Below are 144,179 nucleotides of genomic sequence, written 5' to 3'. Positions count from 1 at the left end.
TGAAGCATGAACATGCCAGATACATAATCTTCTACTATAACCAATTAGTCTCATACTCGCCTTGACACTGAGTTTGTAAATGCAATAATTGTATGTAAAGCCAGCTGTAATAAATTATCTGATCTACCAGTACAAAGTTCCAAAGAACAACATAAATGCTGCCACATCAGGCTTTTTATTGTTTTGCTTTTAATTTTGTTTATAGTTTCCCTTATCTATTGTTACCATTTTCCTTGAACATTTTGTGCTTATTTTGCTCTCTGCTGCCTGGCTATGTTACAATTCTTTCATTATTTGCAGAGAGCTAGGTCACACTAGCCTCCACCAGACATTCCTGTTGGATTACCCTTAAGACAACAAACTAGCTCGAACCTCGGCCACATCTTCCAGATATTGCCCAAATTTGTAGTTCTCCAGGAGCTCACATTATTCCATGAGCTGATAGAGTTATAGAGTCATAAAATCCGACAGCACAGAGACAGACCCTTTGGCCCAAACTGGTCCATGCCAACCAAAATGTCCATCCACGCTAACCCCATTTTCCTGCACTTAGCCCACATCATTCTAATCCTTTCCCATCCATGTGTTATTCAAATACCTTTTAAATGTTATTAATGTACCCGCCTCAATCACTAATTCCATATGCGTACCACCCTCTGTATAAAAAAGGTGCCCCTCAAGTTCCCTTTTATTCTTTGTCCTGATGTAAACAAGTCCCTTTATAATGAGTGATCAGTGGGTGAAGGTGCCAAAAATGTTCTGCTTTCAATTTTACCACAACGAACAATGTCACCAGCACAGTCTCTGTTTTTGTGTCTATTTCTGTAACTCTGTCCCTGTGGTGCTAGAACAGATCTTGACAGACCGTTGGGTCAACAGGTGCTCTCTTGCAAATGAGCTTCTGAAGATGGCACATTCTTGAGATTCAAAACCAGAAATTGCTGCAAAGGCTCAACAGATCTAGCAGTCACCCAGCCCAAAACATAGATGCTGCCAGATCTGCTGAGATTTTTCCAGCAACTTCTGTTATTGTTTTGCATTTTACAGCATCTGCAGTTCATTCAAAATCCCTAAGATTCCCAGGCTAAGTGTCCCTGAACCTTGGAGAAGAACTTAGCTGTTGTAAACTTGTGATTCATTTCCTCTTGTGCTGAAATCTTGTGTGGTTACCTGTTTAGGGAAAGCTTTAGATACCATTTTTTGCACCATTATCCGATCACACTTCCCTTCACATGCAATTCAACTCCACCAGTCTATGTGATGAACCACATAGTAGATGCTGCCAATGTGTTCCATATCAAGTAGATCACATGTAAACTTTCCTTGAATGTGAATGCTGCCCTTTCTGGGTGGATCAATTGATGGAATTGTATCTTTGAACCTTCCTCTGGCATCAAATCTGTCCAGGTCTCATTATTTTTTAAGTCCTGAAATGATACTACGCAAGTATTTTTAGTCTCTTCTGTCACAAAAGGAACTTTGGTGATCTCACAGACAGACACAATTTTGGGAGCTGTTATGGCACAGGGTAAACCCCTCCCCACAGCTAATTTAAACCTGTAACACAGAAAAGATCTAGGTTGTACGGCAATCTGTGAAAATTCGAGAGGTCAAGAGCTATCCCAAAGGTCATTATTTAAAGTAAAAATCAACAACTTTATTTCTTAAAGTATAACAGAGAATCATTAACTAACAACTATTTACACCTCCTTCCTCTAACCTATCTTTTACTTTCCTTCTATGATACTAGTCCGGTAAAACCCCTGATTAAGATTGATCAAAAATTCAAATGTCAAAACCAGCCAGCGATCAAACCTTGTTTTTATATCTTCCTCTGTAGAGTTGCTCTCCAGGTAGGGGTTGATGTTTTTTTCTCGGTGCAAACCCCTTATCTAGACAGGTACCTCTCAGAGAGTTCTGACTCGCAGCCTATTACTTTTGGCCTTTTGGCAGTTCTCTCTCAACTGTTCAGGTTTCCCCAGTCTTATATCCCCAAAGCATCAGATTGTGTCATTGGCTTTTAATATTGTCAATATACTAAATTCAGACTGGATTGGAATTTGGTATTTTTGGGGTATAATTCAAACTGAATTTATTTGTTTTATCATCTCCAGGCAACCCAGCTAATCTAGCTTTTGACCAAGTGTTACATTGTTACCTTATTGCGAACACTTGGTGGTGTGTCAGATAGTTCTGATAGCTTTTAACTCTCTTAAAGGTACGGTATTACCATATCTTCATTACACCTCCCCCTTAAGAAAAAATGTACCATCGTAATTATAAGGTAGCTTCATTTTTTTCTATTCTTTAAACACATTACCTGAACATACAGATAGCTTTATGGTCTTGTCTTGAAAGCGTTCTAAGAGCATAAGTGGATTGTGATCTGTGTACACAACCATCTCCAACAAATTGGTCGTGACATACACACTACAATGTTGTAAGGCCAGGACCAAACTTAATAGTTCCTTTTCGATTGTAGAGTATTTCCTCTGGTGGATGTTGATCTCCTTTAAAAAGTAACCAACTGGCAGTTCAATCCTATCCTCATCTTTCCAACTCCAATGTCACTAACATTGAGGGTCACTTTAAAAAATTTTGAAAACTTTGGTGTAGCTAAAACTGGTTTGGTGGTTATTATTAATTTCAAATGGTTGAATGTCTCTTTGCATGGTCTGTCCACTGAAACTTTCTTCAGCAAATCAGTTAACAGTACGACTACACTGCTAAAGTTTGGAACAAACTTCAAATAGAATCCACTGAGTCCTAAGAATTGAAGCACCTCTTTCTTCAAGGTTGGTCATGGAAAATTCTTGATGACCTTCGGCTTTGTGTTCCGTGGGGTTAACCTTCCATGACCGATGTTATGTCCCAAGAACATCACCTCTGTTTTCGCAGTTTCAGTTTTATTTAGGTTTATTACCAGTTTTGCTTCTCATAGTCATCAAAGAGCTCTGCCAACTGTACCATGTGATCTTTCCAGGGCTTACTAAAGATTACTACATCGTCCAAATAGACTGCACAGTTTGTTAACCCAGCCACAACTCTGTTCATGAGTCTTTGGAATATGGTTGGTGCGTTCTTCATTCCAAAGGACATTACTTTAAACTGATATAGCCCATTTGGGGTTACAAACGCAGAAATATCTTTCGCCAACTCTGATAAAGGTACCTGTCAGTAACCACACATTAAGTCCAACTTGGTGATGTAACCTGCTTGTCCAACTTCCTTGATACAGTCCTCCAATCTAGGAATTGGCTATGAGTCCTATTCTGTAATGGTCTTGACCTTCCAATAATCCATGAGGAATTGTTGAGTCCCATCCGGTTTGGGAACTAAGACAATTGGTGAACTCCACTCGCTCTGGCTTGGTTCAATGATGTCCTCGTCGAGCATGGCCTCGACCTCCATCTGGATTTGTCTGGCTTTGAAAGGATTAAACTGACAGGGGTATTGTTTTGTTGAAGCAATATTTGCTAAGTCTACATCATGTACAATAGCATTCATCCTCCCCATCTGATTCTTACATATGTCCTTATACAGCAGCAACAAATCCTTCAACTGCACTCCATGCTCCTGAGCTTATTAACCTATCCAACTCCTCAAGGACTTCTTCATTTTTTAATCTATTTTGAGGCACCTCAAAATCCACATCATCTGGATTTGATTCCTCACTCTCTGGGGCAGTAACTGACATTTGTTTCTCTAGTTCATTCTCTCTAGTATAATAAGGTTTCAACATAGATCATAGAAAATAGAATATAGAAAAGTACAGCACAGTACAGGCCCTTTGGCCCACGATGTTGTGTCGAGGATTAATCCTAATATAAAATAAAATAAACTAACCTACACTCCCCTCAATTCACTGCTATCCATGTGCATGTCCAGCAGTCACTTAAGTGTCCCTAATGACTCTGCTTCCAATATAACCGCGTTCACAACTCTATGCATGAAGAATCTACCTCTGACGTCTCCTCTATATCTTCTTGCTAACACCTTAAAACTATGACCCCTTGTGCCAGTTAATCTTGCCTGGGGAAAAGCCTCTGGCTATTGACTCTATCCATGCCCCTCATTATCTTGTATACCTCAATCAGGTCACCTCTCTTCCTCCTTCTTTCCAGAGAGAAAAGTCTGAGTTCTGTCAACCTCTCTTCGTAAGACAAGGCCTCCAGTCAGGCAGCATCCTGGTAAACCTCCTTTGCACCCTCTCCAAAACCTCCACATCTTTCTTACAATAGGGTGATCAGAACTGGACACAATATTCCAAGTGTGGTCTCACCAGGGTTTTGTACAGCTGCATCAAAACCTCGTGGCTCTTAAACTCGATCCACCTGTTAATGAAAGCCAAAACACTATGCTTTTTTTTAAACAACCCTATCCACTTGGGTGGCAACTTGAGGTATCTATGCACTTGAACACCAAGATCCTGCTGTTCCATCTACATCTACAAAGCCTGCTTGGAAATGTAGCTGAGATTGATATGAAATATTTACCAATAACTTGACTGCACAATCAGTGATGCCAGGTCACATTGTAAGGACAGCACATATTTTAGTTGGAAATATAAACTGGAAATTAGAAGTTGGATTCTAAGCTTTATTTCTTGTAACGTGAAGGAAAGAAATGAACAAGATGGTCATTTAATGGTTACACAAGGAGTATCTAGTTTTACTAGTGACTGGATTTTGATCCTTTTGTGGGTCATGCTTGCCCCAGGTGTCTTTAGGAAAATAGAAGCTGCCTAGCAACAGGATTTGGATTGGTTGTAAGTGGTGGTTTGTCACTGAATGAAGAGAAGTGAGACCAATTGTGACAAAAAACCTTCAAACCTACCTGAAAAAGAAATAGATGTGTTTTCCTTTTTATTAGAAAAGAAATAACACTCAAAACTTTACAAAATGAAAGAAAACTTCCAATTCAAACCAAGACTTAAGCCGAACCAACTGCTGCCCAAATTGACAATAACATGACATCATTACCAAAAAAAAACTTCCAAGTAAAAGCACCAAGAGGAAGTCCTTTGTACAGAGACACCTGCAAAATTTGTGCTTCCTTGCGTCTCTCAGCATTCTCAGATGCATCCAATATCTGGGCCTGATGCTTCCTCTACCTGGAGTGCTGCCAGTCTCTCTATCACCTCTTTGTTATCTATCAGTATACAGTACTGCTCAGTTTCAACTGGGCTATTGTCAACATCTTTTAGTTTGGTAAAGACCAAAGTAAAATCCTTATTTAATCTCTCTGCTATAGCCTTTGTGAGCATGCAGCCTTTGTTTAATTGCTGAGGGTAATGTAGTAATGAGCCACGCAAGCAGGACAATTGTCCAAAATACCACAACTGCAACTGAATGGGACATTTCAGCAAATTGTGAAAAATTACTATACAAAGTATGGGAATGAATGGAGAAAGTCTGTGAAACCAAAGCAGATTCAAGAAGTGGAAATGCCACAAATGTTTAAGGGAAGTTAGTGGGTGCACCATTTAAACTTGGTAAATTCGGTGAGGATCTCAGTGTCATTGAACCAGCTTAAATGGTTTATGAAGATTAAATTGTAGCCATCCTGAATGAAAACACAGGGACCTGAGGAAGTTGAGAGTAAAACTTAAGTGCGCAGCAAAGTTCAAGTACACAGGCGGAGAAATCAAAAAATGTCTATGTTATTCAGAATCAATAATGTTCTCTGTTAAGCAGGAATGCTTGTTTAAAGCTGAAATTAATTTGCAAGGTCAATGAGATTGCAGATGGAGACAAAGGAAATGAAGTTCAAAGTAATTCTCCAAGATTTTTTATGGGTTTGGAGAAATTGAAGACAGAGTTCCACATTACCCCCTGGGATAAATCCAAGCCCATAGACTGGTAACCACCAAGGAAAGTGCCACACCCACAATTGGATAACATTAAAGAAGAAATAAATTATATGTTTAGACGAGGAGTAATTTCACCAATTAAAGTGCCAATGAGATGATGTTCTGGAATGTACCTAACAATTAAATAAAGCCATGGAACATGACATTCCCAACGTGTGAATGAAAGTTTAGCAGAGCTAGCTAACAGTACCTTATTCACAACTAGATGCTAACAGTACATTCTGGCATTCTCCAGAAAGCTTACCTTTATTACACCTTTTGAGCATTATTGCTTTAACTAGTTTCCAAATTCAGAAACAACCTGCCTCAGAGATTTTCAAACATTTTGGAAGACATTTTATCAAGGAGGTTGTGAAATGCGAGAGGGTTCAGAAAAGATTTACAAGGATGCCAGGATTGGAGAAGCTGAATAGGTTGGGGCTGTTTTCCCTGGAGTATTGGAGGCTGTGGGGCAACCTATAGAGGTTTAGAAAATCATGAGGGATATGGATAGGCTAAATTGGCCTGGTCTGGCACAAATACAACATTTAAAAGGCATTTGGTTGTGTATATGAATGGGAAGGGTTTAGAGGGATATGGGCCAAATGCTGGCAAGGAGGATTAGACTTATCTAGGATATCTGGTTGGCATAGATGAGATGGACTGAAGGGTCTATTTCCATGCTGTACATCCCTATGACTCTATGCTGTTGGTGGAGTAATTAACCTCATACTTACACATGGACACACAAAGGAAGAAGATGGCCAAAGAGTTAGCATCAAAAGTACTTGAAAACTCATGTCTAACATTGAATGAGAAATACAAGTTTGCACAACCAAGAATAAAATCGTCTTGGGCACATAATTCAATCTATTGGCCTCATAGTAGACTCCCATAAAACCCAGGCCATTAGGGATTTCTACCAGCAAGAAACATCATCCAGCTTCAAAAATTCCTTGGGATAGTAAAGCAGATGATAAAGTTGTTTCCTAACTTAACAAAGTTAATGAGCCTTTGAGACAGCTCTTAGAACAAGGTAAAAAGAACTCAGTTTGCTGGGCTGCTGGCTTACAAATACAATGTGTCACTAACAACATGGATTCAATTCCCACACTGGCTGAGGTTACCATGAGGGATACTCCCCTCCCCTCCCCTGAGGTGTGGTGACCCTCAGGTTAATCCTGAATCAGTGGGAGTGCAGCCCGATGGTGTAGTAAAACTATAATGGTTTTCTTACTGTTTACTTACAACAGGGTCAAAGAAATGGTGTTAAGAAATGAACCAGGAAAGAGCATTTGACAAAATCAAATTATTCTTGCTTAGATCAGCAATCCAAGTACCTTATTATCCACATTAACTGACCAAAATAGCAGCAGACACATTGTAGAAAAATGCAAAGTATAGAGCAGTTTACTCTGATTCTAGATTACCGAGACCAAACAGTGATATGAAATGATTGAAAAGGAGGGGACAGCATGGGCATGTGAAGACATTATGTAACAGGTCGACAGTTTAAATAGAAACAGCTGATAAACCTTTCCTAAGTACAAATGATTTGCCGAATTCCTGAAGTTGGAAGGTGCAGGTGGAGATCAGTCTGCCCATCTCACCTGTAACACTCCTTCAACTAAGAGTCATTCCAACAATGCCAATCTCCTGCTTCGTCCTCATATCTTTGCACATTATTTTCATCCAGATAATGGTCCAGTGCCTCAGTTGAAATAGCTACAAAACCCTCCATCATTCAAAGTTTCACATTTAGATCAATGAGGTATGGCTCACACACTCACTGTCTACTGGATAGATATCAGACATTAGTAGTCTCACTGTCAAGAAAACTAGTAAATGTGGCAGGGAAAACAGACTTAGACTTCATTTTGCTCCTGTAACATCTACCTGACTGACATCGTGCAATAAACTACATCTCGTTCAAGGCAAGAGCCTTTTCACTTTGAGACTCAGTTGCTGGCAGCAGTACATGCCAGTGACTAGCTGCCAGTGGTTGGTATTGCAAACCCAAATTTGACAGTGTCCACCTAGAAACCATCTGAAGATAAAACCTGCTTCCTCTGCAGTCTGCTTTGCACAGTACAGAACAGATGCTCACCTAACTGCCATGTACTTCAGTTCTTCTCTAGATTGTAACAGGCAACAGAGTCACATCTTTAGGCAGCCAATAGTAGCTCTGTTGTGGCTCAGGCCAACCTATGGGCAGGCATGAGATGTTCATTGGCTGCAGTATGAGGCATTTCTCACCAGTATCAGCAGGCTTTCAGTGGGTAGCTCTTGTTTCTGAGAATCCATCCTGATGGTGTATGGAGGCCTAGAGCAACTAGAGTACCAGAGGGTGGTGAAGCATTTAGCCACAGGGACTGCTGTCTGGGAAATGGCATACACTTGCTGGATACACTTTCAGTGCTCATAGGCTTATTGAACATTGAGTAGGTAGAATGCCTTCGTGTTTAGGAAGGACAGTCCTGGTCACAGAGACCATTGATGACCACATTCATGCAGTCAGGCACAACACACAATTTGAGGAATCCAGTGATGGCCCTAAACTGATGGGAATTCTCTGCTTAGCAACCAGAGAATGGTTGGTAGTACACAAACTCTCTGACCTCTTAAACAATGCACCGATACACATTTTAAGACAGCAAAGTGATACTACCTGGAGAGCCTGCACATGTCTCTCCTGGATCTCTGGAAGAATTAGACCATGTTTAAAATAAACCAACAGTTGTCTTTAGTGTCACAATGTCTACTGAATCACTAGCAGTTACTACAGCTGTTCCAACACTCCACGCCAAGCACCTTTTGCGATGGAGCCTCAGAGACAAGAGTTACCTAATAGAAATAGGGCAGCTGATGCTGGTGAGGAACCCTCATGCTGTAGCCAATGGAAGTCTTCATGCCTGCCATAGGTTGACTTGAGTCATAATCGAGCTGCCATTGAATCCTTTATGATGTGATGCAGTGTCCTTGACTAACCATTCCACCCTCATTCTAATGTTTCCATATGGCATTGTAGGCTCTCCTGATCATCTCATCCATAAGGCAACCTCAAACCACAAACAACATCAATTTCACATGACAATGCTCCTTCCCCTAGTAGATAGATGAAAAAAAACTAACTTTCTAGAAATCTGAAATCATAATTGAAAAAATACTGGAAATACACCTTTGAAATACATACAATCAATGAAAATATCAAATTTGAAACTGGAAGAAAAGCAATGGCTTAACCTGACGACTGTAAAAATGAGATTTTTGACCAGGTAGGCTAATACTGGGTCATAATCACTGAGCCAGCAAGGTACAGAAACTGAAGAAGCATAGCAAACATCCTGCCAGAGAATAAGACTCAAAGCTGGGCCAACATTATACCTTGAAAAGGAGTTACTAAGAAGAAGGGAAGAAGATTGGGAGGACAGTGGTTAATCATGTAATCAGGAAGGTTAGAGGGTGTGGGAGGTGGATAATACAGCAACCATCTTGGTTGATGAGTGTTGGTGGGGGTGCGGTTGGGGGGGCGTGGGGGGCAGGTGAGTGCTGGTCATGGGAAACACTGACAAATGTGAATAGAAGTGGCCCATGTGGTTTTAATGCAGATCCAAGAAAAGCAGATGGGGTAATTTTGACTTTGAGCTATCGAGTTAGACAAATGTTATTAAATCAGAAATCTGTGTTACATCTCTCATAATATTTTTATTTCCATTGACTTCAACAGAAGAGATGTAAACCAGGATACTGAATCAGCGATCACCCATTTTTACTAAATATTAAAATTATCCCATCTGCTCCTCTCAGCTTCTCATTAAGTAAATATATTTTAAACACAACTTGTTAACTGCAGTTTAAAGCAGTTCCATTAAGCATTAACTGTAAGATCCTACTTTTACTGAACACAGGTTGACCTCTCCATTTTGGTCCCTAAGCAGTACCTCCTTCATATCCATTTTCTTGCGACCAAATGTGAAAGTAATATATATACAGAAGAGAGGTCAGAGAGATGGGTTCTTGCCCAGGTGCAAAGGGCAACTGGCAGTTTATTTAAGTTTGTGAACATCCAGCAGTTAGTAATCTTGTGCTGGGATAATAGTTGCTGTTTGATTCCTGACCCATTTACTAACCGACATGAGTAGCATACTGCTATGTCAACATGGCCTGGTGAAATAGAAAACAAATGACCATGCCTGTACTTAAATGGATTAGCAATTGGCAAAGTCTGCTGATTTCTCCCTCTCTGATATGGTTCCAAGTTTACAATGAGGAGCAATAAACATTGTTGGTTGAACAACCAATTAAGGCATTCTCACATGTTTACTCATTTATGTTGACAACCTTGAATAAACCAAAGCATTTCTTCCTCACCTGGGTGAAGGCTAAGGACTCAATGACTTTGACAGGTGTCCCACCTCTAACTGTGCTCCTCAGGCTATACTCATTATTGTTGGGTGGTCTTCTTCACCAGATAGGTCTCCCTGATGCTGAGAACCTCCACTGACTGAACCACAAGATTCTGTACTCAAACATGTTCAACTGTTTAGGTGTTACTCCTAGAGTCATTTAAGAATGAATAAAAACCTTGCTCTCTTTATATCGACACCTACAGGCTGCACAAACTAGGAGCAATCAAACTAAGCAATTAAAAGTCAAAATGGCAATTTATTTTCTAATTCCATAATTACTTAGATTAAACTGAGAATGAATCAGTCATCATTACAGCAATTAAATAACATGCATTTTCCCATTTTGTTCTGAGAGTAAATTGCAGGCCAAATTATAATTTAGTTATCACACATTTCTTCCAATTATTGTACCGAATAATTAATCCTTCCAGGATCAAATTCAAGGTGATTGAAAGGGGGAAGAAAGGGAAGCAATTATCATTAAAGATTGATCTAATGAGAAGATTATCAAGTGCCACAAAATACAGAATATATAAAAACTGAGGCAAACCTCCAGCTTTTGCTGCAATCTTTCTGCCCAGCTGTGAGATTCTTCCTTTAAATATTCCATTCTAATGTCATCAATTAAGCCACAACTCAATTATACATTTGGTATTCTATTTTTCCTAATTAATAAATTAAATTCCATGACTGAGTTGTGGTCTGTACTATAGTGAAGTGCACACTTTTCCAGGTCTTTTTTTCCTTTTCCTACTGAATTCACATAATTTCCCACTCTAATTTGTTTGTCTTTTCTCCTTTCTTGCCTCCAATATGTAAACCTGATCTTGCTGCTCTAATGCCAATAAGCAAATATTATCCACTGCTAACTGGTACAATGGTTATGTTGTATTCACTGTTCAGGAAAATCCTTGTCAGTGTTAATTCTGCTCAAATCTGTTTGAAGTTATGATGTGGAGTTCCTGGTGTTGAACTCAGTTGGACAAGGTCAACACCTGATGAAACAGCAGCGCTCTGAAAGCTAGTGTTTTCAAATAAAGCTGTTGGACTATAACCTGGTATTGTGTGATTCTTGACCTTTTTAAAGTTGTGTCTACTTCTCAATCACCTGTTAAATTAAAAAGAATTATATAGTTACAGAGTCACCTTTCCTTCTGCTGGTGATCATTGTCAGCTTTTAGAGAATAACAGAATGTTTACCAAACCATTTAGCTTGCTATGTCCAAGTTGTTTCCTTGTGAGACCAATTCAGCTTGTCCCACTGCCCAAGTTTTTCTCTATCACCCTGCAATGCTTTTTATTGCAGGGTGATATTTATTCAATTATTTGACTCCCCTATGAAATCTAAGAGAGAACCTACATTCAGCACATTGTAATGTGGTGCACACTAACCACCTGCTACATATATAAAAAAAAGCCCCTTCAGGTATTTGTTGCTTTCTTTTCTCTGCCATTTCAAATCAGTCACCTTTGTCTTTTACTTTTCCACCAACGTAACCTGTTTTATATGGAACCCTTGTAACTCTCCAAGTCTCTCCAAATCTTTTACTCCTCTTTTCATAGAATCACAGAGAATCCTTCCACTCAACAAGAATCCGCTGCCAAGCAGTAGAGTCACAGCATCCATGGGGTTTGGAGAGGAAGCAGGAACATGGCATTGAAATAGAGGATCAGCTGTGACCATATTGCATGGTAGAGCAGGCTCGAAGGGCTGAATGGCCTACTTCTGCACCTAGTTGTCATGGTTTCTATCTCAAATTTATCCATCTGACTGAAATTCTTCATCCCTCAGTATATTCTCATTAATCATTTCTCAATCTTCTCTGTTATCTTCATCATCACGCCTACAGTGTGGTTCCTGGACTGAACACCAAACTCCAGTTGAGGCAAAGGGTGCTCGAACAGATTTACAGCTTTTTAAAAAAGAAGTATAGATTTGTACTCTCGTTCACTTCATAAAGCTAAACTCTTTCTCAATGTGGCAAAAGTGAGGACTGCAGATGCTGGAGATCAGAGTCTAGATTAGAGTGGTACTGGAAAAGCACAGCAGGTCAGGCAGCATCCAAGGAGCAGGAAAATCAAAGTTTCAGGAATGAGGGCTTTTTCCCGATACATCGATTTTCCTGCTCCTCGGATGCTCTTTCACAATATGTCCTGCCACTTTCACTGATTTGTATACATCTATATTTAGGTTCTCTTTCTACAGCCCTATTTGAAGTGAATATGTTTTGTATTACCCTTCCTCATTCCTGTATTAATATCAATCACTTCACGTTTATTACATTAAATTTGATCTGTCATTTGTCTGCCCATTCCACCATTTGTATGTCGTCTTGAAGTCTATAATTATCCTCTTCACGGTTCACAACACTTCCAAATTTTCTGTCATTTTCAAATTTTGAAATTGCAGCCGTTGGGCCCAATTCTAGATCATTCTTATAGATCGTGAAAAACAGTGATTCTAACTTTGGGGCCTGAAATGATCCTATTTTGAAAAACTGTAGTAGCAATTAGCTTATATTTCAAGCATCATCCATTAATAAAATATAAAAATGAAATTTGGGAGAAAAATAATAAATAAGGAAGTTCAAAGCATCCCACATTGAGCCTTTCCCCTTTGTTTCTTCTCAATATTTGTTTTTAATATTGTGAGTTGTAATTATCTGAATGGAGTGCCTGAAAGGGAATTGGAACAAGGTTGAATTGTAACTTTGAAAAGCACATTTAATACATTTTTAGAAGATGAATAAAAAGATGGGCTATGGGAAAAGAACAGAGAAGTGGAACTAATTGGAAATCTCTTCCAAACTTCTAGCGCAGACAGAAAAGGCTAAATAGCCCCCTTCTGTGCGGTATATTCCATGAGAAGGAACTTCAATACAGTTTGCATTGCTAAATACACAATATTACCTTGTATGTCCTCAATGAGTTACCTAATTCTTTTAAACAATCCTTCTCAAAATAATTGCTTCTACAGAGGCTCCTATTCATTTAGTTAATACTTGGCAGAGAGTGAAAATAAAAGTGACAACTCAGTAAAGCGATCAAAGTGATCACATTGACTTATATCAACATGTGAATCTCTGAACTATTAGTAGCATGAAATGGCAACATACTGTGTTCAGGAAATAGAGCTCCCAATGTGAGTACAAGCTTTAAAAGAACACATGGAAGTCATATATAAGGAAGAACTTGCTATTGTTTAGTATCCACTAGTAAATGCCTTCTTTTCAAAATGATGTGAGATAAATCTCGAAAGGTCAAGGGGCAAAATGTAAGTTTTAAATAAACAAAGTGAAGCTTAACTGCTAGGTTAACCCAGTGCTGTGTATAATTTTATATTTGATTTATTTTGACATTTTAAGAAAGTCCAGCTACAGAAATCCAAAACAAAACTTGGTTCTGAAATCTTGCCGTGGGACATAAATATGTAAATGTTTAACAAGTATTCAAAATCTCTCTCTCTCTACTATTTTTGCAGACAGCTTGGTTTTAAATGAATCAACATCACATGGCATAAGTTCAAGGCCAATTATCTACTTAATTTACTCCAGCTATCCAATGCAGTACAAGATAATGCACAAAGGTGAAAAGGGTTTATTTCTGGAAATAATTTATTTTAGTGCAACTCCTTTTAATAATGTTAATCATTTAATGAATGAATATAACTGCTTATCTAAAATTCCAGATCCTAGTATGTTGTATACCATTGCTGCAGCAGAATAACAAATTCACACGTGGCACACTCCTGGGCATTAAGAATGTGGATATTTAATTGACTACTTTAAAACAATCAGAAGTTAAACCACACTGTACCTTTCCCTCTCTCAGACATTATCTTTGTTGCTTTCCCCTTAGACACACATATACATGTATCATTTCAAGCACAAAGTGCTGTTCATTGTTTATTCATTAATTCATAATTTCTAATATGAAAACTACCAGCCTTCTCTTTGGTGAGATTTATTTGCTGTAGAATTAAACAAAACACTATACCATGACAAAATAGACATCTATTGTTTTCCAGATGATGACCATAAATTTGATCACATAATCTTGTTCAGTACATTCCAATTCTAAAAGATGCCATGCCGCTCAAATAAAAATATTTTATTACATAAAGTGCAATAACACAAATAATGACTGGGCCATATAATCATCTTGGAATGTATTTCATTTCAGGTGAGAGCTAGAAACAATGGTTAAAAAAGCTACTAATGCAAGAAAACAGCTGTTTTATTTTTTTTACACAAAGTGCACCAATCTTTATTCAATTTCCACCACCAGGAAGATCTGAAAAACACCCGAGTGGCCAGTGCCAAGCACTGCCCTTCAAACCACAGGGCAATGCTGTGTGATCAAAACAGTGAAGGGGAGGGCAGAGATTAAATCAAAATAGAGTTGGACGGGGAAATAATACACTCCACTCCCTGGGGCGCCCACCTCTCCTTGAACAACTCCAGGGTGTCGGTGGACACCGCGTGCTCCTTCTCCAAGGACACCCGGGCTCTAACGTAACCCCGGAAGAGGGGCAGGCAGTCGGCCCTAACGACCCCCTCCATAGCCCGCTGCCTGGACCTGTTGATGGCCAGTTTGGCCAGGCCCAGGATCAGACCCACGAGGAGGTCTTCGGACCTGCCCTCCCTCCTCCATACCGGGTGCCCGAAGATCAGGAGCGTGGGACTGAAGTGTAACCAAAAGCAGAGGAGAAGGTTTTTGAGAAAATCAAAAAGGGAAAAACAGCTGTTTTATTTTGTAGATGAATGAAACAAGCTACTAAAGACCTGACAAGATCCAGGTGGGTTCCAACTTAAACTCTGTGTAGTGAGCCATCCAATGATGAAAGTAGTCACTCATGGAGAGCAGCACATATCTAATGAGGCATTTAACTTACAGAAACAGCACAGTGCAGATCAGACCACCTTCTAGCACAACATTTGATGGATGATCCAACAGAGGAAGGTCAGGTTTACTGGCCACTGCTGTCTACATCAGGTTACAACACTTGGTTTTCTCTGGCAAATAAACAACGGTTCCAAAAAATATGTTTGTTTCACATTAGAAAGGTTTCAGTTCCAAAGCTACATAGTAAATAGTAGGTTCTGATATGTGGGAGAGAATGGCATGTGACGATAGAAAGAAATACATTTTCTATTTAGATTAGATTAGATTAGATTAGATTAGATTACTTAGATTAGATTACTGATATTAATGATCTTAAACTCTGTAGTTTATATGACAGGAATGTATAGGCTTTTCAGGTTGTTTCTCGGCTATCTTTCCCAGTGTATTATAACTATAGATATGGGTGCATTACGCTAACTAAAGGAAGTTAATACCAATAGATATTTGAAAGAGGCTTTCTGTAAAGTCAGCGATATTGCTGGTTTAAAATGTGTATTTGTTTCATTTGATTCTATTGTGGTTGAAATTGCTTTTACGTTATACTAAATATCAAACAATATAATTAGAAATATTACAAGCACAGACATTCATCAAATTATTGCTCAATGACTAAAGTTAAGATCTTTGCCTCAAAGTTTTACTCCAAGGCAGACATAACTATCATTATTGATAGCTTGACCGCTCATTGTGCCACACAGTTTTGTAACAAACTGTATGTTTTGCAAAGGCTATAAATTAATATGGTAACATTTTAAGTTTTCTGGATTGTCTGGGAGACACCATACCCAGATGCTCCTAATTTCCTAACATGGTAAGATCTGAAATACTTAAAACTTTAGTTCATTCAAACTGTATGCGGTAAGTGTGCATTGTACACAAAGGTTTGAATACAATAGAATATTTAATGTCTTAACCTTCAGAAGCTTACTTTAAACAAAGGGAACTGATTAAGCAAGGGAAAGGCATTTAATGGCATCTGCTGTTAGTTAAACTTGCTTGGGCATGTTAGGTTTTTGAATTTTTTTTTGCGTGATGCTTTAGAAAGAAATACAAGCTGATAAGATTGCAGTCAGGAAAACTAGGCACCTTGTCACCTGAATGAAGAGGGCACAAAACTGTGGGTGGAATCTTACAAAAGGGGGGGGTGCCTGAGCAACATGGGCTAATGGTGAGGTGTGTGGCAGAATCATTGACACCTACTTGACAGTGGGAATGTCTTGCTGCATCGTTTTCACACAGTGAGTTTCTCACTGTGGCAGAGTTGCTAATTGAGGGAGATTAATGCTTGTTAAGCACATTGGTAACACCCCAGCCTGCCTTAATATTCAGCTTCCTATCTTCCCAAACATGCAAAACAAGCCCAACATGGAAACCAGAGTGGGGACCTGGCGATCTCAGCTCATCCTTGCTTTGAAGGATCTCTATGTTGGACATCAGGCATCAAGATCTCAGAACACAGCCCTTGGGTACTGACCACATGCACCTCACATCCACAGGCATGGACATCTGAGATACGCCAGCCTCTAAAACCCATCACAACATTGTTCCAATCTATTTACAGGATAGTCCTGCATTTACATGCTGCATCTCAGGTTGCATTAGCTACTCTCACTTTAATGTTGCAGAGAGGACACTGTCCACTCAGCGGGACACACCCAGGCTGTACCTCCAGGCTCTTTGCCCTCTATCCACTGCTACTCCTGCAGAAGTGAAAGTCCAACTTCTTACCACCCTTCCCAGCAGAACCTCCAGGTCCCTTCCTGCAGAGTAGGGCATCAAATTCTCCATTTGCCATGTCCAGGGTAAAGGTGAGGCTCCATGCATATGGCTCCAGGCCAGACCAACAGTAGGCTTTTAAAGATGGCTCAGACAAAAGGTTTCCAATTAATTCTGAGATATCTGCTAAATGGATGGTTGTTCTGTGAAGATCACGTGGTAAGATGGTGCTGGAAGTAGACAAGGAGGATGGCATAGAGATGCCGTAGGAAGTTAATGAGGAGAGTTTGGTAAGAAACTTGCCGCAAAATCCCTCCAAAAGACCTGTTGCAACTTGGATTTCACCAAAACAAGTAAGATTCAGTGTATCTCCTTAAAGTCATGATTTGGAGATGCCAGTATTGGACTGGGGTGTACATAGTTAAAAATCACACAACACTAGGTTATAGTCCAACAGGTTTAATTGGAAGCACTAGCTGCTCCTTCATTAGGTGGTAGTGGAGCACACAATTGTAAAACACAGAATTTACAGCAAATGTTTACAGTATGATGTAAACATCTTCGACATATTATCTGGGCTGACACCAATTGTTAAAGTTAACCTGAGAATGTAACTTTTAGAGTCATAGAGATGTACAACAAGGAAACAGACCCTTCAGTCCATCTCGTCCATGCCGACCAGATATCCCAATCCAATCTAGTCCCACCTGCCAGCACCCGGCCCATATCCCTCCAAACCCTTCCTATTCATTTACCCATCCAGATGTCTCTTAAATGTTGCAACTGTACTAGCCTCTACCACTTCCTCTTGCAGCTCATTCCATACACATACCACCCTCTGTGTGAAAAAGTTGCCCCTTAGGTCTCTTTTATACCTTTCCCCTCTCACCCTAAACCTATGCCCCTCTAGTTCTGGACTCCCCGATTCCAGGGAAAAGACTTTGCCTATTTACCCTATCCATGCCCCTCATAATTTTGTAAACCTCTATAAGGTCACCCCTCAGCCTCCGACGCTCCAGGGAAAACAGCCCCAGCCTGTTCAGCCTCTCCCTATAGCTCAAATCCTCCAACCCTGGCAACATCCTTGTAAATCTTTCCTGAACCCTTTCAAGTTTCACAACATCTTTCCGTTAGGAAGGAGACTAGAATTGCATGCAATATTCCAACAGTGGCCTAACCAATGTCGTAAGAGTTGTGCTCTTAAGATAATGACCTTTTGCCATAAATAAGCATATAAATTTCTGTTTGCATCACGACAAAATGGGATTTCAAGTTTAACAAGAGCTCAGAAAGCAGCAGGATCATTGTAGTCTCCAATTAGTTCAACTAAACTATCAATAAAAAATTGTTTTCATTACATTTGACTTATACTGATCCTAGATGTACATTAAATTAGATTTAATCTTTCTTTAATGGCATTTCTCACTGAACCATTACATAAACTAGCTGATCTACTCTATTCTTATAATGTATTAGAACCATTACTCCAAACCATAATACAGATCATTGCTAACCTAATCCACATGAAGCCATTTAGATGCTATGACTCAAGTATGTAACCAAGCAGATATTGTCATCATGGAGCTAGCTGTATAGGCTGGGTGTTGGCAGGTGGGACTAGATTGGTTTGGGATATCTGGTCTATTTGCCAAAGCTATCTCATGTCCCCTTTTTGCCCTCCTGAGTTTCCTCTTAAGTATACTCCTACTGCCTTTATACTCTTCTAAGGATTCCCACGATCTATCCTGTCTATACCTTATGGATGCTTCCTTCTTTTTCTTAACCAAACCCTCAATTTCTTTAGCCATCCAGCATTCCCTATACCTCCCAGCCTTTCCTTTCACCCTGACCGGAATATACTTTCTCTGGATTCTAGTTACCTCATTTCTGAAGGCTTCCCATTTTCCAGCCGTCCCTTTACCTGCGAACATCTGTCCCTAATCAGTTTTTGAAAGTTCTTGTCTAATACTGTCAAAATTGGCCTTTCTCCAATTTAGAACTTCAACTTTTAGATCTGGTCTATCCTTTTCCACCACTATTTTAAATCTAATAGAATTATGGTCGTTGCTCCCCCAGTGACACCTCAGTCCTGCCTTATTTATCATGAGTAGGTCAAGTTTTGCAAGACTATATCCCACATTGACTGAGACCTATAACACACATTGACAGATCCCTATATCTCACATAGACTGATCCCTACATCCCGCATTGATTGATCCCTGTACCCCACATGGATTGATCCCTATATCCCACATAGACTGAGACCTATATCCCGCATAGACTGACCCTTATATCCCATATAGACTGAGACCTATATTCCATATAGACTGAGACCTATATCTTTAAACTTTCTTTTGATTCACTTTTCATTCTAAGTTGTGTGCATTATAATTTCTTCTTACATTTTAGTAATGAATAAACTCAGTCTTTTATAATAAAACAAACAACTGCGGATACTGGAAATCTGAAACAAAAACAAAAATTGCTGGAGGAACTCAGCAGGTCTGGCAGCATCAGTGGAGAGAGAAACACAGTTAACGTTGTGAATTCAGTGACCTTTTTCAGAACTGATGCAGGGTCACCAGACTTGAAACAATAACTGTGCTCTCTGCCCAGAGATGCTGCAGATGATGCTCAATCTTTAATTAACTCAAAAATCTTGAAAATAAGCCCCTTTTTAAAATATGATTTCATTTGGTCTGGGAGCGAGGTATTCACCAGGTGGGAGGAGCCTTTGTAAATTAATTTTGCTGAAACTAACAAGAGAGTAGGTGAATACAGAAGGGCAGTCAGTTCACCCCTCCCCACATGGTAACTTGATAATTTGGGGAATCTTGTCTGTAAATACTTGGGGAAACTCATCCACAGTGTGCTCATGAGAGTGAACGATTTTGAATTGATAACAATCTGTGAGGATTTTCACAGCACACTGCATGGAGACGCTTAGAATCACTGACATTTCTGGATACCCGGTTTAACCCTCTATATACAAACCTGACAAGTCGTACCCAGTTTCAGCAAACAATAACATCTGTGCTATCCTCACTCTCAGGAAATCTGGGTTATTTTATGTGACTGTGGTTCAACTGTTCTCATTTGTATTTCAAATGCATAATTACTTCAATATTCTCACCATAAACATGCGTAAGAGTGATCTTCTTAGGAACAACTTGAATAAACAACACAAACCAACTTGACCTGGCTTGAACAAACATATATATATAATTATTTCTACGACTATTGCATTGGCTGAAGCAAGAATTTAATCAGTTTATCTTTATCCAAGGTTAAAAAAAAGTCATTGTGTGTAGTGACAAGTTAAATATCAGTTCAGTTAGAATAACATTGCCATAAGCATGAGGTTAATAATAACCGGATTTTATTGCTTGTAATAAATATAAATGGCAATTGCAGCCCGAAATGTCTAGTTGGTTTAATTTTCTTCAGAAATACAGAGGAAGTATCAATATCAATTATGTTGGACAGCAAGACTGAAAACAAAATATAAAAAAGAAGGCTTAAAATAATAATTCAAATGTGAGTTTTAAATCAAAATATGAGCGGTTAGAACAGATAAAAAAAGCTTAGTTTGAGGTTTTCAGAAATAATAAAATAGTAAAATTACCAAAACTGGAGGAAATGGACAGTGAAGAAGGTTACCTTAGCGTAAACTGGGACCTTGATCAAATGGGCCAATGGGTCAAGGAGTGGCAGATGGAGTTTACTTTAGATAAAGGAGAGGTATTGCTTTTTGGAAGAGCAAATCAGGGTAGACTTATACACTGAATGGTAAGGTCCTGGGGTAGTGTCGCCAAACCTTGTTGGAGGTTCATAGTTCCTTGAAAGCGGAGTCACAAGTAGACAGGATAGTGAAGAAGGCATTTGCTATGCTTGCAATTATAGTTGAGTATAGGAGTTGTGAGGTCATGTTGCGGCTGTACATGACATTGTTTAGGCCACTTTTAGATTACTGCATTCAGTTCTTGTCTTCATGCTATAGGAAAGATGTTGTGAAACTTGGAAGAGTTCAGAAAAGGTTTACAAGGATCTTCCAGGGTTGGAGTATTTGAGCTATAGGGAGAGATGGAACAGGCTGGGGCTGTTTTTCCCTGGAGCATCAGAGGCTGAGGGGTGACCTTATAGAGGTTTATAAAATCATGAGGGACACAGATGACGTGAATAGCTAAGGTCTTTTCCCCAAACTCCAAAACTAGGTTTAAGGTGGGAGGGGAAAGATGTAAAAGGGAGGTAAGGAGAAACATTTTCACACAGAGGGTGGTCTGTGTATGGAATGAGCTGCCAGAAGAGGTGGTGGAGGCTGGTACAATTATTACATTTATTGCACCTGGATGGGCATATGAATAGAAAGGGTTTAGAGGGATATGGGCCAGGTGCTGGCAAATGGCACTAGATTAATTTAGGATATCTGGTCGGCATGGACGGGTTGGACTGAAGGGTCTGTTTCCCTGCTGTACGTCTCTATGACTCTACAGACAATGCAGTAGTTTAAGATTTCAGTTGTGAACACTCAGAGAAAAAATGTATATTAGAATGAAAGAAGAAAAAGAAGGAATTTTATTTTCAAAAATCTGTTTGTGGAACGTGGACATGACTGGCTCACCCAGCATTTACTGTCCGATCCTAATTGCTCGAGAGAAGATACTGGTGCTGAGCCACCATCTTGAACCATCACTGTCCATGAGTATAGGTATACCCACAATGCTGTTAGGAAAGGAATCCATGACTTGACCCAATGACACTGTAGGAAAAGCAATGTGATTGTAAGTTGGATGGAAGTGTAACCTGGAGGGGATTCATGGAGGCTACGGATCATTTATAAGTGCAATTGCTTTCACTGAGAAGTAACTTTGATCATTGGATTTTCTGAAATACAATTTGTGGGGATGTGAGGAAACCTACTTTTACTAGATAAATAGCCAGTTAAATTATTCGGTATCACTTTGGGATTGTGGGTGACTTAAACCTTCATGAAGATTGGGACAACCAAATTTGACAAAGATAGCTATAAGGAAGAATCCATAGAGTGTATTTGAAACAGTTTTCTCAAACAGTACATTGTGGATCCAACCAGGGATCGAGCTAATTTGTGTAATGAGGCAGGTTTAATAAATGATCAGTAAACAAGCTTAAAGTTAAGATAGACCATTTTTTGAACCGTAATGAAATTAAGGGTTACAATGAGGGCAGACTTCTAATTCTGGTTCTTATGTTCACAAAACTCCTTCCATTAAAATAAATGTCATTCAGCATTGCCAAGCTACCAAAGTGGGGCTAAGACCACAAACATTGTACAAGGATGCCTGCTCCTATCTCTATAACATTGACAGTCTCTGCTCCTCCATCAGCTTGTCCGTACCTTTATTATCTCTAGACCTGATTATTCAAATACTTTACTGTTGGTTTCCTACCCAGTACCCACCGTTATAAATGTGCACTCATCAAAAGCTCTGCAGCCTGTTTTCTAATATAAAACATACACAACATTTTGATTACAAATCAATATGAATATTCAGGTCCACCAATGTTATAAGTTAATAAACTCAGCTAACCCTAGCCTAATCGTAACCGTTTTAAACATAGAAGGTGATCAGTGTTTTAAATTCTATTTCTCCAACTGCTGGCTGTGACAAGCTATTAGAGATACAGCACTGCCCTCTAGAGGCAAAATTCAGTTTGTACAGTATTATAATTCTAGCCCAATCTTGATAAGGTGATGTACAAAAGATTAATAATACACAAGGTAAGATTTTGTGGGGTTGGAGGTAATTTATTAGTTTGGATAGAAGATTGACTAACCAACAGAAAGCAGAGAGTCAGGATAAATGGGTCTTTTTTCTGGTTGGCAAGTGGTAACTAGTGGAATGCTACTGGTTTCAGTCGTCAGACCCCAATTATTTTTACCCTACATTAATGGCTCAGATGGAGAGACAGAAGCTGCAAAATTTGCAGCTGACACTAAAATGGAAGTAAGTTGCAAAGAGGAATTAAGGAATTTATAAAAAGATGTCCATATTACAAAGGGGGAGGTGCTGCATGTCTTAAAGCACATAAAAATGAATAAATCCCCAGGACCTGATCAGGTGTACCCTAGAACTCTGAGGCAAGCTGGGGAAGTGATTGCTGGGCCCCTTGCTGAGATATTTGTATCATCAATAGTCAAAGGTGAGGTGCCAGAAGACTGGCTAATGTGGTGCCATTATTTAAGAAAGGCAGTAAGGAAAAGCCAGAGAATTATAGACCAGTGAGCCTGACGTCGGTGGTGGGTAAATTATTGGAGGGAATCCTGAGTGACAGGATGTATATGTATTTGGAAAGGCAAGGACTGATTAGGGATAGTCAACATGGCTTTGTGTGTGGGAAATCATGTCTCATTGACTTGATTGAGTTTTTTGAAGAAGTAACAAAGAGGATTGATGAGGGCACGGGGTGGACGTGATCTTTATGGACATCAGTAAGGCATTCAACAAGGTTCCTCATGGTAGATTGGTTAGCAAGATTAGGTCACATGGAATACAGGGAGAACTAGCCATCTGAACACAACTGGCCCAAAGGTAGAAGACAGAGGGTGGTGGTGGAGGGTTGTTTTTCAGACTGGAGGCTTGTGACCAGTGGAGTGCCGCAAGAATCGGTGCTAGGTCCACTGCTTTTCCTCATTTATTTAAAAGACTTGGATGTGCACATAGGAGGTATAGTTAGTAAGTTTGCAGATGACACCAAAATTGGAGATATAGTGGACAGCGAAGAAGGTTATCTCAGAGCACAACGGGATCTTGATCGGATAGGCCAATGGGCTGAGGATCGGCAGATGGAGTTTAGATTAGATTCCCTACAGTGTGAAAACAGGCCCTTCAGCCCAACCAGTCCTCCAAAGAGTAACCCACCCAGACCCATTTCCCTCTGACTAATGTACCTAAACACTAAGAAACCTACGCTGACACAGGGGGAATGTGCAAACTCCACACAGTCACCCGAGGCTGGAATCAAACCTGGGCCCCTGGTGCTCTGAGGCAGCAGTGCTAACCACTCAGCCACCGTGCCACCCCTGTTTAATTTAGATAAATGCAAGGTGCTGGACTTTGGAAAGGAAAAGTAAGGACTGCAGATGCTGGAGATCAGAGCTGAAAAATGTGTCACTGGAAAAGTGCAGCAGGTCAGGCAGCATCCAAGGAGCAGGAGAATCAACGTTTCGGGCATAAGCCCTTCTTCAGGAATGAGGAAGGTGTGCCAAGCAGGCTAAGATAAAAGGTAGAGAGGAGGGATTTGGGGGAGGGGCGTCGGGAATGCGATAGGTGGAAGGAGGTTAAGGTGAGGGTGATAGGCCGGAGAGGGGGTGGGGGCGGAGAGGTTGGGAAGAAGATTTCAGGTCAAGAAGGCGGTGCTGAGTCCGAGGTTTGGGACTGAGATAAGGTGGGGGGAGGGGAAATGAGGAAGCTGGAGAAATCTGCATTCATCCCTTGTGGTTGGAGGGTTCCTAGGCGGAAGATGAGGTGCTCTTCCTCCAGCCATTGTGTTGCCATGGTCTGGCAATGGAGGAGGCCAAGGACCTGCATGTCCTTGGCGGAGTGGGAGGGGGAGTTGAAGTGTTCAGCAACAGGGCGGTTGGGTTGGTTGGTGCGGGTGTCCCAGAGGTGTTCTCTGAAACGTTCCGCAAGTAGGCGCCCTGTCTCCCCAATATAGAGGAGGCCTCATCGGGTGCAGCGGATGCAGTAAATGATGGGTGTGGAGGTGCAGGTAAATTTGTGATGGATATGGAAGGATCCCTTGGGGCCTTGGAGGGAAGTAAGGGGGGAGGTGTCGGCGCATGTTTTGCATTTCTTGCGGTTGCAGGGGAAGGTGCCGGGAGTGGAGGTTGGATTGGTGGGGGGGTGTGGACCTGACGAGGGAGTCGCGGAGGGAGTGGTCTTTCCGGAATGCTGATAGGGGAGGGGCCCCTGCTCGTTTCTCCTGCTCCTTGGAAGCTGCCTGACCTGCTGCGCTTTTGCTGACCTACACCCTGCATTTTGGAAAGGCATATCAGGGCAGGACTTGTCCATAAGTTCTTGGGGAGTATTGCTGAACAAAGAAACCTTGGAGTGCAGTTTCATAGTTCCTTAAAAGTGGAGTCACAGGTAGATAGGATAGTGAAGGCGGCATTTGGTACGCTTTCCTTTACTGGTCAGAGCATCGAGTATAGAGTTGGGAGTTGGGCGGCACGGTGGCACAGTAGTTAGCACTGCTGCCTCACAGCGCCAGAGACCTGGGTTCAATTCCCGCCTCAGGCGACTGACTGTGTGGAGTTTGCACATTCTCCCTGTGTCTGTGTAGGTTTCCTCCGGGTGCTCCGGTTTCCTCCCACAGTCCAAAGATGTGCAGGTCAGGTGAATTGGCTATGCTAAATTGCCCGTAGTGTTAGGTAAGGGGTAAATGTAGGGGTATGGGTGGGTTGCGCTTCGGTGGGGCGGTGTGGTGTGGACTTGTTGGGCCGAAGGGCCTGTTTCCACACTGTAAGTAATCTAATCTAATCAAAGGTCATATTGCATCTGTACAGGACATTGGTTAGGCCACTGTTGGAATATTGCATACAATTCTGGTCTCCTTCCTATCGGAAGGATGTGAAACCTGAAAAGGGTTCAGAAAAGATTTACAAGGATGTTGCCAGGGTTGGAGGATTTGAGCTACAGGGAGAGGCTGAATAGGCTGGGGCTGTGTTTTCCCAGGATATCAGAGGCGGAGAGGTGACCTTATAGTGGTTTATAAAATCATGAGGGGCATGGATAGGATAAATAGACAAGGTATTTTCCCTGGGGTGGGGGGAGTCTAGAACAAGAGGGCACAGGTTTAGCGTGAGAGGGGAAAGATTTGAAAGTGACCTAAAGGGCAACTTTTTCGATAAAGAGGGTGGTGCGTGTATGGAATGAGCTGCCAGAGGAAATGGTGTAGACTGGTACAATTATAATATTTAAAAGGCATCTGGATGGGTAAATGAATAGGAAGGGTTTAGAGGGATGTAGGCCAAGTGCTAGCAAATGAGACTGGACGAGTTTGACCGTAGGGTCTGTTTCTGTGCTGTATATCGCTATGTTTCTATATGGATAGATTAGGTGAATGTTTTTATGTGGATAATTGTGAAGATATTGATTTTGGTGGGTGGATTAGAAGTCCTTATAATCTAATTGTACAGAAATGTCAAGAGTGCATTGGTGCAGAGATATCTGGATGCTCTCATACAGAATCACAGTATCCAGGTGTAACAGGTAACAAGACAGACAAATAGAATTTTGGTGTTTATTGTTAAAGGAATAGAGTATAAAGTAGGAAAAACTAGGTAAAACCCCAGGGCATCAATGTGGACTTCACCAGTTTCCTCATTTCCCTTCCCCCACCTCACCCCAGTTCCAAACTTCCAGCTCAGCACTGTCCCCATGACTTGTCCTACCTGCCTATCTTCTTTTCCACCTATCCACTCCACCCACCCTCTCCTCCCTGACCTATCACCTTCATCCCCTCTCCCACTCACCTATTGTACTCTTTGCTACTTTCTCCTCACCCCCACCCTCCTCTCATTTATCTCTCCACCCTTCAGGCTCTCTGCCTGTATTCCTGATGAAGGGCTTTTGCCCGAAACGTCGATTTTACTGCTCCTCGGATGCTGCCTGAACTGCTGTGCTTTTCCAGCACCACTCTGATCTATAAAGTCAGAAAGTGTTGCTGCAACTGTACAAAACGTGTAAAAGTTGATCTTACAGAGACTGAGCAGTTGAAGCCGTAACTCTGGAGTTTTAGGAGAATGAGATTCCATTGAGGTTTACAATATGCTGAAGGGGATTGACTAAAGTAAACAGGAGAGGAGGTTTCCTCATGTGGGAGGATCCAGATCAGTTTTAGAACAGGCAACAGATCAAAAACAGACGGGAGGAGAAATTATTTCTCCCAAAGGGATGTAAATCTGTGGAATTCAGTATCCCAGTGTGGTTGATGCAGGGGCACAACGTTTAGGAAGGGACAACAAATTTTAAATTAGTAATTGTTTTCAAGGCTATGGAAAACAGGCAGGAAAGTGAAGTTGAGGCTGAGGTGAGATCAGCCATGATCATATTAGATTTCAGAGCAGGCTCAATGACTTCCTCCTGCTCAGAGTTCTTAGGTTCAAGACTTACCTGTTCCAGGGGTGTCTTGTAACACATCTCAACAAAATGATAAAAATCTACCAGAAGCTTGTGACAGGATGGGAGAGCCCCTACCTCTGAACTCGGAGTCCCAGTTTCAGGTCCTGCATGCTCCAGCAGTATGTGTTATAACACTTCTGAACAGGTGCATTCGAAAATATTTCTTAACTAGGAGAGCAAAACTCCTGCAGAGTGAGGCTTGTGTGTTGGTTATCTAATGACCTTTTGAGCACAGGCAAACCGCTGTACGAGTGAGTAACCAAAGGCTTTCCAATATCCTGCTCATTGCAGAATGAGCCGAGTGGAGGTATGGTCAAGCAGAAGCTGCAGACATGAGATAGTTGTGTCTTAAAAATTTAGCAAGACTAGTCATAAGGGACCACAAAAAATCTGCAACAAGAGGTTGAGTCATTGGGTTAGTTATACCATAACTGTTAAATAACACAAAGGGTGCTACAAAACACCACTTGCTCTTTTGCAATAGCATACTTCAGCCAGTTGAAGGATTGCCATGGCATGAAGAATGGAGATGCCCTTATTATAGAGCATTGCAGGAAACCCATTAAGATTACATGGCATAATGTTTGGTTGGATTATCTTGAATATGCAACTGTAATAAAAGGTGGGGCTTTTTGGCTGAAAATGGGCAGCTGCAGAGTTAAATGAAGCCTAAAGTTTCCTACACCTGAGGGACTCCAGAAGATAAGGGATTTCTGACAGAGTTTTGCTCAATTGGAAATTTGCACAAAAGGATGGCAGCAAAAAGCACACCAAGTGACTCCAAGCGGTTCAGTTCAGGGATACCCAGATCGTATAAGGTGAGCACAGATGGAGATGGTGCAGTAATCAGAGGATTTGAGTGAAGCATTGATAATGCCAGTGAGAGAGGGAAAAGGGTGGGATGTTGAGTGAGAACATAGTTGGAGGAAGTTAAAAAACATTCTGGGTTAAAAAGCAGCCCATACCAGAAACCAACAGCAGATGAACATTAGTGATTGAACACTATTCTGAACGATTTGTATTGTTTCTCATCACTACACTTTGATTTAACTGTAATGGCAGAGCAAAGTCAAGGAGTGAGTGACCTACTGCTGTTCCTAATTCACATTTTATGACAAGGTTGGGTTGAAACATAGAAATACTCAGGTCTGTTTGAAGGACTGCAATTACGAACAGTCCCAGTTTGGGCATTACTTATATCGCTATGCTCCACAATGTGAGGAGAGACAGGATGGAACATAAGATCAAGGCAAAAAGAGAAATTGTTGGCGTTGGGGAATACAAGTTTGGAATTGGATTGGCTTTCAATAATAATCTTAATTTATTTTTTTCCAATTTGCTTAACTAATTGATTTCAATAGTAATTTATACTAGAGTCCTAGACTTTAGACCAATATTCACTGCAAATTTATCTTCCCTCAAATCATATCAAAAAATGTAAAATGTAGACAGATTATACATTTCAAAGCAGTTTAATTCAATGCAATGATTTATAAAAATGATTTCATAGAACATGTATTTGCATTTACAAAGTGCACAAGTGGTCAAAACCAAGAGAATTTATTCCCAGGACTCAATTATTTTTTTACTCAAATAAATAGGCAGCTGATAACACTTCCAGAAATGCTGCTCCATTACATAGTATCTGTAGCAATTAAAACCTGCAACCATGACGAACAGCAAAATGCAACTACAGGAAGATCACACTGGTACCCAAACAATTTTAAGCACTTAAGCCGGATGTGCTTATGGGATGCCAAATCTGAATGTGCTTCTGATTCTTTGGAATGACTCCTTTGCCAGACAATATAACTGCACAACTGTGTTGCTTCTGTTTGCTTAGACTTTGGACAGGAGCCCAGATTCTGGCGCACTTGCTTTGATGAGGTTTTGAATTTCCTTGAAATGAGGATGATCCTTGTCAGCAACCAGTTGCAGGAGAATGGCTTCACTGGTGGTAATTATAATCCCCGTCCGGGCTAGACGCTATGAAAATAACAAAAAAAAAATTCTAATACACTTCAGGGCTGACAAATAAGAAAGAAACAAATTTCACTATTCCTCTTCCCCATCCTAACTGTTTTTCACTCCTTTTCTGAAGATGTTAGCTTTTGTTGGGGTAGTTTTACAGATCTCAGCTACACTCCACCAAATCATGTGTGACGTTTTGATTTATTTCTGAACATAGACTATGCACCGAGAGCCTTAAAACCACATTTCAATTATGCCAACGCACCAGTGGCACCGAACAAAAACTATTGTTTTCACCTTAGATTACTTTACTTACAGCGTGGAAACAGGCCCTTCAGCCCAACAAGTCCACGCTGCCCCGCCGAAGCGCAACCCACCCATACCCCTACATTTACCCCTTACCTAACACTACGGGCAATTTAGCATGGCCAATTCACCTGACCTGCACATCTTTGGACTGTGGGAGGAAACCGGAGCACCCAGAGGAAACCCACGCAGACACTGGGAGAATGTGCAAACTCCACACAGTCAGTCGCCTGAGGCGGGAATTGAACCCAGGTCTCTGGTGCTGTGAGGCAGCAGTGCTAACCACTGTGCCACCGTGCTGCCCAGTTTTTGATTCTTCCTCAAGTTGTAATATTTCCTTGACTTCAAGAGCTTCAATAATAATCTTAATTTATTATTGCTGTTCAAGAGCTTCAAGACCAACTTGAACAGTCAAGACACTGCTCACGCTGCAAACAGATGGCCCAGCACAGATTGTGGGCTGGATTTGGAATTTTCCAGGCCTGGTTGACCACATTACATTCTTTCAATAAAGCACCAGTTTTCAATCTTCCAGGAATTAAATTTCCACCTGTTTGTCAATAGCAACTTAATGTTATCGAATGTCTATAACACCAATGATGTTAAGAGTACTTGAGGTTACTTTGGTTTCCAATGAGTCTAAATTTATAATCAATATTACTTTTCATTTTTGAAGTTTAAAAAGAATGTGGTACAAAAGATTGTGTTATTAAATCATTAATTAATCTAGCCCTGTTGTTAACTCCCATGTTATGACAAAATGGCTTTCATCTCTTTAAAAGAATTTGCATATCAGGGCAACATTAGAGTACTTTTTATTTGGGCAATTATATAGCAAATAAATTTTAACATGGATAAAACGTGCAGTACATTTACTGAGGGCAACAGAAATATTACCTACAAAAAAACCACTGAAAACAGTACAGCATCAAGAGACGGAGGAGTAAAATCATTAGAGGTACCATTACAGGTCAGAAAAATCAGTCTAAATGCCAACTAGATATTCAGATTTATTTCTAGTGCTACAGAATTCAAAATAGCCCAATATGTCAAATGCTTTGTGGAAGATCCTGGACAGTTCTCATTTGTAAATACTACAGTGTGTTCTGGTCTCAACATTTTCATTTTCATACTACAATGAAGAAAACCCCAAAACAGTTAAAGACAGCTTCAGAAAAGAGGTTAGGGATAAATGCTGAACAAGTTCGACATTTACTTTAGAAAGGGTTAACCTTAATCTTAAATCCATGAGTCCAACAGGATTGAAGTCAAGGAAATATATCAACTTGAGGAAGAATCGAAAACTGGAGACCATGGGTATAAGATTGTTACAATAAAGTTAAATGGGGAAGCAAAGAGAAACTTCTTTATTCAGACGTCAAAATGTGGAACTTACTATGTCAGGTAGATGAGGTAAACAGATACATTCAAAAACAAACTGCACAAGTATATAGTTGGTTGGAATTACTGAACAGTTGTGATGAAGAGATGCAATGTGAAGAGACTTGTGTAGCATATAAATGTCAAATTCTCTTGAGCCAAAATGTTCCATTTTTGAATTCTTTTTATTTTCTCATGAGATGTAGATGTCACTGGTTGGGCCAACATTTATTACCTATCCCTAGTTGCCCTTGTGGTAGTGGTGGTGAGCTGCCTTCTGGAACCACTGCAGAGCAGTACAGGACAAGAACTGGCCCTTCAGCCCACCATGTCTGTGCTGACCATCATGCTATTCTAATCTCATCAGCCCACACATGGTCCATATCGCTCTATTCCCTGCCTGTTCATGTGTTTATCCAAATGCCTCTTAAACTTTGCTATTGTATCTACTTCTACTATCACCCTTGGCAGCACATTTCAGACACTTACCATCCCACGTGTAAAAAAAAACTTACCTTGTACATCTCCTTTAAATGTTCCCCCACCCCATCCACCCACTTAAACCTATGCACCCCTTAGTATTTGACATTTTCACCCCAGGAAAAAGACTTTGACTATCCATCCTATCCATGCCTCTCAATTTTGTGTTTTTCTATCAGGTTGCCCTCCAGCCTCCAACACTCCAGCAAAAACAATAGCAGTTTGTCCACCATCTCCTTATAGCTAACACACTCCAATCCAGGCAACATCTGGTAAATATTTGTTACACACTCTTCAAAGCTTCTACATCCTTCCTATAGTGTTGTGAGCAGAACTGCACAATACACCAAATGTGGCCTAACTAAAATTTTACACAGCTGCTCCATGGCTTGCCAACTTTCCTGCTCAATGCCCTGACCGATGAAGGCAGGCCTGCCATTGGCCTTTATCACCACCTTATCCACTTGTGTTGCTACTTTTAGGACTTAGACTTAGACGCCAAGATCCCTGTGTATATCAAAGATCCATAGGATCCCATTATTTACTGTATACTTTCCTCTTGCATTTCACCTCTCAAAATGCATCACTTTACATAATTCCTTATCTTCACCCAAACAGATTGTTCACCATGATCTCCTGAACCAAAGTCATTCCTAACTATTACAGCAAATCGAACCATGATTAGGAGAACCACATTCAGCTTTATCTAGCTCCCTATTAGTCTTGATGGTCATATATCCCTCACTACTTGGTGCTCAATCATTGTCAATCTGCAGCCACTTCTCAACAATGATTATCAGATAACTTTCATTCACTTCAATGTGTGCTACTGAATAATTTACTTTAAATGCTGTGCACAGTTAGACAGTCTTTAGATTGCTCTGTACAATCTTATCTTTGTATCAAGATCTTGCTGGATGTTGGTATTTTTAGGTGTTTTTGTTACATTTTTCTAAGCCTGACAATTGTCCCCCGCACCCTCGCGCATAATTATTTACTTCAAAGCTGGCTTTACTTCCCTAATTATACAACCCATGAGGACAGCAGGCCCTGCACAGTTCTGATGTAGACCATCCCAACAGTACAGAATTCAATGGTCTAGCTTTCTAGAGTAGAATAATATTTGTGCACAAGGGGTCATTAGAGACAGAGATAATCTATTTTGGGACTTTCAACAAGAACAGAAAGTATTACAGGGATACAGCAAAATGAAAAAAAAGTGTCATTCAAACCTACAGTTTTGCATTTTCAGGATAATTTGCTAGAAATGCCTAAGTTGGTTCCCCTCATTCTGAGAGATGTGTGCGCGCTGACTGGTCGGGAAATAGATGCTGATTGCTATATATGTTTTCACAGGGAATGTGCCAGTTCATCAAGAATGCCAGTTAACAAGTTAATTAAAAGCAAACAAACTTTCTTCCAAATTTGTGATTTGGTGTTGGACTGTGATGTACAAAGTTAAAAATCACAACATCAGGTTATAGCCCAACAGGTTTATTTGGAAGCACTAGCTTTTGGAGCACTGCCTTCGAGTGCAACCACCTGATGAAGGAACATCGCTCCAAAAGCTAGTGCTTCCAACTAAACCTGTTGGACTATAACCTGGTGTTGTGTGATTTTTAGCTCCATACTTTTGGAATTTCTTGTGAATTGTCGAGTGTAAGTATGAAAAACTTCAACAAAATGTATCTTTTAACGTTCAAAATCTGTTCAGAACATCTTAAAACTACATGTTTTAAATATTCTTATAAAAACCCTACCTCTAAAGCAAACATCCTGTCCATCATACTCCTTGAAGAAGTTGCATCAGCGACAATATGGACTTCGAGGCCTCTTCCAATCAGATCCAGTGCAGTCTGCTGTATGCAAACATGAGTCTATTTGGGGTTTAGGGAGTTTAAAGAAAGGAAATTAGCAATAATTTTAAACCTCGGTTAATGTAAGTTATAGAAAACAACTACGGAGTAGATGGCCATTGGTAGGAACAGTTAACCATCACATATATATTTCTTTTTGCATTTAAAGTCAAACAAATCTGGCATGATTTTCAGCATTTAATGTTTTCAATTTATTTTTGATTGCGAAAACTAACTTCTGAAAGAGTCTTCATCTTTGGGTGCTGTAGTCATTATCTGAAGTAAATACAGGGCAGAACAGAGTGGAAGCACTATTCAAATCTAACTGAGTCAGCAGTTTCCTAGATATTCTCCTGCAGGCTCTAACAGTAGCAGGAACACACCAAGAGGCTCAGCAGGTTTATCTGCACAATGATGGAAGGTTTGTGAAGGCTGCAAAATCCTCTACCATTGAATTCACCAATGCTGGCCTGTTTGACGGACTCTTATCATTGTAGCTTGGAGATGGAGGGGTTAGGTTCACGTGCAGACTGTGGGAGGCAGTATTTGATGAGATGAAGTCAACAAAGGTGTAGACAAGAGACTAGCAAGGAAAGAACTGAAATAATGACTAAATCGTTGAATATATTTCTTCCCTTCAAATACAAGGACAACTGAGCTGGCTGAAGGGCAGTTGTTGGAAGAGGACAGGTTGGCTAAATGTATCCGATTTCATGGATGAGAAGGAAAATTGATAGAATCACAGAATAATGTAATTTGCAACTTTGACTAGGTCTGTTAGAAATCTTGCAACATGGCAAAACAGTTAGATAATAGGTGAGCAAGGTATTGGTCTAGTGGCATTATTGCTTGGCTATTAATCCAGAAACTCAGCTGATGCATTGGGTACCCAAGTTCTAAAACGAGTTAATCATTTGTCTTGGTACAAAGAAAATACATTGAAAATAAAGGAGTAAATTGAACATGCACACAAAATAGACATCTACATACCTCAACTCCAAACAACACAACACTTTGAACTCCTGGCATTTCATTCAGAGCATCTTCCACGACTGGTACAACCATTGAAAATTTTGTTTTCGGTACAACCATCTTGGCTGTTGTCACATCAATTTCTGTGACGGTACTCCCGAGTCCTTTTGGATATTGCTCAGTGACAATAACAGGAATTCCCAAAATGTGAGCACCCTGGACCTAGAGGTATGTTCAAAATAATATTTTAAAATGAAGTAGGGAACAGAATATTTCTCTGTACAGTTTAGTCATAAAGTTATATATCACATATTGACAAATTTGACACAGCTTTTCATGAGATGATGGGGGTGGGACACAGGCAGATGAGGGTAGTGCTGAGCAAGTTGGAGATTAGAACTTTCAGAAAACATTTGATACGGTGCCATAGGGCAGGCTGGGTGGCAAGTTAGAAACGTTTGAGATCAAAGCTTCCTTGCCACATGGATTGGAAGTTGGCTAAAAGACAGGAAGCAAAGAGTATGAATAGACCGACATTTCTCAGAGTGGAGACAAGTTGAAAGTGGTGTTCCCTAGGGATCAGTGGTGAGACCCTTGCTTTTTCTGATTTATATAAATGAGTTGGAAATAGGGGTTAAGGGCAAAATCTAAATTGGCAGATGGTACTCAGCTAGAGAGAAGCAGGAACTGTGAAGATGATGCTAAGCGACTTCAGGAGGACATTGGCCCAATGCACAGATACCTGGCAAATGAAATGTACTGCAGAAAAATGTGAAGTAATGCATTTTGATAGAAGATTCACAAAGAGACAATACAAGCTCAATGGTACAACTTCGACGGGAGTACAGGAGCACAGGGACCTTGAGGTTCTCTGAAGGTGGCCGGGCAAGTTGAAACAGTTGTTAAGGCACCTTACAGGATCCTTGGGCTCATAAGTAGAAGCAAAGAGTATAAAAGTTACACCTCGACAAATCATTGGTTAGACCACATTTGGAGTATTTTATTCAGTTCTGGGCATCTTTTTAAGGACAAGTCCTGGAGAGAGAGCTCAAAGATGATTGACTAGAATGATCCCAGGAATGAGGGATTTTCGATACAAGGAAAGATTAGAGAAATTAGGCTTATTCTCCTTGGAGCAGAGAAGATTCGGAGGTAACCTTGAGGTGTTCAAAATTATAAACAATTTTGACAGGGTAAAGCAGGAAATTCTGCTTGCACTAGTTAGTGTGTCAGTAATTAGGGGTCACAATTTCAAGATTGCCAGCGAGAGAGTTAAGAGTGAGATGAGGAGAAACTTCTTTAGTCAGAGAGGTGTTGGGATTTGGAATGTGCTGCCTGGGAGTGTTGTGGAGGCAGATTCCAGGTAGGTTTCAAAATAGAGCCAGATACATATTTGAAAGTGATAAACCTAGAGGGTTACAGAGGTAGGGTTAGAGAATAGGATTAGCTGGGTAGCTCTTTTGGGAGCTAGTACAGATATGATAGGTCTAATGGCTTCCTTGTGTACTGTAAATTTATTACCGAAGACACCCAAATCCTCAAAATATATAACAGTCTCAGCTTCATGGCAAATACAGACTCCGTATAGACGTCTATAGATGAAGCAGAAAGCAAAGAAACAATTAAGCACTGATTTTAAACTTGTATTAATATATGCCAAGACCACAGCATTGAAGATTGCACTATTTGTAAGTTATAAATGACAATATATGCCACAATTTATGATATTAGCCAGGTTTCAGGATAGCAATGTCACAAACTGTCAGTATCTAAATATTGCCCCTCTAAAGCAAACAGAACAATTGAGAATAACTGAAAGGAATTTCTATGTTCCTCCATAACATGCACTACATTCCAGATTGCAAACAGCTAAAATTCACTTAAGTGATGAGGGTTTAATTTGTCTAGCAAAACAACTAGAGTGAAAAGACTTTGTTATATGATGTTTAACTGTTTCAGATTGCACACTAATTTTGGTGGTGGTCATGTGTCAAAGTAGCATTCCACCTTTGACCCAGCAGCTTTGATTTGAGGTCAGGACTTCTTGCCAAGGAAGGTGTATGTGTAATATGGCCTAGCGAGTTAAGCTAGATTAGAGTGGTGTCGGTCAGGCAGCATCCGAGGAGCAGGAAAATCAACACTCTGGGCAAAAGCCCTTCATCAGGACTGAAGGCAGGGTGTCTGCAGGGTGGAGAGATAAATGAGAGGGGGGGTGGGGCTAGGGAGAAAGTAGCATAGAGTACAATAGGTGGATGGGGGTGGGGATGGAGGTGATTGGTCAGAGACGAGGGTAGCAAAGAGTACAATGGGTGGATGGGCGTGGAGATGAAGGCGATAGGTCAGAGAGGAGAGTGGAGTGGATAGATGGAAAGGGAGGTTGTCAGGTAGGACTGGTAATGAGTATGGTGCTGAGCTGGAATGTTGGAACTGGGGCAAGGTGGGGGAGGGGAAAATGAGGAAACTGGTGAAGTCCATATTGATGCCCTGGGATTGAAGCCTTCCGAGACAGAAGATGAGGCGTTCTTCCTCCAGGCGTCGGGTGGTGAGGGACCTGCATGTCCTTGGCAGAGTGGGAGGGGGAGTTGCAATGTTGGACCACAGGGCGGTGTGGTTGATTTGTGCGGGTGTCCCAGAGATGTTCCCTAAAGCGCTCTGCTAGGAGGCGTCCAGTCTCCCCAATGTAGAGGAGACCACATCGGGAGAAACGGAAACAATAAATGATATTGGGGAATGTGGAAGGATCCTTTAGGGCCTTGAATAGAGGCGAGGGAGGAGGTGTGGGTGCAGGTTTTGCAATTCCTGCGGTGGCAGGGAAAGGTGCCAGGATGGGAGGGTGGGTTGTTGGGGGGCATGGACCTGACCAGGTAGACACAGAGGGAACGGTCTTTGTGGAAACCGGAAAGGGATGGGGAGGGAAATATATCCCTGGTGGTGGGGTCCATTTGGAGGTGGCGGATATGTCAGCAGATGATGCGGTTTATGCGAAAGTTGGTGGGGTGGAAGGTGATGACCAGAGGGGTTCTGTCCTTGTTACGGTTGGAGAGGTGGGATGTAGACGAGATGTGTTGGAATGCATCTTCAACCACGTGGGAAGGGAAATTATGGTTTCTAAAGAAGGAGGCCATCTGGTGTGTTCTGTGGTGGAACTGGGCCTCCTGGGAGCAGATACAGCAGAGGCGGAAGAATGGGGAATACATGATAGCATTTTTGCAGAAGATAGAGTGAGAAGAGGTGTAATCCAGGTAGCTAGTTAAGTGTCAGCCTGAAGACCATTTTCAATAGGTGGCAGAAACAGCACTCTTCTGATCAGCTACCAACAGAAGACAATGTCAAACCACTCCAGTAATTTACCCATAATCGCAGAATAATCTAATGGAAGTCCATGACCCATTCCTCAAAATGGAGGATATAAAGAGAGACTCATTTTATAATTACTGTCAAGAAATATTTTTTGGAATACTCATGATATCTAAGTTTTGTAATACTTTCTTGCTTTAGAGCTCTACGATGTTAGTTATGAAGCCAATAACCCTGTATGCTTATTAAATATCCTTCATATCAAAGCTAATAGAGAACTGTGGCAGTGTAACAATAGTTAACAGAGCAGCCCTTTGAAGACACATGTGGAGTTAAGGAAAATGGGGAGAAATGGGTGGTTTTATAGTACAATGGATAGAAACCTTGTTTCTGAACAAGAAGCTCCAGGTTCCTGAGCCACTTCAGGACCTGACATCATGGAAGGTGCACTAATGATGCCGCAAAACCGGTTGATTGCCAACCTACAAATCTCTCCAACATTAACATGGCAGTAACAGCAGGATGGAAATTCCTGATCCGACATAACTGACACCGTGTAGTATCCCTTAAGCAATAACTGGCTTCAGGCTAGTGGCCCGTTTCAGGAAAACCAAAGCTACAGAAGACAGACACAAGGGCTTACTTTGTCTGTCTAATTTCTAGTCACAGGAAGTCTACATCTACAGAAGCAGCCTAAAAAAAAAACTATAAATGTTCATACTGGGCTAGAAAAAGCCCTTCTCCAACATCTCTGGATTTGCATGTTGTATGAGCAAGATCACAAATCAGTAAAATGTTGGTATAACAGTCAAGATCATGTGTGATACAATAACACAAGTGGGACATTTTATTCTGATGTACGTGCTAATCTGCAAATTCTTGAGACACTTCAGTTTCTTTGAAAGATCATACCAGAACCTCAACAGAGTAAGAGGGCAGAGGAGAGAGTAGTGGCCATCACTAAGGAGAAGGTGCTGGGAAAGTCAAAAGGTCTGAAGGTGCATAAATCCCATTAACCTGATGGACGACACCACAGGATTCAGAAGAAGATCGCTTAAGAGATTGTGGAGGCACTGGAGATCATCTTTCAGGACACTGGAGTAAGGAGGGTCCCAGAGGACTGAAAAATGGCTAATGTAACACCCAATTTAAGAAGGAAGGGAGGCAGAAGACATAAATCTTGCTCGGTTAGCCTAACCTCTTTCATTGGTAAGGTTTTAGGGTCCATTCTTCAGGATGAAGTTGGTGGAGTACTTGGAAGTTCATGCTAAAATAGAACTGAGTTAGCACGCTTTGTTAAGTGGTTGTCATAATTGAGACATCTGTTTGAATTCTTTGAGGTGGTAACAAGCAAGTTAGACAAAGAAAAGCTCTTTTTGGATTCTAGAAGGCCTTTGACAAGGTGCTTCATAGGAGGCTGCTAAATTAGAGTTCATGGTGTTATGGACAAGATATTACCATGGATCAAGAATTGGCTGACTGGCAGAAGGTGGAGTGGGGGAATAAAGGAGTCAGTGTCGAGAGCATAACTACCACATTACGCATTAATGATCTGGACAAAGGAACTGAGGGCATTGCTGCTAAGCGTGCAATGGCACAAAGATAGTTGAATGCACAGGTAGCATTGAGGAAACCTGGAGACAGCAGAACGACTTGGACAGGCTAGGAGAGTAGGCAAAGAAGTGGCAGATTGAACACAATGTGGGAAAGTGTGAAGTTATGCACTTTAGTCAGATAAAGAGAGACTATTTTCTAAATAAAGAAAGGCTTTGGAAATCTGAAGTACAAAAGGTCTTAGAAGTCCTAGTTCAGGATTCTCTTAAGATTAACACGCCGGTTCAGCTGGCAGTTAGGAAGTTAAATGCAATGTTCGCATTCATTTCAAAAGGGCCAGAACGCAAGAGCAGAGATGTACTGTTGAGGCTATATAAAGTTCTGGTCAGACTGCACTTAGAATACTGTGAGCAGTTTTGGGCTCCATATCTAAGGAAGGATGTGCTGGTGTTAAAAGGGGTCCAGAAGAGATTTAACAAAAATTATTTTGGGGATGAAGGGCTTGTCACACGAGGAGCAGATGCAGATTCTTGGTCTGAACATGATGGAGTTTTGAAGGTTGAGGAGGGAACATCATTGAAACTCACTGAATACCGAGAGGTCTGGATGTAGTGGGCAGAAGATTTTTCAGCAGTTGGAGACAAAAAAACAGAGATCACAGCATCAACATGAAGGACAACCCCTTAGAACTAAGAAGAATAGGACTCACATGGTGGTGAATCTGTGAAACTCATTACTACCGAAAGCTGTAGGGGCCAAGCCAGAGTGTCTTTAGGTAAGATAGGTTCTTGATCATTAACAGCATCAAGGGCTACAGGACAAAGGCACGAGAATGGGATTGAGAAAAATATCAATCAGGATTGAATGATAGAGCAGACTCAATGGGCTGAATGACCTAATTCTGCACCTTTATCTCATTATGCTAAACCAGCAGCGATTCAGCCTTCACAGATCTCTATCCGATAATCCTGCTGGGAAAATCTAACTATTCAGAAAATCTAGCTTAGTACAGCAGAACTCCACCAGCCGTAAGCTTAAACATTTTAGGCCAACTCAATTAAAAAAAGCCTTTTCCATTCCTGCTCTTAGTAAAAGTACAGACATAGAAACACCTCCTACGTTTAAATTAATATGTTTACCAAATAAACTCCATCATAAGATTTCTTTAATATATTAATCAAAGGTAAGAAATAAATGGTGAAAGATTGTCCGAAACTGCGAGTTTGTCATAAATGACTTAAAAATCCTTGGCACATTTGCAAATTTATAAAATAAACTTCAAAAGATATAATTCTGATAAAATTTAAGTAGTTTTTTTTCCATACAGTGCTAAAAAGATCCATTAAGACAATATTAAAGACATCAGAGTAACAGGAAATAACGAACCTGCGCTGATATAGCACCATTTATGGCCTCAGGACTTGCAATCTAGGTGCCTTGAGCATTAAAAGATCTATAACCCGTACAGGAAATAGATCATCAAAAGTTTAAAAAAAATTAAGGAGTTAGAATTTATACTTGAGTTATACAAAGATATTGATAGATCACACATGGCATATTGACGAGTAGTTCTAGGTAATAACAAGGACATATCATTCCTGGAGGACTACGGTGTACATTTAAACAGTCTGATGGCTGGACTCCAAGAATTAAAAGTTTCAAGAAAAGATTACACAAGCTTGAGTTGTGAATTTAGGGAATTTAGAAGCTGAAGGGATGACTTGACTGAAGTATAAAATATTAAAGGGAAATATGTTGGGTAAAAAATATTAAAAATGGGAACAGCTTGTCATAACAAGGATAAATTGCAAGAGACTATTTCCACTCATTGTAGAGTTTACATCAGGGACAGACTCCAAAAGATTAGTGAAAGCATTTCAACACATTAAATATTAGAAGCCTAGAACACACTTTCGGTGCTCGACTAACAGCACAAATTAACAAAGGGTAATAGTTGAAACGGTTATACATAAAACTTCCAAAAATATCATTTGATAAAGTGCAGCATAACAGTGAAATTGAAAAACACAGAATAAAAGGGACAGTGGTATCATGTTTACACAGTTCTTTGAATGACAGGAAACACAGCAGTGAGTAGTTGTTCTCGGAATGAAGGAGGTACGTTGTGGGCTTCATGGGGTTTGACCACTGATTCCTTGGACCATATTAATGACCGAGACTTGGAATTGGTGTCATTCACACAAATATTTTAGATGATATAATCCTTAGAAGTATTGTGAAATAGAAGTTGGATTGCAATATGCTTCAAACACACAGACAGGCAATAGAATGGGCAACAAGTTTCGAAAGAAATTTAATGAATGTGATATGATATACTTTGGAGGAAGCATGAGGATAGTCATTATGTGCACAAATTGGAAGAGGTAATCAGACAAGTTGAGAAAGCAATTGAGGTACATGGGATTCTGGGCTTTACAAATAATGATTTAAGTGTACAAAAGAAAATAATTTGAAGTAATCTATATAGAACAGGGTTGACCTGAATTGGAATATTGAGTCCAACTACACTTCAGGAAGGGTGAGAAGCTATTGCAAAAGCTACAGGAAAGATTTACAAGGGTAGATACAGGGATGAGAGACTTCACAGACCACGAAAGAATAGAAGGCTGGGGCTGCTCTCCATGGAGGAAGGTTGACAGGAGATTTGATAGAGATGTTCAAAATCACAAAAGATTAATACAGAGTAAGACAGGAAGAAATTGTATGTGATAGCATAAATTGTGATTGTTATAGAACTAAATATGGGGAGAAGGGAACAGCTTTTTATACAAAAGTTGTTACATATTGGAATGCAATAGCTGAGAATGGTGCACACAAATTCACTTGTGGCTTTCAAATAGAGGACTGTATAATTATTGGAAGACAAAAGCAACTACAAAGCCTCAGGGAAAAGGCAGGGGAGTGGATCTAACTGAGCTGTACTTGCAGAGAGCCAGCTTGGGCATGGTCAGGTGGCTCTCTTCCCTTGTTGGAGCATTCTATGAACTTTAAACATCCAAGTCTGATAGGGTCTTTGGTTATCAAACTCTCATTAATATTTCAAATCAAGCAATCTCTGTGAATAATGCAATAGGTTTGAAGAACTAAACAATCCACCCCTACTCCAATGTTCCCACCCCTTCCACAGTTGATAAAACTTCTTTAGAATTGTGATTGCTGTTGTAGGATGGACGCTAGCCAATTAGCACACATAAGTAATCAGGAAAACCTTGAACAAAAATCTGCTCTCAATCACCAAAAATTATGAAAATAAAAATCATTTAAACCTATTTAAACAATGTTTAACTTTTAAAGAGGACAGGATATTACATTGATGGAAAGATCATGAATAAAATTCTGAAAAGATACATAAATTTTATGTAACAATGTAGCAGTGCTGGGTCACATTTCAGAATGAGTAAAAACTTGAGAAAACTCACCAGCCTTTGGCCTACACTTATGATATCTCCAAAATACTTGATTGCAGGCCTGAACCTTTCCTGCATATCACAACAGAAAAAGACAGTACTGGAAGCCACAAGGTTTCCAAGCGAAGTCATCTGGTTAAAATAAAGACAAAAACGTATCATGTCACAATTGGTCATTTCACTACTTCTTGCCTTCAAAGTAACAGATATTAGACATACAATTGGTTGGGTGATGGAAATACCATTTATAATAGTCATTATCGGCCAACACTATACAGAATCATTCAACTATTAGCTCGGGATAGTGAACACATGCGCCATGTCACAGATATCTCAAGCCCCATGTATTTCAAGGGTTACTGCTCATCATCAGAAGCATTTTGCTTGCAACTTACAGAACCAGCATATGGCTTTTCCAGATCAGCATTTACAGCTTTACCCCTCAGATATACAAACAAACAGTAACAGGATCAGTTAACTGCAAAAAGCACTCCTGCTCCATGATATCATTAATTAGTTTCTTAAACTTTCTTTGATATAGCCACAAGATCTGAAAACAATAAAAAGCAAAATACTGCAGATGATGGAAATTTGAAACAAACAGAATGCTGTAGAAACCCAGCAGGTCTGGCACTACCTGAGGAGAAAGGGAGTAAGGGAGAGAGGGATGGGGACAGGAAGGGGGAGAATGAGCTCGAGAGTGAGAGAGTTGACATTTTAAATCAGGTTTGACTCTTCTACAGAACTGGCTCCCAGTTAATTTGGTTTTCCTTTCCATAGATGAGGCATGAAATCAACCTTTCCTACATTTTTAAGAAAAAATATGTAGCTTGCTTTAGTGATGAAGTTCAATACAAAAAGACTTTCAGTATTTTCTCTGGTCTATTTCTCAGGATATTATCAAAAAACAATGAGTGACAATCACATTGTGAAAAGTAGTATTCCTATTGATCACTAATATGAAAATTTTCTATTTTGATTTTGTAAAATTGAAATGATGAATTTTTAGAATACTGTTTGGTGAAGTACACAAAACAAACAACAGACCTTACGTCTGGATGACTAGGCTGGAAAGCACTGTGGTAAAGAATTATATTGATCTAAATACCAACAGGTCAAATATTTTGATCCATTGCTTCTTCACTTAACACTGGGTACAAATTAAACAGTAAGTTTAAACGTTAGGGAACTAGTTCTGACTCCTCATGATTATTATCCTATAAAGAAATAAAGCTAATGATGCTCCAACAAGAAAGTGACTAAAGAATAGGCATGCTCGATAACAGATTTCATCTGCATTGGTGCAACATTGTGTTCCAGCACATGATGTTTTACTTTCAACTAATGTGTGACAGCAAATACTGGCTACAGGAAGGCATGGACAACTACTGAACTGCAGTGGTTCAAAAAAGCACTCACCACCACATTCTCAACAACTCAGGACGGCAATAAATACTGGTCCAGCCAGCAACACACACACACCACAAGTAAAAAAAAAGGACAAAAAAAAAGAAACGTGGGGAAGCTACAATAGTTAGTCAAAGCATGTGATGCAATGCAACATAGATGTTTTAAATCATTAGCAAAACAGAAAGATTACACATTTTACCCACAAGAAGCAAACAATTCTTGTAAACATGAAAAATTACAAGATTATTAATTTGCTGAGGGAGAAAACTAATACAGTCTCAGTATTACATATCTTTTTGCAAGATTCTAGCTTTAAAGATTAAGAGAACCATAATAATTAACAAAATGTTTAATTATAAATAACGTCCTTATGACATACTGCTTATGTCTGTAATCAGGATTTCCTTAAGCCAAATTATGGAAGGTTTACATGCACCTGCATGCGGTGTAATGTAAATCCTGCAGTTGCTGAAAGAGTCCAAAGTTAATTATCAGTCATTAATTCAAGTCCCCACAGATGACCATCCAATGTCTTATTCTCTGGAGCTAGAAGAGATCATCAAAGACATAAAGCATGCTTGCAGGTCTTGTGCTGCATTCTCTAAACACTGACAGTCTTTCCATCTGTGACAGGACTTTCCATTGAAGCCAGACTGAAACATGCCATGCAACTACACCAAATTTGACAAAGCAAGAACACTAACTAGAATAGACCTGCCAGTCATTCACTGCACCATCACCAGAGAACAAGACAAGGACAGCAGGGAGATGCAACATATTATTTTAATGACACTATGCTACATGAGATCACCCAGAACAGTGGAACAACATGCTTAAACACAATTGAATGAGAACTATTTTTATACTCCTTACTGGGATACACATCCCTACCAAGGGCACTATCTTGTTACCTATTTCCGTTTTTCTCAGAAAGATTTGCTGAGCCACCTTCTCGAAACACTGGAAGCAGGCACTCCACAAAGTGATGTCGAGGAGTTCCTGGTTTATAATACAGTGATGGTGAAGGGATAATGATAATAGTTTCAGGTCATTATGGTGTATGACTAGAAAGGCAATTTACAGCAGTTAGTGATCCCATGCATCTGCTGGCCTTGTACTTCAAGGTGGCAGAGATCATAGAACTGGAAGGTGTTGCTGAAGGAGGCTTGGCCAGTTGTTGAAATGCATCTTGTAAACGGTACACTGCTGAAACTGTGTGCCAATGGTTGAGGGACAGAATGTGATACTAATCAAGTGGTGTGCTTTGTCCTGGTTGCTGCCAACATTCTCGAGCGTTTTCGAAGCTGTATTCATTTAGGTAAGTGGAGAGTATCCTATTACTTGCCAACTTCTGGTCTGTCGATAGTGGGCAGGCTTTGGGCAGTCAGAAAGTGAGTTATTGCTGTGGAATTCCTAGCCCTTGACATGCTCCTGTAGTTACAGTATTTATTTTGCTGGTCCAATTACATTTCTGGTCAATGGTAGCCCAAAAGACATTTAATGATAGGGCTTTCAGTAGTGGTAATTTCTTTGAATGTCAACAGGAGCTGGTTAGATAAGCAATTGTCTAGCACTTGTGTAGTGTGAATGTTACTTGCCACTTATCAGTCCAAGCCTGAATGCTGTCCAGGTCTTGTTGCATTAATGTTGGCTCAGTTGCTAGCTTTCTGATCACACTGGTCACAACTCAGCAACTCTCTTCCTTGCAGCTTCAAATGTGCTGCAGCGTTCCCTTGACTATCCCAAAGTCAGCTTACAAGGATTCTGCAGTGTGCAATTGGGTCATTGTTGGTTAATGTTCAACATCAGTCGATGATCCTCTGAAATGATGAGATTTCCTAAAGCCCTTGAGCTAATGAATTGCAAATTCTGTAAATGAAAAACAGTAGAACAAAGATATTTAAGAAGGTTAAATAGACATGAATAAGCCATATCTTTATTGTAGAACATAGAACAATACAACGCAGAACAGGCCCTTCAGCCCTCAATGTTGCACTGATCCGTGAACTATTCTCAGCTCGTCCTCCTACACTATCCCAAAATCATCCATCTAAGGATTATTTAAATCTCCCTAATGTGGCTAAATTGACTACATTAGCAGGTAGGGTATTCCATGCCCTTACCACTCTCTGTGGAAAGAACCTGTCTCTGACATCTGTCTTAAATCTATCACCCCTCAATTTGTAGTTATGCCCCCTCGTACATGCTGACGTCATCATAGAAAAAAAGACTTTCACTGTCCACCCTATCTAATCCTATGTATGTGAGCATACGTATTTGATATTTTTACTTCACAAAATAAGGTACTAATATATAGTTTTGAAATACAACAGATGGTTATTTACCCATGAAATTTTATACTGCGGTTTGACTGAACAATTATATTTTAGAAATCACTTCTTTGAAAGTGTCTTCCTTGTTTCTTCATCAACTTCTTCGATTAGATTAGATTAGATTACTTACAGTGTGGAAACAGGCCCTTCGGCCCAACAAGTCCACACCACCCCGCCGAAGCGTAACCCACCCATACCCCTACATCTACCCCTTACCTAACACTACGGGCAATTTAGCATGGCCAATTCACCTTACCTGCGCATCTTAGGACTGTGGGAGGAAACCGGAGCACCCGGAGGAAACCCACGCAGATACGGGGAGAACGTGCAAACTCCACACAGTCAGTCGCCTGAGGTGGGAATTGAACCCGGGTCTCTGGCACTGTGAGGCAGCAGTGCTAACCACTGTGCCACCGTGCCGCCCACCATCCCGCTCTATTCATCCTTCACATATTGGTTGAAAATCTGCAGCACATCCTTTCTTCACCTTCTGTGATGCAATGACTGCACATTATAGAATCTTCTGCCATATGTGACTGCAACTTTATCCTTATTGCAGTCATCTCTTAATACATCGACATGGGAGGAAACTGTTCTAATTACTGAACAAGATATATGATGATGTTGTCACTTTGATACATATCTTGACATCAAAGCCCAGTTCACATTTGCAAGATTTAGTGTAGATATAAAGCTAGACCAATAAAAAAAGGTACAAAATTATTTCTAAACATGAGTAAATCTAGATGCTGAAATCAGACAATGGCCTCTAATTTCTATATCCAAGTTATATTTAAAAAATAAGTTTAAAGAAGCAGGATGCCAAATGTAAAATTTTAAACAGAAGCAAATTTGTTAGGCTCTTTTTCCGAGGTTTCATACATGAGATGCAATTTGCACAAACCAACTTCTGCAAACAGTTAAAGTTTATTAAAGCTTGTACAAGCTAGGTGACCCCTTTGGACCCTCTTTGCAGCATGCAAAGTCAAGTCAAAGAGGCCCTGAACAAAAAAAACACATCCCCTTCATATAGGTCAGTTGTTACTGCTCACAGATACTCCAGCCACTCCTCCATAACCACGTTATCCTAGATACAATGCTAGGATGAGGTCATCCTCGGAGATAAAGTAAGTGTAAATGCCCTAGACCTGGGGAATTGTTATACAGACAATTTCCTGACTCTGTGATTCCCCAAGTCAGTGTAGATGTGACATGCCCTAACTTCAGGGCAGCACCACAAACGAGTTCTGGCTCCGATACTTCCTCAGACAATGTAGGTGTGACAGGCTTCAGCATCAGGGGATGATCATCCAAACAAACCTGACTGGCTGGGGGATGGCTATGAAAGTACTTCTGAATGGAAGGGACTGAATGAGAATTAAATTTGACAATAGTAGGAGATTAATAGTAAATGACTGTCTAAACGGCGTGCGAGTCGTCTGCAGTCCTGCATGAATGTTGTCTCCACCCACTTGCAGAATGTTCAGCTTCTGCAGTAAGACACTACAGTTTAACGCTTTAATATTACATTAATGTCTAAAGAGATGGTACAATTTAATCTTTTAATATTACATCTTTAGCAGTGGAAACCTGTGCGTTAATTTTGCAACTGGAGTGGGAAATTCTTAAAGCACTATGGACAACCGATGAAATAGAACTTGGTTGGAAGGCACGAGCTACAGTCTGCCCAGACTATAGACAAAAGCCCCAGGAGAATGAACACTGTCTGGAATAAAATCTATTGTAGATTTTATCTGGTGTATTGTTCACAATAGGACTACACTATTAATAAAACTATTAAGTAAAACCAAAATCAACAGATGAAAACAACTTATTTAACAATGCAATCATAAAATAGATATTTTTAACAAATTTTGAACAATGGTTTAGCAATCAAATGAATTAATGCCAGTAATCTTAAAATAAATATTTCATTCGTTTGAACACAGCAAATCTCGTATTTGCACCACTATATGGCAGTTCTCCTATAACGTTGTAGTTGTGTTCCAGCAAAACCTCACTAACAGAAATAATGGGGCCGTTGGGACAAGTGGGATTTGAGGCAGACCAGCAAAAAATATCACTCACGATCGCTCAAAAATCATCAAAAGCCTAAATGAAGGTTTAAATCATAGTTATAAAACAAAAAGTAAATTTACTCATTACACCGAAAAAAATATTGTTAATGGAGGGACAGAAGGTCACCATCACCACCACTTTAAGGTGCAGTTGTGGTTTCAGAAGTGGATGGCTGTGGCTGATTGTCTTCTGACTGTTTCTTGGGGGTTGGTTTAGATTGTGATATGCAGGTACAAGAACAAATTAGGAAGGCATGTGTAAGAATAATGCAGTCCTGCAGGAATGATACAACTCTTGTCTCAGAGGGAGAGCAATGAACATTCATTAGCTTGATTAGATTAGATTAGATTCCCTACAGTGTGGAAACAAGCCCTTCACCCCAACAAGTCCACACCGACCCTCCGAAGAGTAACCCACCAGACCCATTTCTCTCTGACTAATGCACCTAACACTATGGGGAATTTAGCATGGCCAATTCACCTGACCTGCACATCTTTGGACTGTGGGAGGAAACCAGGGCACCCGGAGGAAACCCACGCAGACACGGGGAGAATGTGCAAACTCCACACAGACACTGTGAGGCAGCAGTGCTAACCACTGAGCCACCGTGCTGCCCCATTTTTGAGATGAAGCTGCTCGGTGTATGGTACTGGACCTCTCACTCTCACATCAGCTGACATCAGCACAAACATGTAAAACAGTCACCGCTGGAATTGCACTTTTGAGAACAAGAGGTAAGTGTTCTCAAAAATACCATTTGCTAAGTCTACACCAATGTTACAGCCAAATCACACTTTATACAAGTACCACTTTAACAGAAGTCGCATTAAGTTTGAAACCAATTAAATTTAAATTGATCAGTTAGAACTAGCTGTGCAAAAGATTGGAGACCTTGTTCTTTTTCGACCTCAAAAACAATTGAGTGATAATTAGCAGATCTATTAGATACTGAAGAAGCAATGGAATAAAATAGGTCTTTGAATCTAACACAAAAAAGTCAAAATATGGGGGGGGGGGGGGAGGGGGGGAGGGGGAGGGGGTCGGGGGGGGAGGGGGAGGGGGAAGGGGTCGGGGGGGGGGAGGGGGAGGGGGTCGGGGGGGGAGGGGGAGGGGGAAGGGGTCGGGGGGGGAGGGGGAGGGGGTCGGGGGGGGAGGGGTCGGGGTCGGGGGGGGAGGGGTCGGGGTCGGGGGGGGTCGGAAGGGGTTCGGGGGGGGGGAAAGGGGGTCGGGGGGGGGAAAGGGGGGAAGGGGGAGGGTGTCGGGGGAGGGGGTCGGGGGGGTCCGGGGGTCGGGGGGGGGTCCGGGGGTCCGCCTCCGGCTCCCACACTCACCGGGACTTGCAGAGACACGAGCCTCAGTTTGCACCGCTCGGTGACCACGAAGCCCTTGGGCAGGTCGATGTACTCCCCCCATTCGGGTGACTCCAGTTGGATGACGAATTTACGGTGCACTCCGATCAGGCCGCCGTAAAGACTCAGGAATTTCTGGATGAGTAGCTCATGGCCCGAGCCGGCCGGCACCGCGCTCACTCGGGAGAAACTCGAGAAACAGAACAACACGGGAACCGCGCACTCCGCCATCTTACCGCCCGCGTCACTGACCCCGCCCACTGACCCGCGGACCCGCCCACTGACCCCCGGACCCCGCCCACTGACCCCGCCCACTGACCCCACACTGACCCGCGGTCCCCGCCCACTGACCCGCGGACCCGCGGACCCCGCCCACTGACCCCACACTGACCCGCGGACCCCGCCCACTGACCCCCACACTGACCCGCGGTCCCCGCCCACTGACCCCCGGACCCCGCCCACTGACCCCCGGACCCCGCCCACTGACCCCACACTGACCCGCGGTCCCCGCCCACTGACCCGCGGTCCCCGCCCACTGACCCCACACTGTCCCGCGGTCCCCGCCCCCTCCACATTAGCCGCGCCCCTCGCTGACCTCACCCTTGACCCGCCCTCCAGGCAGACCCCGCCCCTTCACTGATCCAGCCCCCCCCCGAAGCTCCCTGCTTCAGCAGTCACCCCACCCCCATCCCCCAGCCCTATCCCCCATTCCCCTATCCCTATCCCCCATTCCCCTGTCCCTGTCCCTATCCCTATCCCCATTCCCCTGTCCCTATCCCTATCCCCCATTCCCCTGTCCCTATCCCCCATCCCCCAGCCCTATCCCCCATTCCCGTGTCCCTGTCCCTATCCCTATCTCCCATTCCCCTGTCCCTGTCCCTATCCCTATCCCCCATTCCCCTGTCCCTATCCCTATCCCCATTCCCCTGTCCCTATCCCCCATTCCCCAGCCCTATCCCCCATTCCCCTGTCCCTATCCCCCATTCCCCAGCCCTATCCCCCATTCCCCTGTCCCTATCCCCCATTCCCCAGCCATATCCCCCATTCCCCAGCCCTATCCCCCATTCCCCAGCCCTATCCCCATTCCCCTGTCCCTGTCCCTATCCCTATCCCTATCCCCATTCCCCTGTCCCTATCCCTATCCCCATTCCCCTATCCCTATCCCCCATTCCCCAGCCCTATCCCCCATTCCCCAGCCCTATCCCCCATGCCCCAGCCCTATCCCGCATTCCCCAGCCCTATCCCCCATTCCCCAGCCCTATCCCCATTCCCCTGTCCCTGTCCCTATCCCTATCCCTATCCCCATTCCCCTGTCCCTATCCCTATCCCCATTCCCCTATCCCTATCCCCCATTCCCCAGCCCTATCCCCCATTCCCCAGCCCTATCCCCCATGCCCCAGCCCTATCCCGCATTCCCCAGCCCTATCCCCCATTCCCCAGCCCTATCCCTATCCCCATTCCCCTGTCACTATCCCCCATTCCCCAGCCCTATCCCCCATTCCCCTGTCCCTATCCCTATCCCCCATTCCCCTGTCCCTATCCCTATCCCCATTCCCCTGTCACTATCCCCCATTCCCCAGCCCTATCCCCCATTCCCCTGTCCCTATCCCCCATTCCCCAGCCCTATCCCCCATTCCCCAGCCCTATCCCCCATTCCCCAGCCCTATCCCCATTCCCCTGTCCCTGTCCCTATCCCTATCCCTATCCCCATTCCCCTGTCCCTATCCCTATCCCCATTCCCCTATCCCTATCCCCCATTCCCCAGCCCTATCCCCCATTCCCCAGCCCTATCCCCCATGCCCCAGCCCTATCCCGCATTCCCCAGCCCTATCCCCCATTCCCCTGTCCCTATCCCCCATTCCCCTGTCCCTATCCCCCATTCCCCTGTCCCTATCCCCCATTCCCCAGCCCTATCCCCCATTCCCCAGCCCTATCCCCATTCCCCTGTCCCTATCCCTATCCCCATTCCCCTGTCCCTATCCCCCATTCCCCAGCCCTATCCCCATTCCCCTGTCCCTATCCCTATCCCCATTCCCCTGTCCCTATCCCCCATTCCCCAGCCCCTATCCCCCATTCCCCAGCCCTATCCCCCATTCCCCTGTCCCTATTCCCATTCCCCTGTCTCTATTCCCATTCCCATTCCCCTATCCCCCATTCCCCTATCCCCCATTCCCCTATCCCCCATTCCCCTATCCCCCATTCCCCTATCCCCCATTCCCCAGCCCTATCCCCCAGCCCTATCCCCCATTCCCCTATCCCCCATTCCCCTATCCCCCATTCCCCTATCCCCCATTCCCCAGCCCTATCCCCCATTCCCCAGCCCTATCCCCCATTCCCCAGCCCTATCCCCCATTCCCCAGCCCTATCCCCCATTCCCCTGTCCCTATCCCCAATCCCCTGTCCCTATCCCCAATCCCCTGTCCCTATCCCCAATCCCCTGTCCCTATCCCCAATCCCCTGTCCCTATCCCCCATTCCCCTGTCCCTATCCCCCATTCCCCAGCCCTATCCACCATTCCCCAGCCCTATCCCCCATTCCCCTGTCCCTATCCCCCATCCCCCAGCCCTATCTCCCATTCCCTATCCCTATCCCCATTCCCCTGTCCCTATCCCCCATTCCCCAGCCCTATCCCCCATTCCCCAGCCCTATCCCCCATTCCCCAGCCCTATCCCCCATTCCCCTGTCCCTATCCCCCATCCCCCAGCCCTATCTCCCATTCCCTATCCCTATCCCCCATTCCCCTATCCCCCATTCCCCAGCCCTATCCCCCATTCCCCAGCCCTATCCCCCATTCCCCAGCCCTATCCCCCATTCCCCTGTCCCTATCCCCCATTCCCCAGCCCTATCCCCCATTCCCCTGTCCCTATCCCCCATTCCCCAGCCCTATCCCCCATTCCCCTGTCCCTATCCCTATCCCCATTCCCCTGTCCCTATCCCCATTCCCCTGTCCCTATCCCCATTCCCCAGCCCTATCCCCCATTCCCCTGTCCCTATCCCCCATTCCCCAGCCCTATCTCCCATTCCCTATCCCTATCCCCATTCCCCTGTCCCTATCCCCCATTCCCCTGTCCCTATCCCCCATTCCCCTGTCCCTATCCCCCATTCCCCAGCCCTATCTCCCATTCCCTATCCCTATCCCCATTCTCCTGTCCCTATCCCCCATTCCCCTGTCCCTATCCCCCATTCCCCTATCCCCCATTCCCCTGTCCCTATCCCCCATTCCCCAGCCCTATCCCCCATTCCCCAGCCCTATCCCCCATTCCCCTGTCCCTATCCCCCATTCCCCTGTCCCTATCCCCCATTCCCCTGTCCCTATCCCCCATTCCCCTGTCCCTATCCCCCATTCCCCAGCCCTATCCCCCATTCCCCTGTCCCTATCCCCCATTCCCCTGTCCCTATCCCCCATTCCCCTATCCCCCATTCCCCTATCCCCCATTCCCCTATCCCCCATTCCCCTATCCCCCATTCCCCTATCCCCCATTCCCCTATCCCCCATTCCCCTATCCCCCATTCCCCAGCCCTATCCCCCATTCCTCTGTCCCTATCCCCCATTCCCCAGCCCTATCCCCCATTCCCCTGTCCCTATCCCCATTCCCCTGTCCCTATCCCCATTCCCCTGTCCCTATCCCTATCCCCATTCCCCTGTCCCTATCCCCCATTCCCCAGCCCTATCCCCCATTCCCCTGTCCCTATTCCCATTCCCCTGTCCCTATCCCCCATTCCCCTGTCCCTATCCCCCATTCCCCTGTCCCTATCCCCCATTCCCCTGTCCCTATCCCCCATTCCCCAGCCCTATCCCCCATTCCCCAGCCCTATCCCCCATTCCCCAGTCCCTATTCCCATTCCCCTGTCCCTATTCCTATCCCCCATTCCCCAGCCCTATCCCCCATTCCCAGCCCTATCCCCCATTCCCAGCCCTATCCCCCATTCCCCAGCCCTATCCCCCATTCCCCAGCCCTATCCCCCATTCCCCAGCCCTATCCCCCATCCCCCATTCCCCAGCCCTATCCCCCATTCCCCTGTCCCTATCCCCCATTCCCCTATCCCCCATTCCCCAGCCCTATCTCCCATTCCCTATCCCTATCCCCATTCCCCTGTCCCTATCCCCCATTCCCCTGTCCCTATCCCCCATTCCCCTGTCCCTATCCCCCATTCCCCTATCCCCCATTCCCCTGTCCCTATCCCCCATTCCCCTATCTCCCATTCCCTATCCCTATCCCCCATTCCCCTGTCCCTATCCCCCATTCCCCAGCCCTATCCCCCATTCCCCTGTCCCTATCCCCCATTCCCCAGCCCTATCCCCCATTCCCCTGTCCCTATCCCCCATTCCCCTGTCCCTATCCCCCATTCCCCAGCCCTATCCCCCATTCCCCTGTCCCTATCCCTATCCCCATTCCCCTGTCCCTATCCCCATTCTCCTGTCCCTATCCCCATTCCCCAGCCCTATCCCCCATTCCCCTGTCCCTATCCCCCATTCCCCAGCCCTATCCCCCATTCCCCGTCCCTATCCCCCATTCCCCTGTCCCTATCCCCCATTCCCCTGTCCCTATCCCCATTCCCCTGTCCCTATCCCCTGTCCCTATCCCCCATTCCCGTCCCTATCCCCCATTCCCCTATCCCCCATTCCCGTCCCTATCCCCCATTCCCCTATCCCCCATTCCCCTGTCCCTATCCCCCATTCCCCTATCCCCCATTCCCCTATCCCCCATTCCCCTATCCCCCATTCCCCTGTCCTGATCCCCCATTCCCCTATCCCCCATTCCCCTGTCCCTATCCCCCATTCCCCTGTCCCTATCCCCCATTCCCCTGTCCCTATCCCCCATTCCCCTGTCCCTATCCCCCATTCCCCTGTCCCTATCCCCCATTCCCCAGCCCTATCCCCCATTCCCCTGTCCCTATCCCCCATTCGCCAGCCCTATCCCCCATTCCCCAGCCAGCTGAAACCCATCCTCTGAGTTTTTACCTTTGGTGTGTCTCCTGCAGTCTGGAGCATTCAACACTGATTGAGTTTATTAATGAAGTAACAAAGAGGATTGATGAGGGTAGAGTGGTAGATGTGATCTATATGGACTTCAGTAAGACGTTCGACAAGGTTCCCCATGGGAGACTGATTAACAAGGTTAGGTCTCATAGAATACAGGGTGAACTAGCCATTTGGATACAGAACTGGCTCAAAGGTAGAAGACAGAGGGTGGTGGTGGAGGTTTTTTTTCAGACTGGAGGCCTGTGACCAGTGGAGTGCCACAAGGATCGGTGTTGGGTCCTCTACTTTTTGTCATTTATATAAATGATTTGGATGTGCGCATAAGAGGGACAATTAGTAAGTTTTCAGATGACACCAAAATTGGAGGTGTAATGGACAGCGAAGAGGGTTTCCTCAGATTACAACAGGATCTGGACCAGATGGGCCAATGGGCTGAGAAGTGGCAGATGGAGTTTAATTCAGATAAATGTGAGGTGCTGCATTTTGGGAAAGCAAATCTTAGCAGGACTTATACACTTAGTGGTAAGGTCCTAGGGAGTGTTTCTGAACAAAGAGACCTTGGAGTGCAGGTTCATAGCTCCTTGAAAGTGGAGTCGCAGGTTGATAGGATAGTGAAGATAGTTTGGTATGCTTTCCTTTATTGGTCAGAGTATTGAGTACAGGATTCTGGATTAGTGGTGCTGGAAGAGCACAGCAGTTCAGGCAGCATCCAAGTAGCTTCCTGAACTGCTGTGCTGTTCCAGCACCACTAATCCAGAATCTGGTTTCCAGCATCTGCAGTCATTGTTATTACTTTATTGAGTACAGGTGTTGGGAGGTCATGTTGCAGCTGTACAAGACATTGGTTAGGCCACTGTTGGAATATTGCGTGCAATTCTGGTCTCCTTTCTATTGGAAATATGTTATGAAACTTGGAAGGTTTCAGAAAAGATTTACAAGGATGTTGCCAGGGGTGGAGGATTTGAGCTATAAGATGAGGCTGAACAGGCTGGGCCTGTTTTCCCTGGAGCATCAGAGGTTTACAAAATTATGGGGGGCATGGATAGGATAAATAGGCAAAGTCTTTTCCCTGGGGTCAGGGAGTCCAGAACTAGAGGGCATGGTTTTAGGATGAGAAGGGAAAGATATAAAAGAGACCTAAGGGGCAACCTTTTCACACAGAGGGTGGTATGTGTATGGAATGAGCTGCCAGAGGAAGTGGTGGAGGCTGGTTCAATTGCAACATTTAAGAGGCATTTGGATGGGTATATGAATAGGAAGGGTTTGGAGGGATATGGGCCGGGTGCTGACAGGTGGGACTAGATTGGGTTGGGATATCTGGTTGGCATGGACGGGTTGGACCAAAGGGTCTGTTTCCATTCTTTACATCTCTATGACTCTATAATTCCAATGAAGTCTGTCCCAGTCTTACCATCTGTCTTTGGCATTTGAAAGAAGGATTTACAATTGTATATGCAATCTATTTGGCCACGTTCTGATCGCACCTTCCTTTACTATCAGTCTGGGTGTAGGACCTGGCTCAGAGGCAGGGCCACTACCCCCATTGCACCAGAACTTCTTCCTAACAGCCATAACAATAGAAAAGCAGTGACAGTGCAGTGGGTAATAACATTTAGACAGTTATAATAAACTATTTTCTTAAAGAGACAGTATCATTGGTTAATTGTCATATTTTCAAATGACAACTATGTTATTGGCTATGCTACTTGATTGAATCAGAATAATGCTTTTTTACAGAAAATTAAATAATGTACTGCTACCTTGTCTATGTCGGACAATTAATTATTATTATGTCATTGAAGATTGTGACAAATGTGACCTTTAGAATTATAATTACAATTGCTGGGTTAGTATTACAATGATATACTGTATTGATTATGTTGAGGTTTTAAAAATGTTTTACAAAATGGGAGTAGATGTAGTAACATAGTTATCTATGATTACAATTTTATTTTATCTTTGTGGTATTCAGACTTCAACTTATCAGCATATCTTTCCATTTCTTGAGACAACTGAAGTGTCTTATATTTAATTCATTACCAGCAAAGTATATTCAGTAGGAGATACACAAGAGTGATTATGATGCAGAAGTCTAACCGATAAGAATCCCTACAGCTTGGAAGCAGGCCATTTGGCACATTGAGTCTGCACTGACCCTCCAAAGACCATCCCACACAGCCCCACCCCCTCACCCTACCCCTATAACTCTGTTAAAAATCACACAACACCAGGTTATAGTCCAACAGGTTTAATTGGAAGCACACTAACTTTCGGGGTGACCCTCCTTCATCAGGTGATTGTGGAGGGCTCGATCGTAACACAGAATTTATAGCAAAAACTTGCAATGTGATGTAACTGAAATTATACATTGCATATCCCATGGCTAATCCACCTAGCCTGCACATCCCTGCACACTATGGGCAATTTAGCAGATTAAATGACAGGCTTTGGTATCACTCTACAGTTTTTCAGTTTATACTTTTACCTGTTTCTGCCAACCATAAAGATAGGTACAAATACCAAATATCATTATAGTCAATTTTCCTAATACATGATGCTATTGACATGGAATATTACTTGCCATGCCAATTGATAGTAAATATTATCAGTACCTATTATAACATTTCACTGAGGAGGACAAACCATAGATCAGGGCATTTTTCAGAATCTGAGCCCTTCAGTTTTTGAATCTATTTGACACTTTCAAAATACACTTTGTGTTGGAAGTAGAGGGAGCATTGTTAAAAATGCATAATAATCAGTCAGAATGTAAAGGAACCTTGTTGAACCATCAGACATCAATGACTATGTAATGGTAGTCAGCTTGACATTGATGAATTGCCTGCTGTCCTAATAGACAGGACATTGCCCTGGGACGCCACACTCCTAATGGGTGTGAGTGTGTGTGTGTGAGAGAGAGAGAGAGAGAGAGAGAGAGAAAGGGGGCAGGGATAGGGGTCAAGGAAGTTTAACTGCTGAAGCCACCACCCTACCACTGCCTCCCAATCCCTGACCCACTTTCTTCACAATCTCAAACCTGAAAGGCTCTTTACTCATCATTGGATCCCCTGATGTGTTGGCCTGCAGTGGTGATCTCTGGATTCGGGAAGCTGCTAGCCTCCTGTCAACCAGCAGGTTCTGGTACTCCAAGACTTCAAAATGGCAGACTATGATTCAGCAAGAAGCTGATTAGAGCTTGATGCAGTGAGCTTTCTTGTTGGGAAAGGAGAGACGGTGAGAGAGAGAGTCCATTCCACACTCTCAAAATTTGGTGACAAAATAGAAACCATGGCCAGTTATAAAATAAGTGTAAAAGATTAGAACTGAGGAAGAGAAAAACATATTTATATAGTATTTTAAAACCAGTGACGTACATTTTAGAACTGTGATTGGCACGGTAATGTAGAGAATGCCATAACCAATACGTACTCAGTAAACACCCACAAACAGCAAGGTGATAATCACCACATAATCTGTTTAGTGGCATTGATAGAGTGATTAATATTGACCAGATTACTAACATTAAAAGCCTGCACGTCTTCAAACTAATGGCATTGGATTTTTGTTTACACCTACCCAATGGGCAGATGGGAATCTCTGTTGGACACCTCCGTGAGTGCAGCATTCTGTCAATAGGAGAGTGAAGTGTCAGCTCAGATATTCATTCTTAAGTCCCGGAGAGAACCTCATGGTTCAGAGGTGAGAGCGCTACCAAGTGAGCAAGGCTGAAACTTTGAGCAGATGAAACTTTTGTAAATAGTGTTGTGATGTTGTGGAGATGGTGGCCAAAATTAGTGTTTGGACCAAGTAATATATTAATAGCTAACAGTAATAATTAATCATTAATATATTATTAGCTAACAGTAGGTTGACAGGTTTGAGGGACTGAATAGTCTATATGTTTTTTGAGACAGATAGAGGGTGTATAGAAAGAGGATAGGCACATAAAATTAGGATAACTGCTTATGTAGAGATGAATACCATGTTTCCATGTTGCAATTCCATTTAATTCTCTTGAGAGCAATTGCTCAAACTCATATTCTGCACTCGAAGACAAAAGAGATCAGTGCAACAATAGAATTCCACTATAAGTATGCAATAGTTGGCCAAACTAAAATTTAAAATGGAAACATATCGTTCAGAAATAATACAACATGAAATTAGAGGGAGCTCTGTTTCTGAAATTGACTTCCAAATAGACACTGCTATCTATAAACAGAATACATTCCATATAGTTTGTAAAACATGATGTAGTTGATAAAATACTGATGACAAATACTTTAGATTCATATTTGTTCAGTTCTAAAACCTCCATAAACTTGCTATTCAGACATTAAACTACTTTTTAAGAAAGTGTCTTATTACTATAATAACTATTCAGAGGTGTATTAGTAAAAGAGCAGATATTAATTCCATCCTAATGTGCCATCAATTATACAATTTCTCACAATAACTAATTGGTTTCTGCAGCACTCGGGAGTTTTAAATTATTCACATTGACAAATGATCTCTGCTCCACCCCCAGTGTCTATTTCCAGCACGACTGGTCGGGTCCGAAATGACATACCTCTGAGACTGGGTCTGCAGCAGCTGGTGAGGAAACCAACAAGAGGGAGTAACAAACCTGACCTCATCCTTACTAATCTGCCAGCTGCAGATGCATCTATCCATGACAGTATCGGTAAGAGTGACCACTACACAGTCCTTGTGGAGATGAAGTTGCACCTTCATTATTGAGAATGCCATTCCTCATGTTGTGTGGCACTATCACCGTGCTAAATGGGACAGACTTTGAACAGATCTAACAACTCAAGACTGGCATCGGTGAGGCGCTGTGGGCCATCAATAGCAGCAGAACTGTACTCCAGCACAATCTGCAATCTCATGGCCTGGCATATCCCCCACTCAACTGTTACCATCAAGCCACGGGATCAACCCTGGTTCAATGGAGAGTGTGGGAGAGCATGCCAGGAGCAGCACCAGGTATGCATGAAAACAAGATGTCACTTGGTGCCACTGGGCATCAGTTGGCTCAATTGGCTGGACACTTTGTGATGCAGACTGATGCCAACAGTGTGGGTTTGATTCCTGAACTGGCTGAGGTCACCATGAATGTCCCTACCTCTCAAACTCTCCCCTTCACCTGAGGATTGGGACCCTCTGGTTAAACCATCACCTGCTATGTCACTCTGTGAGAATACAATTGTTCTCTGGGACTCTAGCAGGAATATTTATGTGCTAAACAGCACAAGCAGCAAGTAATAAACAGAGCTAAGAGAGCCCACAACCAATGGATCAGATTGAAGCTCTGCTATCCTGCCACATCCAATCGGGAATGGTGGTGAACAATTAAACAACTCACTGGAGGAAAAGGCATGTTAACAGTTTAGAAAATAAAGTTACATATAAAATGTGTTTTTATATATAATGTTTTGTTACAGCGATATAAATTAAAATTATTTACAATGCAAGTTAAAGAATATTCTCTGTAGATAATATATCTTCAGATAAAATGTTAAAAATCACACAACACCAGGTTATAGTCCAACAGGTTTAATTGGAAGCACTAGCTTTCGGAGCGCTCCACTACCACCTGATGAAGGAGCGTCGCTCCGAAAGCTAGTGCTTCCAATTAAAGCTGTTGGACTATAACCTGGTGTTGTGTGATTTTTAACTTTGTACACCCCAGTCCAACACCGGCATCTCCAAATTCAGATAGAATGTGTTAAAAAAACATAACTGCTGTTAATACCATAAAACTACTTGCTGAGGAAGTGGTCGTGAAGAATTCCCATGGATATACAATAAGATTCTGAAATAAAAGCAAAATAACACAGATGGCTGGAAAACTGAAATAAAAACAGAAAATGCTGGAAATACTCAGGAACATCGATGAAGAGAGGGTCTCATTTCAATTTTTCTTTCACTCCAGAGGGCAGTGAGCAAATTTCAGAAAGACAAAGTTTGGCACAACAGTAAACATGAAAGGAACTAGAAACAGAGATGTTTAAGGTCACAGTGACTTTGGTGGCTCAGGCGAAGGCAAGTTTGGCATAAAATCTGTGGCGACAAGGTCACCATCTGATTTGAGAGTTGCAGTGTCCTGGGGCCCTGGGTCTGGGATCTCTCTGGGTAGCGCTCTGTCTTTGGCAGTAGATTCTGTGCGAACAGCCTGCCCTCTGCAACTTTCTCATCTCTCAAACCTTTTTCATACCTTTCTCCTGTCAGGAGTTTTATCTATCTTGTGGAGAGTGTTGCACCTCAGCACCCAGTATCTGACAGTCTTGACCCTGTTGTTAGCTGTAGCCTTTCTTCTGGGCCAATGGATGCCCAATTGTTTTTGATGGCCTCATACCCTGCTCTTTGCCCCGATGATGCCGAGGGTTACCATGTTGTTATGAAGATTAAGTTCTAGCTTAGAGTTTTCTACAAAATGAATATGACCATATAAAGGGCACAAATGATTAGTTACAGGCTTGCATTAAAATTACAACTGTTCTTCTAAAAAAGATCATTGTGCATCCTGCTGTAGGAAATTAAAAATCAAATGTGCCTAATGAAAAGGTTAGAGACAAAACAAACTGCAGATGTTGAAATCCAAAATAGACAGGCAGGAGGCTAGAAGAACATAGCAAGCCAGGTAACATCAGGAGGTGGAGAAGTCAACCTTTCCAGTGTAACCCTTCTTCAGGTCCTGAAGGATTACACCCAAAATACTGACTTCTCCACCTGCTAGTGCTGCCTGGCTGGCTGTGTTCTTCCAGCCTCCTGCCTGTTTATAATGTAAAGGGTAGGCATTCCAAGTTTTGAAATTTATATTTGCAATAAAAGACAAGAAATTAGAGTGCAACCATTTTTATAATGCTATGTTGTTCAGTAAAAAATACAATTACAGGCTTTTTAACAGTTTAGAAAATCAAGTTACTTATAAAATGTGTTTATATATATCAATAATGTTTTGTTACAGAGATACAAATTAAAATTTTTACAAGGCAAGTTAAAATATATTCTCTGCAGATAATACACCTTCAGATAAAATGTATTAATAAAACACAGCTGCTGTTAACAGTTATACTATAAAACTATTTGCTGAGAATGTGGTCATACAGAATTCCCATGGATATATAATAAATGCCCAAATTACAAAACATGGCTCATAATTTTATCTTGAATGACAAAATCTGGTCATAGATTTGCTCTGTCATTAAAATGTAAGATTTCTCAAAAGTATCCAGGAAATACAATGGCTCAGTTATGATCATGGGATTAAATGCTTCTTCTACAAATTTCATTTTTTTTCTCTTGAAGGTTCCAGTCATCTCCATGAATTCCTAAGTTATAATAAGACAAATAGAAAATTGATTTTAGTTTTAAGTATTTTTGGAGGAAAGTTTCAACATTTACTTTCCATTAGAAAATGTTTTGAACTGTTAATACATAAATCTTGCAGTCTTCTTTACCATAGCCATCAAAATTGTGGCCTCTAATTCAATATGTACCTGGGACATGCTGTAATAATGGGAATGAGATCATGTGACGTCTCAGTTTAAAAATATAATTGCAAACATTCAACATTGTTTATGCCAGAACATCTTTAATTTGCGCGTCTAAGTTTCCTCATTCCTAACAAATATCTACAAAAACTTACCATACAAATCATTATTGATGCAATTCATTAACTGCTTCTTTACACACTTTACAATTTCATGTTTATTTCCTTTTGCATATTTTCACAATCCTCCTTTCTAAAGCAAAGTGGAAGGAGTTTATGGATCCTTTGGTCTCAGAGCTTGAAATATTTTAATTAACTGTGTCTATCCTCTATCCCTGGGTTCTGCACTTCTTTCCTTTACCCTCGCCTCAGGTCACACCTCATTATCTGTGTCTGCCCACCTTGATCCTACTGCATCAGACACCATGGTCAACCAGTCCATAACCTCCATGAGTTAGATTTATTTCCTGCCACTCCTATTGAATGTAGTCTGCATTAGTCCCTGTAGATGTTGATCTGAGCAATTTATATTATGGCTAGTTATGAAACTAGATTAAATTTAACTGCTACTTTGTATGCCAGTATGATGAATTGGCCCTGAAATTTTGTTCCAAATGATTCTAATAGTTTTCAAGGAAGGACCTTCTGCACTCACCAGCTTAGTCCTACCCATATGAAATCTCCGTTTATGTGGTGGTCTTTTAATGCCTTCTGAAGAGAGATGGCATTAGAATCAGTTAACAAAGAGAAATGTTTCAAGTCAGGGGAAACATCTCAAGAAAAATAATTTAATAAGATTAGGTTTCCCAGCAGTGGGTCAAGCTTCCATCCTTGGCCCTAACCATTCCTAACCATTCCTTGGCTCTAACTATTCCCTGTATGGACTGTGCTCCTCATTATATTGTGCATAACCATGGCATTTGCTTTCACAAACATGCAATTAATACTTAGTTCTCCGTCCTTACCAGCACCTTCCAATCCATGGTAGGGTTAAATTGCTAGTCCAACTTCAACTCAAAGGTGAGCCTAAGCTTTCTCCAACTGAACAACAGCAAGGCAAAAGCTACTCTGCCTGTCTGTCTTACTGTTTAATGTCTATTATACATTGGAGTTGGCCATTCTCTGATTTGGTCCATTATTATCAGATGTTAGTGGAATTGAATCTAACAGCAATGTTGAAGTAGATGCACACTCAGTAACATCTATGTAAGTAATAGAGTGATTTGGGGTGTAATCTTAGAATGCCTTGAATCTAAAGACAATTGGCATGTGTTTCTCAAACCCCTACTCGATCCTTCTGAAGATGAACATAGTGAGAACGAAGCTAGCCTTGATTTGTGAAATTGCTTTATTTCAAAGTTATTGAGTTAACAATCATGGTTGGGCATACTTAATTAAATAATTATAACTTTACATTGTATAATAATGACAAGCATGTAATTGATCATGTACCACTGTGTGTGGTGGTCTTGCTTATTTCCTAAATATCTTCCTGCATTCTCTTTTCTGCATCTGCACAGTGCACTGTAAATTTTGTGGTCTAAAAACACAACTAATTACGTTGATTCTTGCTTTTGTTGCTATTCTTCACAAATACTTAATACTTTGATTCTCCCTAAACTGTCTTTGCTATGCATCTTTATTGGAAAAACATATTTTTGAACTGAAGATAATAGATAACCTGTGCTATTTAACTTTGGCAAAGTATTTAATATTCATGTTTACTAAATCTAGCTATCTATTTAATGAGAATCCCATATGAAGTGTTAAACTGATTCAGGAATTTGTACGTACTGACCTGGATTCTCAGGAAGCGTGGGTAAGCATAACTTGGCAGATGTTTCACAATGTGATTATATACTTTTTTCCCTTTGAACTCTTGACCTGGTTTCAGGATAATAGCTGCCATCCCTATCCTGCCTTCATACCCTGCAGTGGATATATGAAAATGAATAATTAAAATTTCTCCAAATTTAGACATTTTTGAAAAATATACTTAAGCATTTTTCACATGTATACTGTAGGTATAGGACACAAAGTGTGCTGATTTGCTCAAATGTAATTCACAATAAATTTAAATTTATTATCTACAAAATAATTCTCATTCATAAAAAAAAGCAATCATATTCTTCAAAACCCTTGGGTATCATCCACCAACATTCCATAAACATGTTAACTAACAAGAACCAGAAGCAGGATAAATGGTCAATTTCAGGTTGACAAGGATTAATGCTGGGGCTTTACCTATCTGCAAACTATACTCATGACCCGGATAAGGGACTGTAGCCAGATTTACCTGTTGGTAATGTTAGGGGAGATAGTGGAGTCAAAGCCGCAATCAGGTCATGAATGTTCTCATCTATTAGCAGAAATTGCTGGAGAAACTCAGCAGATCTGAAGGATGGTCACTGGACTCGATACTTCAACTCTGTTTCTCTCTTCACGGATGATGCCAGGCCTGCTGAGTTAATCTAACAATTTCTGTTTCAATTTCAACTTTTTGTTTCAGATTTCCAGCATCCACAGTTTGTTGTTTTATATTATCAAATGCAGAGCAGACTAAAGGGTGTCTACTCCTGTTTCTATTTCTTATGCTATGTACTTGCCTGAAGTATTGATTTCTTGAATTGACCTACCTACCCATACATGTTCAGAAGTTCCACTGGGTCATCTAAACAGTATTAGAAGCCTCTTAATAGTTTCAGCTCAGTTTTGAAAAAGATTGTGCAGTCTATGCTCTACAAGCCTGGAGGATTTCACAAATCTATTAAGATTACTTTTGTCCCTTGATGATGTCTGTGGCAGTATGGTCAAACATTTGAAGATATTGATGAGCTAATTTCAGCATCATAACTATAATTGATTCGTGAGCAAGAATAAGCAGACAAAGAACAAAGAATAATACAGCACAGAAAGAGAGGCCCTTCGGCCCACCAAGACTACGCAAACACATGACCCCTTTCTAAACTAAAAACCTTTTTGTCTCTACACTGACTGTATCTCTTTATTTCCTGCCTATACATGTATCTGTCAAGATGCTTCTTAAATGTTGTTATTGTATTCACCTCTACCACCTCCTCTGGCAAAGTATTTCAGGCACTTACCACCATCTATGTAAAAAGGTTGCCTTTCATATCTCCCTTAAACTTTCTCCCTTTTACCTTACACCTATGTTGTCTAACTATTGACAATATTGCTCTGGGAAGACAGGACTCTAACTGTCCTTTCTATCAATACCTCTTGCAATGTTTTAGACTTCTATTGGGTCTCCCTAATCCTTCAACGCTCAAGTGAAAACCAACAAAGTTCAACCAATCTCTCCTCATAACTAATACCCTCCAAACCAGGCAACATCCTGTACCCTCTCCAAGGCCTCCACGTCCTTCTGGCAGTGTGGCGACCAGAACTGTATACCATATTCCAAACATGGCCTAGCTAAACTTCCATACTGCTGCAACATGACTTGCTAGTTTTTATACTCGATATCCTGACTGATGAATGCATGTGCCTTCTTGATCACCTTACCGACTTGTGTTTCCACTTTCCACAGGAACCGTGGACCTGTACACTCAATCCCTCTGTATGTTGATGAATTTAAGGGTTCTGCCGTATACTTCCTTCCTGCATTAGGCCTTCCAAAATGCATCACCTCACATTTTTCTAGATTGAACTCTATCTGCTGTTTCTTAGTCCAAGACTCCAGCCTATCTATATTCTGCTGTATCCTCTGGCAAACCTCCTCACTATTTGCAGCTTCTTCAGTCATTGTGTCATCTACCAAATTACTAATCAGGCCACCTAAGTTATCCTCCATATGATTTATATATATTACAAATAACAGGCATCCCAGCACCGATTCTGCAGAACATCATTGGCCACAGATCTCCAGTCAGAAAAGCACCCTTACTTTGCTACTTTCTGTCTTCTATGGCCGAGCCAGTTCTGTATCCATCTTACCAACTCACCATGGATCCTGTGTGACTTCACCTTTTGTATCAGCCTGACGTGAGGGACCTTGTCAAAGACCTTGCTAAAATCCATGGAGACAATGTCAACCGTCCTACCCTCATCAATCAGTTTTGTCACTTTCTCTGAAAGCTCATTTAAGTTTGTGAAACATGACCTTCCCTGTACAAAGCTATGATGTCTATCATTAGTAAGTCTATATTTTTTTCAAATATGAGTAATTCCTCTTCCTAAGAATCTTCACGAATAATTCCCTATCCCTGATGTAAGGCTCACCAGTCTTTAATTTCCCAGATTATTCCAGTTACCCTTCTTAAACAAAGGGAAAAAACAACATTGGCTATTCACCAGTCCTCTAGGACCTTTCCTATGGCTAAAGAGGATTTAAAGATTTTATACAGGACCTCAGCAATTTCCCACCTGCCTCCCTTAGCATTCTGGGATAGATCCCATTAGCTCCTGGAGGTTTGTCTACCTTAATGCTTTTTAAAACATCCAACACCACCTCCCCTTTTTTATATTGACATGTTCTCAAATATCAACATGTCCCTCTCAAGACTCACAATCCACCATGTCTTGCTCCTTTGTGAATACCAATGCAAAGTATTTGTTAAAAAACCTCACCTACTTCCTCTGGCTCCATGTATAAATTTCCTTGTTTGTCCTTGAACGGACTTACCCTTTGCTGAAAATGTGTTGCTGGAAAAGCGCAGCAGGTCAGGCAGCATCCAAGGAATAGGAGAATCGACGTTTCGGGCATCAGCCTTCTTGAGGACTGATGCCCGAAACGTCGATTCTCCTGCTCCTTGGATGCTGCCTGACCTGCTGCGCTTTTCCAGCAACACATTTTCAGCTCTGATCTCCAGCATCTGCAGTCCTCACTTTCTCCTTTTGGACCTACCCTTTCTCTAGCTCCCCTCTTGCTCCTTATATATGTATAGAACACCTTGAGATATTCTGTAATCTGGTTTGCCAAAGACATTTCATGACCCCTTTTAGCCGCTCTAATTCCCTGTTGGAATTCTTTGAGGGCTGGTGAAAATGGAGAGGAAGAGAAGCAGAGAAACAAAAACAATACACACAGATGGACCAAAAGCCCACTTTTCACACTGGAAAGGTTACTGCAATCCAATATCACAGAATTAGGAAAGATTGAACTCCAAAAACAAAGTCAAATATTAAAAATAATTTAATGGTAAAGGCAATAGTAGAGGGAAAAACAGAACAGTACAACATTGAGAATTATGAGAGAAAATCAGAAAAGTAGTTTGAAATAATATGCTGCAGGTCAAAGTTTCTCCAATTCCCAGTTTCTCCAGTTCTGAGGAGGGGTCACTTGACCCAAAACCTTAACTCTGATTTTTTTCCACATATGCTACCAAACCTGCTGAGCTTTTCCAGCAACTTCTGTTTTTGTCTCCAATTCCCCTCTCATCTACTTCTCAACTCGACCTGCTGTTTTCTCAGGGCCTCTGTGCTTATAGTGTCAAACTTAATGTGGGCAGCTGAAGGAAGTCCCCAAATGAAATTTAATCCTATGTAAAGTTCCTGTAAACTTCACTGGGGTTCTACACATTCTGTGCTTTCAGAACCCAGAAATAAACTTTTCTTTTGCTGTGTAACATGGGATTCCCCCTTTCAGATTCTGTTTTTCATCCTCAGATGTTTCTTTCATCGAGTGTATACTTGAGAAATACAACACAATTAGCTGATGTATAAATGAGACCTGAATGCCATTACTAATGTAGGACTAACATTTTACTTAAGTGTCTGAAATGAATGCAAGACTTTTGACATAACCAGTCTTCACCTTGGACAGCTACTCCATACACATTGGCTTCTTCGACAACGTCCAACATTCCGATAATTTCAGCCACCTCTGTGGTTGCAACATTTTCCCCTTTCCATCTAGAAACAACAGCATTCGGATCAATGGTTATATCACCAATGGGAAAGACTGAGTACACTAAAACAGAAATATCATGGCTGATTTTGTTTTCTGTTTGAAGCACTGAGCATTTATTTAATGTAGCTATATTTCCCTGAATGGTAACACATTATTATTCTTTAAATACACAAATCTTTGATGAAGTAAAATGATTTTTGAAGCAAGTGTTTAAGCTTGTTTGTGCTTTATGTAATGAAAATAGTTCGAACCTCTTCTCTAATCTGTTCATAGGTGAATTTGAATCTGACATTGCATGCTGCTAACCATTAAAAGGTAATGCATGATTAGTTTTGATCTTCATAAAGTGTCAAATATCAATTCTATTTGAAGTGCAATTAACAAGCTTCATCTCAACAAAGTCCAAACCCGATAAGAACAGAAACTAAAGTAAAATCACAAATTCAACCTAAATCAACAACCTGAAGATTTCAAAAGAAAATTAGAAACTTCTGCTTGGCTACAAACATTGAACTTAGGTGAATCAAATTTTTCATCCTCAGTGGAGTAAAAGATCGAAAGCAGATAAATATTTGATTTGTTTACCTAAAGGTATCTCCAATCCGATCACGGAAGTAAATGTAGCCATCCTGGCTCTCAGACATGAGGTCCCCTGTGTTAAAATACAGATCCCCCTTTTTAAATACATCTTCCAACAGCTTCTGCTGTGAAAACTTCTTGTTTCCAGCATAACCACTGAATGGGTTCCATTTAGTCACTGGAGAAATGAGGAGTCCAGTCTCACCTAACGTAGCAGGAAAATAGATTGATCACATTAGTTTGCAATAATATGGCCAAAATATGACAAAAGTGGGAAATGTAGTGCCAGCAGCGCATTCAATCTACACTCTTCCTGTCTTTAGTAGCCACGCACTAAATAAGAAAGGAAGAACTTGCATTTGTATAGAACTTTTATCAATGTCAAGATGCTCCAAGTCCTTTGCATCCAATAAAATCTTTTTTGTTGTAATTGCTGTTGTAATATAAAAAACACACAGCAGTCAATCGTTACACAGCAGTGATCCACAAAAGGAAATAGAAAAGACAGCCCATTCATATGAAATTTAAAAATAAACTCACAAGCCTCTGAGTTTAACTTTTCCATTACCAAGCATAGTAATGGGAATTTACAATCTGCAAGGATTCCACCTCTACCTTTAAGATTATATGAGATCCTGTAGCCATAAGGATAATGACTTTGCATTTGATAAAACAACATATAAGGTAAATAATTCCCATGAACAACCTGCGTTGTGAAATAGTATCGTATAGAAACTGAGCACAGACTTAGTGAAGTTATTCCATGTTGTTTACAAAGTGCAGGTTACCTCTACGGGTAAATAATCCAGAGTCTGGCCAGTGATCTGCAAGTGGGAGTTTAAATTCCAGTGAACAAGACAGTGGGAGAGTTTAAATTCAATTATTTAAATGAATCTGGAACAAAAAAAGCTAGTATCAATTATGATTTCAATAAACTTCAATATCAGATTGTCAGGAGATTGTCTGGTTTGGTCAGGTCCTTCATATCAAGGGAAGGAATTGTGGGCTTGCCTTAGCCATTCTACCCTATTCAGATCCATCAGAGATAGCAGCACATTCTGAAGGACTTTGGGAATTTTTAACATTCTCCACCCTGGATCCCATAAAGTGTCATGGCATCCAGTGCAACATGGACAAAGAAACCTTGCAAGATGACTGTCAGTACACTCCCTCATGAATTATACTCCTCCACATCGAACATAAGCTGCCCAAGACAGAGAATGTATTGTGGGTGGGGACTTACACGTCCATCACTCAGAATGGCTCTGTGGCATCATTATAGATTGAGCTGGCTGAGTCTGGACAAAGTTCAATCTTTAGCAGCTGATGAGCGAACTAGTGAAAGGGAAATAAAACTGGAAGGAACTGCAGATGCTGCAAATAAAAGACCAAAATAGAAATTGCTGAAAAAGCTCAGCAGGTCTGGCAGCAGCTGTGTACAGAAATCAGAGTTAATGTTTCAGGACCAGTAACCCTTCCTCAGAACCTCAGTTCAGGAGGAAGGGTCACTCAATCCAAAACAATAACTCTGATTTCTCTCCACAGATGCTGCCAGACCTGCTGAGCTTTTTCAGCAATTTCTAATTTTGCCTAGCGAGAGGGAAAAACCTACTTGTCCTTATGTCAATTAATGTAGCTGTAAGAAATGTGTCTGTTCAGAACAGTGTTGGTAGGGGTGACCACTGTACAGTCCTTGACAGGTTAAAGGCCCATTTTGTACTGAGAACACTCTTCATTCTGTCCTATTGTTCTATCACTGAATTAAAAGGGACAGATTCTGAACCAATCTAATTGCTTGAAACTGGATATCCGCAATGTGCTGCAGGTCATCAACTATTGCTGAAATGCTTCCACCACTTCCTCCAGATAGACCCAAATCCTGCCATGTTAATTAATGAGTGGTGGTGGACAATTAACAAGCAGATGAGTAAGTAAAGCAAAATATAGCAAATGCTGGTGGGTGGCACGGTGGCACAGTGGTTAGCACTGCTGCCTCACAGCGCCAGAGACCCGGGTTCAGTTCCCGCCTCAGGCAGCTGACTGTGTGGAGTTTGCACATTCTCCCCGTGTCTGCGTGGGTTTTCTCCGGGTGCTCTGGTTTCTTCCCACAGTCCAAAAAATGTGCAGGTTAGGTGAATTGGCTATCCACGCTAAGTTGCCCATAGTGTTAGGTGAAGGGGTAAATGTTGGGGAATGGGTTGCGCTTCGGCGGGTCGGTGCAGCCTTGTTGGGCCGAAGGGCCTGTTTCCACACTGTAAGTAATCTAATCTAATCTGAAATTAGAACAGAAAGTGCTAGAGAAACTGAGCAGATCTGGCAACAACTGAGGAGAGAGAAACAGAATTCATGTTTGGATCCAATGATGATGCATCTTTGGAACTGGAGTAGAGAAATTCTGGCAGCTGGTATCTCAACAAGTGCTCAATGAAAGCAACAGGAGCAGACTCTGTGAACACCCCCATCCTCAACAATGGCAAAGCTTAACAGAAACATGAAAGACAAGGCTGATGCAACCATCTTCAGCCAGAAATCTAAGTAGGTGATTAGTTTCAACCTCATGAAGTCCGCAACACCGCAGCATCGAGTGTACCAATTCGCTTCACTCCACCTGGATAACACTGACTACACCAGACACAGTGAAAGGCGCTGCCAATGTTCACTACAAAGTTTGCCAAGAACTCATACTTCAGGCTAGCCAAGTTTCTGGTCAAATATAGCTACAATAATGGCATTTACCTAGACTGCAGCTGAACATAATTCTTCTGCTGTTGCTGATGGCCCACAGTGTCTCATGTATGCCTGGTTTTGAAGTGAGATTTGTTCAAAGTCTACTTCATGTAGCACACTGATTCTGCACACAACACAATACAGGGTATCCTTAAAGTGAAGACAGAACTTTGTCTGCATAAGGACTGTGATCTCCTAACAATGGTCATTCCTACCAATACAGGCTTGGACAGCTTCATCTATGACAGGGTTCCACATCAAGTAGATGATTCTCTCTTGTTGGTTCCCTTACCATTTGCTGCAGAGCCAGTCTAGTAGCTGCTCTTTGTGACTTTTATAAATGACTTGGATGAGGAAGTGGAAGGGTGGGTTAGTAAGTTTGCCAATGACATGAAAGTTGGTGGAGTTGTGGATAGTGTGGCTTTCTGTTGTAGTATGCTACAGGACATTTACAGGAAGCCAAGCTGGCCTGAAAAATGGCAGCTGGAGTTCAACCTGGAAAAGTGTGAAGTGATTCATTTTGGAAGGTTGAATTTGAATGCAGATTACAGGGTTAAAGGCAGGATTTTTGGCAGTGTGAAGGAACAGAGGGATCTTGGGGTCCACATCCACAGAGACATCAAAGTTGCCACCCAAGTTGATAGGGTTGTTGAGAAGGCGTACGGTGTGTTGGCTTTTATTAGCAGGGGTGTTGAGTTTAAGAGCTGCAAGGTTATGCTGCAGCTCTACAGAGCCCTGGTTAGACCACATTTGGAATATTGTGTTCAGTTCTGGTTCCCTCATTATAGGAAAGATGTGGAAGCTTTAGAGAGGGTGCAGAGGAGATTTGCCAGGATGCTACCTGTATTGAAAGGCATGTCTTATGAAGAAAGGTTGAGGGAGCTGTGGCTTTTCTCACTGGAGAGAAGAAGGATGAGAGGTGACTTGATCGAGGTGTACAAGATAATGAGAAGCACAGTTGGAGTGGATAGCCAGACTCCTTTTCCCAGGTGGAAATGGCTATCACATTAGGGCATAGCTGATACAGTTTAATGTGGATAAAGGTGTGATTATCCACTTAGGTGGCAAGAACAGAAAGGCAGATTACTGTCTAAATGGAGTCAAGTTAGGTAAAGGGGAAGTACAATGAGATCTAGGTGCTCTTGTACATCAATGAAAGCAAGCATGCAGTGAAGAAAGCTAATGGCATACTGGCCTTCATAACAAGAGGAATTAAGTATAGGAGCAAAGAGGTCCTTCTGCATCTGTACAGGGCCCTGGTGATAAGATTCCCTACAGTGTGGAAACAGGCCCTTTGGCCCAACAAGTCCACACCGACCGTCCAAAAAGCAACCCCCAGACCCATTCCCCTACATTTACCCCTGACTAATGCACCTAACACTACGGGCATTTTAGCATGGCCAATTCACCTCACCTGCACATCTTTGGGCTGTGGGAGGAAACCGGAGCACCCAGAGGAAACCCACACAGACACAGGGAGAATGTGCAAACTCCACACAGACAGCTGCCCGAGGCGGGAATTGAACCGGGGTCCCTGTGCAGTGAGGCAGCAGTGCTAACCACTGAGCCATCGTATCGCCCTGAGTATTGTGTGCAGTTTTGGTCTCCAAATTTGAGGAAGGACATTCTGGCTATTGAGGGAGTGCAGCGTAGGTTCACGAGGTCAATTCCCGGAATGATGGGACTATCATATGGTGAAAGATTGGAGCGACTGGGATTGTATACCCTTGAATTTGGAATGATGAGAATGGATCTGACTGAGATGTATAAGATTATTAAAGGATTGGACACTCTGGAGGCAGGAAACATGTTTCCGCTGATGGGTGAATCCAGAACCAGAGGACACAGTTTTAAAATAAAGGGTTAGGCCATTTAGAATAGAGTTGAGGAGAAACGTCTTCACCCAGAGAGTGGTGGATATATAGAATGCTCTGCCCCAGAGGGCTGTGGAGGCCATGTCTCTGGATACTTTCAAGAAAGAGTTGGATAGAGCTCTTAAAGAAAGTGAAATTAAGGGTTATGGGGATAAGGCAGGTACAGGATACTAATTGAGGATGATCAGCCATGATCAAAATGAATGGTGGTGCTGGCTCGAAGGGCCAAATGGGCTACTGTCTATTGTCTGTAATTTTAAGGTGATTGGAAGAAAGTTTGGGGGATGTCAGAGGTAGGTTCTTTACACAGAGAGCGGTGGTGCATGGAATGCACTGCCAGCAGTGATAGTAGAGTCAAATACATTGGGTAAAAACAATGACTGCAGATGCTGGAAAGCAAATACTGGATTAGTGGTGCTGGAAGAGCACAGCAGTTCAGGCAGCATCCAACGAGCAACAAAATCGACATTTCGGGCAAAAGACCTTCAGATTCCTGATGAAGGGCTTTTGCCCGAAATGTCGATTTCGCTGCTCGTTGGATGCTGCCTGAACTGCTGTGCTCTTCCAGCACCACTAATCCAGTATCAAATACATTAGGGACATTTCAGCGATTCTTAGAAAGGCACATGGATAATAGTAAAATGAAGGATATGTGGGTTAGTTTGATTTTAGAGTAGGATATAAGGTCGGCACAAATTGAGGGCCGAAGGGCGTGTACTGTGCTGCACTGTTCTATGTTCTATGTTCTATTTCCTGGATGTGCCAACTTCCCTGGTGACCAATGACCTCGTGAAACGGAGACCCACATGACTGCTGGGAGGTTCAGCACTCTTAACATACCAATGCATTGGCTGTAGTGCACCGTCCTTGGAGGTTTGCACAGGGCATATAATTTTTAAAGGGAATGTTGCCAGTGGCTCTGTCCTTCTGATGGGAGAGGACCATATTCAGGGATAGTGGTGGTGATGATGGTGTCTGGAACATTGTCTGTAAGCTATCACTCTGTGAGAATGACTATTTTGGCCTATCCGTGGCACAACTTCTCTTAATTTTGACACAAATTCCCAGATGTTAGGAAGGAGGAGTTTGCAGTGTCTGCAGGACTGGGGCTACCACTGTGTCTTTGTTGATGCCAGGACTCTGTCTACTGCATTCCTTTCGGCTTTGCAGTATTAGAATGGAGTGGCTAGCCAGGCCATCACAGGGGCTGTCAAAAGTAACCATATTTGTCAATCTGGAGTTACACAAAGACCAGACAAGGATAACAGAGCCCCTCCCCCAAAAAAGCTTAGAGAATTAAGTGTGTTTTTATGACAATTAATAATAGTTACAGTCATCATGAGGTTAGCTTTTTAATTCCATTTTTGCAGTGATCAAATTTGATCAAATCCATCCTGCCCTCAGAATGTTATGAGGCTAGTGACAGTACAGCAGCACCTCCATCCCTCCCATATTACGGATTCTGGGATTTAGATGTTTTAGTAAGAGCAGAGTAGATGGTAAAAGAGGTGGGGTTGGGGGTAGTGCATTGTTAATCAAGGGTAATATTAGAGCAGCTGAGAGAATGTTTGAGGACTCATCCACTGAGGTAGTTTGGGCTGAGGTTAGAAACAGGAAAGAAGAGGTCACCATGTTGGGAGTTTTCTATAGGCCTCTGAATTGTTCCAGGGATGTAGAGGAAAGGAAAGCAAAGATGATTTTTGATAGGAGTGAGATTAACAGGGTAGTTGTTATGGGGGACTTTAACTTCCCCAATATTGACTGGAAATACTATAATTTAAGTAGTTTAGATGGGTCAGTTTTTGTTCAATGTGCAAGAGGGTTTTCTGATACAGTATGTAGACAGGCCAACAAGGGGCGATGCCATATTGGATTTGGTACTGGGTAATGAACCCAGCCAGGTGTTGGATTTGGAGGTAGGTGAGTACTTTGGCGATGGTGACCATAATTCAGTTATGTTTACAATAGCAATGGGCAGGAATAGGGGGGAAAGGCAATTATGATGCAATTAGGCAAGATTTAGGATGCATAGGATGGGGAAGGAAACTGCAGGGGATGGGCACACTTGAAATGTGGAGTTTATTCAAGGAACAGTTACTACAAGTCCTCGATAAGTATATATCTATCAGACAGGGAGGTAGTTGTAGAGAGAGGGAGCCATGGTTTACTTAAGAAGTTGAAGCTCTTGTTAAGAGGAAGAGGAAGGCTTATGTGAGGATGAGGCATGAAGGCTCAGTTAGGGGGCTTGAGAGGTATACATTAGACAGAAATAATCTAAAGAGAGCACTAAGAAGAGCCAGGATGGGACATAAGAAGTTGTTGGTGAATAGGATCAAGGAAAACTCTAAAACCTTCTATAGGTATATCAGGAATAAAAGAATGACTGGAGTAGGATTAGGACCAATCAAAGACAGTAGTGTGTGTGGAATCTGAGGACATAGGGGAAGTGCTTAATGAATACTTTTCGTCAGTATTCACATTGGAAAAGGGAATGTTAGTGAGAATACGGAGATACAGGCTACTAGATTAGATGGGATTGCGGTTGACAAAGAGGAGGTTTGAGCAATTTTGGAACATCTGAAAATAGATAAAACCCTGGGGCTGGATGGGATTTATCCTCGGATTCTAGGAAGCCAGGGAGGAGATTGAAGAGGCTTTGGCTTTGATCTTTATATCATCAGTGTTGGCAGGAGTAGGGCCAGAAGACTGGAGGATAGCAAACATTGTTCCCTTGTCTAATGAGGGGAGTCGGGACAACCCTAGTAATTATAGACCATGGAGCCTTACTTCGGTTGTGGATAACGTGTTAGAAAAGGTTATAAGAGGTAGGATTTATAATCATCTGGAAAGGAATAATTTGATTAGGGATGGTCAACATGGTTTTGTGAAGGGTAGGTCGTGCCTCACTAACCTTATTGCGTTCTTTGAGAAGGTGACCAAACAGGTGGATGAAGGTAAGGCGGTTGATGTGGTGTATATGGACTACAGTAGGGCATTTGATAAGGTTTTACACGGTAGGCTATTGCACAAAATACGGAGTTTCGGGATTGAAGGTGATTTAATGATTTGGATCAGAAGTTGGTTAGCTGAAAGAAGACAGAGGGTGGTTGTTGATGGGAAATGTTCTTCCTGGAGCTCAGTTACCAGTGGTGTGCCGCAAGGATCTGTGTTGGGTCCACTGCTGTTTGTCATTTTTATAAATGATCTGGATGTGGGCGGAGAAGGATGGATTAGTAAATTTGCAGATGACACTAAGGTAGGCAGTGTTGTGGATAGTACCAAAGGATGTTGTGGGTTACAGAGGGACATAGATAAGATGCAGAGCTGGGCTGAGAAGTGGCAATTGGAGTTTAATGTGGAAAAGGATGAGGTAGAAGTAACAGGAATGCAGAATACTGGGCTAATGGTAAAATTCTTGGCAGTGAGGATGAACAGAGAGATCTCAGTGTACAGGTTCATAAATCCCTGAAAGTTGCCACCCAGGTTGATAGGGTTGTTAAGAAGGCATATGGTGTGTTGGCATTTATTGGGAGAGGGATTGAGTTTCAGAGCCATGAGGTCATGCTTCAGCTGTACAAAACTCTGGTAAGGCCGCACCTGGAGTATTGCGTACAGTTCTGGTCACCGCATTATAGGAAGGATATGGAAGCTTTGGAAAGGGTGCAGAGGAGATTTAATAGGATGTTACCTGATATGGAAGGGAGGTCTTAAAGGAAAGGCTGAGGGAACTAAGGCTGTTTTCATTGGAGAGAAGAAGGTTGAGAGGTGATAATCAGAGGGTTAGATAGGGTGGACAGTGAGAGCCTTTTTCCTTGGATGGTGATGGCTAGCACAAGGGGGCATAGCTTTAAATTAAGGGCTGATAGATTTAGGACAGATGTCAGGGGTAGTTTCTTTACTCAGAGAATAGTAGGGGCGTGGAATGGCCTGCCTGCAACAGAAGTAGACTCACTGATATTAAGGGCATTTAAATGGGCATTGGACATACATATGGATTATAATGGAATGGTGTAGGTTAGATGGCCATCAGATTAATTTCACTTGTTGGCGCATCATTGAGAGCCGAAGGGCTTGTATTGCACTGTAATGTCCATGTTCTATAGCTGTAAGCAAGGTGACTAAACCTTGAATTCGCTTTGCTGTTGGGCTCTCTTCAAGGCTTCACTTGTTTTCCTTGAGCAAATACTGCAGATACTGCTTGCATATCTTGTCATTCTATCAGCTGTTTGAGTGTGTAATAAGGGAATCCTGAGGAAGGACTGATTATTAGAGATACTCAGCATGGGAAATCATGTCTCACAAACTTGATTGAGTTTTTTGAGGAAGTAACAAAGTGGATTGATGAGGGCAGAGTAGTAGATGTGATCGATATGGACCTCAGTAAGGCATTCAACAAGGTTCCTCATGGGAGACTGATTAGCAAGGTTAGATCTCATGGAATATAGGGAGAATGAACCATTTGGATACAGAACTGGCTCAAAGGTAGAAAACAGATGGTGGTGGTGGAGGGTTGTTTTTCAGACCGGAGGCCTGTGTCCAGTGGAGTGCCACAAGGATCGTGCTGGGTCCTCTACTTTTTGTCATTTACATATATGATTTGGATGTGAACATAGGAGGTATAGTTAATATAAAAGTGGAGGTGTAGTGCACAGTGAAGAAGGTTACCTCAGAGTACAATAGTATCTTGATCAGATGGGCCAATGGGCTGAGAAGTGGCAGTTTAATTTAGATAAATGCAAGGTGCTGCATTTTGGGAAAGCAAATCAGAGCAGGACTTATACACTTAATGGTAAGGTCCTAGGGAGTGTTGCTGAGCAAAGAGACCTTGGAGTGCAGGTTCATAGCTCCTTGAAAGTGGAGTCACAGGTAGATAGGATAGTGAAGAAGGCGTTTGGTATGCTTTCCTTTATTGGTCAGAGTATTGAGTACAGGAGTTGGGAGGTCATGTTGTGGCTGTACAGGACATTGGTCCAGCCACTGTTGGAATATTGCATGCAATTCTGGTCTCCTTCCTATTGGAAGGATGTTGTGAAACTTGAAAGGGTTTGGAAAAGATTTACAATGATATTGCCAGGATTGGAGGATTTGAGCTGTAGGAAGAGGCTGAACAGGGTGGGGCTGTTTTCACTGGAGCATCGGAGGCTGAGGGGTGACCTTATAGAGGTTTACAAAATTATGAGGGGCATGGATAGGATAAATAGGCAACGTCTTTTCCCTGGGACAGGGGAGTCCAGAACTAGAGGGCATAGGTTTAGGGTGAGAGGGGAAAGATATAAAAGAAACCTAAGGGGCAACGTTTTCACGCAGAGGATGATGCATGTACGGGCTCAGAATGAGCGGCCAGAGAAAGTGGTGAAGGCTGATACAATTGCAACATTTAAAAGGCATTTGAATGGGTATATGAATAGTGTCAAGACTGTGTTGCTGGAAAAGCACAGCAGGTCAGGCAGCATCCGAAGAGCAGGAGAATCGACATTTCAGGTATAAGCCCTTCATCAGGAAAGGCTTATGCCCGAAATGTCAATTCTCTGGTTCTTCAGATGCTGCCTGACCTGCTGTGCTTTTCCAGCAACCCAGTCTTGACTCTGATCTCCAGTATCTGCAGTCCTCACTTTCTCCGGGTACATGAATAGGAAGGGTTTAAAGGGATATGGGCCAAATGCTGGCAAATGGGGGTAGATTAGGTTCGGATATCTGGTCAGCATGAATGAGTTGGACTGAAGGGTCTGTTTCCCTGCTATATATCTGTTTGCTTGAATCAGATGTATCCTGCGGAAAGTGGAGTGATGTTGGGGTACAGTACACCGCACAAAGAAATCTTTTACTCTTGACCTCCCTGTATAACTGCACTGTTTGTGTATGTGCATCACATGGACTGAAGTGGTTCAAAGTGATTTATATTTAAGGATGGGCACTACATGCTGGCAGTGCCCATATCCTATATATGAAGAAAAAAGCTCCTGGCAGTTACAAAACCTTTCCAGTTTTAAATGCATTTGCACTTCACATTTTGTTAGGTTACATCTCTGCAGAGAACTTGGGACATTCTTCTCTTTAATAGTACTGAATAATTTCACAGAAACACAGACTTTATATGATGCAGATGGATGCTATTCAGCACTGTGTGTCTGCACTGACAGGTAGTTGTTATCATTTTCTTCCTAAAAAGGGAGAATTCTCTTTAAACATACCTTTGCCAACCTTTTCACATTGCCCTTGTTCATTTCTTATGGGTGTTTCCTTCTGAGCATCATATTTCACCAGTTTATACGACAGAAATGCCTGAACAATAAAACAATGTGGAAAGAGTTATTTTCAATTTAATTATGAATGCATGTTAAGGCAGTGGCACCCTGGAAATGTCATTGAATATCGCTAGGAATCCAAGATCTGGGCCCATTTTCAAATCCCATCACGATAGCTATTGGAATTAAAATGTAATTAATCATTCTAGATTTGAAAACTCAGTAATAGTGACCATGAAACTATGAAGCTTCTGCAACAGGATGAGCGTGAGGGGGGAGACAGCAACTTCAGAAACACAGCAAGAATGAATGGAGGGAGGTGCAAAAGCAAATGGGTCATTAAAAAAGACTGGCAGCTGACATAAATGGAGATCCTAAAGTCTTCCAAAAACATATTGATCATAAAAGGGTGAGTAAAGGAGAAGGGCTGATTAGGGACCAAAAAGCGATTTACGCTTGGAGGCAAAAAGGCAGGACTATGGTGTTAAACATATACATTACAATGTCATAACCTAGAAGGCAGATGGTGCCCAGGTCACGGTAACAGAGGAATAAAGAAACATTTGAAATTGATAATTGATAATGATGAGATGAAAGGATTTGGAGTTGTTAAAATACTGGGACAAGATGAGATGCATCCAAGGGTACTGAAAGAAGTTACAGAAGAAATTTTAGCAACCAGCGTCACAATAATCTTTCAATCTTCCCTGGGTTCAGGAGGGGTACCAAGGAACTGGAGAATTGCCAACATTATGCCTTTGTTCAAAAGAGTTGAAAAGTTAAGCCCAGCAATTATAATCCAGTCCAGTAACTTTGATGTTGCGAGCAGAATTGATTACTTATAAGCATAAAGCAAGACCTGAATAGAATTCAGGCGAGATAGACAAGCTGGCAGAACATAGCAAGCCAGGCAGCATCAGGAGGTGGAGAAGTTGACGTTTCAGGTGTAACCCTTCTTCAGGACTGGGGGTGGGTGTAAGGGGAGCTGCAGATAAAAGGGGGTAGTGGGGGCAGGGTGGTAAGGTGGGGATAGAGGGAGACAGGGAGACGGTACAACCTGCTAGGTCGATGAGAAGGATTATTCTGGTAGGTGGCTGAGAGGAATGGAGGGAGGGGGTGGGACTGGGAAGGGAGTCAGGGGATGGGAAGGGAGGTTATTTGAAATTGGAGATCTCAATGTTAAGTCCTCTGGGTTTGTAGGCTGCCCCCACCACCAAGGACATCGACCCTCCCCACCCCTCTCTGCCTTCTGTAAGGACCGTTCTCTTTGCCAATCCTTGGTTTGAGCCACTCTCCCATCAACCCTCTGCCCTGAACCCCCTGGTACCTTCCCCTGCAACTGGAAAAGATGCAAAACCTGCTAGTACACCACCCCCCTCACCTCCATCCAGTGCCCCAAACAGTCCTTCCAGGTAAGACAGATGTTCACCTGCCTCTCTTCCAACCTAGTGTGGTCTTCTTTACATCAGGGAGACCAAACATAAACTTGGGTTCACCGAGCATCGCAGCCAAGTCTGCAGGGGCCATCTGGACCTCCCAATCACTGTCCATTTCAATTCCCCTCCCCACTCCCTTTCTAACATGACCATCCTTGGTCTCCATTGCCACAATGAATCAGACTGCAAATTGGAGGAACAACACAAGCGGCAATTAGCTCAGTGGTTAGCACTGCACCAGGGACCCAGGTTTGATTCCACCCTCAGGCAACTGTCTGTGTGGAGTTTGCATGTTCTCCCCGTGTCTGCATGGGTTTCCTCTGGGTGCTCCAGTTTCCTTCCACAATCCAAGATATGCAGACCAGATGAATTGGCCATGCTAAATTGCCCACAGTGTTCAGGGATGTGTAGATTAGGTGCATTAGTCAGAAGTAAATATAGGGTTGGGGAATGGGTCTGGTTGGGTTACTGTTCAGAGGGTCGGTGTGGACATGTTGGGCCGAAGGGCCTGTTTCCACACTGTAGGGATTCTAATTCTAAAAAAGTACCTCATCTTCCACTTGGGCAGCCTACAGCCTGGAGGACTCAACATTGAATTCTTCAATTTCAAATAACCTCCTTTCCAGTCCCCTGGATCCCTTCCCAGCCCCTCCAACTCCCTTCCATTCCTGTCAGCCACCAACCGGATTCATTCCTCCCATCGACCAACCAGGTCGTAACCTCTACCTGCCTCCACCTATCATCACCTCACCACCATGCACACCCACCCCCTTTATTTACAACTCCCCCATAGTCCTGAAGAAGGATTAGACACGCTACATTGACGTCTCCATCTCCTGATGGTGCCTGGCCAGTCTCCTGCTTGTCTGCCTGGGATTCCAGCATCTGCAGTTTTTTTGTCTCTAACTGATTTGAGGCAGTGGCCGATAAGCGACAAGCCCCATTTAAGAGCCAGGCAATGACTGTCTCCAGCAAGAGAGAATATAGCTATCTCCTCTCGATATCCAGCAGCAATACCAGCCCCTGTCTGCATCCTGTCTGGAAGCTTTCCAAAGGAATATAACTAGATCAACCATACACATATATAAACATTCTTTGAATATAAACATATAATTCTTTAAAAAGGTAGCTAGTAGGATAGATCAGGGAAACCCAGCAGATGTTGTCTATTGAGACTTCCAAAAGGCCTTTGATAAGGTGCCTCATGGGAGGCTGCTGAGTAAGGTGAGGACGCATGGTGTTCGAGGTGAGCTTGAGGATTAGCTGTCTCACAGAGGCAGAGAGTTGGGATTCTTTTTCAGAATGGCAGCTGGTGACAGGTGTGGTCCCACAGAATTCAGTGTTTGGGCCACAGCTGTTCACTTTATATATTAATGATCTGGATGAAGGGACTGGGGGCATTCTGGGAAGTTCGCCGATGATACGAAGTTAGGTGGACAGGCAGGTAGTCCTGAGGAGGTGGGGAGGCTGCAGAAAGATTTAGACAGTTTAGAAGAGTGGTCTAGGAAATGCCTGATGAAATTCAACATGAGCAAATGCACTTTGGAAAAAAGAATACAGGCATGGACTATTTTTAAAACAGTGAGAAAATAATAAAGCCAAAGTACAAAGGGATCTGGCAATGCTAGTCCAGGATGCTCTAAAGGTTGACTTGCAGGTTGAGTCTGTGATTAAGAAAGCAAATGTAATGTTGTCATTTATCTCAAGAGGGTTGGAATATAAAAGCAGCGATGTGTTACTGAGACTTTATAAACCTCCAGTTAGGCCCCATTTAGAATACTAATATTGGGCCCCACACTTCAGGAAGGACATACTGGCACTGTAGCATGTCCAGTGGAGATTCACATGGATGATCCCTGGAATGGTAGATCTAACATACGAGGAACAGCTGAGGATCCTGGGATTGTATTCATTAGAGTTTAGAAGGTTGAGGGGAGATCTGATAGAAACTTACAAGATAATGCATGGCTTAGAAAGGGTGGACGCTGGGAAGTTATTTCCATCAGGCGGGGAGACTTGGAGGCATAGGCATAGCCTTAAAATTAGAGGGGGGTCAATTTAGAACAGAAATGAGGAGACATTTCTTCAGCCAGAGAACGGTGGGCCTGTGGAATTCATTGCCATGGAGCACAGTGGAGGCAGGGACGTTAAATGTCTTCAAGGCAGAGATTGATAACTTCTTGATCTCGCAAGGAATTAAAGGCTACATGGAGAGTGCGGGTAAGTAGAATTGAAATGCCCATCAGCCATGATTAAATGGTGGAGTGGACTCAATGGGCCAAAAGGCCTTACTTCCGCTCCTATGTCTTCTGGTCAAACATAAATATATAAACACATAAATATACAAACAAACAATATAATCATATAAATATATAAACATACAAACATATAATAAAAATATTTAAATACATAAATATATAAACATACAAATATATAAATATAAACATATAATCATATAGATATACAATATATTATTATACAAATATATAATATCAATACAGTGGCTACAATTCTTTAGTGAGAAACTCACCCCCTGATTTTCAACATTTGCATCATCCACATAATACACGGCAGGAGTCTGATTGAATATGACCCACTTACCTGGATGGGCGTGGCTCAAACAAAATTCAACAACATCCCAAATAAGGCAAAACACATAATGAGCAGCTCACTCTTCACCTAAAATATTCAATCCCTCCCCAACACTGGAGCACAGTGTCAAGAGTGGATGACATTGACAAGATACACAGCAGCAACTCACTATAGCACCTCCAGCAGCAATGTCCAAACCCATTCCCTGTTTCTAATGGCCAATCTGGACTGGAAGCCTGAATACCTGGTCTCTCTCTCCACTCTACACCACCCCAGCCCACTTCCAGATTGCTGAAATCAGTCCCCAAGAATTTCAGGGTGCCTTCATGTAACAGACTTGAATCAGGCTGACACTTTTCACAACAGCCAGGTGGATAACTGATCTAAAATCTGATCCTGAGCTCCTGCTCCTCTGCACGCTGTCCATATCACCCAAATCATTACCTACCATAACGCTTGGCTCTGGTCACAAAGTGAGGACTAGCCAACTGGATGACCCCTGCTAGGGCTGCAGGCTAGATTTTCTACTTACTCACAATTAGAGTCATAGAGACATACAGCATGAAAACAGACCCTTCGGTCCAACCCATCCATGCCAACCAGATATCCCAATCCAATCTAGTCCCACTTGCCAGCACCCGGCCCATATCCCTCCAAACCCTTCCTATTGAGGGGTTTTAAATGTTGCAATTGTACCAGCCTCCACCACATCCTTGGGTGTAAATCTAGTCTATTATCCCATTAAAGCTTTCCAACAGGGCAGATGAGAAGTGAATAAAGGAGACGGATACCAAATATTTTCAGCTCCATAACTGGTGCTGCCACGCTTAGTTCGCTCAGTAATGAGGTCACAATAATATTATCTGGGTGAGCTGTTGGAGTTCCCTGTGCTTCTGAAGGAAGAAGCTAGGTTAATGTATGATTATGAAATACAAACAAATCTGTGAAAAATAGTCAGCAGGCAATGCAGCAACTTTAGAGAGAAAAGAAGTTAGGAGTTCATACTGTGGGATGTGGGCATTTCTGGCTGGCCAGCATTTATTGCCCATCCCTAGTTCCCCTTGAGAAGGTGGTGATGAATGAAACAGCATCTGCAGTTCCAGTGCCAGACCCTAGACTCTGCCAGTCGAGAGAGAGAGTTCACTACACGGGATGAGGTTTGATTAGAGAATCTTGGAAATGGCACTGCATCAGAAAAGGGCATGGTCGACACAAGGTCAGGACCAGTGACCTATAAAGATCAGGTTGGGGCAAAGGTCCTGAATAAACAAGTCGCCCATATCAAACTCTCCAAAGGTCTGGCAGTAAAACATTCCCTGTCCCTCGAAACAGTCAGAGAAGCTGCTGGAACCCACGGGTTCACCCTCTCCATGAAATGTTGTCGAGTCATAGAGTTTTAGAGTCATAGAGAGGTACAGCATGGAAACAGACCCTTTGGTCCAACCTGTCCATGCCGACCAGATATCCCAACCCAATCTAGTCCCACCTGCCAGCTCCCGGCCCATATCCCTCCAAACCCTTCCTATTCATATACCCATCCAAATGCCTCTTAAATGTTGCAATTGTACCAGCCTCCACCACATCCTCTGGCAGCTCATTGAATACACGTACCACCCTCTGCGTGAAAAAGTTGCCTCTTAGGTCTCTTTTATATCTTTCCCCTCTCACCCTAAACCTATGCCCTCCAATTCTGGACTCCCCAACCCCAGGGGACTTTGCCTATTTATCCTATCTATGCCCCCCATAATTTTGTAAACCCCTATGAGGTCACCCCTCAGCCTCCGACGCTCCTGGGAAAACAGCCCCAGCCTGTTCAGCCTCTCTCTGTAGCTCAGATCCTCCAACCCTGGCAACATCCTTGTAAATCTTTTCTGAACCCTTTCAACTTTTACAACATCTTTCCGATAGGAAGGAGACCAGAATTGCACACAATATTCCAACAGTGGCCTAACCAGTGTCCTGTACAGCCGCAACATGACCTCTCAACTCCTGTACTCAATACTCTGACCAATAAAGGAAAGCATAACAAACGCCTTCTTCACTATCCTATCTACCTGCGACTCCACTTTCAAGGAGCTATGAACCTGCACTCCAAGGTCTCTTTGTTCAGTAACACTCCCCAGGACCTTACCATGAAGTGTATAAGTCCTGCTAAGATTTGTTTTCCCAAAATGCAGCACCTTGCATTTATCTGAATTAAACTCCTTCTGCCACTTCTCAGCCCATTGGCCCATCTAGTCCAGATCCTGTTGTAATCTGAGGTAACCCTCTTCGCTGTCCACTACACCTCCAATTTTGGTGTCATCTGCAAACTTACTAACTGTACCTATTATGCTCGCATCCAAATCATTTATATAAATGACAAGAAGTAGAGTGCTCAGCACTGATCCTTGTGGCACTCCACTGGTCACAGGCCTCCAGTCTGAAATACAACCCTCCACCACCACCCTCTGTCTTCTACCTTTGAGCCAGTTCTTTGATTAGATTAGATTACTTACATGGTGGAAACAGGCCCTTCAGCCCAACAAGTCCACACCGACCCGCCGAAGCGCAACCCACCCAGACCCATTCCCCTACATTTACCCCTTCACCTAACACTACGGGCAATTTAACTTGGCCAATTCATTTTTGGACTGTGGGAGGAAACCGGAGCACCCAGAGGAAACCCACGCAGACACGGGGAGAATGTGCAAACTCCACACAGAGAATCGCCTGAGGCGGGAATCGAACCCGGGTCTCTGGCGCTGTGAGGCAGCAATGCTAACCACTAGGTAAAAACAATGACTGCAGATGCTGAAAACCAAATACTGGATTAGTGGTGCTGGAAGAGCACAGCAGTTAAGGCAGCATCCAACGAGCAGCGAAATCGACGTTTCAGGCAAAAGCCCTTCATCAGGAATAAAGGCAGTGAGCCTGAAGCGTGGAGAGATAAGCTAGAGGAGGGTGGGGGTGGGGAGAGAGTAGCATAGAGTACAATGGGTGAGTGGGGGAGGAGGTGAAGGTGATAGGTCAAGGAGGAGAGGGTGGAGTGGATAGGTGGAAAAGAAGATAGGCAGGTCGGACAAGTCAAGGAGACAGTAACTGAGCTGGAAGTTTGAAACTAGGATGAGGTGGGGGAAGGGGAAATGAGGAAGCTGTTGAAGTCCACATTGATGCCCTGGGGTTGAAGTGTTCCGAGGCGGAAGATGAGGCGTTCTTCCTCCAGGCGTCTGGTGGTGAGGGAGCGGCGGTAAAGGAGGCCCAGGACCTCCATGTCCTCGGCAGAGTGGGAGGGGGAGTTGAAATGTTGGGCCACGGGGCGGTTTGGTTGATTGGTGCGGGTGTCTCGGAGATGTTCCCTAAAGCGCTCTGCCAGGAGGCGCCCAGTCTCCCCAATGTAGAGGAGACCACATCGGGAGCAACTGATACAATAAATGATATTAGTGGATGTGCAGGTGAAACTTTGATGGATGTGGAAGGCTCCTTTAGGGCCTTGGATAGAGGTGAGGGAGGAGGTGTGGGCACAGGTTTTACAGTTCCTGCGGTGGCAGGGGAAAGTGCCAGGATGGGAGGGTGGGTCGTAGGGGGGTGTGGACCTGACCAGGTAGTCACGGAGGGAACGGTCTTTGCGGAAGGCGGAAAGGGGTGGGGAGGGAAATATATCCCTGGTGGTGGGGTCTTTTTGGAGGTGGCGGAAATGTCGGTGGATGATTTGGTTTATGCGAAGGTTTGTAGGGTGGAAGGTGAGCACCAGGGGCGTTCTGTCCTTGTTACAGTTGGAGGGGTGGGGTCTGAGGGCGGAGGTGCGGGATGTGGACGAGATGCGTTGGAGGGCATCTTTAACCACGTGGAAAGGGAAATTGCGGTCTCTAAAGAAGGAGGCCATCTGGTGTGTCCTATGGTGGAACTGGTCCTCCTGGGAGCAGATACGGCGGAGGCGGAGAAATTGGGAATACGGGATGGCATTTTTGCAAGAGATAGGGTGGGAAGAGGTGTAATTCAGGTAGCTATGGGAGTCAGTGGGTTTGCAAAAAATGTCAGTGTCAAGTCGGTCGTCACTAATGGAGATGGAGAGGTCCAGGAAGGGGAGGGAGGTGTCAGAGATAGTCCAGGTAAATTTAAGGTCAGGGTGGAATGTGTTGGTGAAGTTGATGAATGCTAACCACTATGCCACCGTGCCGCACACAAATGGCTAGTTCTCCCTGTATTCTGTGAGATCTAACCTTGCTAATCAGTCTCCCATGGGGAACTTTGTCGAACAACTTACTGAAGTCCATATAGATCACATCTACTCCTTGGAATCAGAGAAGGTCAGGACAGAAGTAGTCACCTTGACACCTTTGACTCCAGACGAAGAAAGCAAAGTTCTCCCGAGGCGCAAGAGGCGAATTCCCATGGGTTACACACCGCCCATACTTGGAGGGACCTGGCCCAGTGCTAAAACACATCAGGAGGTTCTCCATAACAAAGGTCCAGCTGATGCCCTCGGACTCAGAGGGGGTATGTCGACCTCATTGTGATGAAGTCAGCCAGATGGAGCTCATGCAATATGAGTTTCCTGATTGGGGATCTTAACCAAGGAGATTGGTGACCTGAGGTAGACCTTACTAAATGGTCTTCATCGCCCACTGAAAAAATTGAACAGACTGATGATACCCCAAATGGCAGTCTTGTGTATTGGTACAAACCCTTATGTGAATCAATTGTGACATATTTCTGTGAATTCTGCTCTAATTGTAATTGCAAGTATGCATGGTTCATGTCCAGCTTTGTGAATGACAGCCCCTCAGCCAGCTTTATGTGTGAGTCCTCTATGTGAGGGATTGGGTGTTTATCCAACTGCAAAAAGCAGTTTACCGTTTGTTTAAAACCCCCGCAAAAGTGAACTGAGTTTCGCAAAAGTTTCGTAATCAGTATGGCCGGTGCTGCCCAGTCTGCACACTGGATGGTTTGATGATCCCGTCACTTTCCAACCTCCTGATTTCTGCCTCTATTTTTGCCTGTAAGGTAAATGGCGCTGGGTGGGCCTCGCAGAATCATGGAATTGCTTCCTGGTCAATGTGCAAGGTGGCCCTGGCTCCTCTGATAGTCCCTAGACCTTGCTGAACACCTAACAGGTATTTAGTTAGGACTTCACTCAAGCAGCCATTTTCTAATTGAAAAATGTTGAGCCAATTACGGTCAATCTTTCTGAACCAATGTCGCTCCATCAAGCTTGGGCCTGACCCTTTTACTACAGTCAGTGGGAACTGAATTAGCTGCTTCTCATAAGAGGCCAGAACCAAAGTTGTACCCTCAATCTGCAAAGGTTCTCTGGTATAGGTTCTTATTCTCACCGAGGTCTTGCACAATGTTAAGGATTAGATAGAGTAGATTTTATTCAAAATGGGTTCTGTGATCACTGATATGGCTACATTGGTTTTACCTCCATTAGAATTGCATGATCATTTAACCAGACATTTATTTTGATTGGTTCTGATTTGGATGTTGCTAAGCAATGTAACTTTTCCAAACCAGCTGGAGGTGGCCTGTCCAGCATGTGCACTCTCCTGGGCACCAGCCTCAGTTGAGAATCTGGTGGGACTCTTTTAATGCTGAATCCTGAAGGAAATTTTAACCATTTAGCTGAGACTTGGCTTTGTTTTAGGGTTTTGCTGTGGGCTGACTTACAGTTCATCTGTTTAGGATTTGTCCTGAGTGAGGCTAAGTAATTGCACTTGTGCAGAATTGTACTCTACCACAATATGTAACCTCATGGCCTGTTATATCTCTCACTCAACCATTCCTGTCAAGGCAGGGGATCAATCCTGGTTCAATGGAGAGTGCAGGAGGGCATACAGGGAGCAGCAGCAGGCATACCTGAAGATGATGTGTCAACTTGGTGAAGCCACCAAACAGGACTATTTGCATATCAAACAGCATACACAGCAAGTGATAGACAGAGCTAAGCAATCCCACAACCAATGGATCAGATCTAAGCTAGGCAATCCTGCCACATCCAGTCGTGAATGGTGATGGACAATTAAACAACTCACTGAAGGAGGAGGCTCCACAAATATCCCCATCCTCAATGATGAAAGAGCCCAGCACAACAGAGCTAAAGATAAGGCTGAAGCATTCGCAACAATCTTCAGCTAGAAGTGTCAAGTGGGCGATCAACCTTTGCCTCCTCTAGTGGTCCCCAGCATCACAGAGACCAGTCTTCAGCCGATTCAATTCACTCCACGTGATATCAAGAAATGGTTGGAGACACTAGATACTGCCAAAGCAATGGGCATTGATAACACTCCAGCAATTGTACTGAACATGTGTGCTCCAGTACTGGCCACGCCCCTAGCCAAGCTCTTCCAATACAGTTACAACACTGGCATCTACCCAACAATGTGGAAAATTGCCCAGGTATGTCCTGTATAAAAAGCAGGACAAATCCAACCCACCCAAATACCACCCAATCATTCTACTCTCAATCATCAGTAATGTGATGGACGGTGTCAGTAACAGGGCTATCAAGCAGCACCTGCTCAGCAATAACTGGCACTGGAACGTGTCCAGCAGAGATTCACACGGATGATCCCTGGAATGGTTGGTCTAACATATGAGGAACGGCTGAGGATCCTGGGATTGTATTCATTGGAGTTTCGAAGATTAAAGGGAGACTTAATAGAGACGTACAAGATAATACATGGCTTGGAAAGGGTGGACGCTAGGAAATTGTTTCCGTTAGGTGAGGAGACTAGGACCCGTGGACACAGCCTTAAAATTAGAGGGGGGTCAATTCAGAACAGAAATGCAGAGACATTTCTTCAGCCAGAGAGTGGTGTGCCTGTGGAATTCATTGCCGCAGAGTGCAGTGGAGGAAGGGACGCTAAATGTCTTCAAGGCTGAGATTGATAGATTCTTGTTGTCTCGAGGAATTAAGGGCTATGGGGAGAATGCGGGTAAGTGGAGTTGAAATGCTGATCAGCCATGATTGAATGGCGGAGTGGACTCGATGGGCCGAATGGCCTTACTTCCACTCCTATGTCTTATGGTCTTAATAACCTGCTCAGGGATGCCCAGTATGGGTTCCCTCAGGGTCACTCAGCTCCTGACCTAATTACAGTCTTGGTTCAAACATGGACAGAAGCGCTGAATGCCAGAGGGGAGGGGAGAGTGACAGCCTTTGACACCAAGGCTGAATTTGACTGAGTGTGGCATCAAAGAGCCCTAGCTAAACTGGAATCAATGGGTATCAGGGGGACAACTCTTCAGTGGTTAGAGTCATACCTGACACATAGGAAGATTTTGTGGTTGTTGGAGGTCAATCATCTCAGCTCTAGGACATCTCTACAGGAGTTCCTCAGGGTAGTCTCCTAGGCTCAACCAACTTCAGCTGCTGCATCAATGACACTCTCTCCAGCATAAGGTCAGAAGTGGGGATGTTCGCTGATGATTGCAGAATGTTCCACACTATTCACAACTCCTCAGATACTGAAACAGCCCAATGCAATAAGATCTGGACAATATCCAGGCTTGGACTGACAAGTGGCAAGTAACGTTCATGTCACACAAATGCCAGGCTATGACCATCACCAATAAGAGACAATCTAACCACTGCCTCTTGGCATTCAATGGTGTTATCATCACTGAATCCCCTACTATCAACATCCTGGGAGTTATCATTGAGGAGAAACTCAACTGATCTCACCACATAAAGTTAGTGGCTACAAGAGCAGGTCAGAGGCTCGGAATACCATAGCAAATAACTCACCTCCCAACTCCCCAAAGCTTGTCCACCATCCACAAGGCTCAAGTTAGGAGGGTGATGGAACACTCCCTGTTTGCCTGGATGGGTGCAGCTCCAACAACATTCAACAAGCTTGACACCATCCAGGCTGAAGCAGCCCACACTTGATTGGTACTACATCCAGAAGCATCCATTCCCTCCACCACCAATGCTCAGTAGCAACAGAATGTACTATCGAAAAGATGCACTGCAGAAATTCATCAAAGATCTTCAGACAGCACTTTCCAACCCATGATGACTTCCATCTAGAAGGGCAGCAGATACAAGGAACACCACCACCTTCAAGTTCCCCTCCAAGCCGCTCACCATCCTGACTTGGAAATATATCACTGTTCCTTCACTGTCACTGGGTCAAAATCCTGAAATTCCCTCCCTAAGGTCATTGTGGGTCAACCTATTGCAGGTGGACTGCAGTGGTTCAAAAAGACAGCTCAACAGCATCTTCTCAAAGGATAACTAGGACGGGCAATAAACGTTGTTCCAGCCAGCGATGCCCATGTCCCACAAATGAGAACATAGAACATGACAGCGCAGTACATGCCCTTCGACCCTCGTGCTGTGCTGACATGTGAAACCAGTCTGAAGCTCATCTAACCAATGCTATTCCATTCTCGTCCATATGCCTATCCAATGACTTTAAATGCCCTGAAAGTTGGTGAGTCCACCACCAGTGCATTCCATGCCACTACTACATTCTGAGTAAAGAAACTACCTCTGACATCTGTCCTCCATCAATCACCCCTTAATTTAAAGCTATGTCCCCTCACCCCTCGTGCTAACCATTGTCATCTGAGGAAAAAGACTCTCACTGTCCAACCTATCTAAACCTCTGATTATCTTATATGTCTCAATTAAGTCACCCTCAACCTTCTTGTCTCCAATGAAAACAGCCTCAAGTCCCTCAGCCTTTCCTCGTAAGACCTTCCCTCCATACCAGACAACATCCTAGTAAATCTCCTCTGAACCCTTTCCAAAACTTCCACATCCTTCTTATAATGCGGTGACCAGAACTGTACACAATACTCCAAATGTGGCCACACCAGAGTTTTGTACAGCTGTAACAGGACCTCATGGTTCTGGAACTCGATCCTTCTATTAATAAAAACTAACGTACCATATGCCTTCTTAACAATCCTAACAACCTGGGTGGTAACTTACAAGGATCTATGTACCTGGACACGAAGAGTCTCAGATACAGTCACATAGATGGGTTAACTCCAGGTAGGGTAAGAGAGGTAGGCAACTAGGGCAGGAATCTTTTGTGGATATACCCATTTCAAACAGGTATGCTGTTTTGAAAAATGTAGGGGGTGATGGATTCTCAGGGGAACATAGCATGAACAGCCAAGTTTCTGGTATTGACTGGCTCTAGTGCAACGAGGGGTACGTCAGCTTCCAAGAGATCATTGTGTTAGGGGATTCTGTCGTCTGATGGACAGACAGATGTTTCTGTGGCCAGCAGAGAAAGAGCAGAATGGTGTGTTGCTTCCCTGGTTCCAGGATTAAGGATGTCTCAGAGAGGGTGCAGAATGTTCTCACGAGGGAGAGGGACCAGCAAGAGGTAATTGTCCACATTGGAGCCAATGATATAGGAAGGGTAAAGGTTGAGATTCTGAAGGGTGATTACAGAGAGTTAGGCAGAAATATAAGAAGGAGGTCCTCAAGGGTAGTAATATCTGGATTACTCCCAGTGCTACGAGCTAGTGAGGGCAGGAATAGGAGGATAGAGCAGATGAATGCATGGCTGAGGAGCTGGTGTATTGGAGAAGGATTCACATTTTTGGATCATTGGAATCTCTTTTGGGGTAGAAGTGACCTGTACAAGAAGAATGGGTTGCACCTAAACTGGAAGGGGACTAATATACTGGCAGGGAAATTTGCTAGAACTGCTCAGGAGGATTTAAACCAGTAAGTTGGCGGGGGGGTGGGGGGGTGGGGGGGGGCAGGGAGTTAGTGAGGAAAGAGATCAATCTGAGACTGGTACAGTTGAGAAAAGAAGTGAGTCAAACAGTCAGGGCAGGCAGGGACAAGGTAGGACTAATAAATTAAACTGCATTTATTTCAAAGCAAGGGGCCTAACAGGGAAGGCAGATGAACTCAGGGCATGGTTAGGGACATGGAACTGGGATATCATAGCAATTACCGAAACATGGCTCAGGGATGGGCAGGACTGGCAGCTGAATGTTCCAGGATACAAATACTACAGGAAAGATAGAAAGGGAGGCAAGAGAGGAGGGGGAGTGGCATTTTTGATAAGGGATAGCATTACAGCTGTGCTGAGGGAGGATATTCCCGGAAATACATCAAGGGAAGTTATTTGGGTGGAACTGAGAAATAAGAAAGGGATGATCACCTTATTGGGATTGTATTATAGACTCCCTAATAGTCAGAGGGAAATTGAGAAACAAACTTGTAAGGAGATCTCAGCTATCTGTAAGAATAATAGGGTGGTTATGGTAGGGGATTTTAACTTTCCAAACAGACTGGGACTGCCATAATGTTAAAGGTTTAGATGGAGAGGAATTTGTTAAGTGTGTACAAGACAATTTTCTGATTCAGTGTGTGGATGTACCTACTAGAGAAGGTGCAAAACTTGACCTACTCTTGGGAAATGAGACAGCGCAGGTGACTGAGGTGTCAGTGGTGGAGCACTTTGGGGCCAGTGACTATATTTCTATTTGTTTTAAAATAGTGTTGGAAAAGGATAGACCAGATCTAAAAGTTGAAGTCCTAAACTGGAGAAAGGCCAATTTTGATGGTATTAGGCAAGAACTTTCGAAAGCTAATTGAAGGCAGATGTTCGCAGGTAAAGGGATGGCTGGAAAATGGGAAGCCTTCAGAAATGAGAAAACAAGAATCCAGAGAAAGTATATTCCTGTCAGGATGAAAGGGAAGGCTGGTAGGTATAGGGAATGCTGGGGGACTGAAGAAATTGAGGGTTTGGTTAAGAAAAAGAAGGAAGCATATGTCAGCTGCAGACAGGATAGATCAAGTGAATCCTTAGAGTATAAAGGAAGTAGGAGTATACTTAAGAGGGAAATCAGGAGGGCAAAACGGGGACATGAGATAGCTTTGGCAAATAGAATTAAGGAGAATCCAAAGGGTTTTTACAAATACATTAAGGACAAAAGGGTAACTAGGGAGAGAATAGGGCCCCTCAAAGATCAGCAAGGCGGCCTTTGTGTGGAGCCACAGAAAATGGGGGAGATACTAAATTAATATTTTGCATCAGTATTTACTGTGGAAAAGGACATGGAAGATATAGACTGTAGGGAAACAGATGGTGACATCTTGCAAAATGTCCAGATTACAGAGGAGGAAATGCTGGATGTCTTGAAACGGAAAAAAGATGGATAAGTCCCCAGGACCTGATCAGGTGTACCCGAGAACTCTGTGGGAAGCTAGAGAAGTGATTGCTGGGTCTCTTGCTGAGATATTTGCATCATCGATAGTTATAGGTGAGGTGCCGGAAGACTGGAGTTTGGCAAATGTGGTGCCACTGTTTAAGAAGGGCGGTAAAGAAAAGCCAGGGAACTATAGACCAGTGAGCCTGGCGTTGGTGGTGGGCAAGTTGTTGGAGGGAATCCTGAGGGACAGGATGTACATGTATTTGGAAAGGCAAGGATTGATTCGGGATAGTCAACATGGCTTTGTGCGTGGGAAATCATGTCTCACAAACTTGATTGACTTTTTTGAAGAAATAATAAAGAGGATTGATGAGGGCACAGCAGTAGATCTGATCTATATGGACTTCAGTAAGGCGTTTGACAAGGTTGCCCATGGGAGACTAATTAGCAAGGTTAGATCCCACTTCTTTTTGTCATTTACATAAATGATTTGGATACGAGCATAAGAGGTACAGTTAGTAAGTTTGCAGATGACACCAAAATTGGAGGTGTAGTGGACAGCAAAGAGGGTTACCTCAGATTACAACAGGATCTGGACCAGATGGGCCAATGGGCTGAGAAGTGGCAGATGGAGTTTAATTCAGATAAATGTGAGGTGCTGCATTTTGGGAAAGCAAATCTTAGCAGGACTTATACATTTAATGGTAAGGTCCTAGGGAGTGTTGCTGAACAAAGAGACCTTGCAGTGCAAGTTCATAGCTCCTTGAAAGTGGAGTCACAGGTAGATAGGCGTTTGATATACTTTCCTTTACAATTCTGGTCTCCTTCCTATCGGAAAGATATTGTGAAACTTGAAAGGGTTCAGAAAAGATTTACAAGGATTGTGCCAGGGTTGGAAGATTTGAGCTATAGGGAGAGGCTGAACAGGCTGGGGCTGTTTTCCCTGGAGCATCGGAGGCTGAGGAGTGACTTTATAGAGGTTTATAAAATCATGAGGGGCATGGATAGGGTAAATGAACAAAGTATTTTCCCTGGGGTCAGGGAGTCCAGAACTAGAGGGCATAGGTTTCGGGCGAGAGGGGAAAGACATAAAAGAGACCTAAGGGGCAACGTTTTCACGCAGAAGGTGGTAGGTGTATGGAATGAGCTGCCAGAGGATGTGGTGGAGGCTGGTACAATTACAACATTTAAGAGGCATTTGGATGAGTATATGAATAGGAAAGGTTTGGAGCGATATGGGCCGGGTGCTGGCAGGTGGGACTAGACTGGGTTGGGATATCTAGTCGGCATGGACGGGTTGGACCGAAGGGTCTGTTTCCATGCTGTACATCTCTATGGCTCTATGACTCTATCTCTCTGCTTATCAATGCTACGAAGAATCTTACCATTAGCCCAGTACTCTGCATTCCTGTTACTCCTTCCAAAGTGAATCATCTCACATTTTTCCACATTAAACTCCATTTGCCACCTCTCAGCCCAGCTCTGCAGCTTATCTATGTCTCTCTGTAACCTACAACATTCTTCGTCACTGTCCACAACTCCACTGAACTTAGTGTCATCCACAAATTTACTAACCCATCCTTCTATACCCTCATTCAGGTCATTTATAAAAATGACAAACATCAGTGGACCAAAAACAGATCCTTGCAGTGTACCACTCATAACTGAACTCCAGGATAAATATTTCCCATCTACCAACTCCCTCTGTCTTCTTACAGCTAGCCAATTTCTAATCCAAACTGCTAAATCACCCTCAATCCCATGACTCTATATTTTGCGTAATAGCCTATCGTGGGGAACCTTATCAAATGCCTTAGCAAATGAAATCCATACACGCCACATCAACCACTTTACCCTCCTCCACCTGTTTGGTCACCTTCTCAAACAACTCAATAACATTTGTGAGGCATGACCTACCCTTCACAAAACCATGTTGAACTATCCTTAATCAACTTATTCCTTTCTTGATGATTATGCATCCTATCTCTTAAAACCTTTCCAACACTTTACCCACAACCAAAGTAAGACTGACACGTGCATAAAACAAACATATAAAAACAAAAAGCGGTGTTCCCCAAATTGCTGTGTTTTCCAATGATAAAGCCAGTTGTAGCGCCTGTCAGAAGTCCAGCTCAGCCTCAGGTAGCAAGCGTTTTTTCATAGTTACATCATTAATCCCACATACCAGATGGTCTCAGCATCTCAGTCAGAGTTAAAACAAATTTAAAAGCTTCTGCCAGTTCTCTTAACCTCGTTAAAAACCCTGATACAGATTTCCCTGATTCTCGAATTGCCAAGAAAAACTGATAGCTTTCCATCCCATCGCAACTGAAATAACTCCACTGAGATCAGAATCCCATCACCAAGTATGTCTTTATTTTCACATGTTGACAGGCAGGAGGCTGGAAGAACACAGCAAGCAAGGCAACAGCAGGAGGTGAAGAAATCAACCCTTCTTCAGGAACAATCATTGACTACAGCACTGCCTCATACAGAGTCAGACATCAGCATGTCAGTAACCCTGACACTCACCCTTTTTATATGTCAGCCAGGGCTCCCTGATTGGACCAGATTAACAGCCCCAATCAGGAAACTCCTATTCTATGAAGTCCCCCTAGTTGACCTCATTACAATCACTAGTGAGTTGTCTTCTTGGACCATTAACGTACTGGATGAGATTTCTGTCCTCAGGACCCAGGCCAGCTCTGCATTCACTCCCATTTCTTTTGGTCAAAGACAATAATGGAAAACGTAACTGAGGCAGTGGCCTGTTCCTCTGTTTGAACTCCCCCTGGGTCCTCCCAGCCCCAGTCACAGCCTGCTCTCACTGAAAATTAAACCAAATGCTCCGTAAAATCTTCTCCAAAAAGAACATTTGTCTCAGTTTCCGTCTTGAGCCAACATCAGGGAGCAGAGCACAAGGTGAAGCAAACAGCTGTGAACAATAACTGCTTTATAATTCCCTGCCATAAAACACAATACTCAACTCATTCCTGCTGCAATTGGAAGAATACAATACACAACATTATTTTCTTGCCATTAGGTGATTCAGCTGTGACGGGTTCACATTATTTTCAAGCCACAGCATTAGTTGTAAGTTAAGTTTGAAGAAACAATAACAGCAGCAGAGCTAACAGATCCACAGCTAATGGACACCAATTTACTTAAAGCTACAGGCAGTCAACAGAGAAACTAACAATGCAAACATTAAAAAATGTGAAACATAAATCCTAAAATATCCCCAGGCTGTCCAACATTCCTGACACCTTCATATGACCAGTTGACCATGGTAATGCAAAAAAAAAAGCAAAATTGAAAATTTCACATCAGCCCATAGGCCACCACACCTATGAAACTCACCCCCACTAACATCCAGGCCATAGATTCTGGTGAACTACACTGCATTCTTGTGGGATTCCACACTTATTCATGGCTGGATGAGCAGCAGCACAGTGGCTCAGTGGTTAGCATTGTTCCCTCACAGCACCAGGGACTGAGTTTCGATTCCACCCTCAGGCGTCTGTCTGTGTGAAGTTTGCACATTCTCCCCGTGTCTGTGGGGTTTTCCTCTGGGTGCTCTGGTTTCCTCCCATTGTTCAAAGACATGCAGGTTTGATGAATTGGCCATGCTAAGTTGCCCATAGTGTCCAGGGATATGCAGGCTATTTGAAAAAATCATGGGGAAATTCAGAGTTACAGGGATATGTTAGGGGATCGGGTCTGGGTGGGATGCTGTTCACACTGTCAGTGTGGACTTGATGGTCTAAATGGCCTGCTTCCACACTGTAACATTCTGTCTCTGATTCTCAATGTTACTTGGCGATGCCAATAATGATAAACAACAGTGTTGTACCTCACATCTTTGATGCACACAGTCAGAGATGTTCTCAGATCGGACACCTCAGGGCAAACTGTAACAATCCCCAGCTCTCAGAAACTAACATGAAAACAGTGAGAATGTTAAAAGGGTGAAATAAAGTGAAATCAGGTTTAATACACAAAATAAATAGGTAGGATTAACTAAGAGAGCAAAACAGGAAGCAAGCCTAAGAAAAATAACTAAAATGTTACAAACAATTTGCAGGAATGTGATTTCACAGTTTCAATTGTTTGCTTTCTAGGCTGATGTAGGTAAGTGACTTTGCAGAACTAAGTAGCTATTATCCAAACCTAATTCTGTGCAGTGACTTCCATTCTGAACCATAACATATATATTGTTCAGTAATTTCTTGAAACACTTGGATAGTTGTCAACGAGCTGCTATTTTCTGGTGCAAACTATCCATCAGTAACTCATGTTTGTTCTTTCTTGTTATGATTTGTTGCATGACCATCTTGGGATCATGTCCAGACAGCTGTCCTGAGCCTCCGGGGAAAGCTCACACATTTCCTGTCCTGCCACTGAGTATCTCCACGCTATTGGGAGATTCTGGTTCAGAGGCAGGAATGCAAGCCTGTCCCTCACAAGGCCTCCTCATTCTCATCAGTAACTCTTACTCATTCTTGCATTTGTCTCCAGTGCCTTTACATTTCTTCTGAATATCACAGTTAATTCATGTCCCTACCATAATTAAATGTTCCTGGAAGTCTATGTCTCCTAACTGTAATCAGCAATTTCAATCCTGCCTTACTTTGCGTCATGATCCAACCTTCCTCCAAAGTGCTTACAGCTGAATAAAATATAGCACTCGGTACAAGTTAAGGTAGTCTTGTGTAACGGTTTTGCTGACAGGTCTAAGTACAGTAGTCTGTTAACTATCTCATCTATTATCTCCTGAGGAAAATTCCCAAGCGTGAAAGAAACAACACCAATTTCTACTTTTGTAATTAGCCACAATTGTTTGCTTTCTTCTCTGCGAGATTAAATTGGACCTTCAAATCCCCTGGGCGATCTTTCATGACATGATTTCAGCAGCTGTTTTTACCCTATTGAGCTTTGTCTTGTGTATACAACAGTAGTCATTTAATTTCAGTAAGTAACCATTGGATAGAAAGTATGTTGGGATATGATTGGGTACTTTACAAATATAACTTCTTTAGTTCTCTTGCATTGATAGAAGTGGGTCACAGGTAGTCTCAAAAAGCTAAAACAAACTGAACAGCAGCAAAACTAAGACATACTTTTTATTTTACATTTGGATAAATCATAATTGAAATGTAATTCCTTGCTTCTAGTTTTTCATTTTTGTTCAGCACTATTTGCAGTTGATAGCCATTTTCTATTTAAACACTGAAGTGCTTGAATATTAACAGCAGTAAACAGAAGGTGTAACTCCTTAAAAGGTAGCACAATTTAGTGGAATTCTAGTTATCTTGCAAATAACAGATTCTCCTCATTACCAAACTTGCCACAAGGGGTTAGTGGGTAAGCAGAGCAGAGGACTTTACATCAAATCGTTGGAAAATGGAAATCACTCACTATGATGAGCATTTGCCACCAGCAGATTTGCAGTCGGGCCTTCTGTCATGCATTCTTGTACAACTCCGCAATATAGAAAAATCGTGCTTTAGAAACAGTGCTTAAACTGTTGGCGATGTAATCGCGTTACAGCCAATACATGTTTTAAATACATGCTTGCGAGAAAGGAACTCAGAAATGGACTGAGGAGAGCCAGGAAGGGGCACGAAAAAGGCTTGGCAGGAAGGATTATGGAGAACCCAAAGGCATTTTACTCATACGTGAGGAATAAGAGAATGATCAGGGAGAAGGTAGGGACAATCAGGGATAGCAAAGGGAACATGTGTGTGGAGTCTGAGCAGATAGGGGAAGCACTAAATGAGTTTTTTGCTTCGGTTTTCACCAAGGAAAGGAACCTTGTTGTGAATGAAAACTTTGAGGAGCTGGGATTCAGTCTTGCCCAGATGAGGATTGATGAAGTTGATGTACTGGAAATTTTGGCAAACATTAAAATTGATAAGTCCCCAGGGCCAGACCAGATTTATCCTAGGATGCTCCGGGAAGCGGGAAAGGAGGTTGCTAAGCCGTTGGCGAAGATCTTTGCTTCCTCACTCTCCACGGGAGTCATACCGGAGGATTGGAAGGAGGTGAATGTTGTTCCTCTTTTCAAGAAGGTAGTAGGGAAATCCCTGACAATTATAGACCAGTCAGTCTTATGTCTGTGGTCAGCAAAGTTTTGGAAAGAATTCTGAGGGACAGGATTTATGACTATTTAGAAAAGCATAACGGGATTAAAGGCAGTCAGCATGGCTTTGTGAAGGGCAGGTCATGCCTAACTAATCATATTGAGTTCTTTGAGGAGGTGACAAAACAGGTTGACGAAGGTCGAGCAGTGGATGTGGTGTATATGGACTTCAGCAAGGCATTTGATAAAGTTCCCCATGGTAGGCTCATTCATAAAGTCAGGAGGAATGGGATATAGGGAGATTTGGCTCTCTGGATTCAGAATTGGCTGACTGACAGAAGGCAGAGAGTGGTTGTAGATGGAAAGTATTCTGCCTGGAGGTCAGTGTTGAGTGGGGTCCCACAGGGCTCTGTTATAAATTACTTGGATGAGGAGGTTGACAGGTGGGTTAGTAAATTTGCCAATGACACTAATGTTGGAGGTGCCATTGATAGTATTGAGGGCTACTGCAGAGTGCAGCATGACATAGGATACTGAGCTGGACTGAGAAATGGCAGATGGAATTCAACCTGGATAAGTGCGAAGTGATGCATTTTGGAAGGTTGAACTTGAATGCTGAATATAGGATTAAAGACAGGAGTCTTGGCAGTGTGGAGGAACAAAAGGATCTTGGTGTTCAAGTGCATAGATCCCTCAAAGTTGCCACCCAAGTGGATAAGGTGAATAAGGTAGAACAGGGACAGGATAAGGTTATGAAGAAAGCATTCATTAATGTTTTGGGTCTCATTAACAGGGGGATTGAGTTTAAGAGCTGCAGCTCTACAAGTCCCTGGTGAGACCACACTTGGGTGAGACCACAGATGAGTGACAGTGAGGGGGACTGGGAGGAAGCAGCCAGTGCAGGGACCCCCGTGGCCGTTCCCCTCAAGAACAAGTATACCGTTTTGGATACTTGTGGGGGGGACGACTTACCAGGGGTAAGCAATAGGGTTCAGGCCTCTGGCACGGAGCCTGTCCCTGTTGCTCAGAAGGGAAGGGTGAAGAAGAGCAGAGCAATAGTTATTGGGGACTCGATAGTTCAGGGCACAGATAGGCGGTTTTGTGGGGGCGAGAGAGACTCACGTTTGGTATGTTGCCTCCCAAGTGCAAGGGTACGAGATGTCTCTGATCGTGTTTTCCGGGTCCTTAAGGGGGAGGGGGAGCAGCCCGAAGTCGTGGTCCATATTGGCACCAACGACATAGGTAGGAGGGGGTATGAGGATGTTAGGCAGGTTTTCAGGGAGCTAGGTTGGAAGCTCAGAGTTAGAACAAACAGAGTTGTTGTCTCTGGTTTGTTACCCGTGCCACGTGATAGAGAGTCGAGGAATAGGGAGAGAGAACAGTTAAATGCGTGGCTACAGGGATGGTGCAGGAGGGAGGGATTCCGGTATCTGGATAACTGGGGTTCTTTCTGGGGAAGGTGGGACCTCTATAAACAGGATGGTCTACACCTGAACCTGAGGGGCACCAGTATCCTTGGGGGGAGGTTTGCTAGTGCTCTTGGGGGGGGGGTTAAACTAACTCTGCAGGGGCATGGGAACCCAGACTGTAGCTTTAGGGTGCAGGACCTGGAGTGTAGGGAGGTTAGGAACATGGCATCAATCTCAAAGGAGGGTGCCTGTAAACAGGAAAGTGGCTTTAAGTGTGTATACTTCATTGCAAGAAGTATACGAAATAAGGTAGGTGAACTTGCAGTGTGCGTTGGTACCTGGGATTTCGATGTTGTGGCTATTACGGAGACATGGGTAGAACAGGGACAGGATTGGCTGTTGCAGCTTCCAGGGTTTAAATGTTTTAGTAGGGTCAGAGGTGGGGGTAAAAGAGGGGGAGGTGTGGCATTGCTTGTCAAAGATAGTATTACAGTGGTGGAAAGGACGATGGATGAAGACTCGCCATCTGAGGTAGTTTGGGCTGAGGTTAGGAATAGGAAAGGCGAGGTCACCCTGTTAGGAGTTTTCTACAGGCCTCCTAATAGTCCTAGAGATGTGGAAGAAAGGATTGTGAGGATGATTCAGGAGAAGAGTGAAAGTAATAGGGTGGTTGTCATGGGGGACTTTAACTTTGACTGGGAAAGCTGTAGCTCAAGTTCGTTAGATGGGTGGTGTTTGTCCAATGTATGCAGGAGGGTTTCCTGACACAATATGTAGACAGGCCAACAAGAGGTGAGGCCATACTGGATTTGGTTCTAGGTAACGAACCAGGCCAGGTGTTAGAATTGGAGGTAGGTGAGCACTTTGGGGACAGTGACCACAATTCGGTGACTTTTACTCTAGAGATGGAGAGGGATAAGGGTGCACTGCAGGGCAAGAGTTATAGCTGGGGGCAGGGAAATTATGATGCGGTGAGGCATGACTTAGGGTGCATGGCTTGGAAAAGTAGGCTTCAAGGCAAGGGCGCAATTGAAATGTGGAGCTTGTTCAAGGAGCAACTATTGAGTGTCCTTGATAAGTACGTACCTGTCAGGCAGGGAGGAAAGGGTCGTGTGAGGGAGCCTTGGTTTAATAAGGAATTGGAATCCCTTGTTAAAGGGAAGAGGGAGGCCTATGTAAAGATAAGGCGTGAAGGTTCAATTGGGGCGATTGAGAGTTATAAGGTAGCCAGGAAGGATCTGAAGAGAGAGCTAAGAGTAGCAAGGAGGGGACATGAAAAGTCCTTAGTTGGTAGGATTAGGGAAAACCCAAAGGCTTTCTATAGATATGTCAAGAATAAAAGAATGACTAGGGTAGGAATAGATCCAGTCAAGGATAGTAGTGGGAAGTTGCGTGTGGAGGCTGAAGAGATTGGGGAGATACTGAATGAATACTTTTCGTCAGTATTCACTCAGGAACAGGACATTGTTGCCGATGTGAATACTGAGTCACAATTAATTAGAATGGACAGCTTTGAGGTATGTAGAGAAGAGGTGTTGGAAATTCTGTAAAGGGTGAAAATAGGTAAGTCCCCTGGGCCTGATAGCATTTATCCTAGGATTTTCTGGGAAGCAAGGGAGGAGATTGCAGAGCCATTGGCCTTGATTTTTATGTCCTCATTGTCTACAGGAATAGTGCCAGAAGACTGGAGGATGGCAAATGTGGTTCCCTTGTTCAAGAAGGGAAGTAGGGATAACCCTAGTAACTATAGGCTGGTGAGCCTCACTTCTGTTGTGGGCAAAGTCTTAGAGAGAATTGTAAGGGATAGGATTTATGGACATCTGGATAGGAATAATGTGATCAAAGATAGTCAGCATGGTTTTGTGAAGGGCAGATCGTGCCTCACAAACCTTATTGAATTCTTTGAGAAGGTGACTAAGGAGGTGGACGAGGGTAAAGCGGTAGATGTGGTGTATATGGATTTTAGTAAGGCATTTGATAAGGTTCCCCATGGTAGGCTACTGCAAAAAATACAGAGGTATGGCATTGAGGGTGAGTTGGAGGTTTGGATTAGGAATTGGCTGGCTGGAAGAAGACAGAGGGTAGGAGTTGATGGTAAAGGTTCATCTTGGAGTGCAGTTACTAGCGGTGTTCCGCAAGGATCTGTTTTGGGACCATTGATGTTTGTAATTTTTATAAATGACCTGGAGGAGGGGCTAGAAGGTTGGGTGAGCAAGTTTGTGGATGATACGAAAGTTGGTGGAGTTGTTGACAGTGAGGAAAGATGTGTCAGGTTACAGCGGGATATAGATAAGCTGCAGAGCTGGGCAGAAAGGTGGCAAATGGAGTTCAATGTGGGTAAGTGTGAGGTGATTCACTTTGGTATGAGTAACAAAAAGATGGGGTACTGGGCTAATGGTCGGATACTTGGTAGTGTGGAAGAGCAGAGGGATCTTGGTGTCCATGTACACAGATCTCTGAAAGTTGCCACCCAGGTAAATAGTGCAGTGAAGAAGGCATATGGCGTACTGGCTTTTATTGGTAGAGGAATTGAGTTCCGGAGTCCTGAGATCATGTTGCAGTTGTATAAGACTCTGGTGCGGTCGCATCTGGAGTATGGTGTGCAGTTTTGGTCGCCATACTATAGGAAGGATGTGGAGGCAGTGGAACGGGTGCAGAGGAGGTTTACCAGGATGTTGCCTGGTATGGTAGGAAGATCGTATGAGGAAAGGCTGAGGCACTTGGGGCTGTTTTCATTGGAGAAAAGAAGGTCCTACCCATGTCGTCCACCTCCTTAGTCACCTTAGGGGTGACTTGATAGAGATGTACAAGATGATTAGGGGTTTAGATAGGGTTGATCATGAGAACCTTTTTCCACGTATGGAGTCAGCTATTTTAAGGGAGCATAGCTTTAAATTAAGGGGTGGTAGGTATAGGACAGATGTTAGGGGTAGATTCTTTACTCAGCGAGTCGTGAGTTCATGGAATGCCCTGCCAGTTGCAGTGGTGGACTCTCCCTCTTTATGGGCATTTAAACAGGCATTGGATAGGCATATGGAGGATAGTGGGCTAGTGTCGGTTTGGTGGGCTTGGATTGGTGCAACATCGAGGGCCAAAGCGCCTGTACTGCACTGTATTTTTCTATGTTCTATGTTCTATTGTGTCCTGTTCTGGTCGCCCTACTGTAGGAAAGATACAGAGGCTTTGGAGAGGGTGCAAAGAAGGTTTACCAGGATGCTGCCTGGACTGGAGGGCTTGTCTTATGAAGATAGTTTGACAAAGCTCAGACTTTTCTCTCTGGAGAGAAGGAGGAAGAGAGGTGACCTGATCGAGGCATACAAGGTAATGAGGGGCATGGATAGAGTCAATAGCCAGAGACTTTTCCCCAGGGCAGGATTGACTAGTACAAGGGGTCATCGTTTTAAGATATTAGGAGAAAGGTATAGAGGGGATGTCAGAGGTAGGTTTTTTTACGCAGAGAGTTGTGAATGCATGGAATGCGTTGCCAGCGGTGGTGGTGGAAGCAGAGTCATTGGGGACATTTAAGTGACTGTTGGACATGCACATGGAGAGCAGTGAGTTGAGAGGTGCGTAGGTTAGGTTATTATATTTTAGATTCGGCATAATCCTCGGCACAACATCGTGGGCCAAAGGGCTTGATCTGTGCTGTACTTTCTATGTTCTATGTTCATGATTTAGAAACAGCATCCCCAATTCGTCAATCACATGACAGCAAATTCACGTTGACAAAATGCGCATTATAACAGAACGACCCATGCTCCCAAAATAATTAGCGTCCTTCGGAGGAGAGAATAAATCAGGTCACCCAGAGAAATTCCAGCTTTCATATCTGTGACTACATTTTTACTCACTTTATATAAGGAGTTTATGCGTCCCACAGCTCCCAACTTCCCTGTGTAATTCATAAAGAAAATATTTCCTTCTGTTGCACCATAAAACTCGCACATCTTAATGTCACCAAATCGCTCGAGAAATTCTTTCCAGACCTCGGGCCTGATCCCATTTCCTACAGCCATTCGGACTTGGTGATTCTTCTCTCCTTCAATCTGAAAACAAACAAAAAGTTAATAATGAATAGGCTGTAACAAAATAATTGCAAATAAGATACCACAACTAACACTTTGTTTTTGTTTCATTTTACTATTTGGTCTAAAGAGTTAATACATTGCTTCAGGAGAATTTAAAAGTAATGGCATGCCCATTTTTCTTGAACTAATTTATCTTTTTGTCATTCTTAAAAAAGGGTGATTTAATAAGTTTACGATATCATGTTATCCTTTAGGATGATCCAATAGACTGAACCATAAACAAATAGAATTGATTCCTTTTACAAAAACTGCATGATGTGGAGATTTATTAATCTGTCAGCAACACACAAAATGGATGACTATACTGCTCTTCAATTTACAGTTAATCCAAGACACTTTTCAAGTTAAATGAAGAAATCAAGTTTAAATTTGTTAATGTTATCTTAATCTTATATTTAGCTAGATTTAGAATTTACTGCCATTATACTGAAAACTTCTCAAATCTTCATAACTACAGAACAATTTAAATACGAAAGCATTAAATAATGGGAACCTGTTTAATAATTGCAATAAAAGAACATATATAAGGCTTTGAACTCCAATTAGGAATATAGTAAAATCCGCAGAGAGGAACACCTTCTGTCACAGTTCCTTTAAGAAACTGTTACCATGATACAGGCTTGTGGAACAGAGAAACACACCAGTTAAACTGAATTGCAAAACAGAGTGTAACCAAATCAAAATGATAATGCAGTGGTGCAAACGGCTGAAAAGTTCCAAAGTGATTTTTTCTTTCATGGTTTCTTCAGCTTCAAAACAGCTGAATGATGCCATGAGGAATTTCACATTAACAGCAAGGCAGAAAAAGTAACACACTTGACACCATTCTGTTTTTGTCTGTGCCACCTTTGGTATCACATTCTTCACTGTGTTAAAGCAACATCTCCACAATGAGTTTTTTTCTGGTTCATGTATTTTCCACTTTAGCTACTCAGCTCTTCCAGTTACTCACATGTACAACTCAAAAATATCTTCTTCCATGTTATCAGCTTCATATCACCACACTTTTCCTTAGAGTTACCTATGTCACTCGGCATACATTCCTCAATTACCTGTACCCTCAATTCTTTTATCTTCCCATGGGACAAATTGGGGCCCAAAGCCTGTCACAGCAAGGACACTGGGATGAGCTTCCCTCATCTTAATACCTTTTTTACGAGGCAGCCATGGGAAATGGTTAGCATCAGTTTGGTGACTGAGCACGTGCATGATTTCCTTAGCATTAAAACATCAAACTGCTCAAACTTATAGCTCCTTACTCCATCAATGTAATCTTAATCCGAAAGAGATAAGGTTTGTTCACCTTAGTGTATACTTTCCTTTTCTAAAGATCTGCTATAGGAGCAGTAAGAGGATAATGAAGTTGAGAGAATGATGAAGGTAAAACCATCACCGTATGATATTACATCATGATGTGAAAGTGCTGGTGTTAGACTGGGGTAGACAAGGTGAAACGTTGATTTTCCTGCTCCTCGGATGCTGCCTGACTTGCTGTGCTTTTCCAGCACTACTCTAATCTAGATAAGGTCAAAAGTCACTCGACACCAGATTACAGTCCGACAGGTCGATTTGAAATCACAAGCTTTTGAAGCACTGTCCCCTCATCAGTTCACTTCACCTGATGAAGGAGCAGCACTCCAAAAGCTTAAACTTCCAAATAAACCTATTGGACAATAATCTGGTGTTGTGTGACTTTTAACTTTATTAAGTAGAGGCATGCCATTGTTGTCAGAATTTTCTTTGCTGCTGTTCACTTAGTTATTGGCATCATTAGACATGGAAGCAGGAGATAGCCTTTGTCACCTTGAAGCCATCTATTGAGCTGATACTCCTCCAACAAGAGATCCTTGAGGGGTGGGTTTCGAAGATTGTAAACATTGTGGTAGCTTCCTGCTCAGCTGTTGATAAGCAGGATCCTTTGATAATTGTTACATTCAATCTGACCCTTCAGAGCTATCCCACTGACATTATTCAGTAAGTGTGATATTTACACTCTCATGTAATGTGGGTGCCAGCAACTTCCTAAGCAATAGGAAGTCCTCAGCCATACATGACTAATGAGCTGTATCTTACTGTTTCCTTCATGTAATTTTGCATCAGAAGACAATGGAATTGAATTAACAAATTCTGTGCTATTACAGAAGTACAGCACACCTTGGGAGATCCTGACAGTGGCTATCATAGAATTGTATCATCAGACATTCCTTCCTGAAAATGATTGAGAAGATGAAGAGTTGTATCTCCCACAGCAGCTCTAACAATCATCCAATGGGATCCTGAAGACACCTGCATTGTCCTGTACAGCTAACCCTGAAACATTAAACTTAAAGGGTAATAAAATCTCAATTCAGCAGAATGTCTTTGATAGTCAACATTTGTTTAGCAGGTAATCCATTGTACAATTAGTGCCAACTGTTCTTAACTTACAAGAACTGACATTGACATTACTATTAGTGACAGCATTCATGTTAAACTGCATCTTTCAAACTTCAAAATTCCGCTGAAGATCAGAGATTGGTCATCAATGCTTGTTCAATACACAAAGCAAAATGCAAATAATTCATTTAAATCTTTAGTTTTTCAACACGGTACAATAATTTTAGCTGAAATTGCCTCGATGTTGGAAATTTCACTGAATTACAAATGGATTCCTGCCATCAAGTCCCATCATTCTTCATTTCCATTCAGATCACAGAATGCAAATTACAATTCCTTAATTTGGTCATGATGAATGAGAAATGGTAACATAAGGAAGAAAAACATTGTCTCTGTTTTAAAGCAGTCTTGTTCTGTTTTACTAAATATGGTAACTGTTAAATTAATGAAGACATTAATCTGCATGATAGCATTCTTAGGATCATAACAATAAGTCTTGTCAAATTGGCAAAATAATGATTAGAAGGTGCATTATCCATCTTAGAATCCGCTGTTGTTGGAGTCATTGTAAAGTAAGATGGTTTGGGTTGACAGAGGTCAATCATCTTAGTCCCCGGACTTTGCCACAGTGTCGTGTCCAAGACCTGACGATATTCAGCTGCTTCACCACTGACCCAGAAGAAAAGATATGCTACAATTAAAAAAGAATCTCACATTGGAAAGAACTACCCAGATTCTGGTGAAAGCTGAAATCCAGAACAGCACAACAGAATTATGGAACTAAAAGCCATACACAAAGCAGCAAACATCTTTGGACAAAAGGCCAGGCTTCTAGGGACTTACTTGGAATGGACTGTCAGAGGAAATGGTAAATGCAGGTACAATTAGAACATTTAAAAGACATTGGACAGGTACATAAATAGGCAAGGTTCACCAGGCAAGTGAGACAAGTATAGATTGGGGAACTTGGACAACATGGACAAGTTAGACTGAAGGGTCTGTTTCCCCACGTATGACTCAATGACTCTACGACCTTCTTTTTATTCTAAGATCAGAAGTGGGAATCCTCACTGTTGTGTGCACAATGTTCATTTGCAACTCCATGGATTGTGAAGCAGGCCATGCCGATGTGAAGGAAAATCTGGATAACATTCAGGCTTGTGGTGAAAAGTGGAAAATAACATCCATACCAGTACAAAGCAATGATCTTCTTCAACTATAGAGAACGTAACCATCATCCCTTGGCTTTCAATGGCATTACCATCTCCAAATTAGATTAGATTACTTACAGTGTGGAAACAGGCCCTTCGGTCCAACAAGTCCACACTGACCCACCAAAGCACAACCTACCCAGACCCCATTCTCCTATATTTACCCCTACACCTAACACTTCGGGCAATTTAGCTCGGCCAATTCACCTGACCTGCACATTTTTGGACTGTGGGAGGAACTGGAGGAAACCCATGCAGACATGGGGAGAATGTGCAAACTCCACACAGTCAGTCGCCTGAGGCGGGAATTGAACCCAGGTCCTCTGCCGCTGTGAGGCAGCAGGGCTAACCACTGTGCCACCGTGCCACCCACAATCTTCCTCTTTCCACATCCTGTGGGAGTTACCATTGCTCAGGAACTGAACTAGCCCAACCTCATAGATACTGTTACTACAAGTGTAAGTCAAAGGCTGGGAACTTGGCAGTGAGTAATTCACTTCTGGACTACCTTATGTCTGACCACTATCTGCAATGCACAAGTCAGGAGTGTGATTGAATACCCTCTGCTTGTCAGGATAAGTGCAGCTTCAACAACACTCAAGAAAGTACACCTTCCAGAACAAAATAGTATGTCATTCACCACCTTAAACATTTACTGTCTCCATCATTGATGCACAGTGGCAGCAGTGTGTATCATCTACAAGATGCACTTACGAAGACTCCTTGGAGAGCACCCATGAAGCCATCATGAAGGGCAAGGGAAGCAGAATGATTGGAACATTATCATGAGGAAGTTTCCCTCCAAGTCACACACCATTCTGACTTGAGCTACATTGCTGCTCCCTCGCTGGTGATGCATTAAGAACCTGGAACTCTCTTCCTAAAAGCATTGGATTTCTGAGGTTCAGGACAACATTTCTCCACCACCTTGTCATGGCAATTAGTTTGGGCATGAGATACTGGCCTGGTTGATGATGTCCATATTCCATGAAAGAATAAAAGAAAACTCTACTCATCCTAATCCCACATTTAATCTTATACTGGACAATATTGCACCCATGTGACTGCACATCAAATTTATTTTGAATCTTTCCATTGCAAGACCTTCTTGCATTTTCCCTGAACATAAAATTGCAAAACTGTTGTATAACCTTAAACTTCTCTCAAAACACTTAATTAATCAATGCCATTCTTCAATCCTTTTAGTCTGAGGTATCTTATTCTTCCACATTGTACTATTTTTCAAAATAACCAAGTCCAATAATGCTTTAAAAACCCGAGTAGCATTCAAAACCCAGGTTTGTCAGTTCGACATACTTATAACAGACAGTTTAAATGAATATAAAACACTCTTAATATCCAGCATAAGTAGAAAATAGTCACCAAATAAAAGATAAGCACCTGTTTGCTGCTAGGAATATGGACATTAGAAAAAAAATCAGAGTTAAATTAACATTATTCTTTGTGAGAAGTCAAAGAGACATTCTGATTTCTTTTGGCAAAGGAATGACAAAGCCAGTAAAGATGCTTCAATTTCCTCCCTCACCAATGAAACAACACAATTGAAACAGTGTTGGGAAAACTTGCTAATATTACAGCTCGAAAAGAGCATTGTCATATAACATTACCTTTGGCTGATTGCACAGGTAGCGACAGAGTTCTCCTATATACTGAAATACTGTAACATTGTACTTTCGACAGTCATTCCAGAACTGGCTAGCTGAGAATTTCTTCTTTAGCACCAATGTTGCACCTAGATGGATGCAAAAATGTACTTCTCAATCATTTGAACAGTATCAACAAATGTGCTCCCCCATTCACAGGCTGTCACTGATCTTGAGCTTCTGTGACAATTACAATTACAAAACAAGGATTTTGCATCAGCAGCAGAACACACACTATACACACGGACAGGGTGATACAGCGACATAGCCATAGAATTCCACTGTGTAATTTTCAAGCTAATACTTGGGTACATCTAATATTGCTGGGAAATTACAACAATCAAGAAGTACTGATGCACAACAAACTGAAAGCAGAAATACATTAAAAGACAAATGAACAGTTCAACTTGAAACTTATTGTTAAAAAAAAATCGCAGATGCTAGAAATCAAAAACAAAAACAGAAGTTGCTGGGAAAGCTCAGCAACTCTGTTCTGATGAAGGGCCAGTGGACCCGAAATGTTCACTCTGTTTCTCTCCACAGATGTTGCCAGATCTGCTGAATTTTCCCAGCAATTTCTGTGTTTGTTTGAGATTCATTCCTATTTGCCTGCATTAATGAGGTGTCCAATCCAAAATGTTAACCACTCCTTTGTCTTTTCAGGTTTGGAGGTTTTACTTTGAACTCATGGCATTATTTTAAATCATAACTTTCTCCCCTTTCTTCTTCTGAAAATGCTCAATCCTTGTTCAATGGGCACACATTCACTTTATCCAGTTTTAATGATTACTCAACTGCTTGTTAGGTGTACTGACACATGGATCGAATTTTTATTCTCTGACCTATGTTTGATTAACAGACCTCAATATGAGGAGAACTGAAAGTTCTACATTTGGTACAAGACCAAAAATCTTCAGAGAGAAAACAAAGTCAACTCACACTTTAATTTCGTATTGTTATCCACTGTATCCCTTTGAGAACATGCCATTACTGGGTAAAATGTCAAGCTCCCAACCTGGAGTTATGTTAGGTGTCAATGAGGCTGGAGACCAACACATGGATTGCTGATGATCAATGAGTTGCCCTGAGATGTACAACTATCCTTGAAACGTTAGGACCAGCTAAAATCAATATTTGCAGGGGGTCCACAAACAACAATTTTCTTTAAAAACTGACCTATTCTTATATAACTTATTTACTTTTGATCCAAGCTACAATAATGTTATGGGTTTTTAATATTCATCTCAATCATTAGAATAGATAGGGGCCTTCTGCAAAGTATTGTATTACTTGCAATTTATTCATGCTTGGGAGCATCAATAAAACTTATAAGGAAAAATAATTAGGACTAGATCCCAAATTCTTATGACCCGATTCTTAGGTTATCAACAGCACCAAATAAGCCTGTGTGAAATGACCTAGTCAACAGACTAATACTGACTGACTTGTTACGAGTGGCAGCATTTTCGTCGGGCAGTAATTAGAAGTTCAGAAGCAAACTTACCAAGCTCAATACAGCCACAGATGCCTAAGAGAGAAGCGGCACCATGATATAAAGGAAGTGCAACATAGATGATGTCATCCTTGGTGACTCCAAACACTGAAAATCCAGCACTAGCCCTTAAGGATTGGAGCTGGGTGATTACAGCAGCCTTTGGTAACCCTGAAAAGGTCCAAAATTACATTATGTTGAAAAAATATTCAATTTTACATGAAAGAAATGGTAAATAATTAACCAATTGAAGTATGGTAATATTAATTAACATGAGGGTAAACTGATTTTCACATTTCTAACTTGAAGACAAGGTCTATAGACATAACGCATTGCACATCTTTAACACAAACATGTCCAAATTTTAACAGAAATTACTTTAATTTCCATGTGTTTTCAACCTGCATTTGTTCAGATTTGGCTATGGTGATACAAATATTTTTAAAAGAAACTGTATTCACTGTCTTCACTGTCCACTGGAGTAGCACCATAGGATTGGAGGTGGCAAATGTTATTTCCCTTGCTCAGGAAACGGAATTGGGATAGCCCTGTGAATTGCAGACCAGTCCGTCTCACGTCACTGGTGGGCAAATTATAGGACAGGATTCTGAAAGACAGGATTTATGACTATTTGGAAAAAGCATAACTTGATTAGGGATAGTCAGCAAGATTTTGTGAGGGGCAGGTCATGCCTCACAAACCTTACTGAATTCTTTGAGGATGTGACAAAACATATTGATGAAGGTAAAGCAATGATTGTGGTGTATATGGATTTCAGCAAGGCATTTGGTAAGGTTTCCCATGATAGGCTTCAGAAAGTAAGGAGGCATGGATACAGGGAAAGTTGGATGTCTGGAAACAGAATTGGCTGGCCCATAGAAGTCAGAGGGTGGTAGTAGATGGAAACTATTCAGCCTGGAGCTTAGTGACCAATGGTGTTCTGCAGGGATTGGTTTTAGGACCTCTGCTCTTTGTGAAGTTTATAAATTACTTGGATGAAGAGGTGGAAGGGTGGGTTAGTAAGTTTGCCAATAACACAAAGGTTGGTGGAGTTTTGGATAGTGTGGAGGTCTGTTGTAGGTTGCAACGGGACATTGATAGGATGCAGAGCTGGGCTGAGAAGTGGCAGATGGAGTTCAACCTGGAAAAATGTGAAGTGATTCATTTTAGAAGGTTGAATTTGAATGCAGATTACCGGGTTAAAGGCAGGATTCTTGGCAGTGTGGAGGAACAGAGGGATCTCGGGTCAACATCCATAGATCCCTCAAAGTTGCCAACCAAGTTTATCGGGTTGTTAAGAAGGCGTATGGTGTGTTGGCTTTCATTAACAGGGGGATTGAGTTTTAAGAGCTGAGAGGTTATGCTGCAGCTCTATAAGGCCCTGGTTAGACCACACATGGTATATTGTGTGTAGTTCTGGTTGCCTCATTATAGGATGGATGTGGAAGTTTTAGACAGGTTGCAGAGGAGATTTACCAGAGTGCTTCCTGGACTAGAGGGCATGTCTTATGTAGAAAGTTTGAAGGAGCTAGGGCTTTTCTGATTGGAGTGAAGAAGGATGGGAAGTCATTTGATTGAGGTGTATAAGACGATGAGAGGCTTAGATGGAGTGGATAGCCAGAGATTTTTCCCCTGGGCAGAAATTGCTATTACGAGGGGACATAACTTTAAGGTGATTGGAGGAAGGTTTAGGGGGGATGTCAGAGGTAGGTTCTTTATAGAGAGAGTGGTAGTAGAGTCAGGTACATTAAGAACATTTAAGCAACTCTTGGATAGGCACATGGAAGATAGTACAATGAAGGGTATTTTTATGAAGTTGAAGGTGTGTACTGTACCTTTAAGAGAGAGTGAATGCTGTTCTGAACTGAGAGCTTGCAAGTACCTGTGTGATATGATGTGATGGCAGTCTCACAGTGTACTGGAAAATTGAAAATATGCAGCACTTGGCTATGAAATGGATACCTGAGTTGGTTGTTGTTTTGACAACAATTCAAATTTGACCAATCAGTTTAAATTGTGCCTCAGGATACTGAAACCCAATCAAGTTTGAATTTATTGTTTTGCCAACATCAAACCAATGAGATGATCCACTGTTGGGGAGGATAAAAATGCAGGCATTTTGAAAATTGGAGGCAGAGCAACTGCCACTGAGAGAGACCCAAGAAATTAGATTATATTCCCCACAGTGTAGAAACAGGCCTTTTAGCCCAACAAGTCTACACCTACCCTCTGAAGAGCAACCCACCTCCCTCTGACTAATGTACCTAACACTATGGGCAATTTAGCATGGCCAATTCACCTGACCTGCACATCTTTGGACTGTGGGAGGAAACTAGAGCACCCAGACAAAACCCACACAAACACAGAGAGAATGTGTAAACTCCACACAGACAGTCACCCAAGGCTGGAATCAAACCTGGGCCCCTGGTGCTGCGAGGCAGCAGTGCTAACCACTGAGCCACCATGCCACCCAAATTAGGACACACTGTCTAGCAAAGGTACCTTCTCATATGGAACATACTTGCAATAAAATGAATGAAGATGACCCAAGGAGATCTTCAGCATGAAGAAGAAAGACACTGAAGATGACAGCCATTGTTTGGTTTTGAAATTAAGTTGATGTAATTTTAATAAGTGTCTTATTGGAACAGTATATTATTATGTAGTTGGACGCAGGTAATAAGCAGTTAAAAGAAAGGGAAGGCTTAGAGCTGTGAATAGTTGTTTCAGAGTCAAAGGATAACTTGATGTTATTATCTTTAAATAGTGTTTTGGGTGTTCTCTGTCACTCATATTTTAACAGATTACGAGGTAAGGTGAGCTTTTCTGGGGATTTGGTTTAATTAACAGAGGGGTTCACCGCTGTGTCATAACAGAATGTAGGTTAGTTTTATCTTAGTTTCGGATTAAAGGTCAACACAACACCGAGGGCTCCAGGGCCTGTACTATGCTGTACTGTTCTATGTTCTATTCACTGGCAAGTCTTGATGCTCTAGAAGTCTTAAGTTAGGAAGGTGTTCATAAGTTGCTGCAGTGCATCTTATAGATAGTACACAGTGAAGTTATGTTGTACAGAGGTGAGGAGAGTGAATGAGTGGATAGGGTACTAATTCAGCAGAATACTTTGTCCTGATAGGTATCAGCCTCCCTGAGTGCTGGTGGTGCTGTATCCATCCAGGGTGAATATCCCATCAGGCTGCGGTGGGAATGTTTGTGAGTGGGTGGCAGGTTCTAACAGCTAGTATTGCTGGGGCTTCAGGAAGTTAGCAGGGATGTGCGACCTTCTCCTTTTACCCTGACTGTCATCTAGCATGCATGAAAATCTCAGTCATACATGTGTCTGCTCTCCAATGAGGTAAAGTGCTAATTATCCACTTCTTAAACCGTGAATGTAACAGTGTGTACCTGAGTTTCTAGAAACTCACCAGGGAAAACAAGGTGAAGTGGCAGTGGGATTGGATGGGGCTGAGTAACTGACAAGCCAGAAACATTTTCAATGCTAAAATATTTCCTAGCTTGGAAATGTTCTGATAGTGTGCTTTCACTGCTTTAGAGAGGATTCTTCAATATTTTGGAGGTCACTTCTTGGAGATTTTTCTCTTTTCTCCCTTTTTCCTACATTTCAAGGTTTGGATTAGTATGGAACCTCCTCCCTCACTTGACCACAGAGCTGAGGGGAGAAAAAGGTAAGAAGGCAAATGGAATTGTGTTCTTCATTCCTCAAGGGGTTGAGTTTAAAAGCAGGAAGGTTATCTTGCAGCTGTACAGGGTGCTGGTGGGGCCACACCTGGAGTGCTGTGTGCAGTTTTGGTCTCCTTACTTCAGGAAGGATGTACCGGCACTGAAGGGGGTACAGAGGAGGTTCACCAGGTTAATTCTGGAGTCAAGGGGTTGGCTTATGAGGAGACGCTGAGTAGACTGGGATTGTATTCATTGGAATTTAGAAGAATGAGGGGGGATCTTATAAAAACATATAAAATTATGAAGAGAATGGATAAGATAGAAGTAGAGAGGATGTTTACACTGGTGGGTGAAACTAGGACAAGAGGACATAGCCTCAAAATTAGGGGAAGCAGATTTAGGACTGAATTGAGGAGGAACTTCTTCACCCAGAGAATTGTGAATCTATGTAATTCCCTGCCCAGGGAAGGAGTTGAGGATTCCTCATTTAATGTTTTTAAAGCTAAGATAACTTTTTGAACAATAAAGAGATTAAGGATTATGGTGAGAGGGCGGGTAAGTGGAGTTGATCAGCCATGATCTTACTGAATGGGGGAGCAGGCTCAAAGGGCTGGACAGCCTACTCCTGCTCCTAGTTCTTATGTTCTCATGAACACAAACTGTACCAGGTTTAGCAGCAGCTTTCAGCTCACCAACCTGTCTGTCCAAAGGAGAGACGGTCTAGTTTGTAGGAAGTAATATCACCAGGGGATAGGGGTTTTAAGCAGAAGAGAAGCATCCTATAAATGATTTAACAGACAGCTGAGAGTTTTCTGTAAAGTGGCATTCACTGTCTCCTGCCAAGTGGAACAGGTAGGCACCCACAGCTAGCAGCAAACCACCTCCAACCTTGCTTTCCTCACCTCTGGCTCCTTCCAGGGATTTCAGAGTGAAATATGTAGAACTTTACCTGTTACCCTTCAAAGGTGACCAGTGACAGTGTTTATCAGGTCCAGGACCACGGCTTCCTTTAAAATGGTGTTTTTGTGCGCAGTGAGTTTTTCAGTGCACAGTACTTCTAATTATTTGTGCAGGCTCTGGTGGTATTTATCACATGGTAAACCCTGCATTGTACCTTCCAGGCTGTGAAGCCACACTGTCTCTGTTCACTAAAGCAAGAACAGATGGAAACCATTCCAGTTGGTGGAAGGATTGAAAACCAGGGGACGGAAATGGAACAATGAGAGGATGAGGGAAAATGTAATTATACAGTGAGCACACACTCTCATTCAGCTGGTCTCCAACAACAAAAAGATCTTCATTCAGGATTGTATGAGATTCCCTCCCTGACAGTGGGGTGGAGACAGGATTAATAAGAGCATTCAAAAGGCTATTTGGTCATTACCTGAATAAGAAAAATGTGCAGGGCTATGGGAAACAGCAGGGCAGTGACAAATGGCCTAATTTTGATTCCTATATTTTATGGTCTTATTGGGGAGAAAGTGGGAGAATGGGTTTAAGAAACTTATCAGCCATGATTGAATGGCAGAGCAGACTCAATGGGCTGAATGGCCTAATTTCTGCTCTTATGTCTTATGGATGAATTGCTTTTACAGAGAGCTAACATAGATGCACAGTGCTGAATGTTCTCCCTCTGTAAGCATTCTGATTCAAAACACTCACAGAATGCTTCAAGTCAGTGTTCCTTTGAGGAGCTGAGCTGAATCAGACTGATGTGGATCCTGTCCACCTCAGTTGACCAAGGAAGTGGGAAGTCAGATGCTAATCCAATGACGAGGTTTAAAACAGCCAATCAGCACACTTTTAAAAACCTCTGGTTTTCACACGCTTTTCTGGACACTCCTGCTGCCAGTAGGTCAGAAAGTTAAAAGTCCAGCCCATTGTCTTTCCTCATCCTTCCTCTCAATGGCAGTAAGAGATCAGCGTACAATTCTGCTGCTGTGACACATACGTAATCTGAGCAGTGGACAGAAACCAGCTAAACACGCCTTTGTTTCAGCTGGGTGCTTACACTGTGGTGCCTGCCTACTGATGGACTTCAGCATTACAGGATCCTACCTTATACAGCGATATAAAGTCGCCACTCAAAAAATTGAAATATCCATCATATCTGGCAATTTTATTTTCCTTATCACCTCAACAGTGCCTTGCAGGAATCACCTAATAAACTCATAAAGGGCACATTCCATTTCCAACTCCCAACTCCTGCAGAAAATATCTGAGACTTCAAATTCCTAATGAGAACAAAACGTTTCATTCATAAGTGTGTATTCAGCTGCAATACATTCCAGTGACCTTGCATTAATTTGTGCTCTAGTCCTCACTCATAACTACTCATAGTTAGAATATTCATGTTTGCAGAATGCCTAATAGCATAAACTGCACAAGGGCATTGGAATGTTCCTAATCCAAGAGGAGGGGCTGTAGATACTGTTACTCACCAGTGCCTGTGCTCATTGACCAAGTAACTAGTTAATCAGGAAGGTCAGTCATTAAGGCAATCAATCACACACACCATCTCAATTATTCTGAACAACAGTGATCACTGGCCACATATGACACACCAGAATCCTCTGACCCTTCTTACATCCTTGCCATATGTTAGTACTCACGTGAGGATTGTTCTGCGACAGCATTTTTTACTTCAGACCTTGCTCAAAGCAGAGAGTGCAAGGTAAGGCAAAGTCCTTAGTTCTTTGCCTCTCCAGCAGATGGCGTTTCCCAACTCCTCCCTCTCAATGCTGTGCGTGGGCCTGTGCTGGGCCTTGCCAGACCCTCTTCCTCAATGGTGTCTGGTCCTGACCTCACCGAATCTACCTTCCTCCCTCTTGACACAAGCAGCTCTGCCAAACGCCTTCTCAAGTGAAATTAATGAACTGATAGAATCTGTTTTTCTACCACAAGAGCAATGATGTCTTTGAAAGTTTTCCATGATCAGCCATTGTCAAGATGTAGAGATTAAAAACATAAAGTCTGCTTGGAAGCAAATGCAAATATGCGACAAATCTGCCTAGTGATTTGGATAAGAAAAGACTTGACTGGAGCACTGAGGCATCACTACCCACCTGAATGTTCACATTACAGTACTATTACAGCAGGCTTCACATTGGTAAAGGACCACTAGGCCCAGAGGGAGAGTGCGAGTGCAAGTGAGTGAATATTAGAGTACATGCAAGAACAGTTGTGTGTGATAATGAGAGACAGTGAGAGAGAGAGTGTATGTGTGAGAGGGACAGACATGGGACAGAGAGAGGAGAGAGATAGGAAGAGAGAGGAGAGAGACAGAGAGAAAGGGACACAAAAGGAGAGGGAACCCTGAGACTGGGATTGAGCCAGATATAGGCAATCCATCCTCCATCCTCACAAAACAAACCTTATCCACACATTGGGCTGGAGAAGAGAGAGTCCAGTTTGGAAGGAAGTCTGCTTCCAATACCCTCTGGATGAATTGCATCAATGTCTGTACCACCAGAAACAAAAGCAGAGTCAGTGTTTGTGAGGCCCACTGCTTTACCTCAGTGCTTATCCCACCCCTGACAGCCAGAATTTGGAACCAAGGAACCGAGATTGTCTCTCTCTCTCAAACGACTTTGAAGTGAAAAGGATAAAAAAGTGTACACTAAATTGGATCTGATATTTAGTTCTTTTAATAATTGTTTTTGTTAATTAATCTTCCTTTAATTAACACTTTTTTGCATAAATATTGAGTTTTGCATGTTATTTTCTTCATGGCTTTTTAAGAAAAAAACATGTTTAATATTGAGCCAAATGAGATCAAAAACAGTAGCTGCTGGGTCACTTGCTGAATGGAAATAAAAGCCTCACAAGGAGAAGGACTGTTCCAAGAAACAAATGGGATGTGTTGAAAATGTTCAGCATGTCTGGCAGAGACAACCAGAAGTCAGTGACCCTTTGTGAGAACTAGCACAGATCATGAACCTGTAAGACCATAAGAAATAGGAACAGGAGGAAGCCATTGACCCTGTGGAGCCTGCTCCAGTATTCAAAACGATCACAGCTGATCCCACACTCCTCATGTCCACTTTCCTGCATCTTTCCCATAAACTTTGATTCTCTGACTGATTAAGAATCCATCTCAGTCTTAGATATACACAAGGACTCTGCCCCCACAGCTCTCTGTGTAAAGGAATTCCAAAGACTCAAAACCCACTGACAGAAGAAATTCCTCCTCATCTCAGTCTTAAATTGGTGCCCCTTTATTCAGAGACTGTGCCCTCTGGCCCTAGACTCTGCCCTGAGGGGAAACATCCTCTCAGTATTTAACCTATCAAGAGAGTCTAGATTAGAGTGGTTCTGGAAAAGCACATCAGGTCAGGCAGCTCCGAGGAGCAGAAAAATTGACATTTCGGGCAAAAGCCCTTCATTAGAAATTCATCACTTTTGCCTATTTAACCCATCAAGCCTCTTAAGAATGGAATACGTTTTAATGAGATCAATTCATCAAAATTGCAATGAGAATAGTCCCAATATGTTTAGCCTTTGCTCATAAAACAATCCCTCCATCCCAAGGACCATCCAAGTGAACCTTCTCTGAACTGCCTCCAGTCCAACATCATTGAATCTGTTCCTCAGCCTCCAGAGATATTGCCCAAACTGTTGAGAACTTCCTTCATTTTCTGTCTATGTTTCAGATTTCAAACTGCTCTTTGCTCTCCTATTATATATATTATGTTGGTTTTTGTAAGTGTGGGTCGTTTATTTATCACTCAATGCAAAATTTAATTATTCAGTTAACACATTTTGTATACATTAACATAACATATTATTGAGGTGAATTGGATGGTGCTAACTGGTCGGTGGGATCTGCAGTTTTAAAACTTAAATGGAACCAGGAGTCCTGTACCAATAGAATATGTTCATTCTCATTTGGACATTGGATTGTTGTTTATGTACATTTGAGTTTCAAATCGTTTGGATTTTGCTGTCTTACTGAATAAGGCCAGGTTCAAAGAAGTGGCCTGGTGGCTCAGATGTTAGCACTACTGCCTCACAGCGCCAGGGACTTGGGTTCAATTTAACTCCCAGGCGACTGTGTGGAGTTTGCATGTTAGAATTATAGAGTCCTACAGCAAGGAGACAGACCCTATGGCCCAAACTGGTCCATGCTGACCAAAATATCCATCCACACTGACCCCATTTCCCTGCACTTGGCCCATACCCTTTTAATCCTTTCCTATCCATGTGTTTTTCCTAAAGCCTGAACTCCAAGATCCCTCTGTTCCACTACACTCGTTAAGGCCCTCCCGTTCACCATGAAACTCCGACCTTGATTTGACTTTCCAAAATGCAAGACCATACACTTATCTATATTAAACTCCATTTGCCATTTCTCAGCCTACTTCCCCAGTGGATCAAGGTCCTGCTGCAATTTCTGACAACCTCCCTCACTGTCCACAATACCACCTACATTGGTGTGATCTGCAAACTTAGTAATCATGCCTTGGACAGTCTCATACAAATCATCGACATGGATAACAAACAGTAATGTGCCTGGTACTGACCCCTGAGGCACTCCACTAGTCACAGGCCTCCAGTCCAACAAGCATCCTTCCGCTATTACCCTCTGCTTCCTTCTATCAAGCCAATTGTGCATCCAATTTGCCAGCTCCCCCCGGATTCCATTCGATCTAACCTTCCAGATCAGCTTACCATGTGCAACCTTATCAAAGGCCTTATTAAAATCCATACAGACTACGTCTACCATCCTGTGCTCGTCAACCTTTCAAGCAAAGAACCTTTAACATTTGTGAGGCATGATCTCCCACGCACAAAACCACGCTGACTACTCCTGATCAAACCCTGTCTTTCCAAATGCATGTATATCTTATCTCTCAGAATCTTCTCAAGTAACCAACCCAGCACAGATGTTAGGCTTATAGAACATAGAATAGAACGTTACTGTGCGGTACAGGCCTTTCAGCCCCCCGATGTTGCGCTGACCTGTGAAATTAATCTGATGCCCATCTAACCTACACCGTTCCATTGTTATCCATATGTACGTCCAATGCCTATTTAAATGCCCTTAATGTCAGCGAGTCTACTACTGTTGCAGGCAGGCTGTTCTGCACCCCTAATACTCTCTGAGTGAAGAAACTACTCCTAATATCTGTCCTAAATCTATCACTCCTCAATTTAAAGCTCTGTCCCCTCATGTTAGCCATCACCATCCAAGGAAAAAGGCTCTCCCTGTCCACCCTATCTAACCCTCTGATTATCTTATACGTCTTGATTAAGTCACCTTTCAACCTTCTTCTCTCTAACAAAAACAGCCTCCAGTCCCTCAGCCTTTCCTCGTAAGACCTTCCCTCCATACCAGGCAACATCCTGGTAAATCTCCTCTGCACCCTTTCCAAATCTCCACATCCTCTCGATAATGCAGCGACTAGAACTGTACACGATACTCCAAGTGCAGCCTTACCAGTGTCTTGTACAGCTGAAGCATGATCTCGTGGCTCCGAAATTCAAACCCACTACCAATAAATGCCAACACACCGTATGCCTTCTTAACAACCTTATCAACCTGGGTAGCAACTTTCAGGGATGTATGCACCTAGACACCAAGACCTCTCTGTTCATCTACACTGCCAAGAATTTTACCATTAGCCCAGTATTCTGCATTCCTCTTACTTCTTCCAAAGTGAACTACCTCACACTTTTCTGCACTTAACTCTATTCGCCACTTCTCTGCCCATCTCTGCATCTTTTCTATGTCCCCCTGTAACCCACAAAATCCTTCGGCCCTATCCACTTACTGCTCTATAATTCCCAATCTTTTCTTTGCAGCCCTTCTTGAATAATGGTACAACATTCCCTACCCTCCTATCTTCTGGGACCTCACCTGCAGCTGCATGGATTTCTCTGGGTGCTCCAGTTTCCTTCCACAGTCCAAAGATGTGCAGGTTAGGCAGACTGGCCATGCTAAGTTGCCCATAGTGTTCAGGATGTTTAGATTCGGTAAATGCATGGTTGCAGGGATAGGGTAGGTGTCTGGGTCTGGGTGGGATGCCCTTCAGGAAGAACACTGTGGATTTGTGCCAAGTGGCCTGTTTCCACACTGTGTAAATGTCAGACAAAGCCATGGCTGTGATGAGCATCAGATGGGCTTTATAAAAATTAGCGGAGTATAAAAGTCAAGTTGTTCTGTTCAACCTACGTAAAACTATTTAACCCTGTTGCAGGTAAGTTTACCAATTCTGTTCACCTGAATCATGTGAGCAGGAGGGTTAAACAGGATGTGTCACTCGGGCCATGATGTAGATAATGTCAACTACATGACACTGACAATAATAATTGTAATTCTAGAAGTTATATTGTATTTTACATAATATTCTTAGCTGAAATGTGTTTAGAGAAAGAATATCAGAACAAACTAAATTAAAAGAAACAATAATAAATAATAATTTTTCATGGTGTGGTCAAGTATCCTTTTAAAGAGATTTGCTATGATAAAAGTACAATGTAAATGCAAAAGTGCTTCTGTTGTAGCAATCTCCCTCAAAGAACACACACAACCTACAGGCAGTCACATTTTGTTCGGACAACATGACTGGAATATTTATTCAAGCCATCTAATGTTGCCTCACAATATTCCCAGATGCTTACAAATGAAACTTAACGTCTTTGTTATCATTTTGAAATCCTCCACAGCCCTGTCCCACCAATGATGCAAACTCCTTCCAGCCTTATTGTTTGATATCTTTAGTACACTTCTCCATCAACCTTCCCCACAATGACAATGACAGATTGTTCCCCCACTATCTGGAAATGCCTCCCTTCACCTCCCCAACTTTCTTTTTCCTTACCCAGGATTAAGTAACTTCCTTTTTTGACCAAATCATTTGTCACCTAATTTCTCAATCACAGCTTACTGTCTATTCCCTTGACTGTGCCCACAAATTATTTTCTTCTCTTTAAAGTACCTTGGTGTGTTATTTTTAAAGGAGAAAGTGAGGACTGCAGATGCTGGAGATCAGAGCTGAAAATGTGTTGCTGGAAAAGCGCAGCTGGTCAGGCAGCATCCAAGGAACAGGAGAATCGACGTTTCGGCCATTCTTGAAGAAGGGCTTATGCCCGAAACATCGATTCTCCTGTTCCTTGGATGCTGCCTGACCTGCTGCGCTTTTCCAGTAACACATTTTCAGTGTTATTTTTAAAGCCCAATCAACTACATCAATGCAAGTTATTGCTCTGTAATGTAGCAAGAAAATTCATTGATTTTTCTATCTTCAAATAAAACAAATTTCAAAAAATGATCCAAGCCAGAAACCTATATACCTGTTGTCCCTGAAGTGAATATATACAGAAAGGTGGACTTCAGATTGACAGTAGATTTCCATGTTCCTGACACAGGGCTGTCTGGTACTTCTTCCACTTTATCTGCGAGGGTATTCACTCCATGGAGAGTACATGTTTTCCCCATAACCCAGACAGATATGTTATTCTCCTGGATGTTGGTCAGAATGTCCTTCACAACATCAACTAGATCTGCAAGTTCAAATAAATCAGAATTTTATAAATACAAAACTTGCATATCATAAGCATTTTTCTAAACAATATTATTCACTACAAAATAATTGTGTATTGGCATAAAATTTAGATTTATAGATCAGATCTATAAATGAATTTTATCCTTAACATACATGCCAGCTCTTCGACAGAGAAATGGAAATAGTCCCAGTCTTTTCTATAGCAATACAATGATACTCCTGTTTCCACAGTTAGTATACCACTCCTCTGAAGGTGCTTTCTTATTCTGTAGAATATGAGCACTACGAAGGCCAACCTTATTATGATCTCGTAAGAAGATGGTGGTGAATTGCCATCATGAATCACTGCAGGGCACATGGTATCGATACAAGAATAGAGAGTTCCAGAATTTATACAGGATAATAATGATGTATCAAGTTATAATCGTATGTGACTTAGAGAAGAGTAGTGTTCCCAATGTGGTCTGTTCCCTTTTCTACTAGATGATCAGGATTGTTTGTTTGAAAGATATTGTTGTTGGAGCCTTGTTGAGTTCCTCCAGTATACACTGAAGAAAGATACACACTTCTGCCTTTGAGCACAACGGGCAGAGGGAATGGATATTTCAGCTGATGGATGGGGTGACAATCACGTACTACTTTGTGCTCACGGTGCTAAGTTTTTTGAGTGCTGTCAGGTGGTACTTATATCACAAGCCTCTGTTATGCCTTGTAGATGATGCACAGGCTCTGGACAATGAGCAGTCCAGCTCCTCAGATGCTGCCTGACCTGCTGTGCTTTTCCAGCACCACTTTAATCCAAAAGAGAAAATGCTGGAAAATCTCAGCAGGTCTGGCAGCATCTGTAAGGAGAGAAAAGAGCTGACATTTCGAGTCTAATTGACCCTAATCTAGTCCCGTTTGGCCCATATCCCTCTAAATCTTTCTTAATCATGCACCTAACCAAATATCTTTTAAATGTTGTAACTGTTACTGCATCCACCATGTCCTCTGCAGTTCATTCCATACATGAACCACCCTCTGTGTAAAAAGGTTGCCCCTCAGATCCCTGTTAACCTTTCTCCTCTCACCTTAAAAATATGCCCTCCAGTTTTGGACTCCCCCACGCTCGGAAAAAGACCCTTGCTATTCATTTTATCCATGCCCCTCATGATTTTAGTAACCTCTCAACCTCCTACATTCCAGTGAAAAATGTCCCAACCTATCCAGCCTCCCCTTATAACTTAAATCCTCCAAACCCAGAAACATCCTGGTAAACCATTTAGGAACCCTTTCCAATTTAATAATATCCTTCCTGTAGCAGGGTGACCAGAACTGTATGCAGAAAAAAGTGGCCTCACAAATGTCCTGTACAACCTCAACATGACGTTCTCAATTCCTGGTCTGGTCAGTGAATGTTGAGGATAAATACTCAAATAAAAGGAAAAAAAACTGCAGACGCTATAAATCTGAATTAAACAGACTAAGTGCTGAAGAAACTCAGCAAGTCTGGCAGCATCTGTGGAAACAGAAACAGTTAACATTTTGAGTCCGTCAATGTTGTTCTTCAGAACATGATGAGTCACAGAGGAAGAGTCAAGAAGAATTTGAACTAGCTAAGTACTATGACAGTGGGAGCTTCAGGGAGATGCTGAGATGTTAGATTCACTTGATATCTCTGGGTGAAGATGATGGTTAATGCTTCAGCATGTGCTTTTCACTAAAAATCAGCCTCAGCCATCACTGAGGATAGGAATGATTTTGGGATCAGCTTTTCTGGCTTATTGTTTAACTGTCCACCACTGGAATGCAGAGCTTTAACATTACCCTCAGGTTGTGGGATCGCACCTTGTCTACTACTCAATGGTGCTTCTGGTGTTTATGCCTGGAAACTCTCCTTTGATGTAGCTTCAGCATGTTAACATCTCCTTTTAAGATTTGACTTATGCTACACCTGGCACGCTCTCCTACACTTCCCACCAAACTTAAGAGCTGGTTCTTGGCCCTGATGGTGATGATAGAGTGGCGAATGTACCAGACCATGAGGTCACATGTTGTGATTGAATATAATTCTTTTCAATGTATTTCTTCATGAGATGTAGGTGTCACTGGCCAGGCCAGGAATTATTGTCCATCCCTAATGGCCCAGATTTCCTTCCCTCAAGGACTTTAGCAAGCCAGACGGGTTTTCATGACAGTCAACAATGGCTTCACATTCCCCATTTTTGTTTCTTAAAGATTTTATTAAAGTCAAATTTTATGATCTATGATGGTGGGATTCCAGATGGAAGTCAGAGGATTGGCCAAAGGTTCAGGATTACTAAACCAGTGACATTACCACTACACATTTAGCACAGTGTTGGTGCCATAGATGCTTCATTATTCTTCCCACGATTTGGTGTCATGTAGGTCACACCTGTTGTGTTATAGCTACTGTACTGTGTCTTAATTCCAACCAAAACCCTCTGCCTTTCACCCCTCAACCACAACATCCTTTCCACCTACATTATCCTTTTTCTGATCAATACTACCAGACTCCTTTTGTTTCCCTCCTTTTGTTATTGTACCTGAATACGTTGTAGCCAGAATATTAAGTTCCCATCCCTCCTCTTTTTATTGTAATTCTCTTTTAGCTGGTGCACAACATCTGCTGAGACTGGCATAATTTATTTTTAATCATGAAACCAAGAATTCCCATAGTGCCCAGTCTGTGTCTAGAATAGTACAGCAACATTTGTTCCAGTCAATATCTGCAATGGGGAAATTAAGGAGATAGGCAAAGCAATTTCCCAAGATCTAATTTACTGTCCTATTGTGATCCCATCAATTTTTGAACAGAAATGTTAAGAAGAGTATATATTTGTGTGGATGACAGCTACCTGTTGCTGATGAACCCCTGAAAGCATCTGCCACCCACAAACTTTGAGGTGACTGCAGTGAACAGTGTCAAGGTTAAGGAAATAGACCTGTTCTGTTTTCTTTCACCTGATTATAGTATTAGATATGGGACAGAATAAAGCTATTCCTTAACCTACTCAGTAATGTACCTCATTTCCCATTTAGAAAAACACATTTTACTGCACTAATATGATACTTGTCTCTTTCAGCATCACTTATTTTTATGATTCCATTTAATAGTTTTGTCTTAAGTAGCTTTGGATTCTTTGATTGTGTCGGTGGTTCCAATTTGAGCCTTGAACAACCCTGAAGGAAAACTGACTAATTCAATAAAACCAAAGTTATGAAGTCGTGGTTCAAAAAAAGGTCTCACGCAGTTAAAACAGAGTTGTGTTTCGGTTTGTTTACAGCATTTAGCGAATTCAGCAGCTTTACTTTCAGGCTGATTCTGGCTCAGTAAGACTTATCCATCGGGACTGACACTGGATAATACCTAACTAATATCATAACACTATCATGTCATAGCACTATATTATCATAGCACTTCAATTGAGATAATATTTTTATTGTGTGTTTACCAAATTAATTGAACTTCAAAACCTACAGATCCTTAGAACAGTATAGGTTCATTGCTTCAAACAAAGCTTCATTCAGTTCCAGATAAAGGTGAAGGAACTACAAAATAAAATCTCATGACTCACTGAAAAAAGAAACCAGCCACTATTCAGACATCAGGCACCATGCAAATACCAGAACAATCTGTGGTGCTCTGTTTTATTCTGAATGTAAGAGAAAGGATCAGAAACAGGCCTTTTAGTCCCTCAAACCTCTTGTTTCTCATGAAATGCAAGTTCCTTTCTTTTGTGATTCAGTAGTTTATTGTGGTTTCAAGTATTATTAGCTTAAAATAAAAAGAAAACTGTGCACTTCCACAAAACCATTCCCAAAGACAAATTAAAGCCCTTGAGCCATTGGAGATTTGAAATATAATTTGAAGGTGGTGGAAAATACAGAACTTACTCATCAAAATCTAAAATGAAAACCAGGAATACTCCAATGGGCAGATTTGTCATCAGAGCTATGAAGGTTTCTTCATGTCTGAAATATCCTCATTTTTTTGTCTTTCTTCATTGAGACATTTGTGGTTTGGTTCTTCTCTTGAGCAAAGGATTTGCATCAGAAATAACTCTTTTCTCTTATATATATTTATGCTGTGTTCTGACATTAACTTCATTTGTATACCAAATACTTATTACATTGACTTGAAGAGAAGGTGGTTATTAGATATTAAGCTAAGGGAAGACACAGTAACTCATCAAGGTTTATTGAAACCCCAAACTAGATTTAGATAAAAAGCAACCTCTTTTTTTTAAGATTTGGAGATGCTGGTGTTGGACTGGGGTGTACAAAGTTAAAAATCACACAGCACCAGGTTATAGTCCAACAGGTTTAATTGGAAACACCCTAGTTTTCGGAGCGACGTTCCTTCATCAGGTGATAATCACCTGATGAAGGAACGTTGCTCCGAAAGCTTGTGTGCTTCCAATTAAACCTGTTGGACCATAACCTGGTGCTGTGTGATTTTTATCTTTTTTTCAAACTCACGAGATTTTGTGGGATAAGATTTTGTTCCATTTATTACCTCGTCCTTCCTCTACAGCAGGGCTTTGGGAAATGTGAATTCCCTGATGGGATGGTGGGACATGCAACAGCACTGAAGCAGCAATGCTGACAATGCAGTGGACATTCTGATTTGACAGTGCTATTGCAAGGCTCTTTTAACTGAGAGTGATTTTACTTTTGCTGGTTGGTGTGACCTACTGAAAAGACCACGAGCTTCTGTAAAATAGGACACATCCAGCTTTGGTGTTTGAAATAATCCATCACTAAGTCAACCTTTACTTATACGTGCATCGTACGTGACACTGACCTCACAAGCTCAGAGACGGCTCCTAGAGAGAGCAGAACCCCTCACTCTCCTGTTTATGATTTTTATTAACCTATAATTCCTAATTAACCTGTTCAGAGAAGTTATTAAATACCTCTGGAGCAGGTTGGACTGAACCCAGGCCTCTCAATTCTGGATTAGGGATACCACCTCAGAACCATAAGAAGGCCTCCCACACTCCTGTTTATATCTGTCAGCCAGGGCTCCCTAATTGGACCAAGTTAACAGTACACTTAGGGAGGGAATTCCACGATTTTGACCCAGGTACAGTAAAGGAACAGTGATATATTTCCAAGTCAGGGACGGTGAGTGGCTTGGAAGGGTCCTTGAAGGTGGTGGTGTTCCCATGTATCTCCTGTCCTTGTTTCTCTAGATGGAAATGTTGTTGGTTTGGAAGGTCCTGTGCAAAGAGAACTTCTGTAATGCAGCTTCTAGATGCTGCAGCTGCTGTTACTGAGTGTCAGTAGCAGAGGGAGTGGGTGCTCTCAAATGTAGTGCCAATCAAGTGGGCTACCTTGTCCTGGCTGGTATCAAGCTCCTTGAGTGCACCATCCAGGCAAGTGGGGATCATTCCATCACACTCCTGACTTGTGCCTAGTAGATGGTGGACAGGCTTTGGGGAGTCAGGAACTCACTGCAGGATTCCTAGCCTCTGACCTGCTCTTGAAGCCATTGTATTTATATGGCCAGTCCAGTTAAGTGCCTGGTCAATGATAATCCACAGAATGTTGACAGTTGGATAGATTTTTGTGTTGGAGTTGTTCTGGAACACCTTGGCTAGGGACATTGTTAGTTTTGCAACACAACAGTTTAATTCTATTACTGGTATATTGTCAGAGCCCATAGCCTTTGCATATTCAGTGACTTTGGTCGTTTCTTGATATCATGCACAGCATAGCACAGCACAACCACCTGATGAAGGAGTAGCACTCCAAAAGCTAGTGTTTCCAATTAAACCTGTTGCACTATAACCTGTTGTTGTGTGGTTTTTAACTTTGGATGAGGATCAGCATCTATGATGCTGAAGACCTCAGGGGAAAGCCAAGATTAATCATCCACTTAGCACTTTGGGCTGAACATAATTGCAAATGTTTCTGCCCTGTGTTTACACAGAGCTGCTTGGCTTCCGCTTCATTGAGGTTGGTGATGTTTGTGGACCCCACCGCTGATTAATTGCTTCATTGTCCACCTTCACTGACAAACAGGTGTGGTAGGTCTGCAGAGTTTAGATCTAATCCATTGATTGCAGGATTTCTCATGTTCATCTACAACATGTTGCTTCTGCTGTTTGTAACTTATTTTCTGTGTTGTAGCTTCGGCAGTCTGATACTTTGCTTTAGGCCTTGGAACACTGATAGTCACCATGGATCTTCTCATACTCCAGACATGTCTATCTCACAAAAAAACTTATTAAAAAAAACTTAAATTCCATATCAACCAATCCCTTAAAACACTTCCATTTACAGCAGCTGATAAGATACAAGTCACTTGTTGCCTATATGTTGGTAAGAATGTATAAAATATTACAAAGTTAAAAATCACACAACATGAGCTTATAGTCCAACAGGTTTAATTGGAAGCGCACTAGCTTTCGGAGCAATGCTCCTTCATCAGGTGGTTTATCATTTCTTTGGGTTTTCATAAAATTACTGCAACAATTATAAACCAAGGGTCATACAAAAACAAAATCAGTAAAGACTTTGCATATTTGTTAGTTACTCTGACAACCCTTTGTCCTATATTTGGCAGCACGGCAGTGCGGCATTAACTGAAGAACAAATCTGTTGGAAACACAACAACACTATTGTTTTTAGTTTACAGTCTGGAATGAGTAGAACTGAGGCTAAGCAAAAGCTTCCAATGACAATTGGCACAGACATTTTATCAGGTTGGTACCAAGTTGTCAAGAGAATTACAGAAGTTGATGAAAAATGTACTTATTGCATGACAATAAATGCTATAATCTATGTGTGTCGATTACAATTGCCTCTGTACCATTTGAAAGTGGAGCTGACATGTGGTGATAACATCATAGTTTTCTCAAAACAATGGCAGTTACGCCACAATGAACAAGTGATATACCCATTTCAAAGAAACTTCTGGCTTAGAAAATCTATTGAAATGTGAATCGCTTTCTAACCTACACAGTAACATTACATTTTTCAAATGACAAAAGCAGAATTAATATTTATATTAGAGGGAGCCATAGTCATAGATCCCTCCACCCAAACTGGCCCATACTGACCAAACTGGAGCTGAGGAGAAAATAAACTAACTCGCTATTATTTGAAAACAAAATAGTTGACCTGTGACTATTATATTTCAATGTAACCAATTATCTTGAAGCATTTTGTGATGTATTTGTTATATTATAAATAAATCAACAAATATTGTGCAGTGCCTTACAGCACAGGAAGCTTTTGACAAACTGTAGCAGCACTTACTTTTCTTTATCATTGTCCAATCGCAGATGTGAATTCTAATTAGAAATCCCAACAGTCAACGTGAAATAAAGAGAGGAAGTGGGAGAACTGACTAACCTCTACTCTTGGTGAACTCACAATGAAATTAGATGGGAATTAGGACTCATCAGCACTGCAAAAGATTATTAAAGTGAAAGCCACCAACAAAACCTGTGAGCATTTTGTATTCAAATGGTATTAAAAGCCAAGGTGAATTGGGAGACAGCTGGATAAGGTTTATGTATGAATTACACATACATGTGAAAACCGTGAAAATATAGCACTTCCCATCAACTTTTCCCAAGGCTCTTCCGTTCATTGTATAATTCGCTCTAGAATTAGACTTGCCTAAATGCATCACCTCACATTTGTCTGGATTGAAAGCCATCTGCCACTTTTATGCCCAACTCTTCAGTCTATCTATATTCTCCTGTATTCTCTGACAGTCCCTTATGCTTTCTGCCACTCCACCAATCTTTGTGTCATCTGCAAACTTGCTGATCATACCAACAGTGCCCTCTTCCAGATCATTTATGTATATTACAAACAACAGTGGCCCCAATACTGACCCCTGAGGAACACCATTGGTCACCTTTCTCCATTTCGAGAAACTCCCTTCAACTACTACTCTCTGTCTCCTGTTGCTCAACCAGTTCTTTATCCACTTAGCTATGTGACTGCACTTTCTTCATTAGTCTACCATGGGGAACCTTATCAAACGCCTTACTAAAGTCCATGTATATGACATCAACAGCCCTTCCTTCATCTATCAACTTGGTCACTTCCTCGAAGAACCCTAAAAAGTTGGTAAGGCACGATCTCACCCGCAAAAAACCATGTTGCCTGTCATTGATAAGCTCATTCTTTTCTAAATATAAATAGATCTTATCTCTCTGTACCCTCTCCAGCAACTTCCCCACCACCGACGTCAGGCTCACTAGTCTGTAGTTACCCGGAATATCCCTACTACCCTTCTTGTACAGGGGGACAACATGAGCAACCCTCCAGTCCTCTGGCACCCTCACCTGTGTTTAAGGATGCTACAAAGATATCTGTCAGGGCCCCAGCTATTTCCTCTCTCGCCTCCCTCAGCATCCTGGGATAGATCCCATCTGGTCCCGGGGATTTGTCCACCTTAATAACCTCTAGCCTACGCAACATATCTTCCCTACTTATGTAATTGATGTTATAACCTGGAATGCATTAACTCAAAGGCTTTTAGAGAAACAGATCCAATAATAACTTTCACGTGAATTGAATATATACTTGAAAAATAAATATTTAAAATAATGGAGAAGGAGCACTGGAGTGGATCTAATTTGTAGCTTACAATTTAAGTAGCCTTCCTTTGTGCCGCAAAATTCAATGGTTTCTAGATTACTATTGTATCTAGAAAGTTACAAGTTGGAACATATTTATGATCTGTGAGATGCCAATCAATGGGGATCAACGCTTGTTCAACACCTTGTGGAGAGCACATGTCTTCTCATCAATATACAGCTTTTGACCTTACTGAACTCACCAAGAAAGCTCGATATTGAGAAGCCCTGACATGGAACCAGAGCAGGACCATTCCCCACTTGGTGTGAATGGCCTCTATTTTGAAAACAGGACATCAGGCCCATGGACAGAGGGTCCTGCCACTCCACATGCAGGGTCACTGGAATCCGACATGTACCAGTCTCTAAGAACTCTCACGGCACATCTCCCAACCACTTTCACAAGGCTTCTGCTCTTCAGCGCTGCTCCATGGGCTACCCCAGTAATGCTCATTGTAACACTGCAGCAAGGAGACTGGGTGCCCAGAGACACACTCCCAGCTCAGGTCCCTCAGTCACTGTTATCACGCTCACTCACTCAAAGCCTATCTGGATACTCATCGCATCCCTACCTAGCAGTTTTGTGATTAGTCTCTCAGCCAGAGATATCAGGCTTAAATTTGAGCCATGTGCAGCCACAAAGCCAGGAAACTGCTCACAGTGATCAGCTGGCCTCAGCCAAGAACAATGAGGTAAGCTGTACTCAGGGATTCCCAATACATTATGTCAAGGGCAGCCTCTGATAGGAACCCAGGCCGCACTCAGGGAATCGGAATCAGGATGCTCTCCTCATAAGAGGGGAGAAGCCAAATGTTGGGAATCCCACCATCCTGGAATCTTTCTGCCCCATTGTGGGTGACTTTGCTGCAGGAGTTTGCGAGAGGAGGGGTTATTTTGGGAGATGGAAGTAGTGGTACAGCACTTACTGTTGATGCAGATGGAAACATGGCGTGTGAATGAAAAGGCAGTGCAGAGGCCTAACAGGATTAATTTGGTTGGAGCTTGGGGTAACTGAGCACAAATGGGTAAGATGATTCAGCAATAGTGAGAGAGATAGAGGGGCTTGGTAGGAGCTGGGTGACAGTGGCAGAGATAGAGTGAGTGTGAGAAGATAGTGGAAGTTACCTGGACTGAGTGAAGGACATTGACATTCTCCTCATCGTGCTGGGGAATTTGCGCATGTCGAATCCTTTCTGCCATGTCCAAGGTAATTGTGAGAGACTGTGCAGGGCAACTCCAGACTGACAGTGATGGCCCGGGTGCACAACAGGCTTTTAAAGATGGCACAAGTGTACGGGATGCTGGTGAATTCAGGGATATCTGCTGAGTGATGGGTTAGGATTAATTGTTTTGGAATGGTGTGTGGTATATTGGGGTGAAAATCCAATTTGGGAGATACCACAAGGGTTTGGTACGTAATTGATGACGCAAGTTTGGTAAAATGCAGTAAGAGAACTCACTAGTGGTGACAAACTTTCCAAAAAAACTTGAGCAACTCACACATAGCCAAAAAAAAGCATGAGACTTGGCCCTTTATTTCTTTCACATGCACATGTAGGGCTGTTTTGTCAAAGTTCTCAGCTAAGCCACATAACAGCCATAAGTTAGCAAAGTGAATCTTTAATCACAACCTAGCACACTGGGACACTGGCTTTCTGGTATCTAAACACATACCAAAAGCAGGGTCACAACTAGTTTTTTCACCCCTTTGCTTCTGTATTACTGGAGGAGTAAAGCTCAAACATGTCTTTCTTACAAAACTGCCTTTCTTTTCATTCATACCATGTCTCCAGCTTGGGTCATCAACAATAGGAGATCATAGTTCAGTTTTTTGAATGGCATCTTGCCCTTTGAAGTGTTTCTTTCTGATGATCCTTTGACATTCTTCAGCTGTGACATTAAAATGATTCCCCTCAGGTGTCAGTGTATTAAACACAGGGTCTTTAGACAGCTACTGAATTTATATTCTCAGCCAGCATTTGCTTTGTCTATCTTTCCTTTAAATAAAAACATCTAGGAGAAAGTGAGGACTGCGGATGCTGGAGATCAGAGTTGAAAATGTGTTGCTGGAAAAGCGCAGCAGGTCAAGGAGCAGGAGATGAGCCCTTCTTCTCAATATCTGACATTTCCACACTGGGATCAAGATTCTCACTATCCACAGTTTGATTGTTCTGATAATACCTTGGTACAAAAATACTAAGAAGGACTCAGCACATTATCATGTTGAAAGACATCAGGTCAATGTTATTTACCAAATACAATATATCCGACAAATGAATGATTTGAATATGTATCAGTGGAATTCTCCCTTTCAGAGGATTAGGAGGATGTGAAAGGAAATGGACAATCAAGAAAGAATTTTGGGAATACTTGGAAAATAAAAAAAATTCCAATCCAAAACTTTTTCTTGGATTGTAATTGCTGAGCAATTGGTCCCAGTATTACACTAAATTTCTGTTGAAAATTCAGTTTTATTCACTTGCTTTAAATTAATACACAAGGATTTGCTCAATGGGCCTGATATAAAGTTTTGCTTTTTTTAAGTTAAATATTATTTCAAGTTAAAAAGGAATTTACAATTAATTACAACAAAACTTAAGTTGTGATTCCATCATTAGCTACAATGTTCTGATTATAGGTTTACACAAATTTGCTTCTGACAGCATCTAATATTGCAGTATAATCAATATACTGTATTGAAATATCCTAAGTGTACCTCTTATTGAAAAAAAGGCAAACAAAATCTCTATAAACTTGGCAAAGAAGGGAAGAAATATACACTTCCCAGTAAACATGGAAGCTAGGTGAAGCCATTCTTCCCCTCAAACCTGTTATGCATTTTAATTAGATCAAGATTGATCTGAATCTTAACTCCATTGTTAGTTTTTGGAGTGACTCCTGTGGTGTGATCCAGTATTTATTGCGTGTCCCTAATTGCCCCTTGAGAAAGTTTTGCAATCTCAATACACCTGATTAACAAAATTCTATCAATCTTGTTTTGAAATTTTCAATTGATTATACCTCAACAGCTTTCTGGAGAAGAGAATTTCAGATTTCCACTGTGCATCACCCCTGATTCATTTTAAAATGATGTGCCCATGACCTGGAGCTTTTCCTGAAACAATTAGTTGTTTTCCCTATCAAGCTTATCAAATACTTTTATCACGTTAAGCACCTCAGTTGTTTTGCCCTTTTATCTTCAATACTTAAAGGAACACAATTTCACTCTATTCATAAACTAAAACGAGGAACTGTTTGGATAACAGAAATCTAAAACAAAAACAGAAAGTACTGGAGAAACTCAGCAGGTCTGACAGCATCTGTGGAGAGAAAGCAGAGTTAACGTTTTGGGTCCAGTGACCTTCCCAGTGTTGTACTGCCAGTGATCCTGCCTTACTTCAGTCATATATCAACTTGAAGGATGATATACAAAACAATTTGAATCACTTTATAGCAGCTTGTCTTCATCTGGCATGACTTTCACATTTAAAAAGACAGTGGTATTCTTATATCTAGGCTACAGGTAAGATTTATATTACACTTAGCTTCACTATTCCATACTTCAAACTTTGAAAAGATTCTCTCTATCTGGAACAATCTATATCAGTTCCAGCAGCATCTCTCAGAAACACCTCAACCCAATAAGCTTTTGCTAAAATCAAGAATAAAAAAAACCTACAGACCAAGTATGAAGGGCCAATGATCTAATAAACCTGTTTTATGTCTATGAAACTTAGACATTTCCCTCTTGCAAATTTTATAGAAAATATCCAAATCAAATTAAGCAACAGAATCATTTTCACCTCAGTTGTTTGACATACCCAATGCAGATTAAATGTTAAGACAAGATCCCTGACACCAAAATTCTTAAATCAAAAGCTGGCCTGTAGGAGTGGATGTTTTGACTAAAGAACCAATAACAAACAGCAACACTTATCACAAAATGTGGTGTACGAATTTGAAATAATCCTGAGAAAATCTTTGATGGAAGATTAACAACAGGGAAGCAACCTCCTGGAGATAATGGAAACAACTTAAAAGTGACTTTGAAACAATACCAACTAGATCCAATCATAGTGAGAAGTTCCCAACAGATCATCTTCTGCTTTCAAGGTCCAAATGCAGCTGATAACGTTTCACCTGAAAAAAGCAAGCTTGGTAAATCTCTGCTGGATGTGCATTCTAAGATATAAATGCACTCATCAGTGAAGAAATTGACTGCAGGAAATGGAGTGGTGATATTTTGGCTGTCTTTCTGAATGTTGAAGGACAAATGAAGGAGTAGCATGGGTCATGGTTTCAGGCCATACTCAAGGGAATTGTGCACAGATTCTAGCCTCCTACTTCATAGTGATAGCTGAGCTACAGTTTCATAGAATCATAGAATCCCTACAGTGTGGAAACAGGCCCTTCAGCTCAACAAGTCCACACAGACCCTCTGAAAAGTAACCCACCCAGACCCATTCCCCTATTACTCTACATTTCCCCCTGACTAATGCGCCTAACCCACACATCCCTGAACACTATGGGCAATTTAGCATGACCAATTTACCTGACCTGCACATCATTGAATTGTGGGAGGAAACCCATGCAGACACAGGAGAAAGTGCAAACTCCACGCAGACAGTTGCCTGAGGCAGGAATACCTGGGTCCCTGGCGTTAAAAGACAACCATGCTAACCACTGAGCCACCATGCCTTCCTTGAGGGCAGGTCTTTAGCTGGGGCACAGACCCAGGTCCTATGTTCCAGATCCATATTTGAAGTATGCATTAGTATACATAAGTGCAATATAAATCTTGCGAGTGGCCTAGATGGAAGAGTAGCACTATCATTTTTAAACCTGAAAGGCATGCCAGATGAAAACAAGCCGCTGCAAAATGTTTAAAATTGTTTTACATATTACTCTTAAAGCAGATGTATGAGTGAGCTAAGGCAGATCCAACTGGCAGTACGACATTATCTCTGCTTTCTCTCCACACTTGCTGCCAGACCTGCAGAGTTTCTCCAGCATTTTCTGTTTTGGTTTCGGATTTCTCAGGTAAATGTAAAAAGGCCAAATGCAACGGACAGTAGAGGATGAGAGATCTCCCAGTATCCCAGCTAACATCCATACCCCATCCCAGGATCCTAGCTAACATCCCCACCCCATCCCAGTATCCCAGCTAACATCCACACCCCATCCCAGTGCCCCAGCTAATATCCACACCCCATCCCAGGGTCCTAGCTAACATCCACACCCCATCCCAGTGCCCCAGCTAACATCCACACCCATCCCAGTGCCCTAGCTAACATCCACACCCCATCCCAGGGTCCTAGCTAACATCCACACCCATCCCAGTGCCCCAGCTAACATGTAAATCCCATCCCAGTGCCCCAGCAAACATCCATACCCCATCCCACGGTCCTAGCTAACATCCATAGCCCATCCTAGGGTGCTAGCTAACAGCCACACCCCATCCCTTTATCCTCGCTAACATCCATACCCCATCCCAGTGTCCTAGCTATCATCCACACCCTATCCCAGTATCCCACCTAACATCCATACCCCATCCCAGTGCCCCAGCTAACATCCATACCCCATCCCAGGGTCCTAGCTAACATCCACACCCCATTCCTGTACCCTCGCTTACATGTAAATCCCATCCAGGTATCCCAGCTAACATCCACACCCCATCCCAGTGGCCCAGCTAACATCCACACCCCATTCTTGTATCCTCACTAACATCCATACCCCATCCCAGGGTCCTAGCTAACATCCACACTCTATCCTAGTGTCATAGCTAACATCCATACCCCATCCCAGGGTCCTAGCTAACATCCATACCCCATCCCAGGGTCCTAGCTAACATCCACACTCTATCCTAGTGTCATAGCTAACATCCATACCCCATCCCAGGGTCTTAGCTAACATCCATACCCCATCCCTGTATCCTCGCTAACATCCATACCCCATCCCAGGGTCCTAGCTAACATCCATACCCCATCCCAGGGTCCTAGCTAACATCCACACCCCATCCCAGGGTCCTAGCTAACATCCACACTCTATCCTAGTGTCATAGCTAACATCCATACCCCATCCCAGGGTCGTAGCTAACATCCATAACCCATCCCTGTATCCTCGCTAACATCCACACCCCATCCCATGGTCCTAGCTAACATCCACACCCTATCCCAGTGTCCCAGCAAATGTCCATACCCCATCCCAGTGCCCCAGCTAACATCCACACCCCATCCCACGGTTCTAGCTAACATCCAAACCCCATCCCAGTGTCCTAGCTATCATCCACACCCCATCCCAGGGTCCTAGCTAACATCCATACCCCATCCCAGGGTCCTAGCTAACATCCATACCCCATCCCTGTATCCTCGCTAACATCCATACCCCATCCCAGGGTCCTAGCTAACATCCATACCCCATCCCAGGGTCCTAGCTAACATCCACACTCTATCCTAGTGTCATAGCTAACATCCATACCCCATCCCAGGGTCTTAGCTAACATCCATACCCCATCCCTGTATCCTCGCTAACATCCATACCCCATCCCAGGGTCCTAGCTAACATCCACACCCCATCCCAGGGTCCTAGCTAACATCCACACCCCATCCCAGGGTCCTAGCTAACATCCACACTCTATCCTAGTGTCATAGCTAACATCCATACCCCATCCCAGGGTTGTAGCTAACATCCATAACCCATCCCTGTATACTCGCTAACATCCATACCCCATCCCACGGTCCTAGCTAACATCCACACCCTATTCCATTGTCCCAGCAAATGTCCATACCCCATCCCAGTGCCCCAGCTAACATCCACACCCCATCCCACGGTCCTAGCTAACATCCAAACCCCATCCCAGTGTCTTAGCTAACATCCACACCCTATCCCAGTGTCCCAGCAAATGTCCATACCCCATCCCAGGGTCCTAGCTAACATCCACACCCTATCCCAGTATCCCACCTATCATCCAAACCCCATCCCAGTGTCCTAGCTATCATCCACACCCCATCCCAGGGTCCTAGCTATCATCCACACCCTATCCCAGTATCCCACCTATCATCCACACCCTATCCCAGGATCCCACCTATCATCCACACCCTATCCCAGTGTCCCAGCTAACTTCCACACCCTATGCAGTACCAGCCAGTCCCTGGGCTCTCTCCCTGACCCATTGGTCTACATGAATGCAGTGACCAGGCTGTGATTGAGCAGCGGGACCGCTCTTACCTTCTCCCACAACCAGGCTGTTCGCTCCGGAGCTGTCCAGGCAGTGTAACAGGGAGCGGCTGCGGAGGTTGGTGTTCAGGAAAGCCACGGCACATCCCAGCTTGGCCAAGCCGAACCACACACACACAAAGTCGGGCTCGTTACTCATCAGCAGGGCCACCGTGTTTCCCGCTAGCAGAGCCGGCTGCTCCCTGAGAAAGAGCCGGGCGAGCCGGTTACTGCGGCTGTCTACCTGCCGGTAGGTGAGCGCCTGGCCCTGGTACAGCAGGAAGGGTTTGTGTGGGTTAGTCTGTACCTGCTGGCTGAAGCGCTCCAATACAGTGGGCACCCTCCTGCTCAGGTAAACCTTCAGCAGCTTCAGGCCGAACCTACTGGCTCGGAGCAGAAAGCACAGATCCTCAGCTAGGCACTGCACACTGAGACTCAGCACAAAGCCTACAGCCAGGATTCCTGTTAGTGCTGCTACAACCAGAGCTAACATCGTCCCCAGAGCCCAGGCACACACCGACAGCAGCTACTGTTCACAGCAACACTCTCCCTGCAGCACACACTCTCTCTCTCCCTGCAGCTCCCAGTCTCTCTGCAGCTCCCAGTCTCTCCCTGCAGCTCCCACAGTCTCCCTGCAGCTCCCAGTCTCTCCCTGCAGCTCCCACAGTCTCCCTGCAGCTCCCAGTCTCTCCCTGCAGCCCCCACACACTCTCTCCCTGCAGCTCCCACAGTCTCCCTGCAGCTCCCAGTCTCTCCCTGCAGCCCCCACACACTCTCTCCCTGCAGCTCCCAGTCTCTCTGCAGCTCCCAGTCTCTCCCTGCAGCCCCCACACACTCTCTCCCTGCAGCTCCCACAGTCTCCCTGCAGCTCCCAGTCTCTCCCTGCAGCACACTCTCTCTCTCTCTCTGCAGCACCCAGTCTCTCCCTGCAGCTCCTACACTCCCTGCAGCTCCCACACCAACCCTCCTGACCACCCCTCACATGGAGAGACTTTCTCGGCTGCAGATAAACAGCAACTTCAGCGAGCATACAGTCTTAGCAAGAGCTGTCTTTCAGCATTGATTAAGGCGGGACATCCTGTACAGCTGAGCCTTGGGTAAGAGATTATCCAGCTCCTGGGTTTGGCTGCTTCTCTGCCACCACTAACAGTGTGGTGTTCATATCAGCTCTCAGTCACACTCCAGGAGGTGGTACATTGGCAGCAAATGAAGCAGGTGCTGTAATCGATGCTGGTGGTTATTCAATGTGGGGCTGCCTGGATATTCTCATGAACTGGCTGACAGATCCAGGGTTTTGTGTCCCTGTCTCACTGAAATTTAGTCAGTGAGCTGGCACTGTCATAAAGGCAGAAGTCGCACAACACCAGGTTATAGTTCAACAGGTTTATTCAAATAAACTGTTGCACTGTAACCTGGCATCATGTGACTTCTGACTTTGTCCACCCCAGTCCAACACTGGCATCTCCAAATCAACTCTAATGCAGAAAGACTTGCATTTAGATAGTGATAATCATGATCTCATGACATCTTGCAACACTCAATGACAGTGAAGTTTTGGCCTGTATGGTCAGGTGGGACCTGTGAGAGCTAATGTGTACAAATCAAGCTCCTACAGAGCAGTGTGATACTGACCAGGCCAGCCCCCCTGCATCTCTGTCAGACACCCAGACACATTGCCCCGCAGCAGGGAAGGGCTGGCGAAGCAGGAACAAGTCCAAAGATTGTTCCCAGGAACACGGTTATCGGGAATGGGCAGGAAAATGCAAGCTGAGAGCGACCACATTTGTATCAAATAGTGGAGCAGGCTCAAGGGGCTGAATTATCTACTCCTGCTCCGAGTTCTTATGTTCTGATGAATTCATTGGAATGCCGGAAAAAAATACAATCTCACCAAGACTGCCGATCTAAGACTTCTCATGAAATCTCTAACTCTCTGTTCAGCTTTGCATGAAGGTCTATCAGAAATTCCATCACATCCATTCAACCGTTCTTCCAATCAGAATTACACCTCTTTCTGCTGATATCTGCACTATCAAACCTCATCACTACGCTCCCTTGTTGGCATTATTGTGCTTCTCCCCGTTATCATCCATACAGTACAATGTTGAACAGCTGGATTCACTTTGAAAACCGTGAAGCAGCTTTCAGCCTAACACTCCTGGCTTCTTGCGGGAGGAGCTGCCAGTCAATGGAAGGAAAGCATGTGAGTGTGAGAGGAAGTTCCGCCTTTATATTGTCTTTAAAAAAAAACTAATGAACATAAAGTAACTGAACAAATGATTAACCAACAATGAAACAGAACATAAAAAGAAGCTGCTGAGAGAACTGATCTTGGAGAGAATGACAAAATCATCTGGGGTTTGCCTGATTGTGCTGAACATCATGACGTCTGCAAAGATGTCTAAAAGGGTGTATATGGATGATGTTGTTGAGAGGGTAATCCAGTTCACCAAGTTTTACCCACAAAACACTCTGAACCCACAGTATCACCCCGTTTTCAGAATCAATCTGCATGGATCAGGTCAGTGACCATCTTTAATGTCGCCACTTAAGTAACAATTAGCAGCGCTATAAACTCTCAGCAGCTGTCTCGATGAATATGTTACACTGGCAAGTTCAGCTTCCTTTCTCTAGTATGGATGTACAAACTTCTCAAAGTAAATCCACACTCAGAATTTGTGCCAAGTTGCGGTGTGTGGTGAGAATTGGCTCTGGTTCCAAACTGAAGCAAACCAGAAATTCATAGAACACAGAACATTCCAGCGCAGTACAGGCCCTTCAGCCCTCGATGTTGCTCCGACCTGTGAAACCAATCTGAAACCCATCTAACCTATATTATTCCATTCTCGTCTATATGTTTATCCAATGACCATTTAAACGCCTTTAAAGTTGGCGAGTCTACTACAGTTGCAGGCAGTGCATTCCACGCCCCTACTACTCTCTGAGTAAAGAAACTACCTCTGACTTCTGTCCTATATCCATGACCCATCAATTTAAAGCTATGTCCCCTTGTGCTAACCATCACCATCTGAGGAAAAAGGCTCTCACTGTCCAAACTATCTGACCCTCTGATTATCTTATATGTCTCAATTAAATCACCTCTCAACCTGCTTCTCTCTAACAAAAACAGCCTCAAGTGCCTCAGCCTTTCCTCGTAAGACCTACCCTCCATACCAAGCAACACCCTAGTAAATCTCCTCTGAGCCCATTCCAGTGCTTCCACATCCTTCCAATAATGCGGTGACCAGAACTGTACACAATACTCCATGCGGCCACACCAGAGTTTGTACCTCTGCAGCATAACCTCATGGTTCCAGAACTCGATCCCTCCACCAATAAAAGCTAACACACCATATGCCTTTTTAACAACCCTATCAACCTGGGTGGCAACTTTCAGGGATCTATGTACATCGACACCAAGATCTCTCTGCTCATCTACATTACCAGAAATTATACCATTAGCCCAGTACTCT

The 144,179-nt window shown here is 42.7% G+C and overlaps 2 protein-coding genes across 4 annotated transcripts; both read right to left on the bottom strand.

The window, feature by feature from the left end:
• Positions 1–28,588: 28,588 nt before the first annotated feature.
• On the bottom strand, positions 28,589–49,711 carry isoc1 (isochorismatase domain containing 1). Of its 2 annotated transcripts, none has more exons than XM_072591079.1 (5): positions 49,445–49,711; positions 42,304–42,423; positions 34,031–34,234; positions 32,945–33,061; positions 28,589–29,033 (listed from the first exon to the last, which is right to left on the bottom strand). In XM_072591079.1, exons 1-5 carry the CDS (start codon positions 49,691–49,693, stop codon positions 28,887–28,889), a joined length of 837 nt encoding a protein of 278 aa, XP_072447180.1. In that variant the 5' UTR covers positions 49,694–49,711; the 3' UTR covers positions 28,589–28,886. The 2 variants fall into 2 exon arrangements, with proteins under 2 accessions (XP_072447180.1, XP_072447190.1); XM_072591089.1 differs by lacking the exon at positions 49,445–49,711 and adding an exon at positions 45,300–45,477.
• An 11,580-nt stretch (positions 49,712–61,291) lies between these two features.
• slc27a6 (solute carrier family 27 member 6) lies at positions 61,292–141,761 on the bottom strand. Of its 2 annotated transcripts, XM_072591056.1 has the most exons (10): positions 140,719–141,759; positions 124,674–124,883; positions 112,710–112,868; positions 111,170–111,294; positions 105,718–105,912; positions 79,182–79,272; positions 68,396–68,594; positions 67,715–67,812; positions 63,737–63,867; positions 61,292–61,777 (listed from the first exon to the last, which is right to left on the bottom strand). In XM_072591056.1, the coding sequence occupies exons 1-10, from the start codon at positions 141,197–141,199 to the stop codon at positions 61,601–61,603; spliced, it is 1,866 nt and encodes a 621-aa protein (XP_072447157.1). In that variant the 5' UTR covers positions 141,200–141,759; the 3' UTR covers positions 61,292–61,600. The 2 variants fall into 2 exon arrangements, with proteins under 2 accessions (XP_072447157.1, XP_072447167.1); XM_072591066.1 differs by lacking the exon at positions 124,674–124,883 and having other exon boundaries at positions 140,719–141,761.
• Positions 141,762–144,179: the final 2,418 nt, after the last annotated feature.

The sequence above is a fragment of the Chiloscyllium punctatum genome, chromosome 2, assembly GCF_047496795.1.
Source record: "Chiloscyllium punctatum isolate Juve2018m chromosome 2, sChiPun1.3, whole genome shotgun sequence".
Taxonomy (NCBI): Eukaryota; Metazoa; Chordata; class Chondrichthyes; order Orectolobiformes; family Hemiscylliidae; genus Chiloscyllium; species Chiloscyllium punctatum.
The sequence above is the reverse complement of the archived record's forward strand: the minus strand, read 5'-3'. Positions and strand labels throughout refer to the sequence as shown.

Coding starts and splice junctions, on each gene's coding strand:
- slc27a6 (XM_072591056.1), bottom strand. CDS start 141,199: ATGTTAGCTCTGGTTGTAGCAGCACTAACAGGAATCCTGGCTGTAGGC. Junction 105,913..111,169: donor ACCTGTGCAATCAGCCAAAG/GTAATGTTATAT, acceptor GTTTGTTTTCAG/ATTGAAGGAGAGAAGAATCA. Junction 67,813..68,395: donor CGGATTGGAGATACCTTTAG/GTAAACAAATCA, acceptor TGTTGTTTCTAG/ATGGAAAGGGGAAAATGTTG.
- isoc1 (XM_072591079.1), bottom strand. CDS start 49,693: ATGGCGGAGTGCGCGGTTCCCGTGTTGTTCTGTTTCTCGAGTTTCTCC. Junction 42,424..49,444: donor TCGTGTCTCTGCAAGTCCCG/GTGAGTGTGGGA, acceptor TATTTTAACCAG/ATGACTTCGCTTGGAAACCT. Junction 33,062..34,030: donor TTGTGTTGTTTGGAGTTGAG/GTATGTAGATGT, acceptor AACCCCAAATAG/ACTCATGTTTGCATACAGCA.